A 120,562-nucleotide genomic window follows, 5' to 3' on the forward strand; every position below is an offset into this window, starting at 1 on the left:
AGAGGCCTGGCACGGTGACAAGCAGAGGGAAACATGGTGGAAGACAGGGTGGTGGGGACTGACCATTTGAGACCGTTTCCCTCTCCTGGCTGCCTGCCCTCTCGCTGACAATTGTTCTCTAACTGGTGTTTAGGAGTGCCAGAAATAAATCTTCCCTCTTCCATTATTCAGTCCTGGATGAGTGAGCAGGCCCAAGGGGGGGGGGAGGAGAGGAGTGTGCCTCTCTCAGGAGTGTGTCCATGCTTGGCACCAGCTAGAAACAAGGTGGGAGCAAGAGCAGAAATTCGGGTGACTTCTAGTCCTGACTTAGGCATGAAGCCAGCTGGGTGTTCTACCCCAGTCAAGCACCCACAAATACACAATGGGTCTGTTTTCCTCTTTTCTAGTGGCTTGTATGCACACACACGCACGCACACACACACACACACACACACACTTGCAATAATAGAAAGACAAGTTCCCTCTCAAAGTTTAGAAAATTTAGCTTGCAAGAGTTCCACATCAAGGCAGCACACAGGAGAGGAGTTGGGTAGAGTGAAAGGCTCAGAGCTTATATTGCAGAATCAACAACCAGTCCGGGTTCAAATCAGGGCTGTAAGGCTCACAAGTCAAGGCAGAAGAAGTGGGAGTTAACAGGTACATGTCACCAATGCAGAGCTTGTGCTTACTGCTCTGTTTAATGGCAGCAGGCCCGGTGTGGCTCATTTCCATGCAAACAGCCTTACCTTTGCTCTACTCTCTTTGCAGCCCTTGCATTGGGAGGGGACAATAGTCCCCCCCTCATTTTCAGAGAGGCATGGGAGCTGGGCCTGCTGGGTGCTGATTTGCCCCATCTCCTCCCCCAGTGCAGACAGCAGTCCATCTACTGGTGCTGGATCTGGCTAGTTGTCTTTGGCCCCCTCCACTGATTCTGAATCTGGGCCCGCCAGGACGCTGAGTGACCTTGAGCCAGTTGCTCGCTCTCTGCCAAGAAAACCCCAGCAGTTTCCAGGAGACAAAAAGTGACTCAAAGGCACCACCCACCAAAAGGAAAGAAAGAAATGATAGAGCCCTGGTAGCGCAGTGGTTAGAATGCAGTATTGCAAGCAGTTCGATCCTGACCAGCTCAAGGTTGACTCAGCCTTCCATCCTTCTGAGCTCAGTAAAATGGGGACCCAGATTGTTGGGGGCAAAAGGCTGACTCTGTAAACTGCTTAGAGCAGCGGTTCTCAACCTGTGGGTCGCGACCCCATTTGGGGTCGAACGACCATTTCACGGGGGTCGCCAAACAACGCAATCCGCCATTTTTCCCCCTTTTCCTTAGCTGTGCTATTCCCTCTTATTCTGTTGGCTTTCGAAAGCCAATAGAATAGACTCTCTTGAACAGAGTCTAATTCTATTGGCTTTCAAAAGCCAATAGGAATTGTCCAGGGCTGTCTCTGCCCTGCTGAGCCCGCCAAAAGCCCCAGTATGCAAACAGTGCTGCAAGGGGAACAGTCTGCAGAGCTTCCCTCCCTGTTGAGCAACTAAAAAGTAAGTAAAAGAGGGCCGGGAGTGGGAGGTGGGAGGCTGGTGGATGCAGGGAGGGTTGCTGGCGCGCGTGGGGCCCGGCAGGTGCCTTACCTGCCTTGGGCTGGGCCAGCTGGTGGCCCAGCCGGTGGTCGCCCTGCGCGGCCGCTGCCGCGGCCGCTCGAGAGCGTCTGGGCCTGCCTGCCGCTGCCCCTTGCCGGCTCAGCCGGTGCAGGGGGCAGCACCACACATGCGCATCATGCCGCGCATGCGCGCTGCACAGAGGGCGCCACCACGCATGCATGCCGGGTGCTTATGACTGGGGTCGCCGGTATAAAAAGGTTGAGAACTACTGGCTTAGAGAGAGCTGTAAAGCACTATGAAGCCGTATATAAGTCTAAGTGCAATTGCTGTTGCGATAGGTACAACACATATAAAAACTGGGTGCGACTTTAATTGTTCCACCATGGCCCCCATCTTGATTTTTTTCCCCATACTCCACAGATAATCTTGGTGTGGAAGACTTGAATTCCAGGTCCTCACTAACCCCATACCTTGTTTCTGATCAAGGAAAACTGCTTGAGGATAAAGCTTAGATCAAAGGCCAGAGAAATCTGAAAGTCCTAAGACAGGACAGGACTCATAAAATGATTCCTGTAGCAGAAGCCCAGGTCTTTGCGGTGGGAGGCAGGTGAGGAGAGGAGAGCAACCTCCGTTGCCTTCTTTTATTTTTAATGAGTATCAGACCCTGAAGCTGATGCAGCAGCACCTCTATTAAACGTAAAAAAGAAAATTGATTTCTTTCCATCCTATCAGCATCCTTTTCAGAAAATGCTTGCATCCTCTGTGAAGTTTCAGCAGGGACAATTGTGCGACATTGTGCTTTGCAGAAATGAATTTGTCAGTCATTTTTTTTAAATCCTACTTGAAAGATGAATTGACGAGGAGAGCTAAAAGGAAAACATTGGGGGGAGGGAAGGCTGGGGAGGAAAGTGCCCACCTTTATGCAGAAAACAGCAACGGCCGAACCTGCCTGGATGGTCAGGAGCGGCTGGAAATAAAGGAAAAGAAAGTTCCAAACTGCTTTTCTCCATTGGCTTCCCAACAGCTGCTACGTCGCAGGTGGTTTCTGCCTCCCATCCCCATTTTGAAATTCCTAGAGCAGTGTTTCTCAACCTTGACAATTTTAAGGCACTGTGGACTTCAATTCTGGGAGTTGAAGTCCACGTGCCTTAAAATTGTCAAGGTTGAGAGACACTGTCCTAGAGTTACAAACCATTAGGTTGAAAGGGACCTTGGAGGCCTTGTAGCTCATCCCCCTGCCCAGTTTTGAGAACCTCCCATCCAGATGATCGTAACACTGCAGAAGACGTGGGCTCTTGGGAAGCTCGCCCAGAAACATCTTTGCCTGTTAACTGTGGCAGGGAGGCCTTTGACTGAGACCAGAAGCTGTAGTGGGCACCTGTCCTTCTCCCCCAATTCATTCCCAGGTCCAATTCGCCTCTTCCTTTGCATCTGCAAAAATGCTTCACCCTAGGACTGTGTGTTGGCCACAAGAGCAGCCCTGCCGTGACCAGGGAACCATAATGAGCCGAGGTGGCGCAGCAGTTAGAGTTAGTACTGCAGGCCACTTTAGCTGACTGTGTTCAGCAGGTCAGCGGTTCAAATCTCACCGGCTCAAGGTTGACTCAGCCTTCCATCCTTCCGAGGTAGGTAAAATGAGGACCCAGATTGTTGGGGGCAATGTAAATATATATATATATATACATTGCTTACTGGTGTACACCGCTTAGAGAGTGCTTGCACTTAAAGCGGTATATAAGTCTCATAAATAAATAAATAATCCCCGGGTTGAAGGTAGCCAAGAGCTGCAGAGGAAAAGATGCAAGGACATCATGGGAACTGGACCTCAGAAGATTTTATTTTGTTTTTAAGCGGATCTGCAGATGCCCTGAAGACTTGTTGGATGGATGACTAACAAAACAGAAGCCCACATGTACTTATCTTTAATTGGGCTCAGGTATATTGATTTTGTTAATTCTGTCGTGCCATCAGAAGATTGAGTGACAAGGCCCTTGCTGGGATCTCTACAAGAACAAGGAGTGGAGAAAGAGGGAAAGGAGAAAAAATGGAGGCTGGGGAAAGGCAGCTGGCATTTTGAGCTGTCCGGGTCCTTGGAATCCAGCTGCCATCTCCAAAGCTTCGGCTGCAGAGAGATGCTTGGCCCAGAACACAGCCTGCTCACCTCATGCTGAGGGATAGCCAATGCAGGGCTTACTCTTGCCCCGGCTTCCAAGCACAGGACCAGCTGCTCTTGCCCCTTTCCCAGTTTGCTTGCTGTCTGCATGGAGCCTCTACAACAGTGGTTCTCAACCTTTTTAATGCCGCGACCCCCAACCGGTCGTTAAGTCGAGGACTACTCAACCGGTCGTAAGTCGAGGACTACTCAACTGGTGCAGCACCGTTTGCAGAAGGGGACTTTTGGCGGGCTCAGCAGGGCAGAGACAGCCTGGACAATTCCTATTGGCTTTTGAAAGCCAATAGAATTAGACTCTATTCAAGAGAGTCTATTCTATTGGCTTTCAAAAGTCAATAGAATAAAAGGGAGGAGCACAGCTAAGGAAAAGGGGGGAAAAATGGCGGACTGCGTTGTTTGGCGACCCCCGTGAAATGGTCGTTCGACCCCAAATGGGGTCCCGACCCACAGGTTGAGAACCACTGCTCTACAAGGAACTGTCAGGGCCTGCAAGATAGAAGCTGATGGAGACCTGCTTCTGTTGCTGAAGACAGACCTTCTAGTGGGTGTGGAGGAAAGAGACTTGGATAAGGATACCCTGAGGAGGTTCCCTCTTGGAAAACCAGGATCCTATGGTTAACTGGAGTTGAGTGCTTTTGCCACCCAGGGCTGCTGCGCCTTTCCTAAGGAAGATCTGGCCATAGCCTTATTACACCTAGGCTGCCATGTTGCACTGTGTTCCTGCTGTAGCCATTTCCACGGGCCCTTCAAACTCCCGTTGACTAGGGAGGTAGCTATGGGTGGTTCTAACCCCTAGAGGAGCATTTCTCAGGTTGGGCCTGGCAGAAAACCCCTCCAGTTTCTGTCCATTGGTTGGATGGAGCTCTGGTTGGCTAGATGTTTACCTTGCCTTTCCTCCAGAGGTTCAAGGTGGCAGACCTAGTACTCCTTCCTCCCACAAGCCTTTGGGGCAAATGGGGTTGAGAACACATGACTCGCCCAAAGTCATCCAGGAGGCTTCCGTGGCTAAGGGGGATTTTACCTAGCTGGGTCCACATGGTTCTACTCATGGGTTCTTGAACTTGACCCACTTCTAGGTCAAGTTCAACCTTCTGCCCTGCATTGGCTTGAGCCACAATTGCCTACATGAGTTCCTGAGCCCAGCCCCTCCTTATGTGCCTTGGTGCTTCCAAGGGCAGGCAGGACCACTCTGCCCTGCCTTGGGGAGGGAGTAACTCAGTGTCAGGGCTATGGCCACAATAAAGCCCAAAAGCTGCCATTATCATCCAGTCAAAGTTGAAAACACAAAAACAAGCCATGCTGCACCACAGATATCCGAAGGAGTAAGCAAACTGGTTCCAAATACAAAGGTCTTGTAGCTCTGAGCCCAACAAACAGGGGGTCCTTCCTAGACCCACAGGCTTAATTGTCCCTTAAATAATGGAAGCTGACCTCATGAAACACTGTGGGCCCTGGCCAGACCTGATTTTCTTTGGCAGTTTATTCCTGAGTAGCCCTACATGGTTCAGCCCTACATGGACAGGTGAGCCATCTTACACCTCTGCGTCTTCTGACTTCAACCCAGAAAAGGGGCCTTCCTGGGGGGGGGGGAGGCAGTTTCAAGGGTAGGCCAAACTGTCAGGCCCAAGAGAGGGTGTGCTCCAACCTCGCAGGGTCGCTCGGGAGAGGGTTCACCAGACCTGTACCTCCTGCATCTCTGCTTGCCTAGGCCAGTGTTTCCCAAACTTGACAATTTTAAGGCATGTGGACTTCAACTCCCAGAATTCCACAGCCAGCGTTGCTGGCTGTGGAATTCTGGGAGTTGAAGTCCTCATGCCTTAAAATTGTCAAGTTTGGGAAACACTGGCCTAGGAGAAGATGGCACCAGCTAAGGCGGCCCTGCACCTGAAGCAAGAAACAGCCTTTTGTATTACCTTCCGGCGCCCTCTGCCGGCCAACTGTGGACATGCAGGATGCTTACAGTATTTCCATAACAACTGCAAGGGTTTTTTTCACCGGGCAAATGACAGAGGCAAAGAAAAGGGGTAAAATACCGATGGTTCTAATTCACGGAGGTTCTCATTTTCCAGGATATCAGTTCATACTGTTTGTGAGTAACTGAATATATTTTATTGGCTGAAAAACCTGAAAGTTGCTATTAAACTCAACATAGCATCTATCGTATCTATATTATTGAAAGTAATTTAGAATCACTGTGAAACTGAAATGGACACTTGTTACATAAATCCAAATTTGGGATATGGTATGAATCCGTAATAAAGTTACAGTGCAGAAATGGCTTCCAATTTGACTTCTGTATCAGATTTCCTTTTTAAGATACAGTTATTCTAGATAAGAAAGACATAAAATCCTGCTAACTACCTCATTAGCTCACTCGGTAAGTTTTATTTCAAGACTACCAAATTGGGGTGGAAATTATGAATTAGGTTTGGTTATTCATGAAGTGTTGTACCTCATTTCAATGTTCTTGTATTTTCCACCCCCACGTGGCAACAGATAGTGCTGTCATCTTCCCACAGTTAGCCAAGTCTCCAAGGCTGCAGAGAGGAAAAAAAAAAAACAACCCACAGGCTGGGTGGGAGGGGCAACCCAGATTGCTTAGCACAGGTGGGTCCCACCTTGTTCTTTTGCCGTCTCTCTCTAGGACTGAGAGAGGCTGCAGCCCTTCGTAGCTCTGCTGGTGCCGAGTAGCACCTTCCCATTCCTCCCAGCCCTCCATGGGGGCTCAGCTCTGCTAACCTTTTCTCCCCGTTGTTCTGAAGGGAAATTGGGGGTCGCAAGATGTGTGAAGGTTGGCAGTTTTGCAGGGAGATCTGCTACAAGAGCAAGGCCAGGTCCAGCTGCAGGTGAATGCCGAGGGGCTTGGAAGAGCAGATGGGAAACGGGCTCTTCCATCTGACCAACTCAAAGGAAGAAGGGCCACCATCCAGCCCTGGCAGCAGGTGGGGAACGCTTGGGAGCTGAGTTGTGTTAGACACAGAAATCAGCTTCTGGAAAGGGGGTGGGCTTCTTTTCCATGAATTGTGAGTCTCCATTCGAGAAGACACATGAATGTGTGGGGGGGGGGCTGAATACATCCGTCTTATGACCACAGTTGACCCCAAAATTTCTGTTGCTAAGTGAGACATTTGTTAAGTGAATTTTGCTCCATTTTATAACCATGTTTGCCACAGCTGTTAAATAAACCACTGCAGTTGTCCAGTGAATCTGGCTTCCCCATTGACTTTGCTTGTCAGAAGTTTGCAGAAGATGATCACAGGATCCCGGGACACTGCAACTGTCATAAATACGAGTCGGTTGCCAAGCATCTGAATTTTGATCACGTGACCATGGGGATGCTCAATGGTTGTAAGTGTGAAAGTCACTTTCTTCAGAGCTCTTGTCACTTTGAACAGTCACTAAATGAACTGGTGTAAATTGAGGACTACCTGTATCCCTTAGTTCCCCCCCCTTAGACCAGTGGTTCTCAACCTGTGGGTTGGGACCCCATTTGGGGTCGAACGACCATTTCACAGGGGTCGCCAAACAACGCAGTCCGCCATTTTTTCCCCCTTTTCCTTAGCTGTGCTACTCCCTTTTATTCTATTGGCTTTTGAAATCCAATAGAATAGACTCTCTTGAATAGAGTCTAATTCTATTGGCTTTCAAAAGCCAATAGGAATTGTCCAGGCTGTCTCTGCCCTGCTGAGCCTGCCAAAAGTCCCATTCTGCAAACAGTGCTGCACCAGTTGAGTAGTCCTCGACTTACGACCGGTTGAGTAGTCCTCAACTTACGACCGGTTGGGGGTCGCGGCATTAAAAAGGTTGAGAACCACTGTCTTAGAGGGATTTTGTGTGTGAGCACCAGCTTCTCACAGCCCAGAGGGCCCGAAGAGTCTCTGAATGGCTTCCCATGTGGGGCTGTAAAGGAGATGAACTCCAGAGCATCCTGGATTGGGGTGGGCTGTCTCACTGCAATCGACCTTCATCCACAGCTCAAAGTGGCTGGAACGACTCGATGGACGCATTAATCCAGCAGGCTGAGCATGCAAACGCTGAGATTCAGAACCACCTTCCTGAGTCCTCCGTGGCACCCAGCAGGGCGTTTCAGCCTAAGCAACTTTTCTTGCAAATCCAAGGGAATCTTACTGGCAAAGGCAGATGGTCAGACAAATGTGGTATAATTAAACAGCCTCTTACTATGTTCAGCTCTACCTACGGACTCGAGAAGAGCAGAGCAGCTCCCAGCCCCCCTTTCCAGAAAATAATTTGACTGTCAGCCAATGATAGTACATCACATCTAGCATGTTACTTAGGATGAGATCCTTGCTAAGTAAATTCCAAACAGCTCCAGGAAGAGGTTATGTGGATTCTTGACTGCTGTGACAAGAAAGAGCTGGCGTGAGTGTAATAGCATGAAGCAGAGCGTGTCTAATTTTGAAGATAAACTTAATTAGTCAAGAGAGATAGCAGAAAAGAGTATCGCAACTGAAGATTTCCTGAAGGGCCTCCACAGCCAAGTAAGAAGACGAGAAGAAATCTTTTCAATAAACAGCAATTCTGATCAGATGGAGAAGGAAGGCACAGCAGCTGGTCTATCAAAGCCTGAATGGCATTCTTAAATCCTTAGCTTCAACCAAGGAGCCTAGAAAACTAATCAATCCGAATAGAGCTGGAAGGGACCTTGGAGGTCTTCTAGTCCAACCCTCTGCTCAAGCAAAAGACCCTAAACCACCTCAGACAGGTGGCTTTCCAGCCTCTTCTTAAAAACTCCCAGTGATGCAACACCCACCACTTTTGGAGGCCAGCTGTTCCACTGGTTAATTGTCCTCGCTGTTAGGAAGTTTCTCCTTAATTCCAGGTTGCTTCTCTCCTTGATTAGTTTCCATCCGTTGCTTCTTGTTTTCTTGTGGAAATCGAAGGACTCTTACGAATTCCAGAGGGCTTTTAGCAGAGAGATTTATTGCGCAGGTTCAGAAGCAATAGCAACTAGCAATTCTGAACCCCGAGGGCGGGTTCAGACTTCAGTTTTATACTTTGTTTTTTCTCAGGGACAAAAGAATACGCATTGTAATACACATTATAATTCATTAGATTAGTTTCTCATGGGTATACAAGGCAGAGTTTGCTACATACATTGTATCCGAGTGCTATGCACATTAGGTTTGTCACATACTGCTAACACAGCATTATTCCAGTAATTATGCAGACACATCATTATTCTAGTGATTGTTAACTTTTCCACATTAGTTTTGCCTTCTGGTGCTTTGGAAAGTAAGTTGCCTCTTCTTTGTGACAGCCCCTCAAATACTGGATTACTGCTATCAAATACTCAAATACTGCTAAAACGACATGTAGTCCTTGACTTATGATCACAAACTGAGCCCAACATTTTTGCTGCTAATTGTGAGATGTGTTAAGTGAATTTTGCCCCACTTTACAGCCTTTCTTGCTACAGTTGTTAAATGAATCACCGCAGTTGTGAAGTGAGTCTGGCTTCCCCATTGTCTTTGCTTGTCAGAAGAGCGTAAAAGGTGATCACGTGATCCCGGGACACTGCAACTGTCATGAATACAAGTCAGTTGCCAAGCATCTGAATTTTGATCACATGACCGTGGGGTTGCTGCCAATGTCATAAGTGTGAAAAACGGTCATAAATCACTTTTTCCAGAGCCGTTGTAACTTTGAACAGTCATTAAACAAACTGTTATAAGTCAATGACTATCTATATTAGAAGACTGTTATGCTTTTGGTACAGTAAAAAGGCCCAGGAGTTAAAATTGAAAAGCCTCTCATTAAAATTTAAAAAAACTCTGATCCTCTCCTCTTCCTTCCAACAGCTTCTGATCTAGAAACACAGAAGCCCATCTCCACTCTTAAAATGCAATGTTCCCTTAAAGGCAATAGATCACGGACAAGGTAGGAATCGAACACTGGAGCCAATAAACATTTAAAAGCCTTGGGAATTTAGTACCTCTGCCTGGCCAGGAAGATCTTTTCTGATCAAGGAGATAGCAAGCAAAATATTTCCTCTAACCCAGTGTTTCTCAACTTGGCAACTTCAAGATGTGTGGACTTCAACTCCCAGAATTTCCCAGCCAGCCATGCTGGCTGGGGAATTCTGGGAGTTGAAGTCCACACATCTTGAAATTCCTGAGGTTGAGGGACACTGCTGTAACCATAAAAAACCATGTGTTTCCTGCTTTTTTTTTTTTCTTTCTCCTGGTTATAAAACCATATATTTTACTCCCATGACTTTCACCAAAAGCTTGGAATCCTACAAAACCGATTTTGCACATTCCACCACCGAGTCCTGCCATTTTGGTAGAGGGGGAGGGAGGTTGGCATTTTGGGGATGCTTTCACTTTTGCTTGGAAAATAGGGAGGGGGATTGTTTTTGGAAACCAGGCAGATTCCCTCCCAGCCGGTTCCAGCCTGGTTCCAAGGCCATCGTGCCCTGATAATGATCTGTTATCTGCCCAGCACCTCAGCATTCTCAAAATATCTTCTCGGCATCACATTGGCTGCTGGTGGACTGGTCAGGAGAGGTGGGATTTGGGGAAACAAAAGAATTGCTTTGTGCTTTGCACGGAACTTTCAGATTCCGTTTGACTTTGCTGCAAATATCCAAATAAAGTCCAGGATTTCTTTCATATCTGAAGATCTTACTGATTTATTGAATACATGACATAGGTGATACAGGTATAGGTGAAGGAAAATTAACTCTAAAATCCCAAGACATCTAACCAAAGCCTATAATAATGGCATTCCCAGGCAAGCCACCCAGATGTCCACGTAGTTCATGCAAACACCTTCTTGTTGTTTTGAGAATCTTCTGTTATCTGCTTCACAACAGTTAGAATGTCCTTGAAAAGTTTCCATACATCTTTGTCTCAACAAATGTCTGCAGAACTGGAGAAGTTTCATTACTCTAATCAACCTATTCAAAGCCTCATCTTCCCCCTTGCTCTAATGACAAGATGTGCTGTATTTTATGATTTATGATGAACGTATTTTTATGTTGTTTATTATCATGATTTATCACTATTACTTGTATGTACACTGAGAGCTTATGCACCAAAGACAAATTCCTCGTGTTTCCAACCACACGTGGCCAATAGAGAATTCTATTCTATTCTATTCTATTCTATTCTATTCTATTCTATTCTATTCTATTCTATTCTATTCTCTTCTAATTCTAATTCTCTTCTCTTCTTGTTTCTGTTCCCATTCCCTATTCTACTCTCTATTCTATTCAATAAGGTACATAGCTGCCAAGTTTTCACTCTTGACAAAAAATTCTTTTGATTCAACTCAATGGATTCAAAAGTCTTGCTTTCCTGAGGGACTAGCTGGGGCAGGTCCTTACACTATTCCTCTCCATCCAGCCCTATACAGTCTATAGATGCTGGGCCAGGACCTTGATAGGGCCACTTCATTGCTTGGGCACGATATATGGAGGGGTATATCAGCATAATGGGGGAATCCTGACCCCAGACTGATGGAAGACCTCAACCAGCAGCCTCAGGTAGATGTTAAACAGGGCATCTAAACATCAATCATTCTGAAAAAGGTAAGGTTGGAGACTGGATGAAAATTCCTCAGAAGTGTTGTCCCTTTCCTTGCAGACAGAAGCACCCCTCCCTCCACAAAACAGATTCTGTTGCAAGAACTCATCTCTTGAGCAGCTTTAACCAGTCAAGGGCATGGAACTAATCCTGGGGGCCAGATTAGCAAACCTAAGGATCCTGCTCACCTCCTTGGGATTTACAGGCTCAAACTCATCCCAACTAACCACACAAAACCTGGCTTCCAAACACCTTGGCAGCAGTTTCCCAGTCAGAGTCCAACTCCGAGTGAATCCAAGCAACTTTATCTGCCAGATGCCTGGAAGATTTCCTCACTGTGGCCTTGCAGGTTATCCTGTGACTCATCCCACCCTAGGAAGGAACGACTCACTCTTTAAAAAGGTCACTGGGTGGCTATTTTTATCTGCGCAAGGGAGGGGAAATAGTTACCTGTTGCCACTCTTATCACTGCAATGTAATCCTCAATATTGCCCCCCCCCCGACTTCCTTTGTCCACCCTCTTCAAGCTGGGCCAGTTCAAGAGACAAACACAGCACAGATTATAGGACTGCTACTCTATTGTGGTAGGGCATAAAAATAGATCTTGAAAATCTGTCAGAGTTTTCCTCTGCTTCCTCTTATACCTAATCAAGTCTTTCTCACGTCTATCTCTTTCTCAGGCCTGAGTTGTCATTAATTTTCCCTCGAGGGCTACGCATTCTCCTGTCAAGGTTATCTCCTTATTCCTTCTGGAAGCCTTCAGGGTCTGCTAGTCCTCTGGGGCAGAGTCACATAGTAGGTCATTTCACCCTGCAAAGGGAGGCCACCGGCAATCTAAAACACAATCCGAGCCTACTCCATCTGCCCATGGCACGGCCCTCCACTTTCAAGTTATATTTCAACTGACCCTTGACAAAAATTACCTCTAGTGTGCAGGCTTTGGGTGTTGGGCTTTCAGTCACCTGGATCAGCTCTATGGTGGCCACGGTGGCCATAAACCTTTGACCTCCTCCAGGCTTAATGCTACCAGGGCAAGACTGAAGCCACCAAAGATTATGAGTCTCGAGGACCAGCGCCAACCTGGTGATGGAATCTCTCAGGCAGCGATAGCCTAATACAGAAGCAAGGCTGATACAGTATCTAGGGCCCTGCTGCAAAGGGCCCCACATCTAAGTGTCTATGAAGAGTCTCAGTCATCCAGGTCATAGTTGTCCCAAAGGTGCTTTTTCACCTGTCGATGGCATTGCCCTCCTGTAGCTGTTGCAAGAAATCCATGACTCAGCAATCCATCTGTATTTTTAGAAGAGAAAGGCCACTCTTTTCGAAGACAGCAAAGTCCATATTTCAGACAGAGAGGACCGCTGGTTTGAAAGAGGGGTCAAAGAAGCCATCTAGGTTAAAACTGAACAGCCCTCTCTCTCTCAGCTGAGGGGGAGGGATGTGACATCATCAATCTCCAGCCTGTTGAGCCAGGTACCACCTATTTTATACCTGTGCATTTGGTTTTTCTTGCCTTAAGCTCAGGACTTTTTCTCACCACTGAATTGCATTTGGTTGGAGGAGGCCCAGTGTTTAAGTCTGTTTAGATTCTTCTGGATCTTGAGTCTATCTTTTAAAATCTATTCCCAGAGCTTGGTGTCACAACCTTTCAAAGCGCCTGAAGGCAGGACAAGAAGCAACGGATGGAAACTCATCAAGGAGAGAAGCAACCAAGAACTAAGGAGAAATTTCCTGACAGTGAGAACAATTAACCAGTGGAACAACCTGCATCCAGAAGCAGTGAATGCTCCAACCCTGGAAGTTTTTAAGAAGAGACTGGATAGCTATTTGTCCGAAATGATATAGGGTTTCCTGCCTGAGCAGGGGGTTGGACTAGATGACCTCCAAGATCCCTTCCAACTATGATGATGATGATGATGATGATGATGATGATGATGATGATGATGATGAACTGCTACAGCCTCTGTCCACCACCCCTCTCCCTCTTCTCCAGGCTTGGAACACATACAGTCACTTTACTTATCCTCACCTCAGTGTCAGCCACAGCCACCTTCTCTGTCTGCTCCTGCACTTCAGCACTTGGAGCCAGGGCTTCCGAGGCTAAAACTCTTGCTGAAAACGAGGTCAGGTTAGACTTCACACCAAGGGAAAGGCCTCAAGTCCATATAGATCAGACTCCTGAAGCCCATACTTGCTGTGCTTCAGTATTCAGGCTGGAAACAAGGCTGCCCAACCAGATGTGAGGGCATGGAGACAAGTCACAACATACCGGCTGAAGATGGAATTCTTCCCACGGGATTCACACCTTCCTTTCTAGAAGATAAGTTATTTTTCGCCAAGGATACAGCAGTGGAACAGAAACGAAGATTATCCAAGCTTCCGGCAGAGTCTCTATTATCCTCTGATTATCTTCAGCTTAAAAACACCAAAGGCTCCAAAGGCTTTATAAGATTGACAGTCAAAATTCAGTTAGCCTGTTTGCTCAGAACAGCAGAACTTTGATAATAAAGGGGATCAGAGAATTCACAAGCTGTCTATATTCCATAACTTAGCAAAGTGAAGAAATGGGTCTAAAACTGAAAATAAAATCAAACTACAGGTAGTCCTCAGGTTATGACCACAATTGAGCCCAAAATTTCTGTTGCTTTTCCTGGTCTTCATCCATATTCTTTTAATAGTGTGTTCAGTTGAGGACTTTAAAATCAGACGTTAAGAATAATTTTATAACTAGGTATGGGACCTCTATTTCACGTATTATAGGTGGTCTTTATAGTAGAAGTCATTGGTCAAGTAAGATTTTATAGTCCAAGGGATATCATCGTCTCATGTAATAACCAATGTTCCTCAGATAAAGAAATAGGAAAGCAATTCCCCACATATAGCTCTGAAAGTCAGTAAAGTTTTATATTCATATTTCAAGCAGCCAGTTATGCCGCCCAGAAAGAGTTTTATCTGAAGTCTGGGCTTCAAGCGAAGACTCTTTTAGGCAATAACAAGTTGTAATACCAAACTTTGCCACAAGAGATCACCAATGCCATTTAAAGTTTTTTAAGTCCAAAATTTTTATAATCCTTTTTCCAGTTCTTTTTTGTAGATACAAACAAAAGTCTCCAGTAAAAATAAGAAAACCTTTGGTCCTCAAGTTTCAGAAACATATAAATCCAATTAGATTAAAATTGTTCTTTTAGTGCTCCCCTGGGTAGTCAGTCGCTGCTGTTGTTAGGGTAGTGGTTCTTAACCTTCTTAATGCCGCGACCCCCAACTGGTCGTAAGTCAAGGACTACTCAACCGGTCGTAAGTCGAGGACTACTCAACTGGTGCAGCACCGTTTGCAGAAGGGGACTTTTGGCGGGCTCAGCAGGGCAGAGACAGCCTGGACAATTCCTATTGGCTTTGGAAAGCCAATAGAATTAAACTCTATTCAAGAGAGTCTATTCTATTGGCTTTCAAAAGCCAATAGAAGAAAAGGGAGTAGCACAGCTAAGGAAAAGGGGGAAAAAATGGCGCACTGCATTGTTTGGCGACCCACTGTGTTAGAGGGTGGGGTAGAAACTCCCTTCCCTCTCTCCTCATAGGGGGAAAAGATACTTTTATAGGAAAAGAAAATACTTAAGTTCTTAAAGAGAAGATCAGATCTCAGCCAGTTTCATCCACATTGCTTTAGAAATACTTGATGGTAAGTCTGATTTCGGCTGTCTGCAGCTTACTGACGAGCCATATTGATACGGCCATTCTCTCCTTCACCAGTTTGGAGGACCCTGGATCGAGCGGAAGGACTGCTGCCCTCCCGCGATCAAGCGGGGGTCCCCTCCTTGCTCGTCGCTCCTACAGGGCGACTTTCAACCCTTTCCAGGGTCCCCCAGTGGAACAAAATCGAACGCAGAAGACGGAGCTCACCTTCCAGCGTCCACGGTGACCGTGATGTCAAACCGGAAGTCGCCACCAAATTACAGTTTTGAAGTGGCAACCTTTCCAGAGAAGCTTTTCTGTAGTCCCAGAAAGTGGCAGCAAACTCAGCCTGCCTTCTGGGCGTTCCTGGGAAGTATAGCCGGTCAGGAAAATGCAGTTGGCACTCGTGGCCTTTTGTGAGCCAAGGTGAAGACCTCTGGGTGAGGCCTCCGTCTATCCCTGGAATGAGGCAATATCCAGAGGGGATTTTCTGATTTAGTTAAGTTGCTGATATTTGCTAGTTTCAACTATGGAAAGAGGCGCTTTCTCAATTTCAGCCTAGGTCAGTGTTTCTCAACCTTGACCATTTTAAGGCATGTGGACTTCAACTCCCAGAATTCCACAGCCAGCGATGCTGGCTGTGGAATTCTGGGAGTTGAAGTCCACATGCCTTAAAATGGTCAAGGTTGAGAAACACTGGCCTAGGTGTCAAAAGGCTTAAATGGTCTTTTGCTTTACTTTCAGGGATTCATTAGAGAAGGTCAGGTAAGCAGAAGGAGCAAAGATGATGCAGGAGGGGGTCCTCTAGCCTTCCTGGTCCTCCTCCCTACCTAAAATTTTGTATTTTAACTTTCTATCTTTGAAATTTAATAAAATATGTAACAAAGTCAAGGATTCCAGTGTTAAGGAGAATTAAACCTTTGAGAAAAAAAGGTGCTGACACTGCATAAGGGTTTCTCACATGGACAATCAAGACCCCCCACACTCACACACTGGACAAATCCTTAGGTGGACAAGTAAAGGCCTTTGATTAAGAGAGCAGTCTGGCAGTGGAAATGTGGCAATTCTTAGCTCCTGCAGTAAAGGAAGGCTGGACCTGTCTTACCTTTCCAGATGGGGGGGAGCAGGAAAGGGGGGGAAGAGTTTGCAAAGGGAGAGGCAGAGGGGAGGGGGCAAAAAAGGAAGGCAAAAAGTGTGCAGCCTTAGTTCATTATTTTTCCATCACAGAGAAATAAAAAAAGACATTAAAAGAAAAGAAAAACAGTAATGTTCAACATGAATTATGAATATATAATACCAAAAGAAACACAAATTAAAAATTGAACAGAAAAAAACTGACTGGCTAAATTAATACAAATTGCCTAAATATATCATCAATCCAATCATCATGTAATAACAATATTTCAAATTGTTCATAAGAATTGTCTGTTCTTTCAAAATATCATGTAATTTATGCCGAAGGGAAGTGTATTGTTTATTCTTTGTTTAATGGGGAAAATACCCTTTGACAAATGTGTAAATTACAGATTTGAATTCAGTCTTTTTAGCCAGGAAAATAGCACTTTCCAAATCTTTCTCACTTATTTCCCACATCCAATACAATTAATGGTCTCCAACAATTGTCTGATTTCACAATTTGGGATTATAATTCAAAAATAACGTCAATATTTTAACTTGAAAATAATTATCCAGATATCTATTCATATATATTGCAATATTCTTCCAGAAAGAAACCAAAACCAAGCATAATCAAACCACAGGAGTTAATATGTCCTTACATTGCTAGCCGAGAAAAATCTACAATCCCTCCTTTCTGACAAGTCCTTTGAAGCATCCGACAGACTTGGAATAAAATCTTTGATGGATTAATTTTAACTTTGATGTCCAAAGAAGCAGATTTAATATTTGTAAAACTTGGTTCCATTGATCTTCCATTATCAAGTATTATCAGCACCTTGAGACCAGACTAGGACACCAAAATCATGCAGGCGAATACTGCTTTTGTTATAAAGTAATAATAATCATGTCTTGCGAAGCCGAATACGCTTCTCCCTTTATCTTTGCAAGAATTAGGGAGGGTCTTACCTGAGACATACCTCAAGCTTCTGCCCCAGAATCAGGTTTCTTTTGTCTGACAACAATCTTGGTGTCTCTCCTGTTCCTCAAAGTCATTCCTTCTATCCATTACAGGTATTCCAACTCTATTTCATAAGTCCTAAATATATTTGTAATGTTGATTTGAAAAATAAGTTTAAATTTCTGATATAAGTTGGTAGTTGGTTGAATTTCAAAAACAGGCTCAATGAAAAATGAGAGTATCTCAGACTTCACTGAGGTAGCTAAGGCATCGTCCAAACTGAGAAATAAAAACTTGCTTAAGTATTCATGTATATCAGGTAAACAACATTTCAATAACAAAATAAGAATCGAAAATCCTTAAAATAGTCACTACTTGTCTATTCAAAGCAACTATTCTAAAGTCTGCCCATTTTTTTTTCCCGAAAAAGACATTTGCCAGGTCTTGATCGTTCATGTGAGGCCACCTTTTTCATTGACAATCACACTGTGAATGTGGGTGGCCTTAATGCAGACCCACCTATGTTCAACAGCAACGGCCCACAACCCAGGGCCTTGAAGGTCTGCCGCTGGGACACAGGAATGAACTCAACAGCTGGACAATACATATACCTGTGGTACAGTCCCTGTAGGTGGCCCTCCTTTATCTCCCATCATATCTCCCCGTCTGTCACTACTTGGGGGTTACAATCTGCCCCCAGCCCCCAGAGACTTCCCCAGCCCGCTCCATAAAGGCCCATACCTAGGCCCAAACACCTTCACCTTCCTCACACAAGCATAAACCAACGAGGGGAGGGGGCTTAATAGCAGAAGCACTTCTGTTGAACATTGTCAAGTATAATGAAATATAGGAGTCATTTATACAAAATACAGTAGGTTAAAAACATGATAATTATATAAATATATTAGAAATATATACATAGTTGAATAGTAATTGCCTTAGATAAGTAAGTATATACTGTACGGTATTATAACTATTTATTGTTAAAATAATATATGTTTTTGTATGTTTTGTTTGTTGTATTTTTTTCACTTTTTTAAAAAAAAGCTCTGTGTGATTTTTCCCCTTTGACATTGTATCATAATTGTATTGTATTGTGTTTTGTTTTTCTTTTCTTTTTTATTATTTTAAAAGCAATGAAAAATTTTAAAAAACATCTAAAGGCTGAATCTGGTCTATCTTGAGTTCTATCTAAAATATTTATTATTTAATGTAAACGGTAAAATGCTGGTCTATTTTTGATAAAGGTTCTGGTGGACACTGTGGACCCCCAAAGCATGACGTTTGCTCAGGGAAAAGGACGCTGGTGTCTCTGACTGTTATTCTGTCCCTCTTCATCTAATTATCCAATTGCATTCAAATTTCAGGCTTTCTATATTATCTCTCTTCGTTCTTTCTATGTTTTATCATTTCAGTTAACATTTCCAGGCTTAAACTAATATTTTGCTTGACAGAATCTCTCCAGCATGCCTTTTGCCATTTTTTAGTACTTAAAACCTTTCCTAGTGTAATTGATTTTTCTAAGGAATTTGATTGTACGACACAACCAAATTAGACAGCCGTCACTTCTTAATTTTAGCTTCCAGTGATATTTCTGTAGTCTAAAATCTCCTTGCTTTTGCTTTTTTTTTTTGCTCTCCAAGATGTGTGTGCAGCAGCTACCTCCAAAGCCATATTCATGATGAGTATATTTCTTCCTTCGGCAATTTGTTGGTGTCCCATATTTTTAACATAAAATTTTAATGGTTCCCTTTGGTACTGATTTGCCCAATTCTGAGGGCCTGTCCTTGGTTCCAGGGACTGTTTCAGAGTCTGTGAAGTCTCATCTTGCAGTATATCTCCTGCTTCAGATTTCTCTTTATGATATGGTTGAAGAATATAGCCAATTCCTTCCATCTGTTTTGATTTGCTTCTGCTCAGTTCTTTCCAGTTTCTGCCTCATACTGTTTGTTTGCAAGCAATGGATGCTTTCCAAGTTTTCTTTTTATTCGGGGTGGGGGGGGAGATCCACAGTGCATCCTTTTTTGTTACTTACCTACCTTACCCTTGCTCATTCTACTCCTTTTCACACAAACATTCCATATTTATCCAGTTTGCTTCTTCTCTCTTCTCTGTGGTTTTAGCTTTCATTCTCAGTTCAACAATTTGGATGGTTTCCACTGGCAATTATTTCCTCTCTTCGTTGCTTTTTTTCTGAGGGACACATTTCTGGGTTGTTTCAGGATTTTTTCTGTTTCTTCCCATTGTTCATCTGGTTGCTTTGAAGTAAGTCAAATTACTATATATTATATGTTATATATATACTTTTGACTGCATAACGAGATGACATTCTGTCAGTATATTTCCAGAGTTTTGTTTTCCTTTTTGGTGTTGCAAAATTTGAATGTGAAATGGATTTTGGCTGTTGATGGCCCAAGCCTGAATCTGCCCCAGGTAAATTTTCATCAGAAATAATTGCGTTTTTCATTGTGGGTTGCATAATATGCAATCCAAATGGTCGAGGTACACTGGACAAGTGGTGCCTTGGTTGAATAAACCATGTCTTGCTGATCTTCAGCCAACATTCTTGAGAGAACTTCATCAAGCAGTCACCTGTTTCTGTCAAACCTTGCGTCATTCCTTGCTCCTAATCCAAACTGCCAACAATTTCTGCTGCTTCATTGCACGTGTGTTCGTGTGTGCATCAGATCCAGGGTTCAAGGGTTAAAATGTTGTTACTTTCCCCCACTTCATAATGGTCCAAGAACTCTCCTTTTGTGATGGAGGAGCAGCTCAGATCAGTGTCTGGTGAGGCTAATGGACCAGGGCCCAGACCCCCTGCTTCTGGCCTCACAGACTTTCTTTGTAAACTACCTAGGGTAGAAGAGGCTGCAGCCAAGGACCCAATCAGCCACTTCTCTGGGCTCTTTGGGAGCCACATTCTAGTCCCCCTCATGGGGCATCTTTGGACCAGCTCCTCTCTTGGGCAGTTGTTATAGGGAAAAATGGGGAGAAGGAGTCCTGCGTGCATTGCCTGGGCCTCTGGTAGTAAAAGCAAGATATAAATCTAATAAACTCTATTTGTCACAGGCAGGATGTGCTGAGATGGTTTCTCCCTCCCCCTTTATTTATAAATATTTATATAATTATTTATAAATAAATAATTCATTTGGACGGACCACCTGTCTAGCGGGATTCTCCCTCATCCGGTTCAGGGTTGTCCCAAAGGTGCTTTTTCAAAAGGCAACTGGACCTTCTTCTCTTTTTTCCTTGAACTTTAGAAGCTTCTTGGCTGAAAAGCGAAACGTCTCCAAGGCAAAACAAAGGAAGCCCCGTTGCCTCTTGAAAAAGCACCTTTGGGAACGCCGTCTTAAGCAACAGCAGGAGCTCCGTAGCTCCTAAGGGGCTTTCGGGGGGCTGCAGAGGAAGGAAAGCGCCCCCCCAATCTCTAGCACTGGAAAGCCCAGAGGGAATTCCTTCGTGCCCCATGCGAAGAGGCCGCTTCCATGGCTCATTTGATGAGCCAAGGTGGCACAGCGGTTCGAGTGCAGTACTGCAGGCCACTTTAGCTGACTGTGTTCAGCAGGTCAGCGGTTCAAATTTCACCGGCTCAAGGTTGACTCAGCCTTCCATCCTTCCGGGGTAGGTAAAATGAGGACCCAGATGGTTGGGGGCAATGTACACCGCTTAGAGAGTGCTTGCACTTAAAGCGGTATATAAGTCTCATAAATAAATAAATAAACAAATAAATAAATAAATGATAGAGATAGATAGATAGACAGACAGATAGGGAGAGATAGATGATATAGATAGATAGATAGATAGATAGATAGATAGATAGATAGATAGATAGATAGATGATAGACAGATAAGGAGAGATAGATAGATGATAGCCGAGGTGGCGCAGGGTGCAGTACTGCAGGCCACTTTAGCTGACTGTGTTCAGCAGGTCAGCGGTTCAAATCTCACCGGCTCAAGGTTGACTCAGCCTTCCATCCTTCCGGGGTAGGTAAAATGAGGACCCAGATTGTTGGGGGCAATGGAAATATATATATATATATATATATATATATATATATATATATATAATATATATATATATATATACATACATATATATATATATATATATACATATATATACATATATATACATATATATACATATATATATATATATATATATATATATATATTATATTATATATATATATACACACACACACACACACATTGCTTACTGGTGTACACCGCTTAGAGAGTGCTTGCACTTAAAGCGGTATATAAGTCAAATAAATAAATAAATTTGACGGATGCCAAACCCGGCAGATCCTCTCACCCCCCCTTCTGCCCCCCTGCTCCTAGCTAGAACTTCCCCCCCCCCCGGGCAATGGAGACCCCCGTCCCCAACAGCGAGCGCAGCCGGAGGGTGCAACGACGAGCCTCGACCGAGCTTTGGGACCCGGCTCTCCGCCTGTCGGCGGGGCTTGCACCGCGCTCTGACGGGGCTCCAAGGCGGGAGGGATTGATCGGGTGGGCGACCGCGGAGACCCCCGCCAGCGCTCCGCTCCCAGAGCAGAGGGGGCTCCAGGCACGGCGCCGTCTCGGGGCAGGGAGAGAGGGGCCGCCACCGCCGCCGGCAAAGGATGCGCTTCCTCCCCAAGCCTCGGAGGGGCCTGAACGGGAGAAAGCCCCCTCCCGAACCGGGGACCTGCCCCGCACAGGGATGGGCTAGATGGCCTCAGGGAGAGCCCCTCGCCCGCGCGCAGCAGAGCAGAAGCCCCTGGCCGGAGTTGGAGAGCCCAAAGCGCCGGAGCCGCTCCGAGACGGTCCAGCGAGCGGCGCCGCGCCCGAGGCCGCGGCCCCTTTAAGGGCCCGACCGGCGGCCGCTCCCGCGCCTCCCTCGCGGGGCGGGCGAGGAGGCCAGAAAGCGGAAGAGCGGCTTTTCTTCCTTTGTCATAATGCGCTGGGTCACGTGGGCCCGCAGGAGCGCGCTGTGACGCCTGCGCACTCCGGCGCCTGGCTCGCCCTTCAGCGTGCGTTGTGCAGCCAGGGAGGCGGCTGTTCCTCGCGCGCCCTGCTTTTTCCCCCTCCCCCTCCGCAGCCCTGCGGCTACCGGCTGGGAGACCCCGGAGCGAAGGCGGAGCTGCCGGAGCGTTCGCGAAGCCTCGGAGCCGTTGCCGCCGCCGCCGTTGCGAGGAGGCCGTTGAGGCTGCGATCCGCCGAGGAGGACGGAGAAGCGAGACGAGCCCCTGCCGCCGAGGAGACAGCGAGGCCGAGAACGAAGGAGGAAGGAGCCGCCGCTTCTGCGGCCATGTTGGAGGCCTAACCGGCCCAGCGCCGCGCCTGACAGGAGCCGCGGCGGGCGAGGCGGCCTCTGAGGGAGCCGAGGAGCGGAGGCCCGCTCGCCCGCCCGCCCGCCCGCCCGCCATGTCCTGCGTGCACTACAAGTTCTCGTCGAAGCTCAACTATGACACGGTCACCTTCGACGGGCTGCACATCTCGCTCTGCGACCTCAAGCGCCAGATCATGGGCCGCGAGAAGCTCAAGGCGGCCGACTGCGACCTGCAGATCACCAACGCCCAGACCAAAGAAGGTAGGCCGGCGGGCGGGCACGTGGCGGCAGAGGCGCCTCTCCGGACGGCGGGGCCTTCCTCCGCGGCTGCCGCCGCCGGGCCGGAGCCTTTGTCCGCGCCGGTTGGGCCGCGGGTTCGGCGGGGACGGGAGGCGGCCGTGCGCCGGGCCTTGGTGCCGTTCTGGGTCCCGGCCCGCTTCGGCCCGAGGGCTTCGGCCCGGCGGGATGGGAGTTGACCGGCTGGCTGGCTATTTATGTGGCCGCCCGTCTGGGACACAGGACGTGACTGGGCGACGAACAGTGTCGGGGTTTTGTTTTGTTTTTTTTCCTTCTTCTAAAGAAACATGAAATCTGTAGGAAAAAGAATAATAAAAGTCAGCCCCCCCCCCCTTCCAGACCTCGGAGTTTGCCAGGAATAGTTCTCCTCAGTAACTTTCTTGAATAGAATGCTTTAGATCAGTGTTTCCCAAACTTGACAATTTTAAGGCATGTGGACTTCAACTCCCAGAATTCCACAGCCAGCGTTGCTGGCTGTGGAATTCTGGGAATTGAAGTCCACATGCCTTAAAATGGTCAAGTTTGGGAAACACTGTTTTAGATGTATAAGGATTCAGAAGGGTGTCCTTGTTTTAACAGGCTGAAAACACACCCAAAATACATTACCAGATTATATCCTGTAGAGATTCCTGTCAGATACTTTTACAAATATTGTCGAGACGTATTTTGGTGACAAAAAGATTTAACAATTACAGTGAGTTGGGGAGAAAAAACCAGATTTGATCTTAAATAAGACTTTTCATTTAACTTTCTCTGCCTTGAAATGGTAATCTAGTTAATATTAAATCTGAATATAAATATGTTAGACAAAGTGTTGGTTGCCAGAAATGTGAATTGAAGGGGATTTTGCTATAGGACCAATTAAATCATTTCTCAGATTTCATTGTTGATGCTCTTCCAATTCAATGTATGCTTTTCAGCTCCCATTATCCATACAAGCTTGGACAGAGTTTTCTTTCCTATCCTTTTAAAATGTTTATTCCTAATTTTTCTGTATGAAAGTATAGGAAAGAAAACTCTGTCCAGTAAATCATTTCTGTTATTCTTATACTGTATCTTTAATTCTGACTTCTGATTCTAACTCTAGAATTCTAAAAAGAATGATCTGTATTGGTATAAAAAAAAGACTTAAGGATATGCAAATATTGCTGCAGGGATGTAAAGTAGGTATAATTGCAAGAAGAGATACTCTTCAGCTGTAATCATTAAGTGTAAATTAATGGATTTGTGGCCAGACCTATAACTTCCTCTTTCAGTTTCCTCATTTTAAAGTGTCTTAAATTTAAATAATGGTGCCAGGTCTTGTCTTGGAATATAAAGAAATTAATATTAAGTACCTATCCTAAACATGTCATTGATGACAAAGATTAATTTGAATTGCTTCTGAACAATTATTTAAATCCCTTGTCAAGAAGATTTTTAATAGTTGTTTTCTAATAAAACCATTGTTTAAATACTTGTATATCAGAGCTTGGAAATAGATTTAAGTTTTAAAGCTAGATACAGGCCATATATTACCTCAATTATGTATTCAACTAAATCATGTATTAAATAGATTTCTGTTCATAAGTCAGAAATACTAAAGGACTCTTTGCCATACAATGATACTCAATCATCAAATCATTAGGAGGCACAATTAGAAACTAGAAGTGCATGGAGGATGCAGAAATATTCTGCTTACATTTGTTTCTTATCACTTCTGCTTTTAAATCCAGACTCCTTCTCTTTGCTCAGATCCATTCCAGCCCCAAAATATTGTTAACTTATCTTTGCCCATTTGAAGAGAGGTGACCTTTGACCTGCTCAACAAACATGAAATATAGTTAAAATATGAGGAAATCTTTGACTTATAATTTGTTTTTCCAAATTACAATTTTAAAAGTTGGCTTTAATTCATCTTTTATAATTAGATATGCCACCTTGTTAAAGGTTTCAATTGTTCTACCTCACTAGTGTTGGTTGAAGTAGATCATAGCAGAAATACAACTGGTGTATATGTAAAGGTATAATTAAAAGATGGAATAGTTATATGTGGAAGATTGATGAAATTATTTTAATTCTAGTGTGAGCAGCCATTTGGTGATTAGAAATACTGTAATTTTTTTTTAATCACTGAGGGATGAAGTCTTTGAGGTAGGTGTATCTGCAGGACTGGTTTAAATGCTTCCATGTTAAAATAATTGTTATACTTCTATATTTTTATTTCTTAGCAATCTGGGAGCTGTGTACCTCTTATTTGTTGTCTGTCTCTCCCTAGATTACTATGATGTACTGTCGGTTACTTTCCTGGGGACAAAATTGCCAAAACATCTATAGAAACTTTTATGTTAAAGCCACTTGGCTGTGCATTATGATGACAACACAACTTTTTAATACATTGGTATTATAGGATTGCCCTGATGAACAATGCAACCCATATTTGTGTGTACTCTTAGCTACAAGAATATACATAGCAATGAAGTCACCCATAGGGTAATTTTTAAAACAATATTTTATAAAATTTTAATTTGGAATTATTTGATGCATTAATATTTTAAATAAAAGTTTACATTTGGTAACCTATATTAAGTTGTCCGTTACATACTGCTTAAGAATAGAGGGTGTTAATGACCCTGCCTGATTATGCCAAGAATTCCTGCAATTTGGTACCTTATTGGGAGAAATTCTGCATTTCAAATAGGAATCCTGCCAAATGTGTTTGTGTTTTCCTCCTTCTCCTAGAATATACTGATGATAATGCCCTGATTCCCAAGAACTCATCCGTTATTGTCAGAAGAATTCCTATTGGAGGAGTAAAATGTACAAGCAAAACCTATGTCATGTAAGTATAAAAAAGATTTTTAAGAAATAAGCTTGGATTCTTATACTTCTTGTACTGATACCTCTTGGTAATTAGAAAACGTATACATTTTCTCTTATGGGTATGTCTGTGTCAAAATGCTTTTTTAAATCATGAATATAGTTTTGTGGAATTCCATTTTCAAAACTTTTGAAGTAATATTTTTTACTTAGTCCTGTCTTGTGGATATCATTAAAATAGAACTTAGGATTTGAGCTGCCATTAAAAGTTGGTGACTGCCAGAAAACATACTGATTTCTGTTGTTGTAATCACTATATCTTGAATATCCTCTAGATAGAATTGCTTTATATTTTGACTCTTAGTGGCCATAGTTCAAACTAGAAAAAGAATTTTGTCTAATATTTAACATATATCTGCTAATTGTAAATTGTTGCCTATTTCAGGCTCTATGGAATTAGTGACTGTAGAAATATGAATTAGTTCACTATGAGCAAATATTGCTATATTTAAATATAAAAAGGTAGACTATTCAGGAGAATCCATTGGGAATAATTATCCAGAACAGAACATGCTCAGGAAGTTTGGGAGCTTAAACTTCTTTGACCAGGGAGTTTGGGGGCTTAAATGCCTTTGCCTTAAACTATTGAAATGAAGTTGTACTGGCAAGACCAGTAGAGCTTAGCATTCAGGTGAATTTTGCCTGGGAGGATTATTCTAATTCTCTTATTTTAAAAGAGTTCTGCTCTGGGATACATAGTAAGTTGCTCATAATAACAACCAGTAGCATAATATGTGAATAGCACATCTAAGTAAAGAGTGGTGCAGATTTTTATAATTCAGTATCTAATTACTTAGATATAGTGATATGACAGCATTTGACAAATTCCTTTAAGAAAGAATATAAAGGATTCATAATTTGTGCTGTCCTTAGCTTTGAAAGTGTAATTGTGGGCTGGGGCTTTGACCTTTTGCTGCCCAAAGTAATACCAGGCTTGTGTGCCCCCAATTACAAATACTTATATGCTTTGCTTTGTTCTCTACTGTTAGAGTAAAGCTTCTAATTCTAGAAATACTTGAATTGCAAGTTCTATAATATACTTTGAACATCAAGCACTAAAATAAAATCTAAAATAAAAATGAAGAATTGGAAATTTTGGTGGGGGTTAAGTTTTTTTAATTTCTTTACCTTGCTACTTATTACAGGTAGTCCTTGACATACAACAGTACACCTAGTGACCGTTTAAAGTTACAACGGCATTGAAAAAGGTGTCTTATGACTATTTTTCACACTTATGACTGTTGTAGCATCCTCACAGTCACATGATCAAAATTCAGATGCTTAGCAACTGACTCATATTTATGACCATTGCGGTGTCCTGGGATCATGTAAACACCACTTGTGATCTTCTGTCAAGCAAACTTAATGGAAAAACTAGATCTACTGAACTGTGTAACTAACTTAACTACAGTGATTCACTTATCAACTGTGGCAAGAAAGGTTGTAAAATGGGGCAAAACTCAGTTAACAAATATCTCGCTTAGCAACAGAACTTTTGGGCTCAATTGTGCTTGTAAGTTGAGGACTAGCTACATAGTAATTAGAAAAAGTATCAGCTGAAAAGCTTTGAATCCTGGGGACATAGAGGTAGTCCTTGGTTTACAACCAGAATTATGTAAGTCATGGTAGTGGCTCACCACGTGACCATGCTCAATTTTAGAAAAAAAAAAATGCAGCAGTCATTAAACAAATCAGTTTTTTCATTGGGCATTTTTTGTTGAAAAAGTACTAGAATCAGGCAAAAAAAAAAAAGCCCAACAAAAATGATGGTTGCGTGACCACGGAATGATGCAAGTGCCTATAAATGCATGCTATCACGTGACTAGAGATGTATAGTCCAGGGGTAGGCAACCTTGGCTCTTTTATGACTCCTGGACTTCAACTCCCAGAATTCCTGAGCCAGCTTGGCTGGCTCAGGAATTCTGGGAGTTGAAGTCCAGGAGTCATAAAAGAGCCAAGGTTGCCTACCCCTGGTATAGTCATTGGAACTCCGGAAGAGGGTCATAAGTAGGTCTGGGGAGGTCTCTTATAACTTCAAACAGTTGCTAATCAAGGACTACCTGTATGTGTTTAAAACAATATGGGGAAATGCTAATTTCTGCTTACATTGTTGGAACTGTGGTTCTTTTTAGAGATCACCCTTATCTCACTTTTATCTTTTATGGCAACAGGGGAAAAGTAGCTTTTGCTTCCATTTTTAAATTCATTTGTCGTTTTTAGCCATCCAAATTTCAAACTGATTTGTTTTACTTTACCAGGTCATCATTTTGAATATTCCCTTGTTAGGGAATATTAATTTAGGCTTAAAATACAGTTTTCTGAATTTAGATGTCATGAGGATATAAGCTTCATAAAATCAGGAAGAAGGCCTAAGCATGGCAATAAAAAAAAGAGGGAGTTGTGAGCCCAAAGAAATCATTGACATGACAAGCAACAGTGATTTCCCATTATATTTGAACAAGAGTACTATGTTGTCTAACACAACTTTTTACAATACATCTTTAAGATATCTAACATATATTTTTAAAGATACAAGTCATAGTTGCAACAAAAGCTTACAAGTAGGTGAGACAGTTATTTTTATAAACCTTTTATTTTGATATAAGAATCTTCAAGGTAATTAGGTTGAAAATATTGTATGTATATGAAATTTATATGGAAATGCACATTGTTGGCAATGAAAATACATACTGAACATCATCTGAACTACAAAGAGTAGTTGTTTACTTTTAAAACTCATTATCTAATTATCATTTCTTTCAGTTCTTTTTACTTGAAAATATCATGCATGTCCCAAGTTAGATTATGGGATTGAATAATGCATCATTTTTGTGAAGAATATAACTTCCTAAATGTAAAATATTCAGGGGACCTATTTAAAGCCTTTTTTTAAAATCAGACCTTTTTTCTTTATCACAGAATTCATAAGTTTCACAGAAGCGTAGAAACTCCTCTCAGGTGATGTTTTTTGACCACCACTTTGAGTCCACACATCCTGTCCCTCTTCAGTCTGTCTAGACAGATTGACTGCCTTGCTCTTGGTGTGGGGATTTGGCCTTTTCCATAAACTTTGCATGCCAGTCTTAGAAAACAGGTACTTCTAGAAGCTTAATGTTAATGTTCCTTTAGGATCAGAGCTTTTGTCAAGTAAGTTTTGGAGGAATGTTTCCTTATGTGCTAGTTTTAATATGCACTTTTGGTTTCTGGTGGTGAATTTCAGTTTAGCGACAGTATGTTGTGCTGTTTCTGACAGTATGTTTTCCCTTTTTTAGAAGTCGAACTGATCCAGTGAGTGGACCTTCAAAAGCAGTATGTAAAAACACAATCTCACACTTTTTTCTACACAATCTGCTTAATTTACAATATTGTAGCAATAAAATATTTTTATAAATATTTATTTCCCACAGAGAACCATTGATACTGTAACTTATATTGTAATTTGATTCAGTATAGTAAACTGAGCAATGCAGATCATTTTAATGTGATCATAAACACTGGTGCAAAGCGACACTCTGTATTGGGTATTGGAATGCTAGATTATTTCCTGTATGACTTTGTGTTGTACAGATAATGTATGATCACTTATGGATCATGTAAGTTAAGGTTTGCACTGCTGAACATAATTATTTTGTTCTACATTTTGTGTGTCTCTAGTTGGTAGCTGTTTGTTTGTATAGGTTGTTGTGTGCTTTTTGTTTCCTCGAAATAAAAATATTTGGAGTGTATCTTTTTTTTGCCACTATCACATTGTATCAACTTTTATTCTTAATATTTCCATTAATGGTTTTTGAAGATATTTTCAAAAACTGCAATCTATTAAACTTACCTTTTTCCTCCTCAGATTCAAACATTTATTGAAAGGTGTAAGATCATTTGTGCAATTAGATTTATATTGAAATACACATTGTTCACATGTTTTGCTCCAGTAGATAACCTAGAATGTAAACTGCTATCCTAAGATCTGTATTTCCTACTAATTATCCCTGAGCAAGACATAATTAACGTTAATCTTAGTATTCCTCACACAAAAGAGATATTTTAGCACAGTGACAAAGCCTGCCAGACCTCTCCAAAGACCTATTCAATTAAGGAAAGATGCCCTTATTTGCTCCTCGGGTCACCACAAGTTCTTAAATTTTATTTTGTCATGTAATAGCCTATTGAGTTGCTTCCTTTGGTAAGCTCTTGTTTAGTTACCATTATTGATCAGTGGGATTTTTTTCCTATTTCAATTCATTAAACACACATATGTGGTCTCTGTTTCATTTTAAGTTTGCTTAACATACTACAAAGTTGTTTTACTTAAGGTTTAGTGATGCAGTTTGGCATTGCTAGATTGTTTTCTAATGCTAGAAAAGAAAAGAGCAGTTTTGATGACCAGTTAGAGTATTTATAAAATTATGCTTATTTAAAAATATTTAGCATTCCTGTGGTAAATAAAAACAGTTCTCATTTGATTATTAATTATACGTAACATATCTAAAACTCATTTTTGCTTACAAGTGATCCAAAACTAAATAATATAGCAGATTTTGTGTAAGCTGCTTTTATTATTATTTTATAACCAGTCCTTTTTGCTAGCTTGTATAATAAGTTATGTTCACAAATAAAGTTCAACTTTCATTTAGAATTGTGTGTTCCCTGGCATGTCTATTGTACATCTTACAGCTTTGTTTAAAAGTTACGGTTTTAAGCAAGCTTGCAAACAGCACGAAAATCCACCAATTCAGTGACTTCTTACAAGCCTTTCTGTTATCTGCACTAAAGGAAGGATCAAAGTTAGAGACTGTTAGGCTTTGCAGTACGCTGTTTCAAGCCTACCGTACTTTAAAGCTAGGGTGCGCCCAAGGAATGTTCATTGAATCAAGTAAAATCTATTTTCTATTATTTCAAGTAAAATCTTGTCCAGCTAACGGATCAAAATGCTATAGTATTGATGAAATCTAGAAAAGGAGATATTAGGGCTGGGTGTGTATGTGGGTCTTTTTAGGTCTGTGTGAAGTTGTTTGTCACCTAATGGGCTCTGGAGGGGGGGGGGTGTAAATAGGAGACTTCAGTCCCTACATGCAATCAGCCATTCTATAGTTGGAGTTTAGAAATAGGTTGATTCAGAGTGGGGATGCTGGTGTTAGGTTTTGAGTTGTTAGGATATAAATGGAGAATTAGTTGTTGTCTACTATGCTTGATGTTGGTTCATTAAATAGTAAAGACTCCTTTCATTGGACTTCAAATCCTGGCCACTGCATACAAAGGTTTTGCTTTGTTTTAAACTTCTGTGCTATAACCTACTGCACTAGAATTCACCAACCAAGTATTAATAGCTCAAAAACCTTTTTTCTTTTTTTTAATTAGTTAGGTACTCTTACCTGTTATGGTACGTATACAACTCATGTCTTTGCCAGGACCCTTCCCCCCCCCATCCTTTTGTAATGAGTACGTGTCCCTTGTTTCCTAGGAAGACAGAATATCTGGCATACACATGTCTTCCTCTGCTCTCTACAAATGGCACAGACGTAGACTAACAGTGTCTCTCATGTCTCATGGCCTGCTTCTGCAGGAGTGAAAGAGCACCATGATGGCTGCTCATCTAGGAATTCCTTGTTTTGTGGTGCCTATTGCTGTTTTCTTCCTATAGGGTACCTTTTGTCCCACATCTCGAACATATGTATGATTTTAAATTTCAAAACTTTCCTTATCACATCTGAAATTGGATCTAGTTTAATAACTAAAATGAGAGTCTTAGCCATTTTGAAGAAACATTTTGAGTCATTTAGTTGTGTACGTGGTCTTGACCAGAGTTTGATTTTGTGTGTTTTGATTTTTCCTTGTTTTCTTTCCTCAATCTATTCCCTTTATTTAACCATTTGCACAATGGTCACTGAATCTTGAGAGATTTTTAGACATCATAGATAGGACTACCATACATACAACCTTTTTCAGATACTACATGCATATCTATATGACTTTACTAAAAATTGACATTCACATAGTTGAACTAATGCTGAGAAAAATAAAAATACATGGCCATCAGACAGGTAGAAATATGTGATCGTGCCTAGGAATATCTCATAGTATAATTGATAAGACAGACAACAAATTCTCTGATTTTAGTGTTTGCAGTTTGCTCTGACATTAGCTGCAAAATTTGAATCGTTAATTTGTGAATGCAGTGACAGAGTCTCACATCTGTAACAAAACTCAGGCTCAAATTTGGATGAATGACATCTCAGTTAAAACTAAAATTTTGAAAGAATAAGAGCGTTAAAGAAGAAGGTAGAGGGCTACCAGTACTAGCAGACACAGATTCACATATTTCTGTTGTTCTAATGGCCAAAATGCAATATTGATTTATTTCACAACAGATACAATTTTATCTGTAATCTGTTTCAAAGAGGAATAGACAATAGTATTTGTTGCTGTATTCAGTCATTTGTTTCTTGTGGTGGACCAACTATTTGTTTGTGTCCAGTTTATCTATTTCATATTTCTTGCCTTATAAAAAGTGTTTTAGCATCTCACATGTTATTTCAAATTTCATTTTAAAATAAAGATTGTAAGTGCTATTTAAAAAGCAATACTTCTTAGCAGCCTGTGTGGCTATTTGTATAGCCCAGCAAAATGCTTCAGAATGAACAGGAAACACAAAGCATACATTTTTGGTGAGCACAAATATCTGCAGTTGGAATTCACCTGACAAACTTATATACTGAACATGTAGTCAACAATCACATTATTTCTTCCTGAACCCATGCAGTCACCTCCTGAATTTCTTCCATATGATGAAACAATGAGGCAGAATGTGTGTTCAATATTGAATGAATGAGGCCATAATTTTAATGAAAAACCAAATGGGATTGATGAGATATGTCTGAAGAAGGGGCTTGCAGCCCCTTAAATATACCTGAGTAGTTCTCTACATTCCTATGTAGAGCCAAGTGTAGATGCGTGTGCTGCTACTACCCTGTGGTTCCACTTTTAGGATTGTGCTGGATCTGAATGGTACTGTTAATTTTCATACATAAAATTGTTGTACGTTCCCAGAGTTGCTTTTTGTGAGATGGGCAGCTATACAAATTTAATTAGTAAATAAAAGCAAAGGTTTGATTACTTTGGGCAGGCATTAATTAGAATTGAATTTTTAAAATGTAATTTCAATGTGTGTGTGTGTGTGTGTGTGCCTTCCAAACTGGTTTTATTAATCCTTAAAGCCCAGCCTTGGTATACTTAACTCAGAGTAGTGATCTGTGTTTTTTCTGTGAGGAGCTTGAATCTCATAATTACGCCTATCTGCACACATGAGAGGTGCTTCTCCCTCAGTGATAGTTGGCATGCCTGTTTGTGGGTCATAACATGATAGTCATCATGATTTATTTTAAAACGGGTAATTTTATGACTAGAATTATGAAATGTATCACATAAATTGCAGGTTGTCTGATTTAGTTCTATGATTGACTCTGTATGATAATTAGAGATTGCATTAGGCTTAATTTAGGACTGAAAAAAATCTATTTTCCTGTTTTTTTAGAACTGAAAAAAAAGCCCTTGTAACTACTAGTAATAGTAATAGTAGTAAAGTTGGAAGGGACCTTGGAGGTCATCTAGTCCAACCCCCTGCTCGGGCAGGAAACCCTAAGGACAAATGGCTGTCCAGTCTCTTCTTAAAAACTTCCAGTGTCATTTACTGCTTCTGGATGTTCCACTGATTAATTGTTCTCACTGTCACTCCTTAGTTCTAGGTTGCTTCTCTCCTTGAAGTTTCCACCCGTTGCTTCTTGTAGGTGCTTTGGAAAATAGCTTAATTGGCAGCCCCTGAGATATTGGAATACTGCTATCATGTCCCCCCTTGTCCTTCTCTTCGTTAAACTAGACATACCCAATTCTCGCAACCGTTCCTTATATGTTTTAGCCTCCAGTCCCCTAATCATCTTTGTTGCTCTTCTCTGTACTCTTTCTAGAGTACTACTTTATATAATACCAAGTTTAGCAGTGTCCTGATAAAAAGAACATGGAATATCTGTATTTTTAAATTGTTCATTTAAATGCATATATATATTTATTTTGCACACTTAATTTCAGCATCTTCTATTCAGTACTTCTCACAAAACATCTTAAGGGATCTGTCATTGTTATCAGCATCCTGATGATTTTTCTTTTAAGTACAACATTTATCATCTTCTAAAGCTTCAAATCACACATCTAAATAAAAATGTCTATAAATATTCTCTTTACCACAACATATTTGAACTTTTTACATCCACTTCTCCCACAGCATACATTTACATAAAAACTGAAGGTTTTTAACCTTAACATATTTTAATATTTAAATGTAGCATTTTTTTAAACTTTGAAAAAATGTACACTTGTTTATATTGGTTGTAAAACAAAGCTAATGATGAAGTTATTAGGCGAATTGGATATCTAGCTTATTTTTTACAGAACTGAATATTGTATATTTGACTGCCCAAGCCATAGAAACAAATGATACATTTCAACTAAAGATTTTTTTGAAACTTCCTCTCTGTAGAATGTAGTTTCAGGCTAAACCTTAATACCACAGCTGAGGCTAAATATGTTGGCTACATTTTGACTGTGGAACTTGAATGTGTGTTTAATTTTTTATGAACAGATTGATGACTCTTCTGCATCTATTTCTCTGGCCCAGCTTACAAAGGTATATACATATATATTTGTCAAATATAACAGAATATATTGTTGCTTGCTTGGTATTTTGAATGTTTTATGCTGCGATATTTATACCTTTAATTTCTGTCATAGATGCAAAAAAAACTATTAAGTCTAAACATTGGAATTGTGTGTATTTATTAATTACTATCCTGTAAAGAGTAGTTCCCAGTATGGGAAGATAGAAGGGGAGTACCTTATCAGCCTCAACATAATGTTGCAGTTTTATTCATCTTCAAGACACAAAGAAGAAGCACTTCTGAAGCTGTTTTATCATTTCTTTGATATGTTACATTAATTTTGCATTGGAAAAATAGCACAATTTTAAAGAAGATTTTTAATACTATTTATGGACTCCTAGGATTTCTCTGTGCAACAGTCAGCAGAGAAGTATTTCCCTATCACATGGACACTTTATATGATTATTTGGGGAATCTGCACTCAAAGCCAGTGATAGAGCAATAATTTGCATCAAATAATTTCATCAGTTGTACCCTTGTAGTGTATATACAGTGGGCAATAGCTATGCAACTAATTTGTTTGAACACAGACTGTGTAAATGTATCTATAGGAATATACCAATGTGTATGTGTGGCATACTGGCAAATGTGACTTTTTAAAACTGTTGTATCAACTTTGTTTGCAATGAAACTGCTTGCCTTTCTGCTCAGTAATGTGTAATTTTGTCTGGGAAAGCACTAGTGATAACATACCCAAATAAATGACTGCTCTTTAAAATTTTGAGTTAGAAGCAGTATTGCCTTATATTTCCTATGTCTTTTTGTGATCAAAGGCTGGAATTGTATTTTTTCAAAAATAAACTACCTTTTCTAGTTTGGAAATTTTGACATGCGTTTGCGAATATTTAATTTCTATCAAGCAAGTCTGGTTTCCATTAGTGCTGTCCTTAAATTTGTCCTTGGTTTTGTAACCTTATGTCAAGTTTATTTTTCTGAGATGTGAAAGAAATGTCCAAGAGCTGTACAATTTTAAGTTTCAGGTAGAACTTCAGAGAGTATTTCTGTCAAATGCAGAATATTTTTATATAATATAAAGCAGTTCAAAACTGTTACTTACTTTAACCTCTTTGGTGCTCATAGTTCTTACATAGAGGAAATGCATTTAACAGTTTTGTTTTATTCCTATTGTGTATTAAATGCCATATTTGAATTTTGGTCTATTCCTACTAATGTTCTGTGCTAATGGATATGTTCTGTAAACCTGTTTGGGTTCAAACAAATTAGCTAAGTATTTGTAAAATAGTTTTCTGTAAATGTGAACGATTTCATAGTTGTTAATCTGCATTGTTAAGAAACGTTATGTATTTTAATCAACTGTTTAATAAAATGTTGAAACTAGCTGTTTGCTTTTGTGGATGACTGTATTAAAAAGTGCGTATGGACGATCTGAATGTTAGGTGATTGGATATCTGAGTAAATAAAAACCAATCCCTTCAACCTTGCTTATATCAATATTTAGCGTGCAATGACCCATTTTAACAAGTTTCTAGAATTATTAGCTTTACATCACAACTATGCCTTGCACCTTAAAGGGGCTATCATCCTGAAAGTTGTGTGCCCAAAGCATATTGTGTGGCATTAGATCTTACTTGGCAGAAAGTTAATTGTGTAATCTTGTTTATACCTTTCTGGATACATTAGCTGTAGTCCTTCATTTTTACTTTTATAGATACCAGAAGGGGTTTTACAAGTAATTTCCCAACTTTAAAAAAAAATGGTCCAGATATGAAATGTCTGAAATGCCAGTTTTCAGGATGATAATTGCTGGTTTAATATTTCTAAGTGTAAAATAATAATTCTATGCTGCAAATGGAAACCATGAATTGTACCCTCTCATTCCAAGATAAACATCTTAAAATTCATGGCTTTTTAATCTATAAGTATTGCAGGAGGCACCTTTCAAATTGCTTAACTTCAGGCCTCTTAAATTTATCTGAGGAAATAGGTACACTTACACAAGCATTTGTGTAAAGTACAAAGAGCCTGAGGCACAAAGTATCCCAGCACAGAAAATAGCAGGTTTTGTTTTGTTTTGTTTAAATTAGTTTAGGGCAACAGGCACATAAACATCATGTAAATGGCATAAGGACTCCCTGGAACATCTTCAGGATAATCTGAGCTGTTTTTGAGACAACTTTAGCTAGCATTGTGCTGCTCTTTACAGGATTGGATGAGTGGTGTTTGTCTTTGACTGGATGGCCTTAAATGTGTTTTCTAATGTGTATTGTCAAATGATTACCTATTGAACAGACCGCCAATCTGGCTGAAGCCAATGCTTCTGAAGAAGATAAAATTAAAGCAATGATGTCACAGTCTGGCCACGAATATGATCCTATCAAGTAAGTCTTCACCATGTCACCCATCAAACCGAAGCAAAAAAGTTAACTTTGGAACAATTTACATAGTTACATTTTAAAAAAACAATCTGCAAAGTTGCATACTTCTTTTCTTACCCCTTTTTAGTTACATGAAGAAACCCCTGGGACCGCCACCACCGTCATACACTTGCTTTCGTTGTGGAAAACCTGGTCATTATATAAAGATCTGCCCAACCAATGGGGTAAGATTGGCCTTGTTTGTTTGTTGGAGTAGCTTGTCTTTTGTTTCCTGATGAGAGCCTAGTCCTAGTTTTAAATTTGTTGGGGAGAGAGATTCCCTCATGCTAAGCTGGAAGTATTGTGGACGGCAGGATGGACGGGCAGAGGCAACTCATTGAGCAGCATCTGTCTTTGTATTTCAGTTTTGGGAGCAAAGAGGGAGGCGGTAAAGAACTATAAATTAGGTGTTACTGGTTGTGTTAAATCTCCTTGTCAGTCTCTGGATCTGCCCTCAAAAGGGCAATAGTTGTCTTCCAATGTGCCTTTATTTGAATACAATTCTGTGTAGTGCTAGAAAATCAGTCCATCGATCAAAGCAATTATGTGCAGATAAAGATGGCAGGAGTTACAGGAAGTAGATTTTAAACGTTTCTGTTTTTTTTCTTAACAGGACAAAAACTTTGAGTCTGTTCCCAGGATTAAGAAGAGTACTGGAATTCCACGAAGTTTCATGATGGAAGTGCAGGATCCTAATACTAAGGGTGCCATGCTCACCAACACAGGGAAATACGCTATTCCTACTATAGATGCGTAAGTAATAAGAGATCTTTGCAAAACATTTAAATCAGTATGAAAACTGCCGGAAAAACTGAAATTGGCGATCTAGAGTGGTTAGATGGTTAACAATAAATTGACTGGCAATGGAATTTTTCCTTATCCTATCATTCTAATATTCTGTTTTTGTTTATTGATTAATAATACTTAGGAACTGTACATCTGCGGTTATAGGTTATAGAATCCTGTATCAATTCACGTTTCATCTTTCATCTTAGCTGAATTTCTTTTTTGAGGAACTTAGCAAATTATAGCAGTGATAGCTAAGGACTACTAAAAGATAATTAAGTAGAAACGCATCTTCATGTTAGACGGTTCATAAATGTAAATTTTCCTTGCATAGAATCTCACACTCACTTGGCATGCAGGTGGGGTGGGCCCTCAAAGGATCTTTGTGGCTAGAGGAGGGGAGAGGGTTTCAGCTTAGGAAAAACGCCAGAATTGAAACCGCCTAGGAATCTTGGTCTTAAAGAAGAGGATGCACTCCCTCAGATCTTTGATTTGCAATTCTGTCCTTAGCTCAGTCTTTGGAGCAGTGTGCATGTTTGCTGATTACAAAAAGCAATAGATACAGTGAGTAACTGAAAATGCATTGCCCAAAGTCCCTATTTTGGTTTACTTTATGGTTGTGATACTTGATTAATTCACTTTCATTTCTCTATTTCAAGTGTTTAGACTTCGTGAAAGTAGAATTTTCTGGTCAGTGACAGGATCATCACAAAACAGTTAATAAATTAATCACTTATTAATGATTTATAAATGATGATCAATAATAATCATGTCAGTGCCCAGAAAGCACTTTCATACTACTCTGTGTAGAAGTTAATCTCTGTTTTAAGTGCTGTTGCACCTTTTGCGTTCGTTTGCTCTGAAAGTTTGAATTTTTCACTGATAGATAAACTGCTGTCTCACTGCCATCCTCACTCCGCGAAGTTCACTAATATAACATTTTTTATCCAATTAAAATGCAATTTTAGAATTCATGCTTCTATTAATCAAGATCACGTGAAGTGTTAATACCACTTTACAAGGCCTTGGTAAGGCCACACCTGGAATACTGCATCCAGTTTTGGTCACCACGATGTAAAAAAGATGTTGAGACTCTAGAAAGAGTACAGAGAAGAGCAACAAAGATGATTAGGGGACTGGAGGCTAAAGCATATAAGGAACGGTTGCTGGAATTGGGAATGTCTAGTTCAGTGGTTCTCAACCTGTGGGTCGGGACCCCATTTGGGGTAGAACGACCATTTCATGGGGGTCGCCAAACAAGGCTGTCCGCCATTTTTTTCCCCTTTTCTTTGGCCATGCCCCTGGTACCCGGTGATGTATAAGTGGCTGGGGGTCACCACAACATGGGCAACTATATTATGGGGTTGCGGCATTAGAAAGGTTGAGAACCACTGGTCTAGTTAATGAAGAGAAGGACGAGGGGGACATGATAGCAGCCTTCCAGTATCTCAGAGGCTGCCCCAAAGAAGAGGGAGTCAAGCTATTCTCCAAAGCACCTGAAGTACAAAGACAATAAGCAACGGATGGAAACTAATCAAGGAGAGAAGCAACCTAGAACAAAGGAGAAACTTCCTGATGGAACAATTAACCAGAGAAACAACCTGCCTCCAGAAGCTGTGAATGCTCCAACACTGGAAGTCTTTAAGAAGAGACTGGACGGCCATTTGTCCGAAATGGGATAGGGTTTCCTGCCTGAGCAGGGGGTTGGACTAGATGACCTCCAAAGTCCCTTCCCACTTTACTACTACTACTACTATTATTATTATCGATCATCGCACAGTCAGCCAGATGTTCAGACTGGATTTGGCATTTTGTCTACCTATCGAGTCCTTACCCAGGACCTGGGATAGGCAGATGTGGATGTTTGATGGTATTACAGATATCGTCGCAGGATGGAAGCAGTTCCTAATAAGGCCGCCTTTTGCAATTGACTAATAGCAATTTGTCAATGCCAATGGTGTTCAAGTGGTGCTCCAGTTGTTTTGGGATTGCACCCAAGGAGCCTATGACTATTGGTACTACCCTTGCTTGCTTTTGCCACAGTCTTTCTATTTCTATTTGTAGGTCTTTGTATTTTGTTATCTTCTCCAGTTCTAACAAAATACAAAGACCTACAAATTATTATTATTATTATTATTATTATTATTATTATTATTATTATTATTATTATTATTATTATTATTTGGCCATATTGTGTACAGGAGGGAAGAAAACTGTTGGGACGGGTCTTTCAACTTTTCACATGCTTCATGCTACATTTGCTTCCACAAAGGCAAAAAAAGATTTCATGGAAGGGTTTTTGTTTTTCCCAGCGAGGCTTATGCCATCGGGAAGAAAGAGAAGCCACCGTTCTTGCCAGAGGAACCGTCTTCTTCCTCAGAGGAAGATGACCCCATTCCAGATGAATTGTTGTGTCTGATCTGCAAGGACATAATGACGGATGCCGTAGTGATTCCTTGTTGCGGAAACAGCTACTGTGATGAATGTGAGTTTGTGAGCTGCCCAGTCATCGTGGCAAGGGGGCAGAGCGGGGATTCTCGGTGTATCACGTGTACGGACCTGTGTTTGCACAGAGCAGTGTTCTTGAACTGAGCAGCAGAGAGCCTATCCATGTTACCTGGATCCCCTGGTAGCTTCATGAATGATTTTCCATACAGATTATGCACTATTGGACTTTTTAATTCTTTCCAATCCATCAGAATGTTGGAAATAACGTTATTTAAAGATGGTGGGATATAGCTACAAAAACTGGAAGGAAATAGAGCAAATTTGGTTTGGAGGAACAAGCCAGCAGAGAAAAGATGGAGTTTAAAAAATGGCTGGATCAGAATGAAGACTGCTGAGGGGGGAAAAAACCATTATAGAAAAACCCCTGTATGAGAACGGATTAGACCCATGGTGGCGAACCTATGGCACGGGTGCCAGAGGCGGCACTCAGAGGCCTCTCTGTGGGCACGCGCGCCGTCGCCCCAGTCCTAGGCCTTCAGCTGGGTTTTATAAAATCTTTTCGCTTTAGGCCTCCGCCGTCTTGTGAAAAAAAAAGGTTCAATCAATCAATTTCAACTTCTCGCAGGAAAAAAAAAGATCTCGCAAAGTTGGAATTGATTGATTGAACTTTTTAGTCCCACCCAGTCTGCCGCTACTACCACAGCCACGCCTGCCCAATAGGCCATGCCCACCTAATTGGCCACACCCAGCCAATGGATCACGCCCACCCGGCACTCAAGGATACATAAGTGGGTTTTGGGTTGCAGTTTGGGCACTTGGTCTCTAAAAGGTTCGCCATCACTTGATTAGACCATTGCTCAGAATATTGCTGAATATTCCATTCTATTTATTTTGTATTAACAAAATACAAAACCCCAAAATAATACACATGTTCCATTCTAAGCCCCTCCCGTCTGTGTCTTCCTTGTGCGCATTCATACGCAAGACAGGGAGATGGAGTACAAGAGGAGGGAAATTCCTTGCCAATATCACACTGGTAAATTGATATGACTCTTATGAAAAAATATTCTGACTTGGGCTGCCTGGAAGTCTGTTCAGAAGCTTCTGTCGGTACAGAATACAGCAGCCCATGTGTTGGCATATAAAATCTGATCGATCAGAGTTACATCTCTTCTTCAGCCTCCGCACTGGCTTCCTATAGGTTTCCAGGAACAATTCAAAAACCTTTTGGCTCCATGTAGAAGTGGCATCCTAAGTTGTGAAGGCATGCTGGTTATGTGCAGATAGACAGAGCTATTCCAACCTCCCTGCTCAGTGCAGGAGTCTGCCAAACCGTCCCCAGTCGATGGCCATCACCCAAGAAATTCCCCTCCAATAGTCATCCTGAATTTCAGCCCCTCGGCCTGAGTGAAAAAATAGATCTGCCCTCTTATACAAGTAACAGGCTTTTAGATATCACATTTTCTCTTGCTCAGTTCCTTCAGCCTGAGATGTTGGTTCCAGATTCTTTATTATCCTGATAGATTTTCTCCAAATCTGTTCCAAATTTTTCATAGCTCTCTTAAACTGTGATGCCCTGGATATATGACCGTAGGTTTCCAAGTTCTCACTGTGATGCGGCACTTTAAATTTAGCCCCATTGGTGACTGTTAAAAGTTCTGTGTAACGGTATTACATTTATTCATCTATGCATAAGGTAGCATGCTCTGGTTATAATATTCTGTGCACTTAAAATGGAATTTTCAAATCATTTACAGGTATCCGAACATCCTTGCTAGAATCAGAGGAACATACCTGTCCAACTTGTCATCAAACAGATGTTTCTCCTGATAATTTAATTGCCAACAAATTTTTACGCCAGGTAACTACCTATATTATTCTCTCCGAAGGTACCTGCCCTGCTGTTTTAATTGCTTTACATTATTCTGAGTGAGAGAAATTTTGCTGAACATTTGGAGGGGAAATGATCAGATTAATCTGGTTGATTAGTCTGTGATTTGACAGAATTATCCAGGTGTTTCTCTTCCTCCTGTAACAAGACCAAATGAATGTTAAGCTTCTGTACAAAGCTGGGAAACCTATTCTGCTGGTTATCTACTAGAGTAGATAGGTGAATACGTAGTCTATTTGGATCATACATTACTCCTAATTAGTGTTAATCTTGGTAGACAGTCTTTTGCTTAGCCTGTTGTGCAAATTCAGTCTGGTTGGACAGTTTAACGTATTGTGTGGAAACCCAGAAAACTCATTTATTAACCAAAAGACATAGGTAATGCAGATGCAGTCCTTGTCTCTGAAACCCAGCCTGTATATAGTGCAGCAAATGACCATGGTGAAAGATACGTCATGCTGTTGTTTCAAACAGTTTTGATTCCGTGTTTGTTTTTCTTTCTTTAGGCTGTAAATAACTTCAAAAATGAAACAGGCTACACTAAAAGGCTTCGCAAGCAGGCCCCCCCACCAAGACCAGCAGTTCAGCGGAATATGCCTTCTGTGCCCAGGCCAACAGGCTCCAGGCAACAGGATCCCCTTATCCTCCCAGTCACTTCTGCTCAGGTTCATGCCTCTGCATCTCCCCCCTTATCTCTGCCTCCTGGTCAAGCTCCCCCTGCAACAAGCATGTTGGCCGTGAACCAGTCTGCCTCCACCTCCATCAGTGATGTGCCTACAGCAATGTCTCTAGCAATTCATGCTGAGAAGCCCGGAGGACCTTTCCGGTAAGTCGGTTTCTGTGTTTATCTCCAGCATGTCTGATCCCATACATCAGTGTTTCCCAAACTTGACAATTTTAAGGCATGAGGACTTCAACTCCCAGAATTCCACAGCCAGCGTTGCTGGCTGTGGAATTCTGGGAGTTGAAGTCCTCATGCCTTAAAATTGTTCAAGTTTGGGAAACACTGCCATACATCCTCCTGCATCCTTCAAGGCCTTTCTTGTGCGGTCTTTCATCCAGTGTGAGAATCTTAACTGATCTCATAATCTCCGCAGAGCACACAAAACTATTTTAACATTTCTGCCACTGGAAATGAGATTTCAGATTGGGTTAGGATTATTAAATCCTTGATCAAGAAGTAACCTGACTTCAACTTTTAACCTGTTTCCATTCAATCTTCTGTGCACAATATTGCACAAATGCTTCCATCAATGATTGTGTTTTTGAAGTGCAAAGAATGTTGGAGGAAACTAAATTATGCAAGCTTCAGGAATTGATTCAGTTCCTATATTTGCATCCTGCTCTATCTTTCAAAGACTTGGTAAAAGACTTAATATGAATTCAAGCTGTGCTTAATTCTTGAATCCATGTTGTGTGTAAGTAAAATACTTTTATCAGATTTTGGCTACATTCAAGAAGACCCTTACAATCTGGGGTAAACCAGTTGCCATTAAATTGATGGTCGTTGAAACTGATTTGATCTCCTCCAAATACATTTTGACTATCAGTCCAGAATTCTAAGCCAGCAAGCTGACTAGAATTTTAAAAATTGCAATCTGCACACATCTCTAACTGAAAGGTTGAAAAATACTGAGTCATAAGAACTAGTTGAACAGTTTTGGTTTTGAGAGTCCTCTATATATTTTGTCAGTTGCATAGATTAAACCGTATTTATAAATTTTCTATCTTATTTCAAAACAATTAAGATGGGGAATTAAAATTAAGAAGGCCATGTTGGAGATGGGGAAAAATTACACTTGACATTGGGGAGCATTTGTCTAATAAAAATGAATGTGTTTCCTAAAATGATGTTTTTGTTTCAAACAATACCTATTTTGATAACTAATGCACCATTTAAGTAATGGCAGAAAGATACATCTAGGTTTGTGTTGTATGGCAAAGCCAAGGATTAAATATAAAATCCTCCAAGATATAAAGGAATGAGGATGCTTGGGACTGCCTGATTGGAAATTGTATTTTGCCACCTGTTCCTTGGTTTGGATGAAAGAGTGGACGCCCTGAGACATAATAGAATTTTAGAATTAGAAGGACCAAGCCTGAAGTTTGGATGTAATGGTTTTCTATGGCATGATAATATTAAGGATAATACAGATTTTAAAAATTATATTAGAAGTGCCATGTTGAGAATTTGAAATAGATATAAACCCAAATTGTGCCTGAAAATACTTTTATTGATCTCATCACAAGAAACATTTTATATAAGAAAAAAAGAGGCAAAGAGAGATTGTTAATATAATTTTAGAAACTTACAAATGGACTAAGGGTCGAAATAAATTTTAAATAAGATTTGGGACTTGATTATAAGGAATCCTCCCTCTAGAATAATATTTTGGTTTGAATTCTATAAAATGTGTGAGATTTTAAAATATTGGATACTGGAGGGAACTAAAGATTATAATTAAGGGAAAAGAACACTCAAACTCAACTTACAATTACAGATGACATAAAATACTGTAACATTGGACACATTGAAAGATATTTTTTGAACAATGAACTCAGAAGTTAATTTTAAGAGTGTGCCTCTGTAGGTAGACTTTGTTTAAAGGTATTATAGAAGAGGAACAAGCTTTATATTACTAGATCAAGATTGATTTAAAAATGGCTTTAAAATGGCCAAGAATGATATGAAAAAAGATTTCATAAACTGACTTGATCAGTGGCTAGGTTTTTGAAGTTATACTATCCAATCACATTGTAATCAATACGTTGTGTTAGCCAGCTCTTGTGGTTGTTCATTGGTTCATGTATGTAGAAAATTGGACTAAGTAAATGATAGTTGAGCTTACCTTGTGACACATCTAATATGGCTGCTTTCTGCTCTTCCTCATGGGTGGAAAGTAACTTACTATTTCAAGACAGGATGAGGTTTAGTTCTCTGTGATATTATAAGACTTGTCCACGAGCTACTAAATTAAAAGCTACTAGAAAATGACAAGTTAATGATAGCACAGAGCACCTCCAGTAGGACTTTCCTATCTGTTCATCTTCAAACCTTTTCCTTCTATAAAAAACATTTCAATCTCTTAATGATGATATTTACATTATCTGTCACTTTTCCTGCTGTTTTTCACTTTTATGCATATACCTTAAGAATATATAGTTATTATAGCTTCACCTCTATTGTCAGATGCCTTCCTAGTAATTTATTTAGGTGCTCATTAAATATATTTCCCATTTTTCCTCTAAATGCTTGTAATAATGAAGATAATGTTCTTGCTTCGCAGTTTTATCACCAAATACCCTGTAGTTCCTAACCTGGAAATCATTTGTTTCTTTCCAGGGAGGGTGATGGTCTTGGATCAGCTGCTGCTCTTGTGTCAGCCTCCGATCACCCAAAGCTACATTCCTCTTTATTAATTAACACTGTGCTGGAAGAGAAGGTAAGCTTTATTTCAGAACAGAACTGGCTGGTGTATTTTTCAGCAGCAGCAGCAGCAATCAATCCTCTTCTGTTTCCTTCCCAAAGGGCTATCAGGTTCCTGTGCTTGGACAGCCAGCTTTGGCTGGGCAGCTGAGTTCTCATGGGCATTCAATACCCACTATGGGTAAGTTTGCACAGCTTTGTTCATTCTTGTCAAATGCAAGTAGGGTATCTGCCACCCATATTGAAAGCAACTTCTTCTCCACGTAGGTCAGCCAATGAGAACAAATCCTGTCCGCTCTGCAGCTAGTAGGTCAGGCTGGGAGCCGTAAGTATTCTTTCAGAATATATATATCTCTGTGTGTGTGTGTGTGTGCGTGCATGCATTTGTGTGTGTATATTGTATTAGGCAGCAAGTGTAGAAGATAATCATATTAAATAGTTGTTTGTATATGCATAGGAAGCATCAGTTGCTACTAAAAGGGCTCCAATGTTATGGTAATGAACAACACTTTAAAACTGTCTCTGGACTAAAATGAGCAAGGAAATGTAACACATGTATTCATAGTGTACAGCTGAATGTAAAACTACAAAAGTATCTCAATCATATAAATATTTAGCTAAATGCTAAAAAATCGCATTTATTGGAGGTAAAATGCTATTTTATTAGCTATAAGCAAAACTCAAACCTCTTAACTGTTAATTCTAGTTTAGTTAGCCTTTAAAAACTCACGAGATGGTTCTGGAAAGGGAGTTGAGGTGCAGAGGGCAGTAACTGCATAACCATGGCTGTGGGGAATGGGTAAGAAGCAGAACATAGCCAATGTTTATGAGTATCAAAGAGAAGCCCATTCTGCTTGCACATTGTGGGGAGGGCTCTTTGTCTAAGTCTAGAGAGCTGCAGAGAGAGGACGTGGTTGACCTGTAAGACAGCGTAGGCCGTGACTGCAGAAGCATGCTCTCTCCGTTTCACGTTCCTCCTCTCTTGCAAACAAAAGACAAGTGTGACACTCAGTGACAACATGTTTTTGGGTTTCTTTAGAAGTTCAAACCGAGGACGCCCGCATAGTGACCGTACACAAAGGACTCAGGCCCCAACACTGCCAGCCTCAACACCAGTCTTTGTGCCCGTGCCTCCACCTCCCCTGTATCCTCCTCCTCCCCACGCACTTCCTCTTCCACCGGGGGTACCTCCACCACAGTTTCCTCCTCAGTTTCCACCTGGTCAGCCTCCATCAGCTGGGTACACTGTCCCCCCTCCGGGATACCCCCCGGCTCCAGCAAACATATCAACACCATGGGTACCAACACCAGTACCAACGGCTCACTCAAATACCATCCCAACGACCCAAGCACCTCCTTTATCTAGGGAGGAGTTTTACAGAGAGCAACGGAGACTTAAAGAGGAGTAAGTATTTGGCTCTGGATGAAGTTCCGTTATATTTCATTCTTCTGTTTCAGTAGACGGTTTGGCTGCAGCTGTGCTCAAAATGCGTGTGCTGCGAGCAAACATGACATATAACGTGAGATTTCAGATGTTGGTTTTTCACTACCAGCTTTCAGATCTAAAACCCAGAAACTTGTAATTCTAATAAAATACTATGAAACGTCTTTCAAAAAAAACTATGATTCGCATTTTAGTAATATGTGGCATGCAGACCTTGTTTGAGTTAGTACTCTTAGTGCCTGCTTTATCAGTACAGAATTGCATTGCAGCACAATGTTTTTCTTATTTTAACAGGGAAAAGAAAAAGTCAAAGCTTGATGAGTTTACAAATGATTTTGCTAAAGAACTGATGGAATATAAAAAAATTCAGAAGGAACGCAGGCGTTCTTATTCCCGGTAATTTTTTAAACGTGTCTATCAAAATTTGTTTATTTAGTGCAGCTGCTTTTATGCCACTTAACTTAAAAATAAAACAACACCTAAGTAGTTTATGGAAATAGTTTATAATAAATCATATAATATGTATAATAACAAATCAACATCCTGATTTTAAAAAATCACAATTATATCCTCCTCATCCCATCTCAGTTCCCAAATGTTACATTTTTTTTTTTTTACAACGGTCACACAGTGGGCAGAGAAGTTATTCTTGGCAAGAGCCAATTCCAGGGAATCCATCTGCTGCTGCCGCTGCCATTGCTTCCAAGTCCCCTCCCTTCACCTGCCACTGGAGGGCAGGGGCACGGGAGCACCTGCTTGGCATCCAGAAGAAGGGCAGGCAGCCCTTTTCAGCTGGCCTCGTGACTAGGAGCTGTGGAGGGTTAGCCTCTGGTGGAGCAGAATATTTTTACTTAAGAGGACAGGGTCAGAAGTAGCCGAACGAAGGGACCACCGAGACCTGTAAAGGCTTAAGGCAACCATTTTGGACCTTGTAGCCCCATTCTCTAGTGAACGTGGAGGTGTAATGGATGCTTTCAGTCTTGGCGGGACTTAAGACATCCATGGCATGCCTCAAATGTCCTGTTAAAAGCAAATGCCAAAATAGTCTGAGCATTTCTGCCCTGCCCAGTTGGAGGTGTTCAGGAGGCTACAATGCCCATCTCTGAGCTTGGGCATCTCTAGCACTTGCTTTTTCAAAGTCACATGTAGACCAGGCATTCAGACTACCCTTTACATCATTTTTACCACCCATCTCACCATTGCAACACAATATCAACAGCTTTCTGGCTCAGGCTGGGGAAATGGGTTCCACACTCCACTGGACAGCCAAGAAGTGGCTGTCTTCCTATTTCTGCAACGAGCAGGATGCTTAGGCTGATCCTCTGCAGTTGGTGACGGTGTTGAGAGCAGGCATCTCCATTTGCCTGCCACCCTGTCTTCCTAGCCCTTCCAGCTGATAGCTGGGCAGGCAAGGCAGTACCACCCTGGCCTCCGTGTGCTCCACAGTCATTGCTCAGGGAATAGCTGCTTTGGAAAAGGAGGAGGAAGCAAGCAAAAGAAGTTGCGTGCCCTTCTTGTCCCAAAAGACAAGGGTGCACTCCTGGTGGGCCACTGCTTGCTGCCGCCTGTGGCTGGGGCTAAAACACGGCTGCTGCGTTCTCTGCCAGCAACCTGGACTCTCCTCGCCATTGCCCAGGAGTTGCATCTAGCCCAGCCCCACCTGTCCCCTTCCTAGACACGGGCCCCCTCCCCTGCTAGGAATGCCCAAGGGCTGCTCCTACACTCTTCCCCCAAGCAGGTCTCTTTCCAACACAGCCCTTGGAGGTAGCTGAGGCTTAACTCCCTAATCCCCTTGATTCTGTATTAACGATAGCAGGAAGACACCAATTGGTAATGGCTTATTTTCTGTGGGACAGAAACGGTATTTGCAATCAAATTCTAGCCTGCTTTCTATTAAAAGTAATCTGAGAAATTATAACCCGTGCCAAATTTAAAACAATGTATTACCGTATATGCCGGCGTATTAGGCGACTCGGCGTATAAGACGACCCCCGTCTTTATCGCCGAGCCGCATTCCTAGAACGTCGTCTTATACGCCAGAAACTACCGGTATTTCCGGCGTATAAGACGACTCGGCGTATAAGACGACCCCCGTCTTTGGCGCCAAGTTTAGCGCTTCCGGAAGTCGTCTTATCCGCCGGCACAGGAAGTCGTCTTATCCGCCGGCACATACGGTACTTTCCTTTAAAGCAAACTAGCAGTATCATTTCTTAAGAAGTCCCGCTCAGTTGAGCGGTGTTCCCCCAAACTGCCTTGGGTCCTCTCAGACATTTTTGGCCATTCCTCTGGCCGGCCTGCCCTGTTCTTAGGAACTGAAGCAACAGTTTTCTGTCCTCCAAATGTGCAGTGAGGCGGCTTGAGAGTCCAGCCTTGCAACACAGCTCTAAAGTTCGTAACGGTTCTGCACAGATTAGGAATCCAGTTTGTACAAATGCGCAGGTGTCCTCTCAAACAATGTTGGACACTTTGCAAGTTTGCTAGACAAAACTTTCATCAATTACCTAGCTGATACCCAGCCACAATCTAGGGAACCGCTGGAGTAGATATTTGGTGAACTCCTTCTGAAAAATTCAGAATCCTTTCTAAAAGCTGGAAAAATCCTACGGGTCAAAGTATTATAAACCTGTTTTTGAATTGTATATAGCGACTATCAGAGTATTTTTTAAAAATACTGCAGTATTCTCTCGTCTTTGCGATGCAAGGTAATTTTTACAGAGAGCCAGAAGCTACAATTAAACGTTTCATTTGTGTTCCAGGTCCAAATCGCCGTATAGTGCATCTTCTTACTCCAGAAGTTCTTACACCTACTCTAAGTCAAGATCTGGCTCATCCCGCTCTCGCTCGTACTCTCGGTCCTTCAGCCGCTCCCATTCTCGCTCCTACTCGAGGTCGCCCCCGTACAACCGGAGGGGCAGAGGCAAGAGCCGTAATTACCGCTCCAGGTCAAGATCACACGGATATCACCGATCAAGGTCTAGGTCACCCCCCTACAGAAGGTATCATTCTCGGTCCAGATCGCCAGCGTACAGAGGCCAGTCCCCAAACAAGCGGCCCGGTCCTCAGGGAGAAGGGGAACGGGAGTATTTTGGTCGCTACCGAGAAATCCCGGTTTATGACATGAAGGCATATTATGGGAGATCTGTTGATATGAGAGAGACCTTTGAGAAGGAGCGATACCGTGATTGGGAGACCTACAGAGAATGGTATGAAAAATATTTTAAGGGCTTCCCGGCTGGAGCCCAGCCCAGACCTTTGCTTAACAGAGAGAACTTCTCTCCAGAACGATTTGGCCCTCCTGGACCAAGGAGGGAGAATTCCCCCTACATTCGGGGTCGCAGAGATGATTATCCTGGAGGGCTCGGGCATCGTAACCGAAATCTAGGAGGTGGCTACGCTGAAAAGCTCCCAGGAAGAGAGGGCCACAACATGAAAGATGTGACAAAACTGAAGGACAAAGAAGCCGACAATCCTGCAGGGGATGCGAAAGGGAACAGGCACAAGAAACACCGGAAACGACGGCGGGGAGAAGAAGGGGACGGTTTCCCTAGCGCTGACGTGTTGGAAGGCTCACGGAAGCCTGCTGCTGGCGAAGAGGGCAGACCGGACTCCCTCTTTGTTCCCCCGAGCAGGGATGACGCTACTCCTGTCCGGGACGAGCCGATGGAAGCGGACTCAGTTGCCTTTAAGCCCATCTCTGACAAGGAGAGGAAAGAGAAGCCGAAGGGAAGGGTGGAAAAGACAAAGCAGAAAACCTCCGAGGGGGCCGCCACCACCAAGAAGGAGGTACAAGTCAAACCAGCGAAAGCGGCACCTCAGGAGAAGGCGGAGGCTGACCGTGAAAGATCCCCACGGACTGAACCTCCTGCCAAAAAGGGGAAGGAAGAGTTGCCAAAGGCTGATGGGCCCAAACCTTCCTCCCAGAAGGATGAGAAGCCTCCAAGCGCTCCCCGTAAAGTCCACCCCCGAGGCGCAAAAGAGCACCCAGAGGCCAAGTCCACCAAGGAGGAGAAGGCCAAGAAGGAGCATCCCAAGGAAGCCAAGCAGGAGAAGCCGTCCAGCAAGGAGGAAAAATCCAAGAAACCCGCTGACAAAACCAAATCGGCAGATGCCAAACCTGAAAAGAGGAAGAGAAAAATGGAGGACAAAGTGGACAAGGAGCCTGAAACCACGTCGCTAAAGGCTTCCAAGCAAGAAGTCACAGAACCTAAACCGTTGCCAAAGGGGAAGAGTGACCCGGAAGCAGAGAAAACGGAGAGGACCCCGGAGAAAGAAAAAACTGTTTTACCAGTTGTTCCTGCAAAGAAGATCAAGCTGAACCGAGAAACTGGCAAAAAGATTGCCGGTGCCGAGAGCGTCCCTCCGGTGAAAGAAGCCTCAGCCGAGAAGCCTGAGCCGGTGGTGAGCAAAGCGAAGCAAGAGAAAGGCAAAGGGAAAATGAGGAGAAAAGTGGCGGCAGCCGATGGATCAGGTTCCACGCTGGTCGATTACACCAGGTACGGTAATTTACGAGGAAGGCAGTTGTAGTTCCTACCCTGACTTGTTAACCCCATCCCCAGCCCCTCCGTTAGGCTCCTCAAACCCTTTTGCTAATAGTTCTGAATTTTTCTGATGGGGCTGAATCCCTTCCCTAGTAAATCCTCTTAATTCTGATACCAATTAGTTGTCCATTCCTCCCAACCTCATATAGTCCAGAGAGGACAACAGCCTTTTTTTCACTACTCTCTGGGGCCTTTTTTGGAGGGGGGCGGGTCTGGGGGGTATCTTTCCCTTGTATTCCTGACAAAAAACAATAAGAGTAAAAATTGTATTGGATGACCGGACTTGCCCTGGAGGCAAGGAATGGTTGCCTGGAATTTTGACAGTTTTTTTCTCACAATTGTAAAATGCAGATTTTTAAGGTTAGTTTAGCAAGTCACATTCTGCTTCTCTAGAGTTAGAACAGTTGAAGATGAGATCAGGCCACTGTATAGAATAAGCTTTTTCTATAAAACAAATTAAAGCATCTGTGGTAATTACCAGGACATTTCCTTAGGTCAGGCCATTAGACAAATGTCCTTTTGGCGAGACAGCAAAACTCATATTGCCACTGCAAAATTAGGAATTGAAATGGCACACTTTGATATCCCTCATAATAAATCTTTCTTGGTTCTTGCATCCTCAGTACAAGCTCTGCTGGAGGCAGCCCAGTAAAAAAGCTGGAAGACAAGCTAGACACCAAGCGCACCGTCATCAAGACCCTGGAAGAATACAACAACGACATTACTGCCCCTGCCGAAGATGTCATCATCATGATCCAGGTTCCCCAGTCCAAGTGGGATAAGGATGATTTTGACTCTGAGGAGGAAGAAGAACAAGAGAATGTTAAGTCTGCACAAGTCTCTTCTGCCATTGGGAAGCCTGCCAGCATCATCAAGAGCGTCAACACGAAGCTGCCCAATCCTGTCAAACACAACGAGAAGGATCCCGAACCCCTGGAGAGAAATTCGAGAGCCACAAAAGAGCCTGGCCGTGAAACTTCACAGCCTGACCCCAAAACGTCCAAAACAGCCGCATCAAATGAGAAGGGGAAGATCAAAGACAGGGACCAGGCCGCATCCGATCGAGACCCTTCTGAGAAAAGAAAGAGTGGGGCTCAGCCAGAGAAGGAGCGTTCCGAACGCGGAACAGAGCAAGGAAATGTCAAGAGTGGGTCTTCTCACTCCTCCAGGGACAGCAGATCTTCAGACAAACATGATTCTGCCCATGGATCCAGCACAAAGGACATTACTCCTAGCCGAGAGAAGAAGTCAGATGGGGACAGCAGCAGAGACCATTCCAGCTCCAAGCGAAGAGAGGAACGGGGTGGGCTGACCCGAAAGAAAGCATCGCCTTCACGTAGCCGGGAGCCAGCCCCCTCCGCATCCAAGAGCAAGACCAGGGAGGAGCGAGGGGAGCAGCCCAAGAAGGAAAACTGGGACACCAAGCGGAGCAGTTACAGCCCATCCAGGGACCGAAGGCAGACCGACCCAAAGAACACCTACGACTCCAGGCGTCCAGCAGAACAGCCCAAGGCCCAAGAGAAGGGCTTGGGCAAGGAGAGAGAGAAGCAGCGACCCTCCTCGGAGGCCTGGACCAATAAAGAGAGGGGGACATCTGGAAGCAAGTCTGCATTCAGACGGGGCTCCCCAGAAGCCAAGGAACAAGGGGCTCCCCAGAACGACAAAAATGCTGCCAAGCCAAAGCCTCAGCCGAGCCACACATCCCGGCTCTCTTCGGACCCAACACGGGAAACCGATGAGGCGGCTTTTGTCCCAGACTACAACGAAAGCGACAGTGACAGCAACGGTTCAGCAAAACAGGATGGCTCCCCGGGGAAAAAACCCCGAGATGGGAAGGAGAAGCCAAAAGAGGCTGCAGCCCCCGTCCAGGCCCCCCAACCCAGCCGGAGCCAGAGCCCCAGCAGCCCCAGCGCCAGCCCCTCGGAGAGCCAAGGCCGGAGCCGCAGCAGCAGCGCCAGCTCTGCAGACAGTCAGGACAGCAAAAAGAAGAGGAAGAAGAAGGACAAGAAGAAGCACAAGAAACACAAGAAGCACAAGAAGCACAAGAAACACCCTGGCACCGAGTCAGAAGCCGAGAAGAGCCAAAAACACAAACACAAGAAGAAGAAGTCGAAGAAGAGCAAAGAGAAGGAGAACCCCAAAGCCAAACCTGTCCCAGTCTAGGGCGCAGGACGGACTCAGCCAGTGGGATGGCATTTTGTCCTCATGTAAAGTTACAAGAGCCTTGTAAATAGTGCTACAACAGGCCCCGTGCTGCACTTACCGAATTGCTGCTTGATTTGATTTTTACATCAGAGCTTTATAAAGTGAACATTTTGTACAGATTTGTGAGTTGTGACCATGTAATATGGGAGGAGGAGGGTGGGCAAGTTTTCTTTTTATTTGGGGGGCATTTTATTTTTATCCACCGTTACCTTAGTTTGGGTGGAGTTGACTGTACTGTGAAAAATTTCACACTTTTTTTAATTGCCTGTCAGGATAAGTAAAAGGGCTGGTATCTGTTTAAAATATCAGTTGGAGGGATTCATTACAGCCCTGTTCTGTTACTTTTGGATGATAAATAAAAAAGTTCATTGAATCTTAATGTAGTGGTTTTATAGCTCCAGTGGTAATAAACGAAACAGATAAAAATGTGGCATAAACTCTACAGAGTGAGAGATGAACAAACTTTATTGTAGCGGCCTTCATTAGCTCCATTCCTCAACCCAGGCAAGCAAGAAGGAAAGCAGCAGCAACGTGCATCTGCGTCACCATCCACCACAAAAGGGTGGTTTTCTCCCAGAATCCCTTGAAGTATTAGTGCCACATATTCCATGTTCAACAGGAAGGTGCTCTTATGTACAGAAGGGGCTGATAAAAGGTTTGGTGGAGTTCCAGGGCATCAGTAAGGTGAACATTACCTGTCCAAGTACACTTGATGGGCTGAAACTATTGCTTTAGCACCCTAGGGCAGTGGTGGCGAACCTATGGCATGGGTGCCAGAGGCGGCACTCAGAGCCCTCTCTGTGGGCATGCGCGCCGTCGCCCCAGTCCTAGGCCTTCAGCTGGGTTTTATAAAAGCTTTTTGCTTTAGGCCTCTGCCACCATGTGCAAAAAAAAAAAAAGATTCAGTCAATTTCAACTTCTCGTGGGAAAAAAAAATCTTGCCAAGTTGGAATTGATTGATTGAACTTTTTAGTCCCACCCAGCCTGCCATTACTACCACAGCCACACCCACCCAATTGGCCACACCCACCCGGCACTCAAGGATGCATAAGTGGATTTTGGGTTGCAGTTCGGGCACTCAGTCTCTAAAAGGTTCGCCATCACTGCCCTAGGGAATGGTCAGTCCATCTGTTAAACTTCAGATGGATGTCTGTGGCAGATAAGGCCCATTGTGTTGTTTAGACTGGTCCACAGTGGGATCAAGCAGGCTGGCCATAAGCCGATCTACCACTGCTGTGGCAGCCACCTGTGCTGGCAGCAGCAAACAGGCAAGAAATGCAGCGGGGGAGGGGTCACCCTCCAAGAGAAATGAAAAAAGGCAGCAATGGCTGGAGGTGAGGCACGGAGGAGGAAAGGAGATGGAGAGTGGAAGGATTCTTATGTGCTTTTGTGACTTTGAAGTTCTGGGATTTGTGCAATGAGGGCTTTGTGTTCTTAAGGAGTGTTTGGCAATTTCTATTTGGTTGATGGCTGATATCTCGTGTGTTAGCTTCTATTGCTCTGCTGTTAGCTGTAAGTTTTGCTGCAAGGGATTTTGAAGTATTTTTCTCCTGAATGGATTTTGCCTGTAGCATTCCTTTACTTACTGTATGAATGGAGCCATTTGGGGAGGCTGCCTTAGCCGGCAGCCAGTATTTACATTTTTTTTTCTTCCTTAAGTGCCGGCTACGCTCCTTTCCTTTCTAGCCAGTAGCTAATTCTTAAAGGGGAATGTGCCTTTTTAAGCTAGTTCATTCAGTAGCTTGTCTTTTCTGTCTCTGGAGGCCTTTCCTTGTTTGATCAATATATGGAAGAGGGAAAATATGGGGGGGGGGCTTCAAATTCTTCCTTCAGAAGGAGATGGGAATGAGAAAAAGGGAGGGAAGAAAGGAAGTCCCGCCTTAGCACTTGGCCACCAGCAGCTCTGCCATTGATTTTGCTTGTCAAGAGGTTTATTTATTTATTTATGAGACTTATATACTGCTTTAAGTGCAAGCACTCTCTAAGCGGTGTACACCAGTAAGCAATGTGTGTGTGTGTGAAAACCCGAATAACCAAAGACCTACATATATACATATACAAATACATATACATATATACATATATACATATATACATATATACATATATACATATATATATATATATATATATATATATATATATATATATATATATATCCCAATCTGGGTCCTCATTTTACCTACCTCGGAAGGATGGAAGGCTGAGTCAACCTTGAGCCGGTGAGATTTGAACCGCTGACCTGCTGAACACAGTCAGCTAAAGTGGCCTGCAGGACTGCACCCTAACTGCTGCGCCACCTGCAGAAGGGGATCACGTGACCATTATAAATATGAATCAGTTGCCAAGCATCCCAAGTATAAATCGCATGACCCTGGGCATGCTGCAATGGTCGTAAGTGTGACCATTATAAATATGAATCAGTTGCCAAGCATCCCAAGTATAAATCGCATGACCCTGGGCATGCTGCAATGGTCGTAAGTGTGAAAAATGGTCATAAGTCATTTCAGTGCAATTGCAACTTTGAACAGGTTTTTTGTTTTTTGGTCATCAAGTTTTTGACCCCTCGCTAGGTGGTACTCGAATATTGCCATATCCTAAAAGTGGTACAATTGGTAAAAAGGTTGAAAAGCCCTGTTCTAGGAGGATCAAATATTGATTGTTTTATGTAAGGGAGCCAAGGTGGTTTGTCTCCTTGGGGTACAGGCTGAATAACATGTCATCACAAGCTGCTCTGAAACGGGCCTAAAGATTCATCACCAAGAAGAGGTCCCAATGCCACCTGTCGCCAGACTGTGCAGCATGCCTCATTGGCCAAGTGCTTGAGTTTCCTTCCCTTTGGAAAGGAGTCGGGACTCCTTTCCATGTTTTCTGGGGCGTCTTCATTTTTTAAATGAAAGAATCTCTTAGGACTAATCGGCTTTGGGGACTGGAGGACTGTAGCTCTTTCAGTGGAAATAGAAAGCTTTGACACACTTGGATGCAGCCCTAGAGGACAACAGAAACCAAGGAGGATGCTGAGTAGCGAGCCCATTCCTCTTGGCAGGATCGTGACCAGAGCCCCTCCTGAGTGGAGTCCTTTCCATTGTCCAGGACTTCACTGCTGCTAAGTGGGTATCCAGCTGGCATGCCTAGAATGTGGATTGGCACCGGACAAAGTTCACAGAAGCAAAGTGCTAGGAAGGCCACTTTGGTGGCCAAGAGCCCAGCTATGGCTGCCATGGGAATGCTTGCCTGGTTAGCGTTACCACCTAGGCCCACAATTCCTTTGGTTTTTGTTTAATTGAAATTGCATTTTCTCAGCCCTTTTCTGGAAAGGAAAAGGCAGGAAAACGAGGAGTATTGAATTCCTGCCTGGCACTTTTCAGACCATCCCACTTGAGAGCCCGGGGTGCCCTAGCCCCAATGGGCAGAACAGAACACAGTGGGCCCTTCCCCCAGGGACGGGTTTGAGTGCAGATGGGGAGCTTGTCCCAAGAGCCAGAGCCCCTGCCTTCTAGATTGGCTTGCCTCGCTAGGGAACACCAGGCGCTGCTTCGTGGAGGGGGCATCACTGATCCTGCCAACAGCTGACCCACCAAACTGGGTATAAGCGGCTTCTGTCTCCAGGGCAACAAGCCAACCTCTGCCGGGTGCCTCCGTGGGCATTGGCTGTGGTTGCAGGTTGCCAACTGGCCACTCTAGCAAACCACAGCTCACTCCTGTAGTTCTATTTCATGGGGGGAAATGGCCGGCAGACCTTGTCCTTTCTCTTAAAGCAGGGGTTCTCAACCTTTTTAATGCCGCGACCCCCCAACCGGTCGTAAGTCGAGGACTACTCAACTGGTGCAGCACCGTTTGCAGAATGGGACTTTTGGCGGGCTCAGCAGGGCAGAGACAGCCTGGACAATTCCTATTGGCTTTTGAAAGCCAATAGAATTAGACTCTATTCAAGAGAGTCTATTCTATTGGCTTTCAAAAGCCAATAGAATAAAAGGGAGTAGCACAGCTAAGGAAAAGGGGGGAAAAAATGGCGGACTGCGTTGTTTGGCGACCCCCGTGAAATGGTCGTTCGACCCCAAATGGGGTCCCGACCCACAGGTAGAGAACCACTGTCTTAAAGCATCTCCCCCCCCCACACACACACTTACACTTATTTGCTTACATATGTATTTATTCATTCTATAGAACAATGTTTTTCAACCGTGGCAACTTTATGAGACAGCATTTGCTATACTAGCTAGGGAATTCTGGGAGTTGAAGTCCATACATTTCAAAATTGCCAAGGCTGGAAAGCACACACCTATAGATTTATATTGCTGACCATCAGCATGCAACTCTGGACAACTAACGATCAGCAAAGTAACAGTAACCGCAAGAAGCAAAGTAGAAGACCTTTTCACAGAGAGAAACTGCACAGGCTGCCTGCTGAGAGCTTGGGGGGCAGCCATGAGTGCCAGGGCCGTCTTGAAGTCCGGCCAGGGGCTGCTCCACTGGGCCTTATCTGAGGGGATGGAAATGGAAATGAGGGAGGTGTAAATTGCAGGGCTTCTCACTTCACTAATTGATTTTATCTGCTTATATTTGAATATCAATGTAAACATGAAAATAGCCATCTCCTAAGATGGTGCATTTTGTAATTACTTCTAAAGGCATTAGAATGGACAGCATTTTAACAATCAAAACATTTTCATTTGTTATATCAGATTTCTAATCTGGCATTTCCTATAAGTATTGGAACAATGGCTTCCTGGATTCCCAGGCATACTGGCTAATACATCCAGGGAAAGCCAGGCTGTAAAACATGGATTTCTAGGAATTTAGCCAATTGTGACTTTGGAAGAATCATCACATGAATATTTAAATTAGGGTGTGCATCACTGAGAAAAGTGACGCATTTAACATCTTTATTATTTTTTTTTTAAAACTATTTCCTGCATTTCTGTTTTTTGCTTTTCATCTTCACAGTGGGGCATAAAGTTGGGCTCATCCATTAACCTTAGAACCAGCCCTCAGTCCAGCACAGCAGCTGCCCTGGGCTGCTTCCACCCTCTGCAAACTGACAATGTAAGACCCCTCCCCCTCCTGTTTCCTACTATTTCCTTTCTTGTTCCACACATGGGAGAGAACAAACCATCCAGAACAAGCCATCCAAAAGAGGGAGTCAAGCTATTCTCCAAAGCGCCTGAAGGCAGGACAAGAAGCAAGGGATGGAAACTAATCAAGGAGAGAAGCCACCTAGAACTAAGGAGAAACTTCCTGACAGAACAATTAACCAGAGGAACAACGTGCCTCCAGAAGTGGTGAATGCTCCAACACTGGAAGTTTTTAAGAAGAGACTGGACAGCCATTTGTCCGAAATGGTATAAGGTTTCCTGCCTGAGCAGGGGGTTGGACTAGATGACCTTCAAGGTCCCTTCCAACTTTACTACTACTACTACTACTACTACTACTACTACTACTACTACTATTATTATTATTATTATTAAGTTGAAGTGGAATAATAAGAGCCAAAGCAGAGCAGGCTCTCCAGTTTAATTTGACAAAGTGCTGTTGCGGATCCACTGACTGAATAACGTTCTTTTTCTTTTTTTCTTTTTCTGTTTTTTTTCCTTCCTTCCTTCCTTCCTTCCTTCCTTCCTTCCTTCCTTCCTTCCTTCCTTCCTTCCTTCCTTCCCCTCAGATGGAAATCCTCTCCTGCTGCTGCAAACTGGCTGTGTTTTGAGCACCAGGGGGAAATCTGAGCACAATTCATACTGTATTCCTATTTGAGCACAATTCATATTCCTATCAGTTCTTCCTAGGAGCTGGGGATGAGAGTAGTTTCATCAGAGAAACAGAAGCAGGTTTTGGACTGCCTTCCTCAGATGCAGAGCAAATGTTGTGGCTGCTTAAAACATATAGACCAACTTTGGTTTTGCAGGAACAAAGATGCTGTTTCCTGTTCACAAGCACAGCATCTAACCAGAAAATGGGTAATGTCAAGATCATTGTAATGCAGAGTTTGTGAGGTGTGATAAAATATCAAGCAAAACAAGGTGGCAGCACTCAGCAGCTGGCCTGTTTGCTTGACAAAATGTGGAAGCATCAGGTTGTGGCTTCAGTCTGTTTCAACAGGAAGTCTCTGATTACTGTTAGGAAACTATATTGAACAACTGTTGAAGCTACCCAGTGCACAGATATAACCTGGAAGGAGGAATGCAAGAACCACTAGGGAGGAAGAGGGTGTGAAAAGAAATTCAATATAACCCCACTTTGATTGTGTTTGATACAAGAGGAGACAGAGGGAAGCCTGGGCTTTCAAGATTCTGTTCTTAACACTAAAGTACAGTTCCATCTGATACCATTTTCTGAGGAGCGACAGTAGCTTCCTCTGCAATATGTTACATTCTCTTTAGGCAACTTTGGCTCTTTTATGACTCGTGGACTTCAACTCCCAGAATTCCTGAGCCAGCATGGTTTAGTCCAACCCAATCTTAATAAACACAATCAGTTCATCCCTTGGGTCATCGCTTTTACATGAACCACACGATCTTCACTGATTGTTTCCTCCTTGTTAACGAATGGGAAGAAGACACCCCTAGAGGTTTGGATTCAAAACAATTAATAAAAAAATAAGCTAGCCTAAGTTGGCTAAAAGATTGGATGGATTTGAAAAATACGAGAGTTTTAACAATAGAAGGACATGACTTGCAAGCAGGGTGGCATGCATTCCTATGGGACGAAAAACATAAAATACACAGATGCTTTCAAAGACACATAGTTAGGAATGCATTGCTACAGACTTGGGAAAAAATAAAACAAAAACATCATATAAGAATTCCAATGTGGTTATCCCCAACTGGAAGCCGAGGTGGCGCAGCAGTTAGAGTGCAGTACTGCAGGCCACTTTAGGGAAGGAAACTCAAGCACTTGGCCAATGAGGCATGCTGCACAGTCTGGCGACAGGTGGCATTGGGACCTCTTCTTGGTGATGTATCTTTAGGCCTGTTTCAGAGCAGCTTGTATGAAATGTTATTCAGCCTGTACCCCAAGGAGACAAACCACCTTGGCTCCCTTACATAAAACAATTGATATTTGATCCTCCTAGAACAGGGCTTTTCAACCTTTTTACCAATTGTACCACTTTTAGGATATGGCAATATTCGAGTACCACCTAGTAAGGTGTCAAAAACTTGACCAAAAAAAAAAACAAAAAACCTGTTCAAAGTTGCAATTGCACTGAAATGACTTATGACCATTTTTCACATTTATGACCATTGCAGCATGCCCAGGGTCATGTGATTTATACTTGGATGCTTGGCAACTGATTCATATTTATAATGGTCACAGTGTTCCAGGGTCATGTGATCCCCTTCTGCAGGTGGCGCAGCAGTTAGGGTGCAGTACTGCAGGCTACTTTAGCTGACTGTGTTCAGCAGGTCAGCGGTTCAAATCTCACCGGCTCAAGGTTGACTCAGCCTTCCATCCTTCCGGAGTAGGTAAAATGAGGACCCAGATTGTTGGGGGCAATGTAAATATATATATATACATTGCTTACTGGTGTACACCGCTTAGAGAGTGCTTGCACTTAAAGCGGTGTATAAGTCTCATAAATAAATAAATCAATAAATAAATTGAAGCTCTGAAATACCCAAACCTATTGGATATAAATAAGATAATTAGATACAAGGAATTAGTAAATGAACAGGGAAATTTGAAAACAAAACAAGAATTGGAACAAGACATTGGCAGAGAGATTGATAGGTGGACATTTACACAAATTCAATCTAAATATACAGAGGACAAAAAATTATATGAAATCCAAAAAGAGCCGCAAGAATTGGATAAAATTCTACATGGAACAGAAATAAAATTAATTAGCAATTTATACAAATACCTACTGAGATATAAAATGGAAGACGAGGTTGTCAAAGACAGAATGAATAGATGGGCAAAAAATTTCGGATATAATATAGAATTGGAGAAATGAGAAAAAATATGGGAAATAAATATAAAATTGACTATGTCGGCGGCATTCAAGGAAAACCAGTTGAAGATGTTTTACAGATGGCATCTTCCACCAGCAAAGCTTGCCAAAATGTTCCAGAATAATTCGCCAACATGCTAGAAATGTAAAAAAGTACATGGAACATATTATCATTTATGGTGGACATGCCTAGTTGCAAAAAAATACTGGTCTACAATAAGAAAATGGATCGAAGAAATAATAGACCAACCCGTAGACTGGAAACCAGAGATCTTTTTGTTGGGTATTTTAAACAGAAAATATAGTAAAGAAATATGGTACTTAATTTTACATATAATAACGGCGGCAAGAATAGCATATGCACAGTGCTGGAAAAATGAGAATATACCGTCAGAGGAAGAAGTAATAAGAAAAATCCTGGACTGTGCTGATGGACAAATTAACAAAAGAGATAAAAGAAAAGAAAGACACAGAGTATTATATAACATGGAACAAGTTGTATGTTTGGTTGGAGACTAGAAATAATAGAGGAGAATAAACATGGAAAGGTCAAAAGTGAAAATATGTGTATAATAATGTATAATAATAATATGAATTATTCTTAGTAAGAAGTAGAACATGAAGGAAGAAAAATGTAAATAAGAAATAACGGGGCTATAAGGACAAATATTCTAAAGAAGAATTAAGGGGGGAAATGTAAATAATAGATTGCCGTTACGCAATTGCTGTAAAAAAAAGGAGGAGTATATATATTGTGTGTATGCTATGTTTTGCTTTGTTTTGTTTTGTCTTGTTGGTTTAAAAAAAAATAATAAGCTAGCCAATCAAGATAATGGGCAGAATACAGCAAAGCCATGAAAACTCAAACTCTGTGAAAGTAATTTAGAGCAGGAAGTTTTCCCTCCCTCTCAAGTGTTTGCCTTCCATGCTCCATTTGGCTCCTCCCAGATAAGGAATTGCACTCCAAATTGGAGAATTTTAAAATCAAATGGAATAGCCCCAGCTTCCACCCCCTGGAAAGATGAGCTAGATGTGAATTAAGGTATCTCTCTTGCTCTCTCTCTTTCACTTGCATTATGATCTTTATCTTGCACATTTCAGAACATACTCTCCTGTGGTTGTGTTTTATTATGGTTCTGTTTTAACTGTATTTTAATGGTGTTAATTGTTCAGATTTGTTATTTAACTGTGTGCGGTGCCCAGTCACATATGTGAGACAAACGGGCATATAAATGAAATAAACATTGCAGTTGTCCCATTCTTTGTGAGTGGGCAGTGAGGATAATGGAGGATTAGCAACCCAGTCTCTACTACTTGCATAGGGAGTGCCACGGGGCTCATTTTCATAACACCTGCATATCAGGTTGCTGGGGAATTCCTGCCAGTTTATGTATGCATGGTAGTAACCCAGTTAGACGTTTCCATCCAGATCCAGGCAGGAGGTGATGCAGAGGTCCTTAGAAAATGCCAAGCGGCCAGCAACGGCAGGGGACAAAACTATACGGAACCCCAGCAAGGCTCTGTGGCTGTTCACAAGCTCAACCCAGATTTCCCTCCCAGCCAGCGGCCTGAAAACCGTCACAAGCAAGACTAAAGCTGCAATCAAGGACTTCAGGCGAGCGTGGCGACAAGAAGCGTCCATCTTTCCAGCTCAGAGGAGCTGCTCTTCTCGGCCTGGGCAGAACCGACTTCCCCGACCCCCGTGCTGGCTGGGGCGGGCGCTGCATCCTCCCCGCAGCCCAGAGGGGCGGCTCCGGGAAACCTGGGACCCTCTTGGGCACAAGTCCCCGGCCCGGGGCTCCCCCGCAAGGCCCAGAGGAGGGAGCGGCGGCCGGCAGCGCCCCGTAGATTCCGGGCAAGGCAGGGCCGCTTCGCCGGGCAGCGCGAGGGCGCCATCTTGGGGGCGGGCCCGGCGCCCGGAAGTCCTTCCCCGGCGGGGCGGGCCTTCCGGGGGCGGGGCGGGCACTGGCGGGCCTCCTCCGAGAGGGAGGCTGGAAATGGCGGCTGGGCGCGGGGGCGCGAGGAGGCGGCGGAGGGCGGCGGCGGCGCCCGCGGACGACGGCGGCGACCAGGCGAGCCTGCCGAGGGCCCCCAGCGGAGCGGCGCCGGGCCCGGGACCCCGCGCCTAGGAGGCCCGCCCCCCGCGCCAAGCACATGCGGTAAGCCCCGCAGCGCGCCCCGCTCTGAGGCGGCCGGCGCCGCCCGGCCCGAGCGCGAGGCCGCCGTCCCTCCCACCCCCGTCGGCCCGGCGCGTCGGCGGCCTTTGTCCCGGCGGGCCCCGGGCGCCCCTCCCCCTCGCAGGCCGCGCCGCCCCCCCGCCGCCCCGGCCCGGCTGAGCATCCCCGGCGAGCCCGGCTGGCGGCCCTCCGCGGGGGAGGCCCTCTTGGCGCGGCGGCCGGCCGGCTTCCCTCCGCGGGGCCCCTCAGAGCAGCGGCGCGGCTGCCTGGCGCGGCCTCCCTGACGGGCTCTTTTCTCTTGCAGAGTGTTGGAAGCCAAAGCCACCAAAGAGGCCGAAAGGAAATTAAGCAGGTGAGGCGAAAGTGGGGGGGGGAGGGGAGGGAGCGATGGCCTGGAGGCGCCTTTGCTGGGCCGCCGTTGGAGCCCGGGGAGGAGGACGTAGGAAAGGCGGCCCCGCCGTTTTCTGCCAGTTTTCTTTTATTATTCCCATCCCTTTGACTCTCGTGCCAGACATACTTGCTTTCGCTACATTTAAAGCTCTTGCAAGTAGCAAGAGGAGCCGGAGAGAATGTAGGGTTTGTTTGCTTGCATTTTTTTTGTTTCCAACGTTGTCCTGCCAAATAGATTTCCACTGGCTGCAGAGTCTGGCTGGCCTTGAGCTGAACACAAACCACATCTTACGAAGGGGAGATTTATTCCTTGTATGTATCATACGGAGGCAAAGTGCTTCTTAGCATCCAGGGAATTTTGAAGCTGCCCTCAGCTGCACCAGCGTCAGAAACTTGAGTGTTCCTTTAGAGTTCAGAGTGTTTTTAATTGCTCCTGCGTAACAGCTGAAATACTGAATTAATTTCAGGGAGCAGTTTTTCCATTGCAAAAATCTTGTGAGGCATGTTGCTCACGTACAGTCTCTCATAATTCCTTTTTATCATAACAATTCCAAAAGTTAGGAATGCGTTGATATATTTCCAATAGTTTAATCTTGAAAATCAGAATAATAACCTCCCAGCATCTTTAGAAGCTTATACCACATAGCAAAACAAATAACTTTTTAAAGGATCCTCAACTTAATCCTTCTTGAAATTCTGATTTTTCTGATAATGCTAGTTGAGCTTCCTCTCAGCTCTTATGCTATTATTTAGAATAGATTAAAATTCAGTGTTGTTTTCATCTTCCTAGTTTTCCTGTGCTTTGGATAGTCTGAAAAATGAGGATGATTCAGTAGTTTTAAAATCCAACAAAATGTTAATTGGACAAAACACAGAAATTTGACAAGAACAGTAAATATTGCTACCAAGATATTTTCCGTCTTTATTGGGACTAAATAAGGATGATTGATTTTCCTCTTTGTAAATCTGTATTTCTTCTTTTAATCCTGAAAATTGTATCTGTCAGAGATCATAAGCAGGATATACATAAAATAAATACTACCAAGGAAAGCCTTCCCCATTCCTTGTATGAAAGAAATAATTTTCCCAGTTAAGTTGAATCAGGCATAATGAGGATTCTGTCTGAAGAGTAGTTTGTGTATATTCCTCACTCTGAGAAATATATAAAAGCATGAAGAATATGTTAAAGGTGACCTAAGCATTTGCCTTCAGTGCTGAGCATAGTCATGAAGGGCTTGCGAAGAACTACTGCAGCAGTAACGGTTCTGTTTATGTCTGCATGATGTTCTTACTATGCTCCTCGGAATAAAACCTGATTAATGGGAGTATTTGCTTTTTAGAATGGCCTGACTAAATAGTATACAGGTAGTCCTTGACTTATGACCACGATTTCCATTGCTAAGCAAGACAGTTGTTAAATGAATTTTATAACCATTTTACGAGCTTTGCAGTTAAGTTAGGAACAGGATTGTTAAATTACTCTGGCTTCCCCATTGACATGGCTGGTCAGGTGGTCCCGATCACATGACCTCCGGGGCATTGCAAACGTCATAAATACCTGCCAAATTTTGATCACTAACCAATGGGGGGGGGAGGGGACTGTAGTAGTCCTAAGTCATTTTTTCCCCAGTGCACTTGTGACTTCCAACAGTCCCTAAATGAATGGTGGTAAGTCAAGAAGAGCCTCTGCATGAAGTGAAATCCACGAGTTCATATGCCCTGTAGAAAGGCCTGAGTCAGAAGATAGTTGAAGCTGTGCCTGTAAACGTTTGTAAGGGTCAGTACCTCCAGGAGCAGACTACGTTTTAGATCAGCGGTCCCCAACCTGCGGTCTGTGGACCAGCACTGGGCCATGGCATGCCAGAAACCGTTCCGTGCAAGCAAGCAAAACCCCATCCGCAGGATGCAGGCAGTACATGAAACCATGCTCCCTCCGGTCCGCGGAAAAATCTCTCTACGGAACCGGTCCCTGGTGCCCAAAAGGTTTAGACCAGTGGTTCTCAACCTTTCTAATGCCGCGACCCCATAATACAGTTCCCCATGTTGTGGTGATCCCCAACCACTTATACATGGGGCGTGGCCAAAGAAAAGGGGGGAAAAATGGCGGACAGCCTTGTTTGGCGACTCCCGTGAAATGGTCGTTCGACCCCAAATGGGGTCCCGACCCACAGGTTGAGAACCACTGGTTTAGATTATCTGCAACAGCAGCCCTCAACCTTTTGGCCACCAGGGACAGATTCCATGGGGAGCGTTTTTCCCCGCAAACTGGGGCGGTGTGGTTTTGTGCACTTGTGCAGCCCGGTTTCTGGCGAGCCATGCTCCGGTGCCGGGCTGCAGACCGGGGGCTGGGGACACCTGATCTACAGTATTATGCTGCAATTCCTTTTGACAATGAACCCATAAGAGGCCTGGTGAACCAATGTGTGTAGTCAAATTTGTACAGGAAGAGACAGTCTTTTTGAAAGTTTGGCCTGCAACAATCAGTAAAGAGGTCCATCAAGACTAAATCCACCATTTGAGAAATGTAGTTAAGTGGACGTTGCCAGGTCTCTGCTACTGTACCCTCCCCTATCACCAAAAAAGCTGGCTTCATTCAGTTGTGAATTATTTGAAGAATTAACCAGAAACAGTCAACTCTTTGTGCTTGGTATTTGCACCTCTGCCCATCCTATCTTGTAGGCAAGGGAAAACCATGTCCCAAAGAATTGTTCCCTATTGTGGCTTTGGGCAGTCTTTCATCTCTTTGCTTTAGCTAAACATGTCATGTAGCTTAAATTGTACCTTTCTTAATGTGTAAGTAACCTTAACATATGAAATCCATGCACTAAAGGTTTACCAAATGTTGCCTAAGATTTTAAATGTTAAGTGAGCAAAATCAGAGAAAAGAGCTGGAGGAAAGGCAGGGTACAAGCATAAACACGTATTATGCATTTTCCCTTATATATCATTTATTCAATCTGCCTTAAGTCTAGAAAACATTTGGAATTCAGTTTATTTTTGATTTCCATTTCAGATGTTTATTATGCTTTATTTGTGCAAATATCCATGTCCATTTCAAAAGGAAATGGACTAGCAATACAGGTAGTCCTTGACTTATGACCACCACTGAGCCCAAAATTTCTGTTGTTAAGTGAGACATTTGTTAAGTGAGTTTTGCCCCATTTTATGACCTTTCTTGCCATAGTTGTTAAGTGAATCACTGCAGTTGTGAAGTTAGTAACATAGTTGTTAAGTGAAATTGGCTTCTCCATTGCCTTTCTTGTCAGAAGGTCTCAGAAGGGGATCACATGATCCTGGGACCCAACAACCCTCATAAGTATGAACCAGTTGCCAAGCATCCAAATTTTGATCACATGACCGTGGGGATGCTGAAAGGGTCATGAGTGTGAAAAACAGTCATAGGTCTCTCTTCAGTGCCATTGTAACTTTGAACGGTCACTAAATGAACTGTTATAAGTCAAGGATTACCTGTAAAAACATTATAAGAAGAGCACACTGACTAAATGAAGTCAGTGATCTATATTATTAGCATTCATATGTTCTATGGAATGTTAACATTTTAAAGAAGATTCCTAATCTTAGGTGGCAGGTTGTCCTTGAGCATACCTTCCCTCATGGGATTGCATGAAACAAGCCAGATCTGGGTAGGAAAGATGGGTACCAAGTTTCGGTATTTAGGATTCTGTCGCCTAGCTTACTATGTAATATTCTGAAATAATAATCAGGATAGAGCTGTAAGGGACTTTGGAGTCTTCTAGTCCAGCCCCCTGCTCAAGCAGAAGATCTTATACCCCTTCAGATAGGTGGCTGTCCAGTCTTTTCTTAAAAGCCTCCAGTGAAGGAGCACCCATAACTTCTGGAGGCAAGTCGTTCCATTGGTTAATTGTCCTCACTGTTAGGAAACTTCTCCTTAATTCCAGGTTGCTTCTCTCCTTGATTAGTTTCTATCCATTGTTTCTTGTCTTCTGGTGCTTTGAAAAATAAGTTGACCCCCTCTTCTAGACTGGTCATACCCAATTCCTGCATCCATTCTTCGTATGTTTTGGTCTCCAGGCCCTTAATCATCTTAGTTGCTCTTCTTAGCACTTTTTCCAAAGTCTCAACATCTTTTGTGTAATGTGACCAAAACTGGATGCAGTATTCTAGGTGTGATTTTACTAAGGATTTATAAAGCGATACTAATACTACACATGATTTTGATTCTATACCTCTTTTTAAACAACCAAGGATTGCATTAGCTTTTTTTGACTGCTGCCACACACTGCTGGCTCATGTTTTAAGTGATTATCTACTAGGACAGTGTTTCCCAAACTTGACAATTTTAAGGCATGTGGACTTCAACTCCCAGAATTCCTCATGCCTTAAAATTGTCAAGTTTGGGAAACACTGCACTAGGACTACAAGGTCCCTCTCACAGTTACTGTTTTTGAGCCAGGTCTCGCCTACTCTGTGCTTGTACAAATTGTATGTTTATGAATTAAATCCATTCTTATAAATGCATTATTTTTTTAACATTTCTATATCCCTCACCCAGGCATCTAATGTCCTAGTAAAATTTATAAATATTAAAATAATCATCTAAAAATAAAAGGTAAAAAAAAAAAAAAACACCCTCAAATGTGGATTAGGGGCAGGATGCAAATTTTTGTCTCCAGATGGCCTCTTAAAGAGCTCGGCCTTTTATTTGTCTGGAATGGAAGGACAGCCAATTTTACTGGGATGGGGCAGTTCTTGGAAAGGCCTGTTTCCAAGTCTCCCCTTGATGAAGAGGAACCCAAAATATCCTCTTGTGCACTAACCAACCAGGAGATTGGATCTAAAACCATATAACTTTGTTGTTAAGATTTCAACCCAGCCAGTAGTTGGATTGTAGAAGGCAAAAATCTGAACAAATAATTTTTTTAAAGACTTCATAGTTAATAAGCTCCTTGATATATATCTGGAAATAAACCGATAACCAGCCTCTAATACTGGTGAAGCACAGCTATATCAACTCACCGGTATGCAGATTGCTGCATTTTGTACCAAATGTCCCCAGTACTTTTCAAGTTATTGAATTTTGAAGTAACAAGGCTGTAAGCGACTAGTGCCGCTTCTGAAGGCTGCCTCCTCTCCGAAGGGGGCAGTTGCATGCCAACTGACCTAGGTACACTGTCCATTAGCTCTTCTAGTAGGAGCTGTGAGTCGGACTCTCGGGTTCCAGATGTGCTCCTTCATTGGGAATGCAGCTCCATCTAGAGTAGTTGGGAATGGCATCAGCAGTTGTTTCTGGATGGATTGTGTTTGCACAAAATTGGAAAGCACTGAAAGCCCCCCCAGAGGGAGAGGTGATTGGGAAAATACTGGAATGTGTAGAAATGAATAGACTAACTATGACAATTAAAGATAAGACAGAGTCAGACTACTATGAAATCTGGGGAACTTTTTATGATTGGCTGAAAAGAGAATACGGTTAAAAGATAGTGAACATCAATTTAGATGGAAGAAGGAGCAGATAAGGAGGGAGACCCAGGTGACACAGTATTGAATAACTGGAGGTTGTATAAATATTTATAGAAGTATATACCGAGAAGGTTAGATAAATAGAAGTATTAATGTAAGAGAACATTAATTTTATTGTATATAATACAGATAGGGAAATTTGGAGTTGCTTGGACATTACTCCTGAATTGTATCTGAAGAGGGATGAGAGGGAAGAAAGGAAAGGAGAGAGAAAAGAGTAAAGGAGGGGAGAAGGAAGTAGGAAGGTTGGAGGAGAAGTGGGGAGAAAGGGGAGGAGAGTGGTGAAGAGGAGAGGAAGAAGAGGGAAGTAGGGAAGAGAAGAAAGGGAGAAAGAAGGTAGAGAAGAAGGAGTGTGGATACAGTGAAAGGGGAAATGGGCGAGCAACATCAAAAGTCATGTGTATGTATTTATTTCATTTTATTAAAAGTATCTTATATATGAACGTAAAAAGAATGTATGTTAACATCTGATAAATATCATGGTATATGTATGGGGGAGAGTTTGGAAAAATAAAAAATTATTAAAAAAAAACCAGTTGTTTCTGGACAAAGAGACAGTGCATCTTGCTGGAATGCAGTTTCGGCAAGTTTTGTCCCATTCGTGTCCTTTCAGTCTCCAGATGCTGCATTAGTACTTCCACAGCATCTCTGCTTGGCCCAGGGTGAAGAGATGTAAAGGGATGCCATTTCCTTCTCGGTGATACTCTGCCCTACCAGCAGTTGACCTTTTTCAGCAGTTTCATCTGTGTGTTAAATAACATGGAAGACAGTGCTGACCTGTGTAGTACCTTATGCTGGAGTACCTAAGAGCTCAACTGATATTGATTGTAATCGTCCATTTAGCGCAGTGTCCCTGAATCCCAACCTTTGTTGGCAGTCCAGAAGCATATCATCATTAATGATATTGAACCACTGCAGTGAGCTGTGTTCCCTCCAGGTCCTGTCAGAGGACATCCAGCACTGTCCTCCATGTCTGGGCCAAATCTCTTTCCTTCAGAATTTCCTGAAACTGCAGCCCAACCGCTTTATCCACCTTCCCCCCTCCCCAAATCGGAAGATTGCATGATGTGCGTGGATTGAGAGATGCAGCGCAGGCTACTGCCTTTTTCCAGGAGGCAGGCATCACCCCCACTCTCAAAAAGATATCCAGGCTTCCTGGAGAAGGCAGGTGGGGCATGGATCTGGCCCAGAGGTGGCTCAGCTCATGCCACAGAGGACCCTGTAAAACAGCGGTTCTCCACCTGTGGGTCGGGACCCCATTTGGGGTCAAATGACCATTTCACGGGGGTCGCCAAACAACGCAGTCCGCCATTTTTTCCCCCTTTTCCTTAGCTGGGCTACTCCCTTTTATTCTGTTGGCTTTTGAAAGCCAATAGAATAGACTCTCTTGAATAGAGTCTCATTCTATTGGCTTTCCAAAGCCAATAGGAATTCTCCAGGCTGTCTCTGCCCTCCTGAGCCCGCCAAAAGTCCCATTCTGCAAACGGTGCTGCACCAGTTGAGTAGTCCTCGACTTATGACCGGTTGAGTAGTCCTTGACTTAACGACCGGTTGGGGGGGGTCGCGACATTAAAAAGGTTGAGAACCACTGCTGTAAAATATTAGAGGTCACAAGCCCAGCAGAATCCCAAATCACAGCCTCAGTTAGCTCATTTTCTTCTGCCAATAATACGTATTATATGTGTGTAATAGGACCCAGTGTGTAGGCCTCCTTTTTCCTCCTCAGCTCTTGTGGATGACTGTCTCTACATACTTGAATCCGATGCAGGGTAATGCCGGGGAAAGAAATAAGAGCTTGTGCTGAGCTGGGGAAAGTGTGCTTAGCCTGGAGAGAGCAAGCGCTAATCAGCTAATCAGCCCAAGGCAGTTCACCGAGAGGGAAATGGTTCCCAGACAGGCTGCTGAGAAGGTTTCCGGGCTGTGGGTTCCCACTTGCTGGCTCTGGCTCTTGCATGCCTCCTTTTTATATCCTTACAGCATCTGCTACAGATGTGCCACCCTAGGCCCTGATTTTGCTCTTCTGCTTTCTCCAACTGACTGGGCACAGCTAGGTGGAGTTAAATAAGAGCATTGCTGTGTCCTCTGGGGGATTATAAAGTATGGGCCTCACCAGTTCTGTTAAACTTTTCTTCCTCTTTCTTCTATGTAGGAGTGCACATTTGCAACAGAGATGAAATCGACAGCAATGTAGGTCAAAGTTCTTGAAAGTCTTGGTGCCAGTTTTGAGGGAGGGGGGAGACTGGATGTTTGAAGAGGCCTCAAGGTCCTTCCCAGTCCGAAATGTTTCAGTTGATGCTCAGCTTTTCTTATTGTTTCCTTGTTGCTCAGTGTTTAGCCTTGAGCTGTGGAGATTGTGTAGTTCCCCTAACTAGATGCCCCCCCCCCCAGACATGAGTGTGGGGAAAGACAGAAAACCTGCAAGTTTCACTTTGACTACTGTAACCCACATAATCTAATAATTCTTTGATTCTTTTAAAAATATGTAACAAATAATATTGATGTCCAGCACAAAGAGTTCTGCCTACTTTTAATTTATTAAAATTGCAACATATTGAAGTAGGAGTAGCTGATATGGAGTTGACAGCAGCTGGTCAGGGATTCAAAGGGGCTCCATGGAGCTCCTGAAGGGAGGCCTCCAGTCCCCCTCCAGTTCTCTATAAGCCTGCTGCCAAGCCCTTAATGGGGGGGGGCTCTAAGGGGAGGTGTTCCCCTCCCCCCACTTATAGGGCGGCGGAATACCTTTTATGAGCCGAGGTGGCACAGCAGTTAGAGTGCAGTACTGCAGGCCACTTTAGCTGACTATGTTCAGCAGGTCAGCGGTTCAAATCTCACCGGCTCAAGGTTGACTCAGCCTTCCATCCTTCCGGGGTAGGTAAAATGAGGACCCAGATGGTTGGGGGCAATGTAAATATATATATACATTGCTTACTGGTGTACACCGCTTAGAGAGTAGCTTGCACTTAAAGCGGTATATAAGTCTCATAAATAAGTAAATAAATAAACCAGCAGCCCCCAACCTTTCTGGCATCCAGGACCGGTTTGGTGGAAAACACGAACTGGGGAGGGGGGGATGGTTTCGGTCACTGCTCACTTCCAGCTGTGTGGCCTGGGAGTTGGAGCCCCCTGCTTTAAAGCAACTGGCAATCCAGAGCTCAGTGGAAATTCATCCCTTTCTGATCCAGGCTTCTTACAAGGGGAGTAGGTACCTGTTCCAGCACCACATTTCAGCCTTCCCTGGGTGAAGTTGCCGCCTCCTTTTCTTCCTCCCTGGCAGCTCCTTGCAGCCAGCTTGCTTGAATCTACGTGGCAGTTTGCATCAGAGTCTTTTGTTCCCTAACTCTGCAGCAACTTGCTGGGCTACACAGACTTTTGCCTGGGTTCCTTGATGTGTGTTGAATAACACCAGCCTTGACTTGTTTGGGGCCCTGGATGAACTGGTGGCTGGCAAATCTTGTGTCAGTCAAACTGGATTCCCAGTGTCTGGAATGATCCCCCCCTATATATGGCAAGCCCCAATTCTGCTTGCCTTTAGAACAGCCATGAAGAGATATGACATTTTCCCCTAGTGTTTGAATCTAGTGGAGGAATAGACAACCTTTGACTTGCTTAATTATCCTGCTTGGTTGCCTGTTTGTATTTTAGGTATGTATGGGGTTTTGCTTCGTAGCCTACATTCTGGGGTTTTCAGAGTCTATTTCTGTACAAATTGGCCACATTGCTTAATTTTAGTAGTCACTTTAGGTAGTACTTGATAGTTGACCTATGGCTTAGAATATAAAATTGAGCCATTCCTTTATACATGTTTTAAAATACATTTATAAATGTATAAAATACTTTATATATTTATAAAATAAAGTCATTATAAAATAAAATAAAATTCACCTGCAAAACCTAAACAAAGTTTTCAGTTGTACACAAATAATAGTCATGTGCACATAGACATGTTTGCTGAGCAAGCAAAACCTATGCATGTTTACTCTATAACAGGGTCTCCAAACTTGGCAGCTTTAATACTTGGAACTTCAGCTCCCAGAATTCTCCAGCCAGCTTTGGTTTACTGGGTGGGGAATTCTAGGAGTTGAAGTCCACAAGTCTTAAAGTTGCCCAATTTAGAGACCCTTGCTTTATAGTTCCGTTCACTGTACTGGTTCTTTGGGGTACTGTAGCTATGTGTAGACCTCTGTTGTACTAGAGGAGATCTGTTAAGCCTTGCTTATTCCATATAAACTGGAATAAGAGTTCTCTGAGGTGTTAAACCATGTTTTCCTTCATTTAAGAGGAAAGATGGATTTATTTTGAAAAAACAAAGATGGGATTGAAAACCTTTGTAAAATTACATTGTGAGCAAAAAGAAGTCTGTGGTTGCTTAAGCTGTAATACATCTTTTTGATTCAGGAACCCTTTCTTGCAGTTAACTGTTATCTACATTCATGCTAGCCTTATTCTCTTATTCCCCCCCCCCCATCACTACATTACCCACAAAATAGGTCCTGTGGAGTGCTGTGAACATTTCTCTAGCTATGGAAACTCTCCATAAAATATTCTGATTTTCATATCTTAATTTCTTTGAACAGAAAAGATTTCCATTGCTAACATTCCATACAAATGACATTGTTAGCATGCTCCTTTCCCCTCCCTCTGGAAACACAATCTGAGAAAATTGCAGTGGGCTAAAAAAGTTTGTGAACCCTTTGGAGTTTTAATATTTCTGCATAAATATGATCTAAAGCAGGGGTTCTCAACCTTGGCAACTTTAAGACGTGTGGACTCCAACTCCCAGAATTCCTCAGCCAGGAATGTCTCTTCATGCTGGCTGTGGAATTCTGGGAGTTGAAGTCCACATGCCTTAAAATGGTCAAGGTTGAGAAACACTGGGTTAAGGCAAGATGATTTCCTAGCGGTCAATTCTAGCACAGCATGTGGACCCCTCCTTCCAGCTGGGTGACGTGTCCAGAGGAGGTTCAGCACTTACTTTCGTTTCCCCCGAAGCATTTTCTCTCCTCCCCCCCTTCATTCCCTCCCCCCCACAGTTCATGGCACTCAGTCACCGCAGTGAAGCACAAGCAAGCATAAGGTGGCAGCTGACCCTATGAATAATTTAAAATGAAGGGCAAAAGCAGCTTCTCTCTCTGGCAGTCTGGCCCTGCACCGTTCATCTCCTGGAGTAAGTCGCTACTCTACCCCACAGCCATTTGGCGCAGCGCACATTTTGCACATGAAGGAGGACAGGGGGAGTGCAGCTTAGGCAGGAGCTGATGTGCCAGTAGTGCAAGCAATTGCTCTGCTACAGGATGCTCAGTCGTGAGAGGTAGAAAAGGGCTGCTCCTGGCTCTTGTGCAGGGTGGCAACCTCACTCTTTGTGTGTGTGGTGTGGGACTTGAATGCGTGGCTGATGGAAGAGCTGGGTGTGTGTCTGTCAAAGGAGGGCTTGAGGATTTAGCTGGCCGTGTATTAAGTAGCCTGCTGCTTGGGAGGCACATAATCCCGCTGCACTGGTGTGTTTCCATGTCATTGAGCTGGGAACGGGCCTTGCAAGACAATACCGACTTGAACGCTGAAGGCCCCTTTCAGCACATTGAATGGGGAGATCACACAGTGAAAACGACGCACAAGACTCATGTACAAATAGTCCTTGACTTACAACCGTTCATTTAGTGGCTGTTCAGAGTTACAACGGCCCTGAAAAAAGTGGCTGATGTGCATTTTTCACAGTTACAACTTTTTCAGCATCCCCATAGTCACATGATCAAAATTCAGATGCTTGACAAACTGGTTCTTACTTTCGACCGTTGCCGTGTCCCGGGGTCACATGATCCCCTTTTGTGACCTTCTGACGAGCAAAGTCAGTGGGGAAGCCCAGGTTCAATTAACAACCGTATTACTAGTTTAACAACTGCGGTGATTCATTTCACACACGTGGCAAGAAAAGTTGTAAAAAATGGAACAAAATTCACTGAACAAATTTCTCATTTAGCAACATAAATTCTGGGCTCAATTGTGGTGGTAAGTCGAGGACTACTTATAATTGAAAGTGGCTGGAGAAGCAGGATATAGTCAAAAGGAGGGCTCCGTTCTGCAGATTGTGTACAATTGGAAGAGTTTGGGAAGGCAGTTCTTCTAAGGTAGCTAAATCTCCCTCCCTCCCTCCCTCCCTCCCTCCCTCCCTCCTTCCTTCCTTCCTTCCTTCCTTCCTTCCTTCCTTCCTTCCTTCCTTCCTTCCTTCTTTGCAATTTCATAAATGAAACTACCAAAAAATGATCCTGTCCGAATCCAAGTCCTTGCTCCAGATTTGTGCTTTGTGGGATTTTAAGTCAAGGTTTGTATGCATATTTTATGTTTCAGTTGGTTGCGAGGGGGGGGGGACTCCTTATAGTGGTTGGATTATTTCCTTGAGAGCAGCAGCACTGAGTCACATTCCACAGCAATGCCTGCTATTCGGGAGACAAGCTCATTTCCTTCCTTTTTGTAGGAGTTAGGGTTTTAGCTAAGATGAGCCTCTGCTTCTGAAAGTGGCTCTCAGAGTCTAGCTGGTCCAGGGGTGAGGGCCTAGTGAAGGCGAGGTATTCAGTAAACAGTAAGCTTTTCAGAAATGAAAATAATCCTGGGCTTTTATTTGGATACTTGAGTTGGAGGTTGACCTTAAATTAACTCTAACTGATCCCACGACATCAGACCATAACATATAACAGTGACTTTCCCAGCCAAACCCCACAGATGTCCAGATACAGCTCATGTAAACGTGTTCTCTTTGTTATGGGACCCCTCTGCTATCTCCTTCACACCTGCTAGAATGTCCTTGAAAGGTTTCCAGACTGCTGACTTTCAGCAAGCCTTTCTCTAACTCCGGGATTCCCAACCTTAGCAATTTGAAGACTTGTGGACTTCAACTCCCAGAATTCCCCAGCCAGCCATGTTGGCTGGGGAATTCTGGGTGTTGAAGTCCACAGGTCTTAAAGTTGCCAAGGTTGGGGACTCCTGCTCTAACTAACCCATTTGAAAGCAACACCTCCCTCCCCCCTTATTCTAACGGCAAGATTAAAACAGGGAGACACGTAGCTGCCAAATTTTCACTCTTGACAATATACATACATACATATACACCATACAGTATATATACACATACATATATACATACATATACATATACATAATATGTGTATACGCACACATATACACATATATAGTCCACAGTCCATTTTGAATACATAGTGAATACATATGAGTCAAGGGGGCGCAGCAGTTCGAGTGCAGTCCTGCAGGCCACTTTAGCTGACTGTGTTCAGCAGGTCAGTGGTTCAAATCTCACCGGCTCAAGGTTGACTCAGCCTTCCATCCTTCCGGGGTAGGTAAAATGAGGACCCAGATTGTTGGGGCAATGTAAATATATATATATATATATATATATATATATATATATATATATATATATATATATATATATACACACACACACACACACACACACATACATACACATTGCTTACCGGTGTACACCGCTTAGAGAGTGCTTGCATATGTATATGTTTTCTGAGGTTTTCGCGGGTATCTGTATGTAGGTCTTTGGTTGTTCGGGTTTTCTCCCACGTAAAATTGGAAGTGTCTTGGCGACGTTTCGACGAAGTCCCATTCGTCATCTTCAGGCTGGTGCTTTCAGCTTCGTGCCTGAAGATGACGAATGGGACTTCGTCGAAACGTCGCCAAGACACTTCCAATTTTACGTGGGAGAAAACCCGAACAACCAAAGACCTATATATATATATATATATATATATATATATATATATATATATATATACACACACACACACACACACACACACACACACACACACACACACACATTGCTTACTGGTGTACACCGCTTAGAGAGTGCTTGCACTTAAAGCGGTATATAAGTCTCACAAATAAATAAATAAATAAATACATAGTGGAAAAAAGAGTTGAGGGGTTTTATGATTTTTATGAGGGGCTTAGCCCGAATCCTGTAGACTTTGGAAACACAAGACCCCCAGTAAGGAGTTTAGATAAAAACTTGCAGAAGGAGGTGGGAGAGTAACTGTAATAGGATCTATTAAATAAGTCAAGGAAAAGCATTAGCTGATAAGTTTTGTTACATCTGCCATAAAGCTCAGAGTCTGGAATGAGCAAAATGAATTTGAACTCTGAGAGTGGAAACGCAAGTTCAATGCGCTAGATCTCACAGGGACGTTGGGATAATTTCCACACTGCATTGGCTATAGCAGCTGAAGGAGACAGGAAGCCATAGATACGTACTCTATCTGCACCTGCTTAGAAATTAAAGTGAGTTAATTTAGTAAAAGTGTGGAAAACATTGGCGTTAAAATCAAGAGAGAAACAAGAACAATTTCTGTACTATTTATGCCGTTTACCATAAATCAAGGCGATGCTGCATTCCAAAGCAAAAAAAACGGCAAATGGGGCTATTAGAATGAAGAAGGATTTTAATTGCTCCAACCTCTCTTGGAAGACAAACTGAACAAACTGAACTTTCAGGAAACGCCTCACTTCTCTGGCTGACAATGCTGGCCTTCAAGCAGAAAAGGGAAGCAGAAAAGTATTAACTGTCACTGGTTTGATACTAACTGAAGAGTAAAATTTAGTAAATGATATGGAAGAAAGCTAGGATTGAGGCTTAACCAAAATGTGTGTGTGTGCGTGTGTGTGTGTGTGTAGACTGGCTAATTCAGAGACATTTGTCACTTCCTCATGCAACTCTTTCTCCACTTGACCTCAACGTTGTCTTCATTGACCAGAGCAGCTTTTGGAGGCTGGGGGAGGGGGGCAGTTTTTCCACCTTTATTTGCAAATACTTATGGGCAAACCAAGTTTTTTGAGGCTAAATTGGCAACATTCTGTATAGTAAATATATTGTTGAAAACAATGTTCACGAGGTGGCAGCCTTTGGTTACCAAATAATAATGAAAATAAAATTGGACTTTAATTACCCATTGGTTTCATGGAAGGATTACTTTGCTAAAAAGTCATCTTGTTGGACCCTTTCTGTGTGCGCCTGGATGATGCTTCTCCTTTTCTTCTCATCTCCCCCTGCATTATGTTCCTGTCAAGTAGAATCAGATAGAGCTGGAAGGGACCTTGGAGGTCTACTAGTCCAACCCCCTACTCAAGCAGGAGAGCCTAGGCCAGTGATGGCGAACCTTTTAGAGACCGAGTGCCCAAACTGCAACCCAAAACCCACTTATTTATCACCGGGTGCCAGGTGGGCGTGGCCCCTGGATGGGCATGGCTGTGGTGGTCATGGCAGATTGGGTGGGAGTGGCCAACGTGGGCGTGATCACCTCAATGCTGCTCGTGGGGAGGGAAACCTGTGGGGGGCAGGCAGGGTTGGGGGAGATCCAGGGGGCTCTGGCAGGTGGGGCGGTGGTCCTGCGGGGTGAGGAGAAGCAGGGCGGGAGTGCCACTGTCACAGGGCAAGAAGGGGCAGGGGCCGGGGCGGCAGCTGCCTGACACCATCGGCCCCTGCACATAGAGGCCAGCGAGCGTATGGGTGCTGGGATGCATCCAGCCATGTGGGACCTCGGCGAGTCAGCGGGCAGCTGGTTGAAGAGGGATGGTTGCCATCTCCCGGGCATGGCGCACATGCCCACAGAGAGGGCTCTGAATGCCGCCTCTGGCATGCGTGCCATAGGTTCGCCACTACTGGCCTAGGCTCTGTCTAGACCATTTCAAGTCCTTGCCTTTTTCCACAGACCTTAACCTCCAAGTTCTGCTCAGTGCTGTGCCTTCTCTGAACAAGTTCTTGGATAGTTAATCATACTTGTTTTTTTAATGTAATGCAACAAACAGCTTTTTTTAAAAAAAGAAAGTGCAACAAATAAAATAATATGTTGCTTTTTGTTTTTATTAAATAATAAAGTCCAGGTCTAATAGGAACATATTATAGGTAGTCCTTATGACCACAGTTAGGACCAGAATTTGCATTGATAAGGCAGTTGTTTTTTTACCACAGTCGTTAAATGAATCACTGCAGTTGTTAAGTGAATCCAGCTTCCCCCATTGACTTTGCTCGTCAGAAGCCAGCTGGGAAGGTCGTAAATGGTGGCCGCATGACCCTGCAGCCATCAGAAATGCACGCCAGTGACAGGTCCCCAGTTTTTATTCACATGACCATGGGGATGCTGTAACGGTCATAAGTGCAAGGATGGGTCATAAGTCACTTTTTTCAGTGCCATTTTTAACTCCCAACGGTCGCTGAATGAATGGTTGTACGTTGAGGGCTACCTGTAATAGTTAGGGTATTTTTTCCCAGAATGCATTGCTAACCTCAGCCCTGTCCTCTAGGGAATTGGTGCAAGAGGAGGAGGAACAGTTGATGGAAGAGAAGAGAAAGAGGAAAGACGACAAGAGAAAGAAAGGAGCTGCTCAGAAGAAGGTGAGACAGAGACTAAGATGTCTCATGAAGTAAAGCCATGCCCTCAGGTTACCAGAATGGTGCTCTGGAGGGGTGTGTGCTGCTTAAGACACTTGCTCTTGGGGTGTTTTATATGCTTTGTTAGAAAAAAAAAAGGGGAGTACTGTATAATGGTCTGGCTTGCAATAGTAATGCCACCTTATAGGAGGGATGGATGGCATAAAAATGTAATAAAATTACACACACACACACACACACACACACACACACACACACACACACACTGTAACAGTAATGCTACAGTCTGCAGCAGGAAATTCACCATAAATAATAGTGATACATTTCTTATCTACAGAGTTTTCCGTTAACCAGTAGAATTCATAACCTTTGTGTGCAAAATAAGATTTCATGTGAGCCGATACAGGTTATAAAAGGGGATTAGAAATTCATGGAGAGTAAGGCTATCATGACAATAATGAAGGTACTTTCCCTCTTATTACTAGTTGCTGGAAAAGTAAATGAGGAGGGGTTTATGTCCTCTGGTATATTGCAACATTGCCCTTTCTGCTTGTTTGATTATTGGCAATAAGCATTAGCTTGTGGCCCAGTTATCCACAGAAGGTGCAGTCATGGCATATGGATTTAACAAGGTAGCATTTTGAATAACAAATAAACCTGGTAAAATTGTTCGCTATGGTAACTGTCACTTATGGGATCTACGCTAAAAAAGATTCCTTAAGTGCCTCAAATAATGTGTACAGTATATTTTTAAAAATCCCACAACACATAAATGCTCAGTTTCAGACATACAAGTCTTTTTCTTTATGCCTACTTATTTAGGGCTCAAATGATTGAGCAGGAATAATCTCTAATATGTTGGAAATGTTTTGGAAACAACGTTTTAAAAATGCAGACGAGACAAAAATAAAAGTAAAATATGTTCATGTGTTCATCAAGACAGTAATTTAAATTATCCAGTCAAAAGCTTTGCTGGGAGAAACCACGATTGTATCCTCCCCATCTCCTTTCTGCCTCCTACTAATCTAAAAAATATCCAGATACCCATTGTCATATTTTTTTTCAGATTATATGCTGTATTTATATTGTAGAACGCAAAACTATTTTGTGAACATGCATTACAGACACTATTTATAGTATAGGCTTTCCAGTTAACAGATGGAAATAATACATTTTTTGTTTGAGTTTTGCAACCAAAATCAAAAATATGCAATGCATGTATTAGAAGATAAAGTCAACATTTTTGCTGTCTTTATGTTTCAGGTATATTTTGTGGCAATGAATTGCTACAAGATTACATGTGAGGCACATGAAGTCTTGAAAAAGTGTGTCTAACTGTTCCTTATCACTTGCTGATGTAATATTCTTTTTAATCATTTGCTTAACCTTTTTTCTGTTAGTTGAGAAATAGCACCCAGCGTGAGCTACCTTTGTCTTCTTTCTGTAGAAACAATAAGGGGACTTAAGTTCCCATTCTTTCTTTCCGCAGAACATTTTCTAAAAAGAATTGGGGCTGGGTTCCAGCAAACCAGATGCTAGTTGAAATACTATAACAAAAGGTTTGAGTGGGGGACTGTTTTGTTTTGAGATTAGAATATTTTTTTTAATTTAGTGTATAGGTTACTAAAAGCCTCCATGAAATTTATTTATTAGAATCAAACCTCAAGTAGTCCTTGACTTACAGCTGGTCACTTAGAGACTGTTCAAAGTTATAACAAAAGCTATTCATAACCTGGTTTCAAATTTATGGGCACTGCAGTGTCCCCACAATTGTTCACCTTTAAAACTATCCACAGGGCACACACCCTCAATCCTCCCATCCCACCTCACTGGATCCCCACAGGTCTTGGGCCAGTTTCCCATCCTGCAGGCTTCCATACGTTACTCCCCACACCCCCATCACAGATCCCTCACTTACCTTTTACTCCTTCAGCCTGGGGAGGGAGCAGTCCCCACAATACTCTGCAGATTGCAGCTGTGCTAACCTCCTTTTAACTTGCTGTGGTTTGCTAGGGATTGGGCCAAGCCATAAGCATTCCCATGCAGGAAGACCGTGTATGACCACATCAGCCCTTTAGCTTGAATAGAAAAGTGTTCTGGCAGAAGAACAAGCTGTCTTCAGAGCGGGACACTTTCTAGTTTATTCTGCAATACTTAGTTTAAAATGCAAGTTCAAGCTTGACTCTGTTTAATTTACTACCTTAAGTTTTCATTGGATTTGATTTCTAGAGCTAAATTTTGAGGTATGTTGAAAAACAAATGTTAGTTTCTCTTATTGTAGAGATAACAACTTCTGAGAGCTTTTACTTGAAAGTCCATTGTAATTGTGCTGAGTCGCTTTCTAAAAAAAACATTCAATATTGTTTGTTTATTTCAACGAGTGCCCTTAAAGCTAAACTAGATAAAGACTGAACCAGATTTCCTTGATCTGCATATGCATCTTCAAGCCCATCTGCACACAAGGGGTGGGGGAGAATATTCCACGGGGTAGGGGCCATCCCTGTGAAGACCTGTCACCTGGTCCCTTGGCCGCTGCTGAAAACACAAGTGAAAACTGTGGGTGGAAGGGGGTCTCTGCTACATTACCATTATCATTCAGTTAGATGGTTCCATGTCTGACCTGGAATCTGTAGAGCTGATACAAATGTGTATTGCATAAACAGGTACAACCAACTAGCACAAAAAACCCAGAGTCATCAAGGAGTAGGGCAGCCTTTGTCATTTAAATCAGTGGTTCTTAACCTTTTTGAACGAATCGCCCCCTTGAGCCAATGAGGAAGTTGTCATCGCCCCCAACACAACCTCTCAATCACAACATAGGAAATAATTCTTCAATTTATGCAAACACTTTTTTTGTTTTCTTTAAAATTGTCATCAGGACATATCGATGCAAATAATTTATTTCCAGTCTTTTCCCCATATCTCCCATATTCTGGCCAATGGTGCACCACTGTATGGGTAGAGGCTGCTGCGCAACGTGCATGAATATAAGCGATGTGTCTTCACATACATACGGCATTCTGTACTGAAGCTAGCTGGAAGAACATTTGAAAACACAATTCAATCCACTAATAGCGAGCAATCTGATGTTTTTGTACGACAGATATACAGCAATTCACTGTACGAAAAAGTCTCAAAAGTGTCTCCAAAACTTCTCGCTCCATCGCCCCCATATCGCCCCACTTTCGTTCCTTCGCCCCCCTGAAAAATGAAATCGCCCCCTGGGGGGCAATATCGCCCAGGTTAAGAACCACTGATTTAAATAAATAAAATCCTGACTGAAAAGGATTCAGATGATCTCCACCCATTTTTGGTAAGTGTCCCTTTCATGGTCTAGCCTTCTTTGAAGACTTTCACTGAAAAAGACCTCATGACTACATGTCAGTCATCTTCAGCTTGATACAGTCAGGAAGTTGCTCCTGAGATGCTTGTTCTTCCTACATTCTGGTTAGCCTTAAGAAAGCCAATAATGCCCCTACATTGATAATAGATCCAGTATTGTTCAGAAGAGAATAAGGAAATCAGTAACCAAATTTTCTTTTTTGTTTCACAGGCCACTGAACAAAAAAACAAAGGTAAGTTACTTGAAATACTACAATTATTTCCATAACTTTGATATTTGATGGTTTGAATGCAGTTTCTATAAGAGACCTGATGGAGTTATGATCAGATACTTCCAGGTGTTCCCCTTTGTGGCCTGAAAAGCACCTGCAAGCAGTTTGCTCTTCCGATCGCTTGTCATGCTCAGCCTTACTCATTGAGACCCACAAAGTGAGGAGAGCAAAAGGCAACAAATTCACCGTAGGAAATTCCTTCTGTTAAGCATCTCACGGTTCATAATCTGCTGAAGAGGAAGGGGAGAGTGGCAGAGGTCCAGATGGAAATGCTACTGATTACTCATCAAACGTGGCCTGCAGCACTTACTCCCTTGAAGCTAGAAGCCTTGCTTTCAGAAAACCAAAATTGTGAAGTAATGCACTGTACACCAACTTCATTAGAGCGCTTAGGTGTTTTTTAATGGTTGTGTTTAAGATCAAACCATGCTTCCATTTCAGTGCATTAGGCCAGAAATAGACAAGAGGGATCAACTCTTAGACTTGTTGTGGAATGTGTGGAAGACTTAGGGGGGGACAAGGGAAAGAGGAGCTGCCTAGGAAACAGCAAGAGAGGCAGGACCTCCAGTGGCTTAACAGTCAGAGGAGGAAATTTAGGAATGGATGAAGCGTTAAAAGTGGCAGCAGGAGGTTTGTACCTTCAGACCTGCAAGGTTCTGTTAATGTAGCCTTCCAAGGGAATAGAATTGACTCATCTGTTTCTGTTTCCTGTCCGGCTTATCCATCCAGGAGAACTGAGAGACTTGAAAAATCCTTTTTCTTATGTGCATACATCTGAACTGGAGCAAATCCTTCTCTTTAAAATTCTGCGTTTCCCTCTTCTTTCTCTGTAAACCTGTGCAATAGATTTAAAAAGAGAATCACCCCAGAAGTTTCTTGGTGCTTACTTGGTACTTGGTATAGTTGTGCCCAATTTTATAGACTTTAATAATAATAATAATTAATTATAATGAGGAGGAGGAGGAGGAAGGGATCTTGGAGGTCATCTAGTCCAACACCATGTTCAGGCAGGAAACTCTATACCATTTCAGACAAGTGGATGTCCAGTCTCTTCTTTAAAACTTCCAGTATTGGAGCATTCACAGCTTCTGGAGGCAGGTTGTTCCTCTGATTAATTGTTCTAACTGTCAGGAAGTTTCTCCTTAGTTCTTGGTTGCTTCTCTCCTTGATTAGTTTCCATCCGTTACTTCTTGTCCTGCCTTCAGGGGCTTTGGAGAATCGCTTGACTCCCTCTTCTTTGGGCAGCCCCTGAGATATTGGAAGACTGCTATCCTGTCCCCCCTGGTCCTTCTCTTCATTAAACTAGACATACCCAATTCCAGCAGCCGTTCCTTATATGCTTTAGCCTCCAGTCCCCTGATCATCTTTGTTGCTCTTTGTACTCTGTACTGTTTTTGTCATAATTGTTAAGCAAATCGCACAGTCGCTAAACAAATCATACAGTTGTTACAGGAATCCGGCTTTCCTCATTGACTCTATGCATCATCTTATGTGTCCCAGGTTTCCCCCCCCCCACTTTTTCATAAGACCACCGCAGGAAAAAATGTCCCATCATGCTTTTTAAATTTCTAACAACAATTAGAAATACCTTTTTACAGTAATACTATTGAAATTCATAATTTATAGCAATAAAAACCAATACAAACTAAAAGACATGAAAAAAGCTAAATGTTTTTTTAAAAATATTTTTATACACACTAGACAATTTTTCTGGAGTCATGTATCAACAGTACAGCATTTAACACAAATTCTCTATTAAGTTATAACATAATTTAATTTTTAGTCCTTACACGTGTTTTCTTTTTTTTAAATAGTACTTTTGTCAAAGGTTACAATTACAGTAGTAAAAACTAATACAAACTTTAAAAAATGAAAGAAAAAATAAAAGGCGCAGAAAAGAAAAAAATAGAGAAATAGAAAAATAAAAAATATGAATATAGTAAAAAAAGACAAGAAATGTGTAAAGAAATGGCCTTTCCCCTACAAGTATAAATAGTTTTAGTAACATACCACCTTCTCTTAAAATACAACAAATGATCTCTTTTTTCCATAAAAACTGTCATTTCAGTCCTGATGTCAGCAAAATCCATTAAGAGATAACGTTTCTATTTTAACCTTAATCAAGTAAACCAACTTTATATTCCTTTTTATTCTAACCAACCTTGATCTTTAATCCCTTCAGATGATGTCTTAGAATTTGATGTCTATTTTTTTTCTTTGTCCTTTCTGACAAGATTCTTCAAAACATTAACAAGCCTCTTTTGAAAATCTAATCTATGAAATTTATCAAGGTTACTTTTAATTTTAATCCCTTTTAATTATCAAGATGTCAGCAAGTTTCTTGTGTATGCCCAGGATAGCATCTTTTTCCATTCCATTCTTGTAGCCTGTCATTTTTAAATCCACTTTCAAATCACTCTCAATCATCTCAGGTAATACTTGTTCCTATTTCATAATATCCTTTAAATACAGCCTGTCTATAGAGGCAGATATCGACTTCTGGGTCCATTGTTCACAAATATCCTTCCAAGACACCCGACGATAAAATGTTTTGCTTTTTTCTGTATTAGTAAATCAAGTTTGGAGGTTTCTTCTTAATCTTTAGTTCCTCTAGTGGCCAATTTTTAAAGTCTTTTATTTTATTTTTTGATTCAAAAGAAAAGCATTTTCCCGCGGGAAGGGTTTTTATAATTCATTCTACACTAGAATGGATTCTTTGTTGTTGTTGTTTTAGGATGCCACTGTATTTGTGGCTTTGCTCAGATTGTAGTCTTATTTTTTTATACCAAGGGTCCCCAAACTTGGCAACTTTAAGACTTGTGAACTTCAACTCCCAGAATTCCCCAGCCATCCAGTCAAGACAGCCAACAAGTCTTAAAGTTGCCAAGTTTGGAGACCCCTGTTATTTACTGTTGGTGCCCAGAGAGCATAAAAGGGGGGGGGGTAGGCCTAGAAATGCTGTAAAAGTTAACAAGAAATCCTGGAAGAGGCTCCCAGTGGGGCAGGTCTTCCCTTGCATCTTTAACATAGTCAGTTCTAGTCAGCTTCCTGATGACTTCCTATCCTGCCAGCTGAAGCCAGCAGTGATAATCCCGTTTGTTTGCTTATGAAATGCTGGATCATCCTCAGTAAGTCTTGAATTTTTCCAGTTGCCTTCACTGTTTTGTTCTCTTCTCGAGAATTCTAATCTGCAAGGCTAGAAGAGGTTTAAGCCTCTGTTTGGGAGGGCCGACCTGCTTTTCCGCTGGGGAGGGCTGGCGCAGAGTGAAACTTTGGGGTGAGGCTGAAGTAGGGTGCCCTTCTTCCTTTTCTCACACAGCACTTACACTGAACATCTTTGCTCCCCCCCCGAGTGCATGGGGGTGATGCCATAGGGCAGCTGCTTTTGGGTTCCTTCACAGAGTCTTTTGGTTTCAGTTAAAGAGCTTATAAACGTTTTATGGTTGATTGAGCAGAAATCTGGTCCTTCCTCACATGAACTGAAGCAGACTAAACTGTTTTCCTTCATCAGTTAAATCAGTGGTTCTCAACCTGGGGGTCGGGACCCCATTTGGGGTCGAACGACCATTTCACAGGGGTCGCCAAACAACGCAATCCGCCATTTTTCCCCCCTTTTCCTTACCTGTGCTACTCCCTTCTATTCTATTGGCTTTTGAAAGCCCATAGAATAGACTCTCTTGAATAGAGTCTAATTCTATTGGTTTTCAAAAGCCAATAGGAATGGTCCAGGCTGTCTCTGCCCTGCTGAGCCCGCCAAAAGTCCCCTTCTGCAAATGGTGCTGCACCAGTTGAGTAGTCCTCGACTCACGATTGGTTGAGTAGTCCTCGACTTACGACCGGTTGGGGGGTTGCGGCATTAAAAAGGTTGAGAACCACTGAGTTAAATTCATTGTTCCTTGTGCTTCCTACAAAATGTGCTCGATATACAAAAAGCAGATTGCATTGCAAAAATTGAAGGGGGGATGTTTCAAATTAGAACTTGAAGTGTTCTCTCTGAGTTCAGAGTGGTTGATTCCCGTCTTACTTTGTGGTTTCCAGCAGGTCACACTTGAAATCCTTTGTAACATTCTGCACGCCATCAAAACATCCTCGTGATTTGTTTGTTTAGCATTAATAGATGCTTTTCAGTTGAACCGAGGAGACTGGTCTTTTGAAGGCATTCGGTTAAAGAAATATAGTATGTTCATCAGCTCTCTGAGTAGTCTTTGTTTCAAAAATGTCAGTATATTTCTAGTTGATAGTTGAAGTGAGCCTTAATACAGCAAAATTTGGCATTTTTATTTTTCTTACGTGAGAGCTGAGCAAGAATTAAAACTGTTCGCAAAATGCATACTTTCTGGAAAATGAAGTTTGCCGAGAAAAAAAACTTTCCTTAAACTTGGATCGGTTCCCTTTCTCTGGATTAATACTAAGATAACCGGAAAACCTTTCATTCTCACAATTTTGCTGGTGGGAGAGTCTCTAGCGTTGTGAAGTGGCAGGTCTTTCTTGTTTCTCTCTCTGCTTCCTGCTGGACAAAAAGGCCTCCCCAGTGCTGAGCTGCTGTTCCTCCACTGGGGCTGCTGGGGGGCGCCTTTGGTGGGGTGGGAGGAGGCTGAGAGTTCCTTGGGCCATTCCTTAGAGCAGCAGGAGAACCAGGCTTTAAAAGGGGCAATAAAAGAACAAATGGTCAAGCGCAACAGTTATTTCACCTTGTGCAATAAAGGGGTTTAGTTTCTGGTTCCATAGGATGGCTCATGGTGACAGACGATCAGATCCTGTCTTTACTGACCAATGCTGGCTGTGAAATTCTGGGAGTTGAAGTCCACATGCCTTAAAATGGTCAAGGTTGAGAAACACTGAAATAATTGAAAGTTAGGACCAGATGCTCCTAGAAAATTCCTGCTTGTATTAAAATTGGAAATCAGGAAAGGGTTCTGGTATGACCAATATATCTGATTGTGCAAACATCAAAGGGAGGATCAGCCAAGAGAGTAAGCAAGTTAATAATCCTTTGAAGCCTAATTTGCCCTAAAAGCAGTCTCTAGGTTTTGGCTGCTAGCCCATTTTTGTAGTCGACAGTGATGTTACGAATGTTTACAGATATTCCACCTCCGGGATGAAGATCTCATTAAGAGAAACACCTTCTCTTTCCATAACAAAAAAAAAAAAAAAGGAAGATCTCTGAAGCCAAAGCAAACAGAAAAGCTGAAGATGTAGGCTTCCTTTGACATTCACAAATATTTTGTTGGGTGGGACATTCTTACATCAATAACACGTCTTTGTTCTCTGAGAAATAAAACTGAACTTCGCTGCGGCTGTCTTGATCTGCAAACATCTGGTTTCCTGTTTCAGAAAAGATTCTGACCAAGCTGAAGTAATACTGTTCCTGTTGCATCAAATGCTGTGTTGCTGTTGGGTTTTTTTAGGTGTTTATCACCCTGCCTCCCCCCCCCCATGTACAACTCCACGCACCAAACATACCAATAAATACCCCTTCTTCCTCCTGTTTTCCCCACAACAACCCTGTGAGGTGATAGAATTCACAGTCTCCTAGTTTCTAGGCCAGCACCGTAACCAAACCTTTGCAATATATATTAATGCAGTGGTCCCCCAAAACATACAGTGTTTTACTTGTTCATTCCCCAGATTTAACTTCAATAACATTTTACAAACTTTAGCAATAATATGTGATCACTAGCTTTTTTGGTTAACAAATTTTATTAAAAGGTACAAACATTCACGAGTTAAAAAGGATGCTACCACATTCCTAGTTTTTTTTTTTTTCTACCACAGACTTGCACAGCTCTACTCCTACCTCTAGAGTTATTCTGAGTAAAAGTAAATCATTAGCTGGAAGAGTAGTGCAAGTGATTAAATAGCCCTTTCTGTGTTCAGAAAGGATTAACTCAATAAACCTGCATAGCTTCAGACGCAGCTTTTTAATTTTCTCCTTTGTCAGTAAACAGCAGAACAGTTACTCACCTTCAATGTTATTTTATTCCTATCTCAGCTGGCACTTGTCTACCCTTCCTTGCTACAGAATAGCAACATGCTGATAACGCTGTTTGCTTACCGTTGATAAATAGATTAAATAGACAATAGATTTAAATAGACCCACGTATTTCCAAATGGGATTGGAAAACAAAATCATTAAACTAATTGCAGTGCAACTTGACTCATTTACTCCTCCATTTTATCCAGTCATTCTTGCCTCTGAGCTCTGCCAGAGATAAAAATGGTGTGTTCTCTGCAGTTTGAAAGCATTAACCACTTGCACCCTGTGGCCCTTAGAGTTACAGAAATTCTTTTCAGTCTTTATACATGACTCCTCTGATTTCTCCTGCCCTCTTCCTTCGGTGTTGTCTCCTCCTTCCACTGTGTGTTCTTTGAAGATGACATATGAGCATAAGGCCAGATTCCTGCCTATTCTTTTCTCACCCCACGGAAAGGGAGAGCAAGAAATGGTGCCATTGCACTGCACCTGGTCTTCTGAAAGGCTCTAAAGGCCTCTGCACCTCTTCTTAGAAGTGGCCCCTTCCATTTGGAAGGCCAGACCCAGCAGCAGCCTTCTGCCTTCAGAGTGGACCTGGACATTCTTGGTGCTCCTTTTGCCAGAAATTGCTGCTCTGGTAATGCAACAACTTGGAGCTGTTGGCCAAAACTTCACTGCTTTTTTTGCTGGAAGTTTCTGAGTAACGTTTCTCTGTATTCTGAGCAAAGTGCATGTTGATAAATTGGATAAAATGTCAATTTTGAGCATTTCTTAACTTGCATTTATGGTAATCATGCTATTATATTTGTGTTGGCATTGGGGCATTCATAAATATGTCGGATAGATTATAGAGAACAATTTTCAAATTAGCTGGTCAAGAGGTTTCATGCCTGGTAACAGTAGGATGTTGAGACCTATCACAGGGGAACTTATTTTGGAAATGCAGAGTTGTTTGCCATCAGAGCGGCATGTAAGAGTAGATAAATTAATTTATCCTTAAATAAAGGAACACTCAACTAGTTCTTTTTTTTTTTATTGAAAATTTTTTAAAAACTTTTACAAAAACAGAAAAAAAAACAATAACAATAACACTCAACTAGTTCTTAACAGCCACTTTTTCGTGTTTTTGTATTTTCAAAAGCGTGTTTGCAATAATTTACTAAGTGTATGCTCCTTTTCTCTCCTCTTCTCTTGGGGGGGGGGACAGTGTTAGAACCCGCAAAGCCTGGTGCCAGCCAGCCACTCCCTGCTTCAGCCCCTCCTCCCGCGTCTATAGTCACCGGCAGTATTAGTGGCAACAATAATGCCAAGCGGGCTGTGGGCAACAATCCGCAAGCGCAGCAGCCATCTTCACCACGCTACCCACCTCGAGAAGTGCCGCCACGGTTCCGGCACCAGGAGCAGAAGCAACTCTTGAAGCGAGGACAGCCACTGCCGGCGATTGCTACCAACCTGACGGCGCCATCTAAATTGCTGAACAGCCAGGCGGGCGACAACACCGGGACCCGTGAGCAGCCGGTCTCTGACAGCCAAGGACACAGCAGCAGCCAGAAGCAGCCCGGTGAGAGGGAGCAAAACATCCACCTGAGCCTAGGAATGTCAGCATAAAGGAGGGTGGCTGGGCAGCAAGGTTGCACACGGCTACGGGAACCGAGCTTGGTTGTTCAGTAAAGGCTCTGGTAACTGTCTTGCCTCTTGCAAGGAAATAGGATAGATCAGCTGCAGAACCTCCCCATCCCCTTTGGCGTTGCCAGCATTACCACTGCAGAGGTTGGATCCCATCTCATGCTAAACAGTAAAGCGGAAAAAAGGAAGGTCTGCTTGAAGCTAACCTTTCTTACGTAGATGGAGCTCCAGCCTCACCCAGCACTGGGTGAGAGCAGTTCAGATGTCTTCCCTCGTTAGAAGACTTCCAGGATCTATGAAATAGCATCCTCTTCTTCAAATGCTCACCAGCAGGTTTGAAGAGACCTAATTGTGGCGCAGTAAAGGTTTTGGGAAATTTTGGAATGTGTTGTAAGGCAGGGGTCCCTAACCTCTGGGCTGCAGCCCACTAGTGGGCCATGAGGGGATTGCAACTGGGCTGCAGAAACAGCAGACACGCACACACATCCTCACTTGTGTGAGCAGTGGGTGAGTGCATGCACACGCGCTCCATTTGCATGAGCAGCAGGCACGCGTGCACACCACTTATGCAAATGGAAAGGTTGGGGAATCTGCCCTGTTGCCAAGTCCTTTGTGTACTTAGATTTTCTTCCCAAGGATTTTTTTCCTTCATCTGCTGCCACTTTCTACTGAGCCTAACTTCCTGCTGGAAGGCGGAATAGGGCTGGGAGAGAGGTAATCCTCACCACTTCCCCAGATCCAGAACACAAAGAAATATTTGAAGGCTGATAGATTTTGGCAGGACACCGGTGGAGGTCAAGCAGGACAGACAGCCACTCAAAAGTGTTTGAGAAGGCCTCTTCTCTCCACCAGCAGCCCTACTTTAGGGTTGAAGGAAGAGCAGTCTTAAGCAGTGCCCTGGAGTACACATCTCTCTCCAGTCTTTCCCAGCATCCGAAACACTGACAGGTCAGAATTCTTACAGACGATCAGAAAAGGAAAAATGTGTGCCGTATTTTCCGGCGTATAAGACGACTGGGCGTATAAGACGACCCCCGACTTTGAGAAGATTTGCATGGTTAGAAAGTCGTCTTATACGCTGGAAAATACGGTATTTTCCGGCATATAAGACAACTGAGCGTATAAGACGACCCCCGATTTTGGAGAAGACTTGCATGATTTAGAAAGTTGTCTTATACGCTGGAAAATACGGTATCTATTTGGAAGATGCCTGCCAGCCTCCCCTAGCCTAAGCAGAGGATTAGACTAGCCTAATCCATGTTGAAATAGAGTCCATGCCAGAGAAACAGACATCTGCAGAGTGAGAACCTGGAGGGGCTTCACAGGGCGAAGGAGAAGGGGTCTCACTGCTTGTACCCTGTACATGAGCAGTCGCCAGATTCCCCCAGGCATGGATGATGTCTTGGAAAGAGTTGGGTCGGTTCTACAAAGGACAGGCCTTGTTAAGGGCTATCAATTTTGAAGAATGCAAGGTACTTCCAGGTTGGGAACAGCAGGTCTTCATATACTGGGGGGGGGGAACGGGGGATGTATCTATTGCCCATTTGTGAGCAGCCCCTAGTGTGATCTGGTTGCCCACAGTGGGACCCCCAAATGCTGGATTCAGGTGGTCCTGGCCTAGCTTCCAGGGAGGAGGACGAGTCCTGGGATTCAGCATTCACAGCATGCTGTGATTCCCCGTGGAATGCAGCAGAACCCTTTATTTTATAAGCGTGCCGTGTGTGAGCTGCTTCCCGCTACTTCCAGTAGTAGTTGTGCCACTGCAAACTTGCTTTCTGTTCCTTTTTTTTCAAATCCTTGCTCTTACCACTCAGCTCTTTTTTCTATCAGCTGTTAATAGCCCATTCCATCCTTGTATTTTGCATTTCTCTATCCTCATTGCAGCCATGAGTAAGATTCCATTTTCAAAAGCGTCATTAAAGAAGTTTCTATTTTTGGAGGTAGTTGGTCACAAAAAAATCAAAAGTTAAAAAGTAGTACAGCAAAGTCTTCACTGACCATGACACCCACAAAATAGAGTCAGCAAGCCAAAAACCTTTTCTAAAGCTTTTCAAAGGCAATAGAACATTATTCGCATCAGAATATTTTTCAGGATGTGAACTGGGCACAGGGGTTTGAGCCTTCTGCTTGAATCTCATGGAAAATGCAGAATTGATGGAGAAAATTGAAGCAGGCACAATGTTTGGGGCATCACCCCAGAGCAGTTTGATCTTAGGAAACTTTGGAGGGGAGGGAACAAGAAGTGGAGATTGCAAGTAGGGATGTGTTGCCATATGAAAGTGAAATGCAGATATCTGGAGGGGGAACCCAGGCCAGGCTTTGATGAAAGATTAAGGAGTTTGTGGTAAATCTGGCAGCAGAGGGGAAAGACAGATGATTGCTTGGAATTCTGAAGTGTCTTAAATGACTATGTGAAACATCTGTATCATCTCAGGCTAAAATTGCTTTGGAAAATAAGCATTTAGAAAAGATCAAATACCACAGGTTTTTATTGGCCCGTATCCAGTTACTTTCAGATAAAGTTTTTGATCAGAAATACATACTCATTGGCTTATCTTAAGACTGTTCAGAAAGGAACTGGATTAGACTACCGTATATGCCGCCGTATTAGGCGACCCGGCGTATAAGACGACCCCCGTCTTTATAGCCGGGCCGCATTCCTAGAACGTCGTCTTACATGCCGGAAACTACCAGTATTTCCGGCGTATAAGACGAGTCGGCATATAAGACGACCCCCGTCTTTGGTGCCGATTTCAGCGCTCGCGGAAGTCGCCTTATATGCCGGCATTTACGGTACTTTTGATGCAGAAAGTCTAATGTTGTGCTTTTCAGAACACAATATGATTACAAATTAGTGTTCTACATTGCTACTTGAGCCTTAAAAAGTGGAAAGTGATGTAGTGCATTTGCTGTAACCTCAGGCTCCCCCTCTGCCACCCGCCCCAAATCCAGTGATAAGGTATCCGGGGCAGGGAGTGTAGAGATGGAAGGCTGAAGGAGAGACCGCAAAAGTCCTAGCAGAGGTTGCAGATGCTGAGATGAGTGAAGGCAAGAGGGCGAGACACACTTTCCCAAGAGGCTTCAATAGCCAGGCAGGTTTGCGCTGCTCCTCAGCTCTCGTTAAGTAGTGCCTCTGCTTGTTTTGTTCAGAATAGAGCAGACATTGGTTCTTTCCATTTTCTGGGGCACTGATCCAGAAGGATTGTTTCCTCTCGACCCGTATTTTATTTTTTTGCACGATGTTTTTAGTAATGCTTTCTATTTTTCTTAGATCTGAACCACAGCACACTTGGATCCCATTATGAGAATGCTCACTGGGAAAGGATCTTTTCCAGTAGTGAATCCAGCACAAACTGGGATAAAACTGTTGTAGACGGTTCAGAGAAGGAGGCATGGCCCTCGACCCCCAGCAGTGACTTGCAGCTGGCTTCAGAATGTATGGACGCTGATTCTGCCTCAAATTCTGGGTCAGAGAGGAACATTATTATGGCCTCACGGGGCCCAAGCAGTGAAGTCAGCCACCTGCAGAACGGCATTGGACACGCTAATCAGGCCAAGCTTGTCAGCAGTAGCAACAGCAATAATGTGAGCAGCGGAAGCATTAGTGAGTCATGGGGCGTGTCTCTGGGTGCCTTGATGAGCCCCTGTCCCCTTTCAGCAGATGCTTCCAATGGCATCCCTGAAAGTAGCAACAATAGAGTGAATGCTTGGGGCACCCCCAGTTCAGCCAATGAAGAATTAAATTCCAGCACTTTGACGTCCAATGGCCACGGTGGTGCCTGGCCAGTCTTGGAGAGCAGCGGGCATGCCCTAAAAGGGTCCCGAGGAAGCGGCAGCTGCGGCACAGGTGCCGTTCAGATGGTGAACAATCAGAGTGTGAACTCTAGCCTTGCCAGCTCCTGGGGCAGCCTCCAGGAAAACTGTGATTCCCAACTCAATGGTACAAGGAAACTTTCACGAAGTGGGCAGCCTCAGAACCCGAACCACGAAGTGAATGGACCAAATAAGAACACTACTAACTTTATGACCTCTAGTTTACCAAACCCAACTGGTTCAATGCAGACGACTGAACTGGTTAGTAATGCAGGGCCCGGGACCTGGGGCCGGAGCGCCAAAAGCAATCGGCCTCAGCCTCCAGCCTCCCCAGTAACAAACGGCACTTCCATTTCGCACCTGAGCAATGGTGACACAAAAAATGGTGGGGCTCCTGGTACTAGATGGGGTACCTATGGCCCTGGTTACTCCCTAGAGACCCGTTCTGACTCAAATAGCCAAGCTAACAATGACACTGTGAATGCAACGCCAATGCAGCCTGGGCTGAGTAGGACCAGCAGCTCAACCATGGAAATAAGTGAGGATCAGCAGACAGGGACGTGGGAGGTGGCAGGCATGGGCACTAGCCAGAATGGGGCCTGGGGGCCTAGAAGTGGAATGGGCCACGGAGGAGCCCGGAGAGGCTCTGCCCAGAATGCCAGCTTAGGAGATGGCGAATGGAACAAGCTCCCGAGCAGCCATTCCTCTGAAGCCAGCAGTGGGAATGGGAAGATGTTTACCAATGAATGGAAATCTGCCAAGGAGGAGAAGGCGGGTGTGGACCCCCAGTGCTGCGCAGTTCCCCAGGCACTGGAACAGAATGGTGGGTGGACCAAGGCTGGTTCTGGAGACGGTGACGGCAATCTCGAGGTCCCCGAGGAGCGCTCCTCCACAGAAGGGGCAAGCCATGAAAGAAGGAAAATTGACCAGCAAACACTGCTTCAAAGTATAGTGAACAGAACAGATCTGGATCCACGTGTCCTTTCCAATTCTGGTTGGGGGCAAACCCCAATAAAACAAAACACAGCCTGGGATACAGAGGTGACTCCAAAGGGCGAAAAGAAAGCTGACAATGGAACAGAAGCCTGGGGGGGTTGTGTGGCCCAAGCCTGCAGTTCAGGGCCAGCTCCGGAGAGGCCCCATCTCCATGGGCCCAGTCCTTCCCCTGGGACAAGCTGGGGTGAGCCTAAGTCTGCAAGCAGGTGGGGAGACTCCAGAGGCCCCAGCAGCCAAGGAGGTTGGGAAGAGGGCGCAGCACCCGCCGTGGCCAAGAACAGCCAGTCGTGGATGACGGGCCAAGAGGTCCGGGCTCCATCTCTGACCTGGAACGACACAGAGAAGCTCAAGCAGGGATGGGGAGAAGGGCCCAAAGCCAGCCCCGGATGGGCTGGCGACGGCTGGGGGGAGAACATGAGGAACAATCATTGGGGAGAGTTGAAGAAGTCCAGTTCTGGCAGTAGCGACAGCGACAGGTCCACCTCCTGCTGGAAAGAGCCTGCTAGATCGAACTCTGGGCGCTGGGGTGGGGGGAATGGCGGCAGCACCAAGCCAGGCAGCGCTTCAGGGTGGGAGGAGACCACCAAGCCAAATCCCAGCCCCGTGTGGGCGGAATCCCCCAAGCCAAATCGCTCCCAGAGCTGGGGGGAGCCTTCCAAGCCCTCAGGGTCCCCAGACTGGAGCAAGCAGCAGGAAGCTGCGTGCTGGGGGGGGGCATCTGTGGCGGCGGCTGCAAGCAAACCGTCAGGTATGGGATGGCTGGGGAGACCCATGCCGGCCCCAGTCAAAGAAGAAGAGCCCACCGGGTGGGAGGAGCCCTCCCCAGAGTCCATTCGTCGTAAAATTGAGATTGATGACGGAACCTCTGCGTGGGGCGACCCGAGCAAATACAACTACAAAAACGTGAACATGTGGAACAAGAACACCCCGAATCCCGTGGGCCGACCAGACGTGCAAGCGCACCAGCCACGGTTGCCCTCGGCTTCCGCAGCCGGCACGGAGAGCGGGGCTGGCAGTAGCTCCGGTAAGTCTTCTGCAGCTCCTGCTTTCTCATTTCCTAAGCAACTCTTAAGTTGCCTGAGAGTTAGAGGAGAGGATGGGTTGCTCTCAAGGTAGTTTGAAACCCCCCATAATGCAGAGTGGGCTCCCTGCGGTTCCCAGGGCATCTTTCATCACCCCAAAGTGATGAAGACCCCATGCCAGATTGGGCCGGGTCAAGGGTTTGGGCCCCCGGGCAGAGGGTTGGGGCCGATAGGCGCTCTCAGCCTCGCCTGACTTTGGGCGCTGTAGCAGCTCAGGAGAAAAAAGCAAAAGCATTCAATCTGTTCTCCTATGGTCAGTGGGGGAGGGTTTGTTTGTATCCCACCTTTATTATTTTTACAAATAAGGTGAGAAGGTATCCAGCACACTTCCTATTTGTATTAAAGTACACTTCCCCCTTGGAAAACAACGTCACAATCAGACTCTTGATCATAAGAACGCCTTCCTGAGATATCAAGGGCTTGCAATCTTCTAGTCCAGAGAGTCAAAACAGGAAGCACTTGACAGGGGGTCTTTTTTTCACAAAATTCTTGGATTTTTGCAAAAAAATAGAGGGATAAGTTTAACCTTTGGTTGGTCTTCAAGGCAAAGCAAGCCGGGAGAAGAGTCGAGTCTTGTCCGTGTTTGTCAGGGTCCTTTGTTTCCGAAGACAAGAGTATCATGTACAGCGTTTTCCTTTCCTATTAGAAGGATTTCTTTAATGTGGCATTGGCCCGATCGCGTCGTAGCATCAAATGGGATAAAACTTTGACCTTTTAATTGGCTTTGGGCTGCTTCTCTCTCTTTTTCAAACAACTTTATGGCCCAGCCTTGCTAATGTTGGATTTGTTTTGAAAGGTTGGGGAGAACCTCCTCCTGCGCCTGTTACAGTGGATAATGGCACATCAGCATGGGGTAAACCTGTTGACTCTGGTCCAAGCTGGGGAGAGCCTGTCGGTGATGCCATCGGTGCCAGTAGCTGGGGAAATGCTTCTGGCGGGCAACAGGCGTCTAATAAAGCAGGTATGAAGGTTTGTGGGGAAATGGGACTTGTGCCTCTAGGCAGTGTTTCTCAACCTTGACCATTTGAAGGCATGTGGACTTCAACTCCCAGAATTCCACAGCCAGCATTGCTGGCTGTGGAATTCTGGGAGTTGAAGTCCACACGCCTTAAAATGGTCAAGGTTGGGAAACACTACTCTAGGCAGATTTGTCAGGACTGACAGTAAAGCAGAATATGCTCTGCTCATACAAGCCACAGGACCTGTGAGTTGCCACCGGGCCTGAGCAGTTCCTCTCTGCTGGTGGCACTGGGTGAGATCTCCTGGGAACCCCCAGTTGGTCCGTGGGGCAGAGCAGCCTAATTTGAGTGGGTTGATTAAGCTAAGAGCCGGCTGATTTTATCCCCAGCAGGACCTAAGTCTATGCAAGTTCCCGATGGCTGGTGTGGGGGTGATATGCCTTTGACGGGGAATCCTCCAACCAGCTGGGAGGAAGAGGAGGATGTGGAGATAGGCGTGTGGAACAGCAACTCTGCTCAAGATGCTGCTGCGCCTTTGCACTGGCCCCCGTGCTCAAAAAAGATGCCTTCAAAGGTAAGCAGGCCAGGAGGAAGAGGCCATGTTTATGTCCAAGAAAAGCTTGGGGGGGGGAGGGGAGTATGGACTTTGATCTTCATAGACCATTTTGCACTGTGATAAGAAAGCAGGTAATAAGGGGCAGTGAGAGAGCAGAGATCCTAGTCTCTGCCTGAAGATGGTCTCCTGCCAGCTGGGTGCCTCCTTGTGAGGAAAATGCCTGAAGTTCTGAGGGAATTCCTTGGGTCAGTTGATGACCACCCAGATCTGCCTTGCTGTTAGCCATGATGCTAAGCCCCAGGGCTTGGCCCCATACTGACCGCCTTTGGCCTTGGTGAGTGGGGGGGTAGCCTTTGGCTGCTGGGGATGAGTTGGTCTTTCTGCCCAGAGCTTGGAGAAGAGATGAGCAATCCGGGCGGAATCAGGTTGGCCCTTTGGCTGCATAGAGTCCCTCTAGGCCTCCCAACTCCCTGAGGCAAGAAGAAGGGAAGGACAATGAAACCACAAGGCGTCTTTTTTTGAGATGTGTAACCTTCCCTCCTCACTGGGCTGAGCTAGAGGAGTCGTTTGAAGCTGAAACCAGAGTCTGTTTTCTGCACAGACATGTTCTCATAACCATGTCTGCAGCTTTAGTCTGCTGTTTTGATGCTGGGCTTTTGTTTTGTTTTTAGGGAACAATGAAAAGTGGAAATAAGCAAGATGAAATGTGGATAAATCCCTTCGTGAAGCAGTTTGCCAATCTTGGGTTCCCTGTAAGTATAGCAGGAAAACAGAACACTGCAGCGGATGGTTTCTGAGTCAACTTTCTTGTCACCTTTTGGGTCGCATGCTTCTTTCCTGGAAGAAAGGGGGAAAGGGGGAAAGGCTGCATGCAGATATTGTCTTGATTAAGCAAATTTCATTCTTTCCTTCAGAGAGACTTGCCAGAAGAAATGATGCAGAGCAATAAGATAGAGCTATCTGGAGGTAAGACAAGCATCAGCCGAGAATGAGAATAAGTGGCTTAGAATGTGTTGCTTCCTGTTAAAATAATCATTGCCCCAGTTGGTTATAGGACGTCTTCTGGGATGGGTTGGCTGGGTGTCCCCAGCTCATAGGCTCCACTGGCCCTTTTCTTTAGGTGTAGAAACCACTCAGAGCTCAGTAGCAGATTGGGATAGGCAGCAACGCTGCAGATTTTCAGCCCATGGAAAAGGAGATCAGAATAGATGGAGATACCAAAAACACAATTGCAATTGATTACAGAAAGAGGAAAAAAAAGGAAGAGAGCAGATATCTGTGACTGCACAAAAAGGCTAGTGAAGATCAGGACAGAAGGGAGAGTTGTCTCTTTAAAAGGGGAAAAATCCAAGACTCATCAGTCTAATACAGTGGTTCTCCACCTGTGGGTCGGGACCCTATTTGGGGTCGAACGACCATTTCATGGGGGTCGCCAAACAACGCAGTCTGCCATTTTTTTCCCCTTTTCCTTAGCTGTGCTACTCCCTTTTATTCTATTGGCTTTTGAAACCCAATAGAATAGACTCTCTTGAAAGAGTCTAATTCTATTGGCTTTCAAAAGCCAATAGGAATTGTCCAGGCTGTCTCTGCCCTGCTGAGCCCGCCAAAAGTCCCATTCTGCAAACGGTGCTGCACCAGTTGAGTAGTCCTTGACTTACGACCGGTTGAGTAGTCCTCGACTTACGATCGGTTGGGGGTCGCGGCATTAAAAAGGTTGAGAGCCACTGGTCTAATACAAAGAATTGAGAAAACCCTGAGAGACCAGTCTGAATCCACCTTCAAAGCAGTGGGGTGATCTCTGGGTCATTTTCCTAGTAGGTGATGCAAATACCCCAGAGACCCAGCATCTGGCTTTCAGCTGAGCATCTGACACAGTACCCTTTCACCTTCTCACTAGGTAGCTGATTAGGCGTGGACTGAATGGCATGACAATGACATGGATATAGAACAGGCTTGAAAACCAGTCCCAAAGTGCTCTTTGGTGGTTCTTCATCAAGTGACCATTCAGAATTACAACATCATTGAAAAATGATGAGATGTAGCCATTTTTCGTATTTACAACCGTTGCAGCATCCCCGTGGTCACGTGATCAAAATTCAGATACTTGGCAACTGACTCATACTTAGGACGGCTGCCTTGTCCTGGGGTCACGTGATCAACTTTTGGGAGCTTCTGACAAGCAAAGTCAGTGGGGAAACCAGATTCACTTAACAAACAGGTTGCTAACTTAAACAACTGCAGTGGTTCACTTAACAACTGTGGGAAGAAAAGTCGCAAAATGGGGCAAAACTCACTTAACAAATGCCTCACTTAGCAACAGAAATTTTGGGCTCAATTGAGGTCGTAAGTCAAGGGCTACCACTGGTCTGGTTCTATGCTGTTCAGTATCCCTATCAGTCACTTGATAAAGAGGCAAAGGGGATGCTTGTTAAATTTCCAGGTAACACATAATTAGGTGACAAAGGGGGTCCTCTAGAAGATAGTAAATTATATTTTGTAGGTTAGAGAAATGCAGAAAAGAAGAAAACAAAATCCAAATGGCAAATGCAAAGTTTGTCACTTGGGAACCAGAAATTCAATACAGCACTAGAGAACGGGTTGGTCATAGATCTTTTGGAAAACACCGTTTCCAAAAGTAGTTACAAGCCAGCTGGGTGATTTGGCAGATTTAAAAAAGCAAATGCAATTCTAGGCTTCATGAAAAAAGTGTGAAGATTCTAAATCACTAGAACAGGGGTGTCAAACTGCCGGCACACAGGCCGGATGCATCATGGCGAAACCGCACCCACCCCATTGCCGGCAATGGCAAAAAAGTCATGGTACGTCGCGATGTGTCACGTGACGTTGCAAGTTTGACACCCCTGCACTAGAAGTAGTTGTTCCACTTTATTTATCCACTTCCATTGTGTTTGGTCAGACCGAACTTTGAAATTGTGTCCTGTCCTGGACACCCCAGAAGTTGAGAGAAGAGCAGCAATATAGCCCAGGGGCTAGAAATGGAACTGGGCATGTTGAGAAACCAAAGGAGGTGGGGCAGGATAGCACAAAGATCAGAAGGGGGGGGTCTCTGCCTCAGGCAAGCAACTGAGGGCCCATCTTCCATTGTTCTAAGGAGCAGGACGCCACATAATTTGGAACAGATCGTGATTGAAGCTTAGGGGAAAAAATTCCCTAACAGTGGAAGCCATAACAAACTATAATTGGGATCTGCTCGTTGTGGCTATATCACAATTCAAGAGAAAGACTCATTTGGATTCCTTCTCAACGGGCGGGGTTGGCTCAGTAGCTTGCATGGCTCTTTCCAGATCAGAAAACTCCAGTGGGACGAAACTTTTGGGATGAAATGGGGGAAAATTAGAAGCTCCAAAATGCGGGTGAATTGCCGTACTACGGTGCTGTACAGTTATAGTGTATGCAAGGTTCTAATCCAGAGCAGACCAGAACTGGGGAGCGGGCTGTGGCTGGACTGGCTGGAAGGTCCTCGCAAGGAGTTGTTGGGCTCAGGAAGATGCGTTGACTTCTGAACTCAAAGGAAGCAGAGAGAGGAGGGCTCCAAGGCAGCCTTGCCCAGATCGAAACACTGCCCACCTCTGGACCTTAGTGAAAGGTCACCATGACTTTTCTAAAGTCTAAAGGTGTGCAAAGGAGCGAAACACCTTTTAACGTGTAGTGTCTCCCTCTCCTCCTTGACAAGAAATGTATTTCCTGTTCTGTGTGGAATTCCAGGAAGCTGTGAATGTCAGTATTGGTGCCTAAGTTCATTTTGAAGCCCCTTCTCCTCCTCCTCCCCCCCCCCTCCAGGAATCTTGCCTGACAAGCGGATGGAGCTGGAGAAGCATAACCTGAATGTTGGTGAAGGCAGCCGGGCGATTGGGAAAAGTCCTGGCTCCCGTCCCCAGATTGCCAAAGAGTCTTCCATGGACAGAAGTCCTTATTTCGATAAGGTGAGACTTTTGGGGAGTCCAAAGGGGTGGGGAGAGGGGGACACCATGGTTGCCCATGACCCCAGGCCCGCTCTTCCTTCGACTGTGGATGCACGGGGACTCTCAAGGCGGACTGCTGAAGACAAGGGGCCATTTTGGGGGAGAGGAGGACTCTTTGCCTTCCTCCACCTTGCCTCTTCTCTTTCAAGCTTATGAGCTTATCGCTGCTTTCACTGTCGGTCCAGGGAGGAGCCGTCCTAGGGCTGTGCATATTGGGCAGAATGCATTTCAGTCCAAACCACAACCCAAAAACGGCAAGTTCTGCCAGAAGTCTGTGGAGATTCTCTGTCATCCAGGTCACGGTTGTCCCAGCGGTGCTTTTTCAAGAGGCAGCTGGACCGTCTTCTTTTCCTTTCAAGACGTTTCACTTCTCCAAGAAGCTTCGTGACTGGATGGTGGGGAATGGGAGCATTTATACTCCTTGCAGGCAGCTGGTATATCAATATAAATCCTTCCATTCCCCACCATCCGGTCAGAGCTGAAGAAGCTTCTTGGATGAGAAGCGAAACGTCTTCAAAGGAAAGCAAGAAAGTCCAGTTGCCTCTTGAAAAAGCACCTCTGGGCCATGTTCTGCCAGACTTTTAAGTAGGCTGAAGTTCGGTAGAACCAGGCCCCCAAACATTCTGGTGGTTCCAGATTTTAGCTTGGAAGATAAGCGGAGTGAGACTTTTCCACGTGAAGCAGAGGCCCCGGGCAGCTTTGCCCCTGGTCCATCTGCCTGCTTGGACAGGCCCATTTCAGCACAAAGCGCACACGAGAGCTGATCAGGGCGTGGATCATCAGCAACTCCCTGCTCTGTCCTGCTCCTTTCAGGAAGGGCTGGCATGGAGGGGAAATTTGGTTTTGTTCATTTTGTATTTGATGTCGAGTCAGAGAACTGCTGCTCGCCCCTGTGGTGACACTAACCTCTCTCCTGTTTTCTGCATCTGTTCCTGCCGCCGGCCGCTTCCCTCCCACTGCTGCTCGGCTTCTGCTTCTCCAGGATGGCCTGGTAGCCGACGATTCCCCAAACATGCAGTTCATGCCCAGTCAGAATGGGAAGTTTCCCCCTTCCAACAGTGCACTACCTAACCACGTCCTCAGCTCCCTAACGGGGCTGAGCGTGCAAAGCTTGAATTCTGTTAGACAGGTAAGGCTGGGAGCATCCCTTTCCCAGGACGTCCAGCAAGGCTTAAGGGGAGGTTGGCAGTCCTCAAGCAGAATCCCTGGTCTGTGGAACTACCAGCCCTTGACTTCTCCTAAGCAGGCATGTAGGAGGCACAGAGCCCTCCCCCCCGGGGGGGGGGAATGGGAGGCTCTCCATACTCAAATCTGCTAGAGAAGGCCCCCTGAATAAAGAGGATTGTCCTTTTAGGCCACCTCTTCCCTGTTGATTGTTGGAGTGAAATGCAACTTTATGCCACTGTGCTCTCTGCCTTTTCTGGGCGAGATTTCTGATGTACTTAGAGAATTCCTTCTTTCTTTCCCTCTTTGGCTGGTCTTCTGTCCATTTCCCAGCCTCGGATTTGTCTCCCCCTTGATGGCCTTTACTCTTCATCCCTCACTTTCTTTGGGTCTCCACTTGCTAAACTGCTTCCAGATTAGGCAAGCACCAGCCAAGCAGGCTTCTGTTTTGCACCTGCTTTTATCTTAATCTGGGACCTGATTGAATTCGGCAGCTCTTTTGAAAAGTTCAAGGAAAAGATGTAAAATTTACCCTTTTCAGAAGGGAGATTTGAAGACGAAAAAGGAAGGAAGGAAGGAAGGAAGGAAGGAAGGAAGGAAGGAAGGAAGGAAGGAAGGAAGGAAGGAAGGAAGGAAGGAAAAGAAGGGAGGGAGCGAGAGAGAGGTCTCGGTTTGGGGCTTGACCTTTCCTTGCAGTTGCCCCAACTATGGTTTGAAAGGGGCAGAGACCAACCATGGTGGTTGGGAAATCTGAAAAACATGGTTCTGATCTTTCTGAAGAAGCTCACTTTGACTGATTGTTCTCTCACCTAAATTGGCACCATTGTTCCCGGGTGAGGGCAAGGGAGGCTGGGCAGCCTTTAGGGAAATGTCCTGGCAGACGGGCTTGGTCGTGATGTCGCAATGCGCAGGACGTCACGTGGAAGTCTGAGGGGATGATTGGCCCCGTGAACGAAGGCCTTGGCTTCCCAGCTCACTTGTTGAGAAAGAGCGTTCTGCTTAAGAAGCCGAGCTCCATTAGGCTGGCTAGTCGCCAGAGGTATTTGTGCGTGGCACTTGAGAGGCAACCTCTGCAGGCATCAGGTTGGGGTGGAAGGAAGGGAACGGGGGTTTCTGCCCCTACCTGTCTCAGCCGGAGGGGCAGCGGCTCACTTGTCACCTATCCCTCTGCAGAACGGCAATCCCAGCCCCTTTGGAAATCTCACAGCACAAGCCCGGACGATGCAGCCATCTCCAGCACAGCCTCCTCTTCACTCCTCTCAGTCCAACCCCCGCGCTCAAGTGCCTCCTCCATTACTCTCCCCTCAGGTGAGGCTCCGCTTGCTTGTGGCCAGGTACAAGGATGCAGCGGCAATTTGGAGGGACAATGGAAGGGTCTCTCCTTTTCCTCTGCATAAGGCACGCTGCGAAATGCTAGCAAGACCACCTAGCTTGATTTCTGCCAAGCGTTCGTCAAGGGACCTTGTGGTATTTTGATTAGCAAGCTAATTATCTGTAGGTTGGCAGGCATGACGATTAAATGGACATGTGGCTGATTCACAAATTATGTTCGGAGATTATGATATCTGTTCAGTGCCCTAAGGTTGGGTTCTGGGCACTTTGCTCTTAATGACCTGGATGAAGAAATGGATGATGTGAATGCTTACCAAATTTTAGATAAAGCAGGGTTGAAGCAACTAATGCCTTAGGAAAAAAAATTGAAAAGTCTCAAAGGTTTTGATAAAGGGACTGAGAAAAACCCAAATTTAACAGGGAGATGCAGACTTTTTTTTAATCACTAAAAGAAATAAAATGTGTACTTAGCGGAGTTGGGGTGAGAATGGGGTCAGCTGAGAGGCTTTGCAGGTGCCCTGCCAATTTGGCAGGAAGTTGAGGAGCAGCTGCCCTGGGTCTGGCGGTGGGGCGTGGCTGGGAGGAGGGAAGAGAGAAGGCTTGGTGAAGGTGATAAAGAATACCTTTTTCAGCAATCAACAGTATTTGTGAAAAAATACCTTGGAATATTAGTTGATTGCAAGCTGAATTTGAGTTCGCAGGCTTATATGGCTGCTTAAAAGGCAAGTGCAATTTTAGACTGCATCAACACGTGTGGCTTGCTAGTCGTAGAAATTAATCCTTCCATTTCATGGTGTATTCATTAGATCAGTGGTGACGAACCTATGGCACGTGTGCCAGAGGCGGCACTCAGAGCCCTCTCTGTGGGCACGCATGTCATGGCCCGGAGATGGCAACTGTCCCTCTTCAACCAGCCGCCTGCTAACTCGCCGAGGTCCCACATGGCTGGATGCATCCCGTCCCATCCCTCCTGGCTTCGCATCCTCTCCTTTTCCCGGGCACGACCCACTGCATTGCCTCCTCAGCTGTCGGCCGGCCATCCAGCTCAGAGGCAGCTTCTTTGAACTGCTGGCGACGGGCTGAGGAGCGCCAGAGTGCGCCGGTCAAGGGTCCCGCAGGCTGTGGCTGCTGATGGACACTGTCAGCCCCCATGTGCTCACTGGCCTCTGTGTGCGGGGGCCGATGGTGTCAGATAGCAGCCTGCCCGGCCCTTGCCTTGCCTCATGGCAATGGCACCCCTGCCCTGCCTCACCTCACTCTGCAGGACGAGCTTCCTGCCTCCTGCCCCACCTGCCAGAGACCCCCTGGATCTCCCCCAACCCTACCCACCCCCCACAGGCATCCCTCCCCATGAGCAACATTGAGGTGACCACACCCACTCAATCTGCCATGACCACCACAGCCACGCCCACCCAGTGCCCACCTGGCACCCGGCGATAAGTGGGTTTTGGGTTGCAGTTTGGGCACTCGGTCTCTAAAAGGTTCGCCACCGCTGCATTAGATCCTTCCTCGGGTATTGTATCCAGTTCTGGCCAGTATTGTTAAAAGGATTCCGATAAACTGGATCAGGGAAAGGCAAGGAAGGTGATCAGAGGACTAAGAAGGATAGCCCACGAAGAGAGCGCAGAGGAATTCGGGTTAAGAGATAGGTAGTCTTCAGCTTAAGACAGCAATTGAAGTGGAATTTCCCTTACTAAATAATATGGTTGAAAGTGAAACCACATCACTTAGCAACGGCAATCCTTGCATTCCCAGCTGCCGTTATTAACTGAATCCCATGTTCATTAGCTCAAGTAATGACCTCCCACAACCAGGTCAGTTGGAGAAAGGGCATGAGTGCTCGGCACAAGTGGAGAGGGGCTGGAGAGGCAAGGGAGACTTACCCCAGTGACTTGCAACCTTCTCTGCCAGCTTCCCCATTGATTTCAACGTTTGTAGGTTGAGGGGCACCTATAGAACTTTTCAAGCACCTAAAAAGAGGTGTGTTACCTCCCATCCTAGAGCGCAGGTGACAGACGAATAAATTTCAGCTCCCAGAAGGCAGTTCTGGTTGATAGAAAAGCCTCCCTAACGGCGAGAGCAATTCAGCAGTGAAGCCAGTTACAGATCGCGATGGTCAGATCCTGGGTCTTGGATTAGATGCGTTTAGAGATTAAACAGGCATTTGGCGGATTCTTCAAAGTCCTGCATGGAGGAGAGTCCAAAGTCAAAGCAAAAAACACAGATCTGCAGCAGCATACAGAATTGTATGTGCCCCAAGTCCATTCTTGTTGTCCTCTTTGCTATCAAAAGTTCTGTTCTGACAACTTCAAGGCATCAGGATCTGCTAGAGGTGCTTTTTCCCTTGGCCTCTCCTTTACGGCATGCTCTTTGGGCACTTTAGGTTCCAGTATCCTTGCTGAAGTATGCACCAAACACCGGGGGCCTGAGCTCACTCTTTGGCCCACAACAAGTAGCCATGTTGAACCAACTCTCCCAGTTGAACCAACTCTCCCAGTTACAGGTAAGCGGATGTCCGACAGTCTGCTCCCCACCCTTGAGATTAGTGGTCTGAATTAGCACGTGTCCTCGCTCTGACCTCTTTTGCAACCCTGGTTTACTGTCTTAGCGATTGCTGGCCCAGCAGAGGAAAGTGCAGGGCCAGAGGAACACGCCTGCAAATGGCCGCCAGGAGCAGCAGCAGCAGCAGCAGCAGGTAGGCTGCATGCTGGGTGTTTTTAAAGATTTTTTATCCTCCGACGTTGAATGAGATTTCCAAGAAAGTCTGGGTGGCTTTTGGAAATGCATTTGCCAAGTGCTGAATTGGAGGCACGGAGACCAGTTGCAATGGGCATCTTGCTTTGTGGATGTTGCACCATGGAAACTGCATATCCATACTGCCCTGGCCCTTTCATCCTTCCCAAGCTTTGAATGTGAAGAGAGTGGACAGCCACTTGGATTGGCGTAGGGGGTTGGGCTAGAGTAGAGGGTTGGACTAGAAGACCTCCAAAGTCCTTCCAACTCTGTTATTCTGTATTCATATTAATAGCAAAATGAATGTGCAAAACAATCTGTAATTCGGTTCAGCGTCTACAAAATGGTTCACCATTTAGAGTTGACCCCATGTGGTTTGGAATTCATAGCTGTGGTCTTCTGACTGAAGAAGAAACCGTTTTGTTGACTTAACTCTAGTTAAGTTAATAATTAACAGTAATTGTTAAGTTAATAATTAATAATTCAGCACTGGAAGCATATCATGCTACTGGTGGATTGTATCGTAGCTCCATTATTCATTTGGTCCTCTTTTGTGTTTGAAGAATCGCCCTCTTAATATGCAGCAACAAATGATGCCACCATCTTGTCAGCTCGATCCAAGTCTGCTGATGAAGCAGCAGGTGCCTCCATCACAACAGCAATTCCATCAGACAGCCATAAAATCTTTCCTGGAGAATGTTGTTCCCCATGCTAACCAAGAGTTGCAGAAGGGGCCATCTCAAATCAACGCATTCAGCAACTTTCCTATAGGTGAGTACCTTCTCCACTGGTTGAGGTCTTCCAATGTACTCTGGTCTCCTGGAGTTGGGTTTGACCATGGGCTGCCCAGCTAAGCCACTTTCTTTGCTCTGTATTATCCTGCTGGTGGAAGGTTTTCTGAGTGAGGTCAATAAAATCCAACGTCCAAAACCTGTCAGTATCGTGAAGAAATGATATTCGGCACTGCACAAGGAGGGGAGGATCAGGTGTCAGAATTTGCAAATTCTGATCCAATTCTCTTCCAAGCTTTTTTTGCCTCCAAACTCCAGTCCTTGTTTTCCTGTCCCATCTGGTGCTCGGGCTCTGCATTCCTGTGCAATATTCAGAGGAAAGATCCCAGGGCATTGTTAAATACAAAACGAGAAACCAGGAACAAATTCTTGATTGAGAAAGATTCTATTAGGCAGTGGAGACTTAAGTGCTTTGGGGGGGAAGTTAAGGATGAAATTCATATTAGAAAAGAGAACTTGGCAAATGTTCTAGGAAAAGTGGCCACCTTCCCCTCTCTCCTATTTCCTGGTGCCGTTCTTTGTTTTCAGTGTGTCTTTTGCTTTGCTTCCCATCTGGGGGAAGTCTAGTGGCATTTATTTATTTATTTATTAAAATTTATAGACCGCCCCACTCCCGCAGGACTCTGGGCGGTTAACAATAAAAATACCATATAACATGACAAAACAAGCAATACAATAACATTCATCCAGGGGTCAGATTTTATAAACCCCAGGCCTGCCGGAAAAGCCAGGTCTTAAGTAGCTTGCGGAAGACCAACAGGGTGGGAGCGGTCCTAATCTCCGGGGGGAGCTGGTTCCAAGACGTGGGCGCCATCACAGAGAAAGCCCTCCTCCGCGGCCCCGCCAAATGGCACTGCTTGGCCGACGGGACCTGAAGGAGGCCCAGCCTGTGGGATCTAACCGGACGAAGGGAACTATGAGGTAGTAGGCGGTCACGCAAATAGCCAGGCCCTGAGCCATATAGAGCTTTAAAGGTAATAACCAACACCTTGAATTGGACCCGGAGACCAATAGGCAACCAGTGCAGCTCACGGAGGATAGGTGTGACGTGGGTGTACCGAGGAGCACCCACTATCACTCGCGCAGCTGCATTCTGGACCAACTGTAATCTCCGAATACTTTTCAAGGGTAGCCCCATGTAGAACGCGTTGCAGTAGTCCAGACGTGAGGTGACAAGGGCATGAGTGACTGTAAGGAGAGCCTCCCGGTCCAGGTAGGGTCGCACCTGGTGCAGCAGACAAACTTGTGCAAAGGTCCTCCCAGCCACAGCCGTCAAATGATGTTCCAATTTCAGCTGTGGATCAAGGAGGACACCCAAGTTGCGAACCCGCTCCGAAGGGGGTATATTTTCCCCTGCAAGAGTCAACACTGGACAGTCGACATGATCCTTGGGAGGCAACATCCAAAGCCACTCGGTCTTGTCAGGATTGAGCCTGAGTCTGTTAACCCCCATCCAGACCCTCACGGCTTCGAGGCAACGGCCCATCACATTGGCCGCTTCACTGAGAGAGTTCGGGGAGGAGATATATAACTGGGAATCATCAGCATACTGATGAAACCTCACCCCGTGCTGTCTGATGATCTCACCCAGCGGCTTCGTATAAATGTTAAATGGGAGGGGGGAGAGGACCGACCCCTGCGGCACCCCGCATTCAAGGGGCCTCAGGGTTGACCTCTGCCCCCCCACCAGTACCGATTGCTACCGGCCAGAGAGGTAGGAGGAGAACCACCGTAAAACGGTGCCTCCCACTCCCACCCCTTCGAGTCGTCGCAAAAGGATACCATGATCGATGGTATCAAAAGCCGCTGAGAAGTCAAGTAGCACCAAGACAGAGGAATAACCCCTCTCGGGCCCGCCAGAGATCATCCATCAGCACGACCAAAGCAGTTTCTGTGCTGAAGCCGGGCCTGAAGCCAGATTGAAAAGGATCTAGGTAATCCGCTTCATCCAGAGACCGTCGGAGCTGGAGCGCCACCACTCTCTCTACAACCTTCCCCAAAAAGGGGAGATTGGAGACTGGGCGGAAGTTATTTAAATCAGCCGGGTCCAGGGTAGGCTTCTTGAGAAGGGGCCTCACAACCGCTTCCTTCAAGGGTTGCGGGAAAGACCCCTCCCTCAACGAAGCGTTGATCAACACCTGGAGCCAGCCTCGTGTCACCTCCTTGGCGGCCGAGACCAACCAGGAAGGACACGGGTCCAATAAACAAGTGGAGGCGCTCATCGCTCCCACCGCTCTGTCAACATCCTCAGCGGTCACCGACTCAAATTCATCCCATAAAACTGGGCTAAGACCTGCCCCGGTCATCTCAGAAGGCCCTGCCCAATCGGAGTCTAGGTCTGTCCGAATCCGAGCGATTTTGTCTGATAGAAACTGCACAAATTCTTCCACCCTACCCTGTAAGGGCTCCCCAGCTTCCCGAACGTTAAGTAGGGAACGGGTCACCCTAAACAGGGCGGCGGGGCGAGATTCTACAGACACAATAAGTGTGGAAAAATGCGAACATTTTGCCGCTCGTATCGCCACTAAATAAGTCCTAATATGGGCTCTTAAAAGTGTCCAGTTGGGTTCGGAGTTACTAGCCCTCCAGCATCACTCTAGATGTCTCTTCTGACGCTTCATCTCCTGTAGCTCCTTGGTAAACCAAGGTGCCCTCCGGGATCCACAATCACGGAGAGGTCGCAAAGGCGCAAAGATCCACGTGCTGGATCTTCCATGATACGAGGGAGGGATGTCCTAGAAAAGGAGCTGCTCTGAGTCTCACCAATTCTCTTAATGCAGGAATGAACGCAAACTTGAATGTAAATATGGATATGGGCAGTATTAAGGAGCCGCAGTCCCGGCTGAGAAAGTGGACAACTGTGGACAGTATTTCCGCCAACACATCTCTGGATCAGAATGCCAGCAAAAATGGTAAGTTAAGCCAGGATGAGCGGAACAAGCCTCAGTGGGAGCTCAGTGGCCAAGGGTTCTTGTGTTCTTTGTATTATCAGTTTTGAAATGCATGAAGAAAATGTCTCTATATCAGAGCTTCATTTTTAAAAATGAAGAATGATCTGATATGTTTGAATCACAGTGAACCGGTCAGTAGAGCCCACAACAGGTTGCGTACTTACGATGCTTTTTCTCAAGCCCTGATTGCTTGGAAGCCAAGCACACAAGGGTGAAGCGTGCAGGGACCGGTTGGGCTCAGTGGCTGAGAATGAGGGCACGGTTCATTTTCTGGGGCTGGGGAGATTTAAAAGTTACTGCTTGTCAGATGTTCAGATAAGATAACCTTTATTGTCATTTTTTTTTTACTGTGGGCATACTGGCACACATTAGAAATGAAATTCTGTTGCCTGCTCTCAAAAGTGTACACATAGACGTATAAACATGTTATATATAGCATATATATATATATATACATACATATGAGAGAGAGAGAGAGAGAGAGAGAGAGAGAGAGAGAGAGAGAGAGAGAGAGAGAGAGCATGGAAGTTTTTAAGAAGAGACTGGACAGCCATTTGTCCTGCCTGAGCAGGGGGTTGGACTAGACGACCTCCAAGGTCCCTTCCATTTGTCCTGCCTGAGCAGGGGGTTGGACTAGATGATCTCCAAGATCCCTTCCAACTTTACTACTATTACTATTACTATATACCTACACTCTTACATATAAATACATATAAATATTAATCACTGTCCATCTTGAATACAGAGCGGAAAGAGGAAGCTTGAGAGCAGAGATGTAACAAACTGTCCAGCCTTTTTAAGAAGTTGGGTTCAGGATGAGAACTCCCATCAAGCTTAGCACAGGCCAGGGGTAGGCAACCTTGGCTCTTTCATGACTCGTGGACTTCAGCAGGACTTGCCTGTTTTTTGAATCTTCTGTGTTGGTTTTAGAAACTAGAAGGGTTTGGCACGGATTACACATGTTACAAGATACATATTTGAGGGGCTCATCTCCCCAGTTGCATCTACCTGTCTCACCAGATCCAGTTGCAGAGGCATTGCTACAGGTCTGATCCACTAAAGAATGTTACCTGGTGGGACCCAGGAAGGGAGTCTTCTCTGCCCTGGCACCCAACCTGCATGGAACACCCCCCCTCCCCAGATCTGAGACTGGCCCCCTAGGAAGGGCCTGAAGACTGATAGGCCTGAGACATGATAGCAGTGTTCCAGTATTTGAGGGGGTCACATTATTCTCCAAAGCCCCAGAGGGCAGGACAAGAAACAATGGTTGGAAACTGATCAAAGAGAGAAGCAACCTGGAATTAAGGAGAAAGTTCCTAACAATGAGGACAATTAACCAGTGGAACAGCTTGCCTCCAGAAATCGTGGGCGCTCTATCACGGAAGGTTTTTAAGAAGAGACTGGACAGTCACTTGTCTGAGATGGTATTGGTTCTCCTGCTTGAGTGGGGGGGGGCTGGACTAGAAGACCTCCAAGGTCCCTTCCAGCTCTGTTCTATTCTAACTTGGCTCTGCCATGCTGTCTGCTGGGTTGGCAGTCGTGGTGAGCCTTGGCAGTGGCTATGTTAAATGGACACATGATTTATAGTCACCTGCTGACTACCAGTATGCTTTACTGACTTTTTAATCATGATTTTAGGATAGCTCTTTATTTTTGTGAAGTTTCTGTTGTTTTAATTGTTGCGAACTGCCCAGAGCCACAGTTGTGAAGTGGGTGGCTGCACGAAAAAAGTAAGAAATGGGGGCAAGTCTTGCTCCAGTAGTGCAGTAATCTTTGGAAGATGCCAGATGGAGCTTTGCAGGAGCACACAGCCTACCTAATAGCAGATGCAGAAAAGTAACCAGATCTTGTCAGACTGTGTCTGCCCTTCGCTATGGTTCTGCTGGTTGAGGCTGATGGGGAGCTAGAAATTGGCCATCATGAGAAGGCTATGTGAGGTTAGTTGTCAGCTTCTCAGGATGAAGTTCTGGAAAAGGATCTCTCCCTTGCTTTTCAGGTGCTATTTCCAGTGGCTTTAGAATGGAGGAGACGTCGTCCTTTGTTCCCTACGACTTCATGAGCAGTAGTAACTCACCAGCCAGCCCACCTGGATCTGTGGGGGATGGCTGGCCACGTGCCAAATCACCAAACGGTTCAAGCAGTGTCAACTGGCCACCAGGTGAGTCCCTACAAAGATAGCCTCCGCTGAACCCTTTGGCCCGTATTGGAGGTGTCAACCAGGCCTTTTCTGTGGCTTGTGGGATAAGAGGAGATTTTACCCCAGGAGCAGACGAGGAGGATCCCGGGGAGCATCGTAGCCCCAGTCAGGGTAGCCGTCAGGCTCGCTCTTTCCCATCCCCGGACAGGTGAAGGGGCCGGGCAGATGCCATGAGACAGACCAGCTGTGGGGAAGCCTCAGGAGGCCTGTCTTTCAGGGGTCTGGTTGGAGCCCAGCTGCTGCTCGGGAAGGTCTTATGCTCTCCATGGTTACGGGTTGTGTGTCCAAGGAAAACGGAAATTACAAATCCCAGCATAGTTGCGTTTAGACCATGTTAAAGAATGTGGTGGAATTTTGTAATATTGTGACTTCCTAAAACAGTAAAATGAATTTGTCCTGACCCTTTCAGTAAGAAATTGAATTACAGGTAGTCCTCAACATACGACCGCCATTGAATCCAAAATTTCTGTTGTTAAGTGAGATGTTTGTTGGCTGCGTTTTGCCCCATTTTACGACTTTTCTTGCCACAGTTGTTAAGTGATTCACTCCAGTTGGTAAATTAGTGACCCGGTTGTTAAGTGAATCTGACTTCCTGTTGAGACTTTGCTTGTCAAAGGGTTACAAAAGGGGATCACGTGACCCCCCTCCCCAGGACACGGCAAATGTCATAAGTAGGAGTCTGTGGCCAAGCATCTGAATTTTGATCACGTGGCCCTCCCTGGGGAGGCTGCCAAGTGTGAAAATTAGTCGTGTCGCTTTTTCCAATAACGATGTAACTTTGAATGGCCACGCAGTGAACGATTGTAAGCTGAGGAGGACCTGTATTTCTTGGGGGCTGGAGGTGGGCAAGAAATAAATCAACAGAGAGAGACTCATTGGGTTCTTTCCATTAGGGCCAGCAGCCGTTGGGGGGAGGGGGGAGAACAGCCTCCTTCCCAGGGAGAAGCCCTGATTGCCAGGCTTTTGCTTTTCTTTTTAAATCCTAGAATTTCGCCCTGGTGAGCCGTGGAAAGGTTATCCAAACATTGACCCAGAAACTGACCCTTACGTTACTCCTGGCAGCGTCACAAACAGCCTGTCAATTAACACTGTGCGGGAGGCTGACCACCTCAGGGACAGGAACAGCGGTAGGGGCGGCATTTTCGGGGTTCTGGAAAATCATCTCAGCAAAGCCTTCCCCCCATCCCCGCCCGTCTCCTTGGCCAACTGGGTTTTCAAGCCTCCCCAGGAAGAAAGTGCAGCAGTTGGGGAGATCCAGCGCACCGCAAGGCGATGCAGGGAAGATCAGCGGGAGAGACGGGCACTTGCCCTTCGCCCTCCTGGCCATCGGAGGAGGCAGACGGGGTGGTGGGCCTGCAGGCGTCTTGTTCCCTCCAGCCCCGGCCTCGGGAGAACAGGCCAGAATCCACAGCTCAGGGGGTGCCTCAAGGGGACTTGATCTCCTGCAGGCTGGGCAGTGTTGGCGAAGAGGTCCCAAGAAGGGGTTCCTTGATGACCAAGTGGGGCTTGGTAGCCGCCCTCCATCGCTGGCTCCCCCCTCTGCGTTTTGATGGAGCCAGCCCCATGTTAAAGCTGCAGCCCTGAAGGCGAACTGAGCTGGGTCTGCACATCCCCATTGTCTGCCTCGTCCTAATGGCTGCCACCCCTTTCCTCCCCAGGGTCATCCTCAGCTCTGAACACCACGCTGCCTTCAACTAGTGCCTGGTCATCCATTCGTGCCTCCAACTACAATGTTTCCCTCAACAGTACAGCACAAAGCACTTCTTCAGGTGAGACCAGCAGGTGGTCAGGCCCTGCAGCCCCCTCCTCCCGCCCCCCCGCCCCCGAACCCTTCCTCCTGCTTCCCTCCTGAGCCTTGCAGCCCCCAAGGCAGTGGTGTTTCACGGTCCTTTTCTCCTTCCAGCCAGAAACAGTGACTCCAAATCCACTTGGTCTCCTGCTTCCGTTAACAACACCTCTCTGGCCCATGAGCTATGGAAGGTCCCTCTGCCACCCAAGAGCATCACGGCTCCATCACGGCCGCCCCCTGGACTGACCGGGCAGAAGCTGTCTCTGCCCACGTGGGACAACTCTGTACGATTTGGGGGTGGCTGGAGCCATTCGGAAGCCAGATACACCCCTGGTAAGAATCTGCTTCCCATCCCGTGCTCCACCCTTGCCCTGCTTGGCTGATGGCAGGCCATGTCTGTGCTCCAAGAGGAGGTGCCCTTTTCCCCCCTGGAACCAGGGCCTGAGGCCTGGGCAGAAAGGAAGCGGCTGCCCAGCCCTTGCCAGGCCTCTCCTCCTCAGTCAGCCATTGGCTGCCTGTCAGAGAGTTTCCCCACCTGCCGCCATGCAGACCTGCGTGGAGACGTTGGCCAAGACCCCTCAGTTAGACTCGTCCCTTCCTTGTTGGCGGGGAAAGGCCTCTGCTCTCTTGATAAGCCTACTCAGTGGGTCTCTGCCCCTTGCAAATTGTCCCCCGGCCAAGGTCAATCGGTGGTGCAATCTTTGAAGTGGGCATTTGAGCAAAACGCTGAGCGACGCTATTTGGGGCGAGTCTCGTGAAAGTGGGAAGAGCGCCGAGGCTCCCGGGGTCTCCCCAGGTCCCCTGCTTTGCGAAGCATTCCGGGGTTATCGGGAGGTGTATTTTCTCTTTCAGGTTCCAGTTGGAATGAGAATAGCAGCTCAGGGAGAATCACCAACTGTCTCGTCCTGAAGAACCTCACACCTCAGGTGAGTCACCCTTGGGGGAGGTATTTTGGCCTGGGGGATCCGGGCCCCTCCCCCTCCTGGCCAGGACTGGCAGCAGCAGCTCAGGGGGGCCACCCCTTGTCTCTGTGCCCAGATTGATGGCTCCACTCTGCGGACCCTCTGCATGCAGCACGGGCCCCTGATCACATTCCACCTGAACCTCCCCCATGGCAACGCTTTAGTCCGGTACAGCTCAAAAGAAGAGGTGATGAAGGCACAAAAATCCCTCCACATGTGAGTAGCCCCCAAACAAACGTGCAGGAACGGAGGGGAGCCGCAGGGGAGAGGCACACGGGTTACTGGGCAGAGCCATCTTTGGAACTCAGACCTTTGACAAAGGGCCTGGCAGGGCTGCCTTTTCTTTCCAATTAACCTGCTCTTAATAGACCTGGTTTTATTTGCCACTTAATTGGCTGGATTCTCCTGCAAAGGATGCCTCTTTTTTTATTACCGCAGAGCGGTTGCCGTAGTATAAACTAAGTGGGGAAATGGTTGTCACGGTTGCTTTCGGTGTGTGAGGGGCTTCGAAGAAGAGGAGGAGGAGGAGGTAGTCGTGGGGGGGGGGACAGGTTGTGTGCTCTGCAGGCTGCTGCCATCTCACGTGCCTCTCGCTGGCTTTGTGCACAGGTGCGTCCTCGGGAACACTACAATTCTGGCTGAGTTTGCCAGCGAAGAGGAGATTAGCCGCTTCTTTGCACAAGGCCCGTCTCTGACCCCAACCCCCGCCTGGCAATCTCTGGGCACCAGCCAGACCCGCCTGGGGACCATGGACAGCCCCCACGCATTCTCCAACCGCAGTGACCTGACCCCTCCCTGGAGCGGTCCTGGGCTTTCAGGAACAAGCAGTGGGGACCTCCACGGCACCTCCCTCTGGGGCAGCCCCAACTATTCCACCAGCCTCTGGGGCTCCCTGGGCGGCAACGACACCAGGGGCCTTGGCAGCCCCTCCCCACTCAATGCGTTTCTCTCCGTTGACCATCTGGGGGCCGGGGGAGAGTCCATGTAACCTTGTTTAGGTGTGAAAAACTGACCTCAAAGCAGCACTAAATTTGGATTCCCCCCCTCCCCACCTGCAGCCTCTAGGGGTCAACTGTGGAAATGGTTACGTCGTGCACATTTTTCCTCTTTGTTTTAGCCCAAAACATACCAGTTTGAATACTTGAATCATGCAGGCCAATATTATAATGTGAAAAGTGAAAAGATTTACATTTCCAGGTAGTACATTGCATAATTCAGCCAGTTTCCTACATAAGATCATCAGTTAACTTGCTTGTTTTCCTTGATTTTTTTTTCCCCCCCCTTTGGCGACTTGCTGAAAATGTTGGAGGTTGAGCTTTTTAAGCTTTGCACAGACTTGGTCCTTCTTGTATGAATGGTAGCGGTGGCAGCTCCTCTCCTCCCCCCCCCCCCGGGCAATGTTTTGTGGTGGGCAGGCAAGGGGGTGTCTGCTTTGGGTCGGGACGAGCCCCGCTGCCCCTGCGGGTCTGCCTGCCTGGCCACTCGGCACCAGGTGGCCGTCCGTGGTGCCAAACGGCCGGGGCGAAGTCTCTGCCAGGATGACGGGCAAAAAACGTGTTGCACCTGCCGGCTCCTGTGGAATCGGGCGGACGGAGCCGAGCAGTTCCTGACGCTGCACACCCAGCAGCCGCCTGGCTGGTGCCCTGCACTTTCAAGAGGCGTTTGGCTTTTGTCTTTTATTTGGGGGGGGGGGCTCCTGTTGGGCCACTGCCTTGTTTACAGAAGTTTTTTCTTTCTCTTTTTTTTTTAAGAAACAATGTTTACTCTTCTTCCATCACTTAGCTATTTTTTAAAAAAACAAAAGATGTGGATGATAAAGATGCTTCCTCTTGATCTCTGGGAATCACGGGCCGTGCGCGGCCACGTTCCACTTGTTTTTTCTATCCCCCTCCCGATCCAAGAGCCTGGCTCTCAGGAAAACGAAGGTCCCCAGTAGAGCTCCTTGTCGTTTCTTATAGGAAAATAACTTTTAGCACTGATTATTACTTGCTCGGTAAAATGACTTCTGCCAAAAATTGCTTCGATTCGCTGGAGTTTGACATTCTGTGCTTTCTGATGCTGTCTTTTTAATAGTGCGGGCGGGGGGAAGAGGGGGGGGGCTTGGCTGGTAAACTGTAGTTCCCTCTTTTCGTAAAGCCCACCCCGGCTCCCCCCTTCCCGCCCCCCCCCCGTTGTGCCATTGATGCTCTTCCTGCTCTTGTGACTGTGTTTCATGTTTAACCTTAAAGCTGAAGTAACTATGCAGACTGTAACCAAGGATTTGGAATTACAGAACTTTGTTGTATAAATTTTAAATGTTTAAAGTTCCTGCAAATACTTTTCTTGTGAAAGTGTTAAACTCCATCTTCCTTTTTTGCCACAAATGGTATTATCTGATGCTTGTTTAGTCGGAGAATGAAATGCTAAACAAGGATAAAAAAAAAAAAAACCTTTTAACTGTGCCGAAAGATGCTCTCATTTCATTGCCTTGATTCTAACTGTTGTGTCTGAAGATGCAAAAGTTGTCAGTGGCTTTTTAACTGTTTACAAATAGTGTGTGATTGTAAAATGTACAGTTTGGGTTGTGTTCAAATTATGAAGCTTCTCCAGATATTAATAAATCATGACTTTGGGGGCTGCTTATCTCTTGTGTTGGACTTCTTTGATTTTCTCTCCAGCAGAACCTGCAGCCTTCGCCATCTGCAGGTACTGGACTTACCTGGAGAGATCCTGACCCAGTTGGCTTCTTCACTGTGCAGACAGCACAGGTGCCATAGAGTAGTTTAAATATAATGTTTTCAAAGTTCTGACAATTCTGTACTGTTGCATCTCCAACACTTTCTTCGACATAAAATTAGAATTGGCCTTTGACCTGAGTAGCAGAGATAAAGTCCGCAGCCTGAAGTTTTTCATCTTGGCAGCTTCACTTCTAAGCATTGTAGAAGAGGCTGGCCAGACAGCTCACGGATGCTGTAAATGGCTCCCTGCAGGTTGCAGAGGGCTGAGGAAGATGATCCCTGTGGTCCCTTCCAAGCCTCTGATTCTAGAAAGTTTCACGGAAAGAATTGTCTGTGTTGGGGGTCAGCCTGCCCAGGTTGTTTTGATTTGACTAGTTCCATTTTCTCAAAGAGGAAGTTAGGCCTCTGGGTGTTGGGCTGTAAAAAAGGAGATGATCATGGAATCGGTTGAACTGCAAAGTCCCATCTCTTAAAAGCCCTCCCTCAGTGGAAATAATAAAAAAAAAGTACTCCTGCAGGAGTAACATTGGCTAACAAAGATCCTCTGATTTTTCCAACCTGGCCTGGGATTCCCAGTACTGAGAACAGCCGCTCTGGTGCCAAGTGGAAAAATGCCCCAACTCGGGAGCAGAGAGGCCAGACTTATGGATGGCACGAGTGACAGGACTATCTCAGTGGCCCTGATGGCCCTTCTTGTGTGGCTCAACTCTGGAGGGCCAAAGGGGATGAGGTGGCTGCCCTGAGCAACAGAGCAGAGCCTCTAGTTCAGTGGTTCTCCACCTGTGGGTCGGGACCCCATTTGGGATCGAACGACCATTTCACGGGGGTCGCCAAACAACGCAGACCGCCATTTTTTCCCCTCTTTTCCTTAGCTGTGCTACTCCCTTTTATTCTATTGGCTTTTGAAAGCCAATAGAAGAGACTCTCTTGAATAGAGTCTAATTCTATTGGCTTTCAAAAGCCAATAGGAATTGTCCAGGCTGTCTCTGCCCTGCTGAGCCCGCCAAAAGTCCCATTCTGCAAATGGTGCTGCACCAGTTGAGTAGTCCTCGACTTACGACCGGTTGGGGGTCGCGGCATTAAAAAGGTTGAGAACCACTGCTCCAGTTCTTTGCAGATCCATTTAACCACCTTTCAGATGCTCACCAATGAAGGCAGTATAAGAGCCATTGAAGCAGATTGTTTCCAAAGAAATGGGAGTTGAACTAACCTTGCAAATAAGAGATGGAGGTTTTTGCACCTATGCAGAAACTGCTACTAGAATCAGTTAAGAAAACATACTCCATTGTCAAATCAAGCCAGAAATATACTGAAATTGAACTTTGCGTTACACAGGTGCTGGTGAAGGAGGGAGAGTGAGATTGCATAGTCTGCGATGGTACACGTGGCCAGCACAGTGCCCAAAATATATCCCAAGGAGAATGTTTCCAGGCCAGTGGGAAAGGCCTGTGGTTCACCCTGCCACCTTTTCCAGAAGAGGCCAGCAACTTCATTTGCAGCTGCAGGAATTCTTGCCCTGCCCTCAATTGGGCACCCATGCCTGCTTTGTGGCAGCATTTTGCAATGCATTCCCT

General features: G+C 44.6%; 2 protein-coding genes across 7 annotated transcripts; both read left to right on the forward strand.

Moving 5' to 3' along the window:
• Positions 1-22,008: 22,008 nt before the first annotated feature.
• RBBP6 (RB binding protein 6, ubiquitin ligase) lies at positions 22,009-53,703 on the forward strand. 3 transcript variants are annotated; one of them, XM_039349690.1, is made up of 17 exons: positions 22,009-22,613; positions 25,371-25,470; positions 28,781-28,817; positions 34,135-34,179; positions 36,461-36,549; positions 36,674-36,770; positions 37,199-37,338; positions 39,684-39,856; positions 41,577-41,680; positions 42,217-42,536; positions 45,054-45,153; positions 45,240-45,318; positions 45,405-45,462; positions 46,177-46,542; positions 46,876-46,977; positions 49,338-51,074; positions 51,743-53,703. In XM_039349690.1, exons 1-17 carry the CDS (start codon positions 22,448-22,450, stop codon positions 53,280-53,282), a joined length of 5,253 nt encoding a protein of 1,750 aa, XP_039205624.1. In that variant the 5' UTR covers positions 22,009-22,447; the 3' UTR covers positions 53,283-53,703. The 3 variants fall into 3 exon arrangements, with proteins under 3 accessions (XP_039205624.1, XP_039205625.1, XP_039205626.1); XM_039349691.1 differs by lacking the exon at positions 46,876-46,977 and having other exon boundaries at positions 22,448-22,613; XM_039349692.1 differs by lacking the exon at positions 46,177-46,542 and having other exon boundaries at positions 22,448-22,613.
• Positions 53,704-63,233: 9,530 nt separating this feature from the next.
• On the forward strand, positions 63,234-118,893 carry TNRC6A (trinucleotide repeat containing adaptor 6A). Of its 4 annotated transcripts, none has more exons than XM_039349693.1 (24): positions 63,234-63,431; positions 63,754-63,801; positions 79,662-79,752; positions 83,303-83,324; positions 90,545-90,898; positions 94,235-96,796; positions 97,651-97,815; positions 98,203-98,387; positions 99,041-99,121; positions 99,284-99,335; positions 102,171-102,313; positions 103,335-103,481; positions 104,690-104,824; positions 107,232-107,351; positions 107,457-107,543; positions 108,145-108,352; positions 111,153-111,284; positions 113,320-113,481; positions 114,507-114,647; positions 115,179-115,289; positions 115,424-115,642; positions 116,162-116,235; positions 116,348-116,487; positions 116,881-118,893. In XM_039349693.1, exons 1-24 carry the CDS (start codon positions 63,427-63,429, stop codon positions 117,257-117,259), a joined length of 5,763 nt encoding a protein of 1,920 aa, XP_039205627.1. In that variant the 5' UTR covers positions 63,234-63,426; the 3' UTR covers positions 117,260-118,893. The 4 variants fall into 4 exon arrangements, with proteins under 4 accessions (XP_039205627.1, XP_039205628.1, XP_039205629.1 ...); XM_039349694.1 differs by having other exon boundaries at positions 98,206-98,387; XM_039349695.1 differs by lacking the exon at positions 103,335-103,481.
• Positions 118,894-120,562: the final 1,669 nt, after the last annotated feature.

This window comes from Crotalus tigris, unplaced genomic scaffold (assembly GCF_016545835.1).
Source record: "Crotalus tigris isolate CLP2741 ecotype Arizona unplaced genomic scaffold, ASM1654583v1 scf7180000018301.7375997, whole genome shotgun sequence".
NCBI classification, from domain to species: Eukaryota; Metazoa; Chordata; class Lepidosauria; order Squamata; family Viperidae; genus Crotalus; species Crotalus tigris.

What these genes read in the sequence shown, in the direction of transcription:
- RBBP6 (XM_039349690.1), top strand. Translation starts at nt 22,448, where the DNA reads ATGTCCTGCGTGCACTACAAGTTCTCGTCGAAGCTCAACTATGACACG. An exon ending in TGAGTGGACCTTCAAAAGCA is followed by an intron (nt 28,818 to 34,134) that starts GTATGTAAAAAC and finishes TTTTATGAACAG; the next exon opens with ATTGATGACTCTTCTGCATC. An exon ending in CGCAGGCGTTCTTATTCCCG is followed by an intron (nt 46,978 to 49,337) that starts GTAATTTTTTAA and finishes TTTGTGTTCCAG; the next exon opens with GTCCAAATCGCCGTATAGTG.
- TNRC6A (XM_039349693.1), top strand. An exon ending in CAAAAAAGATGCCTTCAAAG is followed by an intron (nt 98,388 to 99,040) that starts GTAAGCAGGCCA and finishes TTTTGTTTTTAG; the next exon opens with GGAACAATGAAAAGTGGAAA. An exon ending in GAAGTCCTTATTTCGATAAG is followed by an intron (nt 102,314 to 103,334) that starts GTGAGACTTTTG and finishes CTGCTTCTCCAG; the next exon opens with GATGGCCTGGTAGCCGACGA.